Source organism: Carassius auratus, chromosome 41 (genome assembly GCF_003368295.1).
Source record: "Carassius auratus strain Wakin chromosome 41, ASM336829v1, whole genome shotgun sequence".
Lineage (NCBI taxonomy): Eukaryota > Metazoa > Chordata > Actinopteri > Cypriniformes > Cyprinidae > Carassius > Carassius auratus.
This window is the reverse complement of record NC_039283.1, coordinates 17,382,426-17,526,604: the sequence shown is the minus strand read 5'-3', so window position 1 is coordinate 17,526,604 and position 144,179 is coordinate 17,382,426. Positions and strand designations below refer to the sequence as shown.

At 37.0% G+C, this 144,179-nt stretch overlaps 4 protein-coding genes and 1 pseudogene across 8 annotated transcripts; all 5 read right to left on the bottom strand.

The window, feature by feature from the left end:
* Nucleotides 1-30,209: 30,209 nt before the first annotated feature.
* LOC113059110 (small conductance calcium-activated potassium channel protein 2) lies at nucleotides 30,210-76,055 on the bottom strand. 3 transcript variants are annotated; one of them, XM_026227378.1, is made up of 12 exons: nucleotides 75,551-76,055; nucleotides 75,361-75,440; nucleotides 75,158-75,277; nucleotides 73,877-74,917; nucleotides 60,584-60,679; nucleotides 49,433-49,729; nucleotides 45,532-45,653; nucleotides 43,786-43,927; nucleotides 39,964-40,074; nucleotides 36,031-36,158; nucleotides 33,502-33,571; nucleotides 30,210-31,563 (listed from the first exon to the last, which is right to left on the bottom strand). In XM_026227378.1, the coding sequence occupies exons 4-12, from the start codon at nucleotides 74,870-74,872 to the stop codon at nucleotides 31,246-31,248; spliced, it is 2,280 nt and encodes a 759-aa protein (XP_026083163.1). In that variant the 5' UTR covers nucleotides 74,873-74,917; nucleotides 75,158-75,277; nucleotides 75,361-75,440; nucleotides 75,551-76,055; the 3' UTR covers nucleotides 30,210-31,245. The 3 variants fall into 3 exon arrangements, with proteins under 3 accessions (XP_026083163.1, XP_026083164.1, XP_026083162.1); XM_026227379.1 differs by lacking the exon at nucleotides 75,361-75,440; XM_026227377.1 differs by lacking the exons at nucleotides 75,158-75,277; nucleotides 75,361-75,440 and having other exon boundaries at nucleotides 75,551-76,054.
* A 7,539-nt stretch (nucleotides 76,056-83,594) lies between these two features.
* LOC113059109 (double-stranded RNA-specific adenosine deaminase-like) lies at nucleotides 83,595-103,413 on the bottom strand. 2 transcript variants are annotated; one of them, XM_026227374.1, is made up of 15 exons: nucleotides 103,283-103,413; nucleotides 96,815-98,947; nucleotides 95,642-95,840; nucleotides 95,271-95,419; nucleotides 91,373-91,508; nucleotides 91,048-91,286; nucleotides 90,742-90,895; nucleotides 89,846-90,017; nucleotides 89,661-89,754; nucleotides 88,854-88,973; nucleotides 88,632-88,762; nucleotides 87,800-87,982; nucleotides 85,936-86,048; nucleotides 85,728-85,855; nucleotides 83,595-85,595 (listed from the first exon to the last, which is right to left on the bottom strand). In XM_026227374.1, exons 2-15 carry the CDS (start codon nucleotides 98,809-98,811, stop codon nucleotides 85,232-85,234), a joined length of 4,179 nt encoding a protein of 1,392 aa, XP_026083159.1. In that variant the 5' UTR covers nucleotides 98,812-98,947; nucleotides 103,283-103,413; the 3' UTR covers nucleotides 83,595-85,231. The 2 variants fall into 2 exon arrangements, with proteins under 2 accessions (XP_026083159.1, XP_026083161.1); XM_026227376.1 differs by lacking the exon at nucleotides 103,283-103,413 and adding an exon at nucleotides 101,503-102,279.
* A 1,511-nt stretch (nucleotides 103,414-104,924) lies between these two features.
* LOC113059108 (sorting nexin-27-like) lies at nucleotides 104,925-122,893 on the bottom strand. 2 transcript variants are annotated; one of them, XM_026227373.1, is made up of 13 exons: nucleotides 122,414-122,893; nucleotides 113,963-114,194; nucleotides 113,664-113,856; nucleotides 113,480-113,544; nucleotides 111,799-111,903; nucleotides 111,634-111,712; nucleotides 109,986-110,149; nucleotides 109,803-109,892; nucleotides 108,486-108,635; nucleotides 108,237-108,365; nucleotides 108,042-108,101; nucleotides 107,908-107,970; nucleotides 104,925-107,816 (listed from the first exon to the last, which is right to left on the bottom strand). In XM_026227373.1, the coding sequence occupies exons 1-13, from the start codon at nucleotides 122,737-122,739 to the stop codon at nucleotides 107,772-107,774; spliced, it is 1,701 nt and encodes a 566-aa protein (XP_026083158.1). In that variant the 5' UTR covers nucleotides 122,740-122,893; the 3' UTR covers nucleotides 104,925-107,771. The 2 variants fall into 2 exon arrangements, with proteins under 2 accessions (XP_026083158.1, XP_026083157.1); XM_026227372.1 differs by having other exon boundaries at nucleotides 107,922-107,970.
* Nucleotides 122,894-125,578: 2,685 nt separating this feature from the next.
* Nucleotides 125,579-127,554, bottom strand: LOC113059582 (ictacalcin-like; annotated as a pseudogene).
* Nucleotides 127,555-128,309: 755 nt separating this feature from the next.
* LOC113059649 (ictacalcin-like) lies at nucleotides 128,310-128,938 on the bottom strand. The gene is made up of 2 exons (XM_026228190.1): nucleotides 128,810-128,938; nucleotides 128,310-128,528 (listed from the first exon to the last, which is right to left on the bottom strand). The coding sequence occupies exons 1-2, from the start codon at nucleotides 128,924-128,926 to the stop codon at nucleotides 128,388-128,390; spliced, it is 258 nt and encodes an 85-aa protein (XP_026083975.1). The 5' UTR covers nucleotides 128,927-128,938; the 3' UTR covers nucleotides 128,310-128,387.
* Between the last annotated feature and the right edge of the window lie 15,241 nt (nucleotides 128,939-144,179).

Genomic DNA, 144,179 nt, shown 5'->3' with positions numbered 1-144,179 from the left:
AGATCATTTGTTAAAAAGACAAGGTGAAACTTCAATTAACTAACATAAAAAGTACTAAAAGAGCACGTTTAAGGTAAAGCAGTTGATTCAAATATAATTGGGTTTCACCTGCATTTGTAGAGGATGTGAGGACTGCATGGTTTTGTTCACTGTGGAAATCAAACATTTAAGAGAATAAAAAACTCTGCAGGGCCAAATCTTCAAATCCTGATTCTGAATCACATGATGACTTTGAAATGAATCACTGGGCATCACGCGTATTCAGTGTAGCACAGAATCTGAAGGTAAAACTCTTATTAAGTGTGACTCTACCAATGAAAAGAGCAGCAGCAGCAGCCAGTACAGCAAACAAAATACTGAAATGAACAAGTGTCCAGAATTTGTGAACATACAACCTGACCTGAACATATGACCTGAACATACAAATGAACATTTTCAGTTTCAGAAACAGATATGTTGCGCTACTGTTCAGAAGTTTGGGGTTAACACAATATTTTTTTTTTTCACACTATAGGTCTGTATTTATTTGATCAAATTATGAATTTGTCCCCCAAATTATCAATCCTTTCCCTTATTTTACTAAATTGTGGCCACGCTGTACTAATTTGTTGTAAATGTCCCCAATTTGTATTTTTTTCAGGCCTTCATTTTTTTATTAAATTCTCAATTTGCGGCCATGACTTAACAAGTGTATGAGTATAGATCATGGCCATGAGCTTAAACAAGGGAATAAATTCAAAATGAAAGAACGCATTTGTGCTCACAATAAATATATTTTTGTCTGCATGTTATGTGCAGGGATCTGAGAACAGTATTTATTTGAAATAGAATCGTTGTCATTTTTTTCACAATTTAATGCTGAAAAATACCAATTTCTTTACAAATATATCATACTGACCCCAAACTGTTGAACATTAGTGTGCATGTAGAACATTGTGAAAAGAGTGTCTCTTGCTCTCTAACCTGAATCCAGGCTGTCACCAACACAAAGTGCTTTAGTGGAGAGAGGTCTGTGGACAGAGTAATAATAGCTGTAGATGGTACGTGATCCAGGAAATGTGAGGCTGGATAGACTGAAATCAGGAGGAGGGTGGGGTCTTCATCTGACCGGACCGCATCAGATAACACAATGTCTGGGGTGTCTGACTGAACCTAAGATAAGAGTGAAGAAATAAATAAAGAAACTGAAATGTGGTTTCATTTCAAATGCATCTCTTTCATGATCTCTCTCATTCTCAAAAATGGCTACATTTATTTGATCAAAATGCATGAAATCTGTCATACTGATCACAATCTAAAATGTTTTCTACTTCCATATTTAAAAAAAAGTCATTTGTTTTCAGTAAACATTACTCCAGTCTTCAGTGTCAAATGATCATTCAATAGTCATTCTGATGTGCTGATCTTTTTCGTAAAAAGCATTTCTTATCAGTGTTAAAAACAGTTGTGGTACAATAAAATAATGTGTTATCAAGTTTAAAATTATGTTTATAATCAATTCTCCTAAGATTAGGTAAAAGCTGATACTTCAGTTATGTTTTTCAGTTATTAAAATACCCTTAGGCTCTCTCAGACTCCAAACTTAAGATATTTCAGTTATGTTGTTCAGTTATTAAAATACCCTTAGGCTCTCTCAGACTCCAAACTTAACATGGATCTCAATATTGAATCTTATTTAAAACTTGTTTTACCAGTGTGTAGAAGGGTGCTGCATTAAAGAGAGCCTGCAGTATTCTCATCTCTGGATAGGGGGCGCCAAAGTGTAGCGAGCGCAGAAGCTCTGCCTCAGGATGTATGGCCTCCCCACTGCTCTAGATTGCGTTGAGCTACCATGAGAAGGAGACAGAGAGAGAGTCACAGCACACGATATCGTCAACACTGAAAAACATTTAAGTAAAGTTTAAAGCAATCTGACGGTACACTGACTTCTAATAAGGCAAATGGCTTCTAGTTTTTTCCCACGTGTCCCCTAAACATCTGTTCTGGGAGGATGTAAGTTTGGTGAACAGGAATGAAATTCAGCTCCAAAGTTGTGAAAATACCAAAAACTACATACAGTTTCTTAAAATAACAAAACAGAATTTAAATAAAGCAAATCCTCTCATTTGTATTTTATCAAACTTGTGTGTGTGTGTGTGTGTGCACTTATTTAACATGATCAATGCTTTGGCAATATTTTTACCATGCAAGAAATGTTACTTGTATCCAAGTCAGTCAATCTCAACCTTAGATCTGTGCGGAAATGTATCCATGTCTCTGAAAGTGAAAATCCTGCCCAGATCTAAGATTTATGCAGGTCAAATATAGTTGAGATCATTTCTCTTCCCACCCACCACGTTTTAATTGCACATATTAAAGAGTTAGAGATAATCACCACTGAGAATTTTAGTCTAAGAGTCAAGTGATTAAATAGGGACATGTGGATCCTCCTGACAGAATTTAATAACTGGATTATAATCTCTTAAACCGTCCAAAGGGCTAATTATTTATCATTATTCTTAAATTCCCCTTATATAGTTGTACTAATGGCACATCAGGTGTTTGCCATGGTTGTGTAAAGTGGCCTCCCTGAATCTCATGGGGAGGTGTGAAAGGACTCACCTGTGTTCAGATCCGCTCTGGCTGTATAATATGAGACTTCAGACCAATTAGTGAGGAGCCTATCAGCGGGAGGAATGGACACATGCTCCACTCTTACCTGCAAGACACCAGAGAAGTCTTTTCATTTATAACATTGGTCTGTTACAAAACCTATTGAGCTGCCTCGCCACATCCTAACAGAGATGGAACTGATCTGAAATGCACTGTATCAGTGGTTTTCAAACTTTTTAAACTCGTTTAAAAAAAGAGTTAACCCCCCACAAGGTAAGGTACTATATATAAACAGAACCTGGGGAATTAACAGTTAATGAGGGGGAGAATATATTAAGAGTTTGGTTCCAAAATGCAAAAAAATCTATTTTGATTAATTTGAGTAGAAATGTGTTTTCTTTACCAAGAATGTGGCAAGATGAAAACCAGTATTTTCTGTTTCAAACTTTCACATAGCATCTTTAGGTTATAATAACATAATAACCCGTTTCACCAAGGCAAGAAGGATGTTGACTGAGGGTAACCTACAGTATTTCTCAAAATAAACACTCACCTCCACAATGATCAGCAGTGTTTGGTAGATACCACAAATGTCTATGGCATAAACCTCCAAAATAGCATGGCCTGTACCAGGTCCTGTCCTCAACATTCCTTGATCATCAACATTAACCAGTCCTGCCCCGAGACACAGTGGCTAAGGGTGTAATGGACCAGACAGTCTCTGAAACACACACATTTTTAAAACACTTCGATGTTTTCTAGTCACGCATTACCAGACCTTTGACTAAACAGCAAAAAGTCTGTGGATGTTCTGTCTAAGATTACTTGAAAACGACTTCATGCAATACTTCAGTAAAACTGAAAGGAAAAAAATATGTAAATGTAATTTTGATCAGGCACATTATTCGTCTAAACCACACTTAAAACTGCAGTGATGTGGAACAGACTTAATGGAATGGATACTGAAAAAAATGATAAGAAAAAAAATCTCTGACACAAAATACAGGTCCTTCTCAAAAAAATTGCATATTGTGATAAAAGTTCATTATTTTCCATAATGTAATGTTAAAAATTAAACTTTCATATATTTTAGATTCATTGCACACCAACTGAAATATTTCAGGTCTTTTATAGTTTTAATACTGATGATTTTGGCATACAGCTCATGAAAACCCAAAATTCCTATCTCAAAAATTTACATATTTCCTCCGAACAATAAACATAAAAGTGTTTTTAATACAAAAAAAAAAAGTCAACCTTCAAATAATTATGTTCAGTTATGCACTCAATACTTGGTCGGGAATCCTTTTGCAGAAATGACTGCTTCAATGTGGCGAGGCATGGAGGCAATCAGCCTGTGGCACTGCTGAGGTGTTATGGAGGCCCAGGATGCTTCGATAGCGGCCTTAAGCTCATCCAGAGTGTTGGGTCTTGTGTCTCTCAACTTTCTCTTCACAATATCCCACAGATTCTCTATGGAATTCAGGCCAGGAGAGTTGGCAGGCCAATTGAACACAGTAATACCATGGTCAGTAAACCATTTACCAGTGGTTTTGGCACTGTGAGCACTGTGAGCTTATCTCCATAAAGCTTTTCAGCAGATGGAAGCATGAAGTGCTCCAAAATCTCCTGGTAGCTAGCTGCATTGACCCTGCCCTTGATAAAACACAGTGGAACAACACCAGCAGCTGACATGGCACCCCAGACCATCACTGACTGTGGGTACTTGACACTGGACTTCAGGCACTGGGACACTGGGAACAGCCTATTCGTTCAGAAATTTCTTTCTGTGTCTTACCCTCTCACTTGAGTGTGTCAATGATGGCCCTTCTGGACAGCAGTCAGGTCGGCAGTCTTACCCATGATTGCGGTTTTGAGTAATGAACCAGGCTGGGAGTTTTTAAAAGCTTAATTAGTTGATTCAGATGATTAGGTTAATAGCTTGTTTAGAGAACCTTTTCATGATATGCTAATTTTTTGAGATAGGAATTTTGGGTTTTCATGAGCTGTATGCCAAAATCATCAGTATTAAAACAACAAAAGACCTGAAATATTTCAGTTGGTGTGCAATGAATCTAAAATATATGAAAGTTTAATTTTTATCATTACATTATGGAAAATAATGAACTTTTTTCACAATATGCTAATTTTTTGAGAAGGACCTGTAGGCATACTAACTCACTTATGGCTCGGCAGGGGGTACTGAGAGAGGGGAGACATCAGGATGGATCCTGGGCTTCCTGCTGTTAACTGCCTCTCTTCAAACACCTAAGAAATGTGGGATACAAGAGGAACAAGAGATAATTGATACATTTAGAGTGAACTCCATTTTCTAAAAATGCTTTAGTATATGTCAAACAATGTATTTCACATTTGTCAAAATGTTTTAGTATAATATCAAAGTAAATATTTTTATAAGTAGGTAGTATTCATTTGTAGACACTACTGTTCAGAAGCACTGGGTCAATAGGATTTATTTTTTAAACAAAATATATTTCTTTTATTTAGGCAAAAGCACATTAAATTGATTGAAAGTTGCAGTAAATAATAAAAAATATATATATATATAACAAAAACTCATATTTTGCTTCATTTCTGTTGTTTTGAACTTTCTATTCATCCATTTTTTTTATTAATCCCAGTTCACAAGCATTTTCAACAATGATAATAAGAAGAAATGTTAACTTTATTAATGGGATGTATTTACCAGTGTCTGTATCTCATCAGTGAGGTGATCAGAGAGTTATGTGCTGCAGACGTCTATCTGCTGGAGCAGACACACACACACTTTGAGGATGGTCCTCCATGGAGTTCTAGCCCTCAGCAGCGAAGAGAAACTGTGAGAGGGATACACACTAACGCTCATCTAAAACAGAGAGCATAACCCTTACGAAAGGAAAATATATTTACCAATATATTTCTTAAAATATATTGTGATATATTGTAATATATTATTTACCCTTTTTATTTTCTAATATTTTATATTTTTGAATACATTTAATAATATATTGATGATACATATATTATATAATATATTGCAAAATATACAAATGATTGCCGCTTTCAATATATTGCAATATATTGGAAAAAAATAAATATACATAAGTAAAATAATATATGCTAATATATTACATGGTATTTTCCAATATACTGCAATATATTTTTGTTTCATAAGGGAATGGACAAACAAGTGTTCAAACTTATTAATTCATGCTTTGTGTGTGCATCTCTCCTTTGCATGTCTTGGTTTGAACTCCAGCCCACCCACTTTGTGTAGACTCCAGTGGAAACTGAGGCAAGACTCGAAACTACCTAGAGATAAGGTTTCTGACCACTGTCACTCCCCATCATATGAACCGGCATCTAAAATGAAAGACTCAACAAAACCTTTCCTGACAGCAAAAACATGGATGCATACAACAAAAATGAGCATGAGAAGGACAAACTTCTGTTCATACGGATAGAGTCACTGAAAGAGTCCGTATCCTCAATGCTGTCAGGATGAACACCTTTATCATATCTTTTTAAAATAACAAATTGTTCCTCCTTATTTTTTGGGAAATCATTATTATAGTTTAAAATAAGAGGCATGTATGTAAGCATGTGATGTGTGTTTATGAGCACAGATATAGTGATGGTAATGGTGACAAGGGATGAATAAGAAATAAAGGAGTGAAAGGTTGGATTTGCTGCATTGGGTAAGTAGTCATTTATTATTCATGTTGGGTGTCACGGAAATGGAAAATCACATCAAGCATACATGTTTGTCAGTATCTAAGTAGGGGGTATTTTACACAATACGTAAACATTTGGTTAAGAAGAAGAAGAAGAAGACTGTGCTGCTTTTCCGTTGTTCTTCTATGTAAACATGAACCTTTTGACTGTTGTGTTTGCATCTTTTGCATGGAAAATTACTCTAAAAGCATAATCTGCTGGCCTAAACCTTGCTGATTTAAAGCAAAAGCATATTCTGCGTGAATGTGAATTAGAGACTTATCTTTTTAAAAGCTGAACTTAACCTTGAGCACTATGTTTTTAAAAGGCTGTGCCATGAGTGAGACTAAGCAAAATGCAAAAATGTGCAGTGTGAACAGTCCCTGTCTACTGCTATTAGATCGTCTGTAAATAACAATATTTTGAATGGGCTGTATGGCTCCACAAGGCAGGAGATTAATTACAAATGACTTAAAAAAAAAAAAAAAAAAAAAAATGGAAATCCATGTTTACCAAAGCTACACTATGTGGTCTACCTGTAAAAAGCTTATGCTTCTGTATCTTGTGTCTGAAGAGCTCCTCTGAGTTTGACCACACCCACTGCCACCCCTCCGACCAGTCCTGTATCAGTTACCATGGCGACAGAGCTGTCAATCACAGAGAACTTGCCAGGGATCTGAGGATGAGGCCCTCCCTCCCATTTCACCTGAACAACAAATATATGTTTATAGGAAAACATTTGTTTCTGTGGTAACTAACCAATGGCTTGGTGTGTCTTATCCTTTCAACCCGTCGCATGCTTCCAACTGCCAGAGTAAGTTTACAGGGCTGCATACTGAATGGAGGGTAAACTTGCATGTTTAATTATCATTCTACTATTTTTTAATCGAAAGACATAGGGCAGATTGTAGTCCTTGACCACAAAATGTGAAACAAGGAAAAACACATGGCATAGAGAGAAATGATAGATGAAGAGATAAGCATGAGGTTCATGAGCTACAGCTAATGCTGATGAAACGGTTGATTCTTTGAGTCCAGATCACACTAGCACTACAGCAGAATTTCTGACCTCAATCTAAACATAGGAGTATTTTTTTTATCTACAAGCTAGTTCTGTACTTTCACTTTGTGGTGAAATATTTGAAGACAATCTCTTACCTTATTATATTTCCGTTCTCCGTGTGACTGATGCTGGCTAACTGCTTGTCTTGTAGATGGACATGAACGTGAATCAATGTCATATTTTCCTACAGAGATGAACATATTGACTGACGAGTCATTAAAATATAACAACAACAACAACAAAACAGGCCAGATGAGAAATGGTAGAGAGGGATGAATTGCTCACTGAGATTTTTGGATGGTTTAATAAAATGACAGATTGTCTGGCCCACTACATCTACAAAACGCAGATTCACACACTGAGACAATGGAGCTGTCAACATCTTATAAAGGGCACGTAGTTCATAGGTTACTCCAGCCTACACACGTAAATGTTAGTTTCATATAGTTTTGAAAACTATTTTCATGAAAAGTTATATGGTGTATCCATCAAGTAAAAAGTGTGATATTTTTTTTCAATCATGCAAATATGTCAGGGTTGGTGTATCTTTCATTGTGGACTGGGGGCACATTCAGAGGAGGTCCTTTTTACTGAACAGGAAGTGAAATGATCAAACTGCACCCCCTTTTGGTCAAACCCAGACAACTACAACATAGCTTGTGCTAGACACAGATAACTGAGAGAGAGAAAGAGAGGGATGACATGAAAACATATGGTAATGTGATATTTAATTACATCAGAGTAATTTCTAGTAGAAGAAAGGAAGCCCAAACACTGAAAGAGATAAAGCGTGTCCTTGTTAAATACAGGTGCTTCTCAATAAATTAAAATGTCAAGGAAAAGTTAATTCACTTCAGTAATTCAATTCAAATTGTGAAACCCATGTGGTAAATAAATTCATTGCACACAGACTGAAGTAGTTTAAGTCTTTGGTTCTTTTAATTGTGATGATTTTGGCTCACATTTAAACATACTTCAGTCTGTGTGCATTGAATTTATTTAATACACAAGTTTCACAAATTTAGTTGAATTACTGAAATAAATTAACTTTAAACTAAATTTAAAAAAATGTGTTAGTGTGTTAAACTAACACCTGTATAATACCATTTTGGTGTCGGCGCACTTACACAAATCATGATTTGTAAAAATGTGTGTAAATAAATGAGCGCACAATCACTAGCATTCTCTCTGCATGTAATTTTTTTTCTCCTTTTTGCGTGTGTGTTGCTTTAACCAATGATTTGCTTCATTAAATTGGTAAATATAATTTCTGCCTCTCTCTTTGACCAAAATAAGAAACATTTATGACCAAAAATCTAAGTTTTCCTCATGACTAAACGGTGCTCATCATATTCAATTAGAGATATGATGTAATGTTTAATTCTCAGAGATGGTTTTAGTATATTACAGATGGAATTCAGATTGGGAGGGTTTGGCATTGATCAAAGACATGGTTTCTAGAGCATCTATGTCAGGAGAGGAAAAACCCTCACACAACCCTAACACACACACACACACACACACACACACTGAGGGCCCATGCATGCAGTTACTATGGAAACTGCCATAACACTTCCCCCTGCATATCACACATAATTGCATGGCAAATGAGAGCAGCAGAAAGAGATACAAAGATAGAAGAAGGTCTGGTGTAGGTGTAGGGGTGAAACAGATAGAAAGAGAAACACCTGGAGGTGAGAAAATGAAAAAAATAAATAAATAAAGAGATGTCTGGGCAGGTGAAGGGAAAAGAGGAAAATAAGTGAATCATAAAAGAGTTTATGAGAGGACGTAACAGCAGGAGGGGGACAAAAAGAGAAAGAGGGAGGACAGGGAGGGCATTACTCTCCAGTCCACAGGGTAGTGAGGATGAGTGCAGGAATAATGAAGGGATAAAGGTGGGGGAAGAGAAGAGAAGAGAAGAGAAGAGAAGAGAGGAGAGGAGAGGAGAGGAGAGGAGAGGAGAAGAGAAGAGAAGAGAAGAGAAGAGAAGAGAAGAGAAGAGAAGAGAAGAGAAGAGAAGAGAAGAGAAGAGAAGAGAAGAGAAGAGAAGAGAAGAGAAGAGAAGAGAAGAGAAGAGAAGAGAAGAGAAGAGAAGAGAAGAGAAGAGAAGAGAAGAGACGCCACACGCTACCTGAACTCTGCTCTCCTCGCCTGCAGGAGTCTCATTTAACAGACCTGGAGAATTACCACACCTGAAGACCAACCACAGCACACATAAACACATTCATGTGAAAAAAAAAAAACATTCATGACTGCAAGGCTTGCACTTTCCCCACACAACGCACGAAGAGCTTAAGCAGCAGAGAAATTTCAAATTCAGAATGAATTCTGTCTTCACAGTTTTTTGTTGTTGTTTTTTTTTTTTTTTTTTTTTATAAAATACATCTCAGCTAGTTGGTTTTAATTAAGCCACAAAATGTCCACCGCATTATGGAGGATAAAAAAAAAAGCTTGTTTTTAAAAATACATGCCTGTAACTTTTGTAAACTTTTCTTTCATGCATTAACGTCAATAAGATTTTCAATAAGAGTATAATATGCTCTCCTAGACTGCATTTATTTCATAAAAAATACATTAAAATTAATAATATTGTTAAATATATGATTACAATATAAAACAACTGTTTTCTATTTTAATATATTTGAAAATGTAATTTATTTCTGTGATGACAAAGCTGAATTTTAAGCAGCCATTGATCCGGTCTTCAGTGTCACAAGGTCCTTAATAAACCATGAATTGCAGGCAAAGAAACATTTCTTATTTTATTTAGAAACCGGCTGTGCTGTTTACATTTTATATATATATATATATATATATATATATATATATATATATATATATATATATATATATATATATTAAAAAAAAAAGATATTTGGCTTTTTAATGTTTTTATGGAAAGCATTAAAAAAAAAAAACTACTTATATATATATATATATATATATATATATATATATATATTTTTTTTTTTTTTTTTTTTTTTTTTTTTTTTTCTCCCATAAATGCATTCCACACAAAAATTAAACAGCAAAAATATCTTTATGACAAAAAATGCCAACCTGCAACTTATACAGTAAGGTACTTCACAGATTCTAAACTGTCTTAACTGTCACTTTTGATCAACTCGATGCATCCTTCATTTCTTTTAAAAAATATAAAAAATTTAAACATTATTTATTATTGATTATTTTTTATTAAATTATTTTTTATATATATTTTCTGGTTATCTTCTGGTTCAGTAAATACCCCATCTGTATGTGGGTAAATACAGAAAATAAAATCTATTATTATTAATAAGTGCACCTACATGAGTTTAGTGTAATAATTCAGTAAGTATGACTCTTGAGTCACATTGTAGCTGAGGATATTTCAATCCTGTTCTCCCACATGACCTGATAGTGATGTCGAGGGTGGCCTTGTTTCCGTCAGACTAAGTTCCTCCATGGTAAAACCCCTCTCTGGCTGCACCTCGACGTCACCAAAGAAACAGAAGGGAACCGGGGGCCCATCAAATATAACCATATGTGATGAGCCCAGAAGGAAAAAACAGTGTCACTGAGAGGCTAATGGAGTACAAAGCTCACGATAATGTCCTTGTTAAATTCATTGCTGTCTTTCATTAGTGCTGAATGACAAAAGCAAAGCACTGATCCATCACATTGTCCTGTTAAATTCAAGAGTATGAGCATCTGCCCTTTACCAGAGAGCTCCGCTGCTCTCTATGTCCCTGACATACAGAGTCATACATCAGTGATCAGGAGCACTCAGTTTCACATTAATCTTCTGCTACTCCAAAACAGTTCATTATCTTAATAAATAGCCACCATAGGGCTGATAAATCACCCTTTATAGAGATATGACACTTGCCACAAATCATATGCACACACATACCCAGTTTTGCGTGCACACACACACACACACACACACACACACACACAAAGAGAGAAATAGTGTACTCTGAGAGGGCTGTCGTCTGACTGATGTTGCATCCCTCTGTTTCCACTGTGATGGTAACAACAATGTGACCCCGTGAAAGAGCCTCCATATGGACCCCTCTACAGAATCCAGCACCTGGAGACAGAGATCCTGAGGGACAGGAGACAGAAAGGGAATATTCATGTGGTTCATATATGGTAAAGGAAAAGCATAATGATTTACGAAAAAAAAAAATAAACTCAAACTTAAAAGTAAGTTTAGATACTTTAGTGGCAAACAGCATCACAAATACTTCTCGTCTTTGATTGGTAGTGTATTTACATTGGTGTTTATATTATTAACTAAAACTATTTTTGCTAATTTAAGTAGAATACCTTTTTCTCTAACTTGAAAATAAAATTATAAACAAACATATAAATGTTGTTTTGGAAATTAACTAAAAAGTTAAAAGGTTTTTTCTAAAAAGTTAAAAGTTGAAGTAGCCTACTAAAACTAAAACGGAACGAAAAAAATAATAAATAAAATTAAACATAAAAAGAAACTAAGATGACAAAAACTACAAAATTACTACAATTGAAATGAAAAACTGAAACTAATTCAAAATATTGATAAATACGGCAGTAATGTATAAATCACAGTTTGAATTGGAAAATTATGTGACGTTACTGAATGTTCTAAATCCCACATGTGGGACCGAACCGCACTGGTGGAACATCCACAAACTCTCGTGTGAATTTAAGCTTAAGTTTTACTAGCATCATTTGCTAGGATTCACATTTCTGCAATCCAAGTGCTGGCTTCATGTGCCGGACAGCTGTGCAAGTTATCGCTACATAAATCTTCTGTCAAACACAAACATGCATACACTCCATCAACTTGATGTTTACTGGCTAATGTACCAAACGGATTACACACACAGAGAGAGTGAGTCTTGATTTTCTTAGTTCTTTAAATTAAAGCAGAAGAAATGAACAAATTTATCCTATTTTAATTTGTCAGTCCAGTGGAGAGGAAGCCCTAAGGGAGGCGGGGCAGAGAGATTAGGAGAGTTGGGAGGAGAGGTCTCCGTGTGTGACTAGGAGTAGATCACTTATTCCTCATGCTCAATATGCCCTGAAGTAAACAATTAGAGCAGGCAGATAAATGAAAGTGCTACCGGAGAAACTGAATATTGAAGAAATCAGTGGAGTGTAAATGAAGAATACAAATGCAGAGATGGAGAGGGTGAAAATGCTGCACCTGGCATGTGTGTGACGTGTAGAGAGAGCTGAGAGCAGTCTGTGACTAACACAAGATTTCTGTCCTCCAGCAGAGACTCGTCGCACTGAAGATGGTGTGATTCGGAGAACAAGTTTGCAGGAGAATTTGCAGTTATGCTCCTGCAAGTGTATAAATGTGTATCAAAGATATAATTTGTCTTAGCGCAAGTGTTTGGTGGGTCCTGCATGCCCAGAGAGCAAAGGGAAGGTCTATCTTGTCCCCCACACAACAATCGCCCTTCTGGGAAATCAGCTGCAATCTGGCAGGCCTCACGACCATCACCTGTACACAAACAGTGAAATAAATAAATGAGAATTTACAGCCTATATGTGTGTGTACAGGTTTTTCTACACTGGTGGGGACTTATACCTGAATACACACAAACTCATGGGGACTTTTGTCACCGTGGGGACCTAAATTGAGGTCCCCATGGGTACAGAAGCTTATAAATCATACAGAATGTGTTTTTTTTTTAGATTGAAAAATGCACAAAGTTTTCTGTTTGGGGTAGGTTTAGGTGTAGGGTTGGTGTAGGGCGATATAAAATTCAGTTTGTACAGTATGGAGAGTCCCTACAAGGATAGAACCAGACTGTGAGTGTGTGTGTGTGCGCGCGTGTGTGTGTGCAAATATTACCTTCCCGACTACTTTGTGCAGGATGTTTTTGGAGTCTGAAAGCTGGATTTCAGCCTGGCCCCTCCTCTTTCCTGCTATCTCCACCCCTTTTACTGTAACTGTGGCAATTTATTGTAATCAGACACTTCCCACATCAGAGAACCACTTCCTCCTTCCACCTGGCAACACGGATTCTGTTTGATCAAACGGTCATTATGCTTCAACATACACAGATAACGATATTGTTTTTAATGGTACCTGATAACTCCAATATAGCAGAACATGTTTTCAGACACAAACTCTAGGTAAATATCACTTTAAGAAGGCTGGGAAATCCCAAACTGATGTAGCTGATGCTAATCAGCTGAATAGCCAGCCAAACCACAAAGCAGCTCCTCAGCGTTCTGAAGGTCTGGCAGGAATATGTATGCCTGCCTGAAGGATGATTTCCCTTGGAGGCAGTTAGGCCTTTTTTGTCCCATTAATCTAATGGATGATCCTTATATGTGAGCACAGATCGACAGGAAGTTGCAGACCGAAACTAATGAGTAACGTTTCCCCTGTAGCTCATCTAACAGAATCATAAGACCTGCATGACGACCCGATAAAACTAAGACCAGTTTCCTCTTCTGCCACCACAGTGCCTCCTGCAGATGGAACATGCTGTCTTTTCCTTTTTTAAACAATGGGTTTCCCAACACACCCCATGCATCTCTTTACAGCATTTCCTGCTCGCTGTCTTATCATACCCCCTCAGGTGGGACTCCCCTCTAAATCTACAAGCAGCTTGTGCCATTTACTCCAATAAGCATGAACTTCACTTTTGTGAAATAACCTACTGAACCCCTCAAACTAAGCAATGAACTCAACAAAACGCCAGAGGTAAGACACTTGACATGTTACTGATGACACTAGTGTTGTGTAATTAAACCCATAAGGCCCACAGGGAACAAAGACCAGCACAAAAATAATTGTTTCAGTAAAACCATTTTATAGAGTTCTGGCAATACAGTAAGCATTGCTATTGAGGTCTACATGGAAGTATAACTATAGCTCACAGACAAAAATATAGACCATTTTCTAAGATTTATTCTCCATAATGACTGCTTGGTCAGACATGCGTCGCAGAACATCCCCTAGGAATGAACTGGAGATGCATGACAAAAATTTAAGGAATATTATTATTGTATGGACTGGAATGATGTGAGACAACATTAAACATTTTAATCTGCCTTCATTCTTTAATTTGTTAAACTACTCAGCAAATAGATGAAAAACTGATGTTAATCCACATGCGTGCACATTTCCAAATTTATTTAAATATAAAAAGGGGTAAGAAACTAACACAAATATTAAATTGAACAAAAGAATGTAAAAATACTTTTCAGATTTCAAATAAATGTTAATTTGAACTTTCTATTCATAAACCCCCCCCCCAAAAAAATAATAAAAATAAATAAATTTTAAAAAAAAAAATAATAATAATTCCACAAAAATATTAAGCAACACAACTTTTTTTTTTTACATCATTAATAATAAGAAATGTTTCTTGAATATATCAGAATGATCTGCAGAATGGCTTTTTAAATATTAAATTTTTTTAATACATTACATTTCAAAATATATTGAAGTAGAAAACAGTTATTTTAATTTGAAATAATATTTTACAATGCCCATATCAACTCAACTTTCAACTCAACTTTACTTTATTGTCATTCTTCCACATACACAGTATACAGAACGAAATATTGTTTCTGACAGACCAAAGTGCGAAGACACTGACAAAACAAGTATACAACAGGGATCAGACAAAAGAGCACAATAAATAGAAAGGGCAATAAACTTGACGAGCACAATAAACATAACAAAGCAGAAGTGTTAAATGAGATGGAATTGTGAAATTGTAGGAATGTAAGGAATGTTACAGTTTAATAATAGAGTGCTTGTGCACCGTTGAGGTGGCTCAGACCAGATATTATGTTACAATATGTGCTTTTGCACAGAGTGTCTTTAGTGCACATTGGGTGTGGATGTGTGTAAACTGACCATTGTGCAGCTATGCAAGAGTGTCTATAGTGCACAGCTTCTTTCCTGTAGACATGGGGTAGGAAGACGAGAGAAGGATGCTGGGTGTTATCAGCTCATTCAGGATTCTGACAGCCTGGGGGAAAAGCTGTTGCAGAACCTTGCCGTGTGGGTCCTGATGCTGCGTAGTCTTCTGCCTGATGGCAGAGGGTCAAACAGATGGTGGGAGAGGTCAGATGATGAGCATATTTGCCATTTGATTTTTTATTAACATTATCCATAAGTAACATCAACATCAAGTAACATAGAAAGTCATTTCAGAAGAAAAAGCGATTACATTCTAAGATTTAAAAAAAAATAATTATCCAATTTGTATGTACATATTTGTGAGTGTGTTATCTCAAGAGACCATGCTATAATTTGAGGCTTGTATTAAAGTCTTTCCTTTCATGATGGTCTGAAGGAGATAGCAGACAGGAGTGTCACTGACCCCTCAGTCTCCTCCACAACAATCACCACATTCTGCACAGGGTTAAAGTTCAGACTTTATGCTCCTGTCAAGAGATGCAGTGAAGCAAACAATGCATAAACCGAAGACTATGAAGTACAACCTGTGACAGGTGAACCAAATGGCCCTTGTTGCCGTGGATACGAACAGTCAAATAATACTGCCGCCCTTTCTCCAACACCCATCTTTCCTCTCCCTCCTCAATACTCAACGCTGAGACACAAACAAATTTAACTAAACCTTAATGCAGGTGTATGTCATTTTCTGTGTGTTTTGTGCATAACTCACTCATATAGCTGGGCTTCACCACATATACAGAAGTGCGAGAGAGTTGGGACGTTATTTCAGGGGGCAGATCTGAATCACAATTGAGCTTGCAATCATAACAATACACTCATATGCTCCACAACATAAAGTTTCAATGAAAAACACAGTAGTTTTGGATACTGTCGTGTTTAACTGTGGTCGCCGTGATTTTGCCAAGTAAGACATGTTCCTGAATCAACACCTTCTGATGATCCTGGATCAACATTATTGTCCAAAAAAACATAGACTTAACCCAATCCCTAGCCCTAAACCTAACCCTACTCATAATTTATTCCCAAAATCAGCAGGAAATGATAGCTTATTAACAAGAGTGCAGAAGCACCTGACTCTGGTTGTGAGTCTAAAACAGATATTTTCTGAAAAGTTATATCTCAATTCTGATTGGTTAATTTGGAATGTTGTTCCAGGTTCAACAAGGATGTTGATACAGGGACGTGTTGTACTTGGTGAAATCATACTCGCCGTATAACCGTTAGTGTCACATGACCCGGCTTGAGGGCAGTGACAGAAGCTGTTTCCCACTCAACAGAGATGATGCCTTTGTATCTGTCCACAACCAGGCCGTATCCCTCCCCAGACAGTGAACTCTACAAACAAAAAAGCGAGTGAGCAATTAGATGCGCACGTCCTGATTTTGCCAAGTCCGATGTGTTCCTAGGTCAACATATTTTGTTGACCCTGGAACAACATTTTACTCCAAAAATATATTCTTAACCATATCCCTACACCTAAACCTAACCTTAACCATGAGTAATCCCTAAAATCAGAGGAAATGATAGATGAATGACACTGATGTACAAGCACCAAACACTGATTTTAAGCATAAACTTCACAAAATCTATAAACTGGTTCTTCAAATCTGATTGGTTAATCACAATGTTGTTCCAGGGTCAACAACGATGTTGTCCCAGGAACATGTCTCACTTGGTAAAATCAGGTTAGCGATTAGATGCAGGTGTTAAAAGTGTAGTACATCTCTCCTAACATATGCCATGATGTGTTTATGAGATGGTATATAATCAGTCTAGAGGTGTGAAAGCATGCGGTTAGGGTGTTATAGTGATAACACCCAGTTTGAAGGCCATTACAGTAGCATACTGGTAATCTTGAGTGTGTGTTTATGTGAAGAACGTGTTGAAGTGACTTGTCAAATTAGATTCTTGCATTCAATTGGCTTGGAAAGCTCATAAAAGCCCAGAGCGTAACCTTTCCATGATCTTTCCAACGATCCCACAGCGTTTGAATAATAACAATAAAACACCATACATAGTTTTAATGTTTATTCTGTCAGTGACCGTGTTGAATCCTGAATTTTATTATCAAGTCTGACAAAGCATTATAAACAGAGGTGCTTAAGCATAACATTTTATCTAAATCAGAATGTTGTGATAAAAAGACCACCAATGCTGAACTGCTTTTATTCTATTTTAGAAGTGTGACAAGTGACAAGAGAAGTATGGTGTCCCATACTCGGAATTTGTGCTCTGCATTTATCCCATCGAAGTGCACACACACACAGCAGTGAGTAGTGAACACACACACACACACACACACACACACACACACTCGGTTGGGGACACCTCACTTGTGGTATTGAGGGTGGAAGAGAGCACTGTACATTAACTCTCTCCTCCTACAATCTCTGCCAGACTCAAACCCACAACCTCTGGGTTACAAGTCCAACTCTCTAACAATTAGGACTGACCCTGTACATTCACAATTATGTCTACTGACATTTTCTTTTTCTTTAGATTTTATTACTATATTGTTATTGATAATTTATTGTCTATTCTCTTTATTAGTAGTGTTTTTATTACCTTAAATTATATGTCTGCACTATGTTTCTACTTTCTGTACTGGAAGCTCCTGACAACCAAGACAAAATTCATTGTGTGTGCAAACACACTTGGTAATAAAGCTCTTTCTGATTTATTTATTTTTTTAAAGGGTGACTGCAATACTTTTGTATTTTAAGATGTCCAGATAATGAAGAACGATTTGTTGAATTGTTATTTGGTTGTTCTTTATGCTTTTTTAAAGTCTAGATGGCTGAAAGTTGATTTACTATTTGTATTGTTCGTTGAAACCACGCTCACCTAGCGCAACGGCGGTGACAGCATCTGCAATCCATCTGTCACTCTAGTGGCCACGCCCTTAATTATGCAGAACTTTAAGGCTTAATATAATTTAAATGGATGAGTTATAAAAAACAGTTGTCATGAAGGGTAAAATTAGCTATATAGACTGAAATCATTATTTGAACCAGGCTGTAAACAAGTTTTTTCCTGCTGTAAAGTTGGGCATTTTAACATGGGGTGTCTATGGGATTGAGTCCCCTTTGCAGCCAGCCTCAAGCGTCAAATCGATGAATTACAGTTGAAGTCACTTCCGTTAAGGATACACGAGAGAGAGAGAGAGAGAGAGAGAGAGAGAGAGAGAGAGAGAGAGAGAGAGAGAGAGAGAGGGAGGGAGATTGCCGCTTGGTGTAGAGTAGCACTTGTTTGTCATTTCTCGATCACAAATGCAGACATGGTTTTATGTTTACGTGGCACGATATGGAACACAACGTGTAAAAAGACCGTATAAGTCATTATAATCAGAAATTACGTCCCCACTGGATGCAACAAGTGCTTCGTTTGTAATGGGTTTTATTGCTTTTGTCCTGTCATGCCGGTGTTCTGACCGGGACATGCAATAACAGTATATGTTGAGGGGTGTTACATTTCCGTCAGAGGCTTGCAACATTTGGCCAATTACAACGCACTGGATAGCTGGCCAATCAGAGCACACCTCGCTTTTCAGAACCACAAGCCTTGTAAAAATTGACACGTTTCAGAAGGCGGGGCATTGAGGAGAAACAATAATGTACAGTATGTGGAAAATTATGTTTTTTAACCTTAAACTGCATAAACACATTTCATTACACCAAATACACCAAATAATTTTATTTTAAGCAACATCATATGACCCCTCTAAAAAATACAGTAAACAGTTCTATAATGAGAACTCTCTGAAGACTTCAGCATGGTAATGGATATAACAATGTTAACTGCAGAATAGCTGCTGCTGTTGGTTATTGCTTTTGTTGTAGATTATTGCTACTGCTGGTGCAAAGCAAGTACAGGGACTTGCTAATGCCAATACATATGCCAATACAGTGCTGTGTGAGCATTGAAGACATAGCTGCGCCACAAATATGACACATAAAATAACCCGTAGAAGATCTGTACAGATGGAGCTTGTGAAGGTGTAGGGTTTCAGAGGAATTCTGAAAGCACGCTCCAAAATGCTCAAGTAAATGTTAACCAGTCATTTAAATGTAAAGCAGCAAGCCAATTGACGGCATATGCAACATGAACCAATCCATTTGTGTCAAGTATTTTAACGCTATGAATATCATCAGTTTGCATTAAGGACCCATCAATCTGCGCCAGTTTCATTAAAGAACTTGGCATTAATACATGGAAATATTATTACAATTTATACAACTGTTTTCTATTTTAATTATTTTAGAAAATAATTAATTTCTGTAATAGCAAAGCTGAATTTTCAGCAGCCATTACCTTAGTCCCCTAGCCCACTAGGGGGCTTCAAAAAAGTTCCAAGGGGACCACATGATGACTTAAAATGAATATATTATTATTACTAAATTGTATATAAATATATTATAATTATTATTGTATAATATTCTAACATAATTGAAATGCCGAAAAAGACTCCTGACTTTTTTTTATATTTTCATTTTTAATTTTGCACACTCATTTTCACCAATTTTAACATTCAATTGAATGTGCAGCATCATTACCTAATATATATATATATATATATATATATATACAGTGTATATAAAATGTGATATCCAATTTCACTTTGCAGACATCACATTTAAAACTGTTATATCTGTACTTTTATTTCTAGTGTGTTCCTTTTTTTTTTTTAGACAATACAGTCTAGCTCATTAAATGGTTACCATTACCCTTACTTCTATATATTAAAAAATAATAATAATATTGGCATCTGCCAGAATTTTTTGATATAATAATTGTGCTTGGTGTTGTATATGTTTTCATACCTTGTGTTCAGGGTGAAGAAAAGACACATTTATAAGTGCTGAGCCACTCTCCCACCGCTGACTGGCATCCTCTAGAGAAAGGATATGAGATATGGGAGTGTACCCTGCATCATGGTGATACACGAACCTACGATAATCACAGAAAACAAGACATGCTGTACGTTGATGCCTTTTCCCTGTCTCTCTCCATCTCTCTTCACTTAAAGACCCTTGTTCATCTCACTGCCTGTATTGCATCAGACGCCTTCGCAGCCTCCAATTTAATTTCAAGCCAGCCAGAGACCGAAAGTATTTCCTGTGCATCAGGCCAAGAACAGAGCATAGTCATAACAATCTTATTCTCCAAAAAATCCATTTAGCAAAACAAACATACAGCGTCCCAGAGAAATTTGGGTAATGAAATGTACCTTCAGAGTCAAACGCCAAGACTGATAAGTGCATGGGTGGATCGTTAGTAAAACGCCGTAGAGGGGTTATAACAACCTAAATCCTTAAAATGCGATTAATGATGACATAGCTGTGCAGAATGTGACCTGACACTAAAATGGGAATAGGTGAAGTCAAAATTTTCTGTTTCGTAACAATGGTAATGTAATGTATCATTTGGACCAATCAGACACACAACTAAATATTATCTAACGCCCCCTTAAAAGGTCTATGGACCCTTCCACTGAAATGCAACTAACACCATAAAAAGGCAGAACAGGCCTCAGGTTCCATAGCAACCAAAGACAAACTATCTGATAACACTAGTTTTTGGGCTCAAAGGAATTGGGTCAAAACATCTCGAAAACAGACACATAATGCCCATAAAAAGGGACTCTTCTCTAATTAATTAATAGAAAAACATTTCTTTGAATGAACACACATATACCTCAGGGCATTGTGTATGTTGTTACTGTTCTTCTATATTGTCTTTTGTGTATGCTATATGTTTTATACATTGTAACAGTGGTGGCCACCCTAGCATAAATAAACTCTTTTAAAGTTGGGTTAAATAGACAAAGCTTTTATCGTTAGTTCCTTTTTGGGTACCAAGACCACTGGAGAGGCCCAACCAGATTAGCATGGCTCAACAATTCCTTGCATCAAAATTTCCTCAAGCCGTTCCTCCATGAAAAGTTGTTTAAGAGGGGACAAGTGATATGGTTTTTGCTAAATGGGTACCTGACAAGTAGTACATATGTGGTAATGCAGAACATCAGTTCATCCAGTCCAAAGAGTATACACCCAAGAGTTGCATTCCAGGAGCAACTGTTTTTTACTATTATGAGGTAAATGAGCTTCAACCACTGCATTTGTTTTTCATCCATACCGTCAGATTGTTGTATTGGCAGTTAAGGAGATGGAGATGAAACAGAATTCAACAAGGACAGATTCTATGTGGTTTTCCAGTCAATGCAGCAATACTAATGGGAATGACCAACTTCTGAGGTACTGCCATTGGTGCATTAGGGCTTGTGGAAATAGAGCGTTTCTTGTTGGTAGATGGAGGCTTCTGCATTCTTTAGGCAGGCACCAAGTTGTTAGAAAACTGACCCCTTGTCTGAGGAGATGAATAGAGATGTTTGCAGCTGGTAAATTGGTGTGCAGATGACTGAGGGGACTGTGGAAGGATATAGTGTGGACACTTGCCTGAAGGATGCTGTCCTCGGCATCTCCAGCACTGAAGTGGGATTTTCTCAGCAGGTTGGTTCGATGAGGTTCTTTGTGATTTGGGTGGATGCTTAGGGCCCATTCGACCTTCGAATCGAAGCTGTTGCTCAATCTTTATCCAGTTGGTGTCCTAACTTGACTAATTCCTCTACAGTAGTCACCCGACTATGCAACTGGCTGGCAATATAAGGCTTGATGTTCTTAAGTAATAATCTTAACAATTTCACCTTCAATTAGATATGCCTTCCATCTTTTACAAAGGGCTCTGTAGGAGAATGCAAAGTCTCTAATAGATTCTTTCTCACTTTAAATTTTTGTACGGACCCATTCTGCCAGTTCATCATCATGATCTTCAGACAAGAATGCAGAAAATAATGCAGACTTAAACTCACTCCACATGGATATGCTGGAACGTCTGACCTCCCACCAGTCATGAGCAGTTCCATGTAGGAGAGTGCGGAATCTTGGCAGGATATCTGCATCAGTATGGGGATGAAGGGCCAAGAAATGCTGACATTTGGTTGAGTACAGCAGGGGGTCTGCATTGTCTGAGAGTCTACCAAAAGGGGGAAGAGTTCATTTAATATGATCACTTTTTACTATAGTTGTGGGAAGAGGGGTTGAAGAAGTTGAAGGAATTGCTGGAGTAGATACAGATAGCACAGTGTAAGTAAGAGTGGTGTCGGGAATTTTTTGTGCTAATTTTTGTTGTTCGTCAATTAGAATTTTTAGATCTTGAAATCCTTTCTCAATCTAATTTCTCAACTCCTTTACACATATGGAGAATTGGGCGATTTGGGTGACACATTGCTGAAGTTCTATAGTAATGTGATCTTGGCTTGTTTAAAATGTGTTGAACAGCTTTGAAGTCCTGCTGAACTTCTGACTGGAGTTGATCCACCATGAAACACATTTCTGACACCAAGGTTTACTTTTAAGGTAAACAAAAAAAAAAAACTTTAACCCTAAACATTTTACCAGAAGGTTTCAATACCCTTATATATACAGTTTCAGTACATACCACATAGAGACGTTGTTGCTGATGCTGCTCTTGTTAAATTTCAGCCTCTGGATCTGATTCTGGATCATAAATAAACGGCTGAATCTGACTGTTAGCCATGTTTTGTTTTGGTTGGTTTTGTCCTCAGGATAATGTCACAGCTTCCAGCTCTCAACGCAAAAGCCTACTCGCGCTCGTGATTCTTTAGCTCCGCCCACACGTCATGCCTCCAGGCGGTCGTGTTTTTCCGGGAAAAATCGGTACAGACTATCTTTCTCTTATGAATATAATAAAACTAAAGACTTTTTGGAGTTATGAAGGATGCAGTACTACTCTATAGGTACTCAAGATTAACAGGATATTGAGTAAAAACCAGCATTTCACCCCCCCTTTAACCAAAGAAGGTTACATTTTTTATAAAAATGTTTAAGTATTACAATTGTTTTAAAGCTAAAAGGCTAAACTATTATATGTTTGAATCAAAAAAATAAAGAGTTTAATCTCTATAAAGGTTTTGGATGTAGCCTAATTAGCAATTTGAATAATTAAGTTACTTATTGAGTAACTAAGTTACTTGTCAAACAGAGTAATTAGTAAAGTAATTTAAATACAATATTGATAATGTAATTAGTAATAGTAATTACTTACTTTTTGAAAGTAACTTACCCAACACTGTGCCCATATTCTTCTCCTTCTTCTGCTAAGTCTTCTGTGTCGGTGTGGACAGCGTGAGCTGGTGCGGGTGTGCCCAGTGGACCCCAATAACTCAGGCAGGTCTGCAGTTCTATTAGATCCGGTGGAGAAGGATGGAGAGAAAATGAGGATGTGAGCTAGAAACTCTTCTGCAACCCTTAAATATTTGGCCTTGGCCTTCCATTAATCAAGATCCTCAGACTTAAAATGGTTCTTTATCATCACCTAACTTCAGCCAACCTACTGGAGCCCCAAAGTGCACCAGGACTCTCGTTCAAAAAGGCAAAACATGCAAGTATTAAACTTAGTCTTATTAATTGATGCATTAAGTATAAATTGCACCCTTCATAAAGGTGTGTTTGAACTAAGAAACTGATGTTTCCTCCAGGCTGTAGATCAAATGATACCATAGCTTCACATTTGAGGTTGTTCTATGTTTGTTCATAACTGGAGTCCCTAATCATGCAGATTTTTGCTACATGCTCTGAGTAGTAGGCTATTGTACAAAAAGAAAGAAATTAACATTCTTATAATTGACAGACATTCGACACTGAGATGTAAAGTAAGTTCTTTCAGGCGATTTTTTAAATATTTATAATTAATTATAACTAATTATGATGAATTATTCATATTCCCCATTTGAGCTGATTCGCTACAGGTAACACAATTTTCAACAGAACGTGTGGGTTAAAGGGTTAAGACCCGTTCACACCAAGCACGATAACTATAAAGATAACGATAAAGATATAGTTCTAAAAATCATTCTCAATATAAGAATAGCAGAGTCCACACTACAACTATAACGATACAGACACGGAGAAATGGTTTCGTTGGAATCATTTTCCATTTATATTTTTCCAGCTGATGAACGATACAAACATTGACATCCAATCAGAATCCATCCTGCTATAACGAGCTCGAGGATTTAAAGCAGCAGACGCACTTGCGCTCAGAACAAACAGACGATATTGTTCTCTGGTGTGGACGATAATATCGTTATCTTTATAGTTATCTTTATACTTATCGTTCTTGGTGTGAACGGGGCTTTAGTACACCCCAAAAGGAAATTTGCTCTTCCAAGCCTTTCAATGGGGGTAAGCAGGTCTTTATTCCATGTCTTCTGAACTGTTGACAACAAACACCCGCTTACCGCCATCGAAAGGCTTGGAAGAGCAAGGATAATTTTTAATGTAAGTCTGATTGGATTATTCTGAAAGAAGAAAGACAAATACACCTAGAAGATGGATGAATTTTCATTCTCGGTTGAACTAACACTTTAATGTTCCACAGAAGAAAAAAAAGAAGAACGTTGTACAGGTTTGGAATGACATAAGGGTGAGTAAATTATGACAGATTGGTCTTTTTCTTCTTTTTTTTTTTTTTTTTTTGGAGTGGACTGCCCCTTTAATAGATGAGATTAATGAATTAATGAACAAGATTTAAATGGTGTGCACTGCATTTTCATTTGAGCAGTCAGTGAGGCAAAGAGTGAGCTAGTTGAGTACATTTAGCATTTATTTGTTAATTAAAATGACGGTTAATTTCATATGGAAAATAGTATCATGTTTTATACATTTTCATTTGAATTGCCTGTGAAAAAATAACCTATACTGCTGCAACAGTGTCATACGTCCTTCAGTAGAAAGAAAAGGCATATCTATTTATGACTGTCCCATCCTCTTGCTCAGCAGGGTCTTGTGCCTGGACCACAGTATGGAGAGGGACAGCCTGGGGGAAGGACAGAGCTAACACCAAGCACTGCTGACTGCAGGAGGAGAGGGGCAGCAGAGCCGGAGGGCTGAGTGCGGAGAGCGTATACACCCTGACAGTCTCAGGCTGAGAGGACACCCTAAAGTCAGGCAGATAGCAACTGAGTCAGACACATTGCTTGGCAACACCGTATTGTCTGTATTATTCATTTTATACATACTTTTCTGCAAATAATTCAGGAATGTGTTTGTTTTTACAGACCTTTGAAATGTAGAATATTAATTCAAATAAGAACATCTGCCACTGGCTGATTCTTGACATAATGAGGCTACACAACTGAAAAAGTCTATGTATCACAGAATCACTTTGTATGAAGGACATTTAAGCACAGTTACTTCAAATTATGCAAAAAATATTGTAATACAGTAGTGTGTGGAAATAGGCATTCATGATGAAGAATTAATTTGATAATTACACTACCATTCAAGAGTTTGGGGGAAATAATAAAAAAATGTTTCTTGAAGCACCAAATCAGCATATTACAGTGATTTCTGAAGGATCATGAGACACTGAACACAGAAGGCAAGCATCATGATGGAAATGCAGCTTGGTCATCACAGGAATACATTATATTTTGCATCATATTCAACTTAGTGTATTTTTTTTTATCTGCTTTGGTGAACATTTGAGACTTCTAAAAACATGTAAATATCATCTGATTCATCCCACAGTGAAAATTGCCATTTTATTCAAATAGAGTTGTGGGATATTTTGATTAGTCTCATGAGTATTCAAAATCAAATGCAATTCAAGTTTTCTGATATACAGTACTGTAATATCTTTAAATAGTAAAATATTTTCTGAACAGCAGTGGCATGCACAGACCTCTGGAAGGGCAGGGGTGTTATGAGGGCAAAATAGGGCACTTTTTGCAGTGGTTGCACTGATGCGCCTACATTTATTTTCTAAGGTGCACTCAAATTTTTGATGACATCGCATTTAGCATCGCAGTTTTACAACTTCACTTTTTTTTTTTTTTTTTTTATCGCTGTCCATATAGGCAGTATTGACTTGCAGCCTAAATGATTAACTAACAATCTGGTCAACATAAAGTTCTTATTTGTAACACAATTCTACAAGAAAGTTAACTTACTGAAAAAGAGTTGGTGCTTAAAGGGATACTCCACCCTAAAATGAAACGCCACTGCGTTTAATTAGCAAATGCATTTGCACTCATTTGTGCGCCCATGGGCGTGCTGGTCTAAAAAAATAGGTGTGTTTAGGCACATTGCTGGCTCATCGCTATTTTAAATGAGCTGAAAATAGACTGCGCCATAGACCAGCTCAAACCTGGTCTAAAATCCAAAGTCAATGGCGCAATATCTTTTTGTTATTTAAAGCGCGTGTTGGTAGAACATGCGCCACTGGACGGGTCCACAGTGTGCATTGACTTTGCTTATTACACACAGGGATGCGCATCACACCAACATGCCAAATATGAAAAACAAAATGATTACAGTGTAAACTAATATTATTGTGTAGGTTACATAAATATAAAAATGTAATAATTGATAGTCATTGCGTGTGTTAGAATTAGGCTACCTATTTGCAATTCAGCCTATTACTACTTATAATGATGAATGAAATTGGCTAGTTAATTGAACAATCGTGCCAATACACACACATATATATTAACTGACTCATTGCGCAGAGCTATTTAAAAGCCTGCACTGCTACTACATCCCACGCATTCTTCCCCTCGGGAAGCTTTGGTGGATTCCTGCTTGTCCCGTAGACTTTAACTTCGCACACAAGCATATGGGTTTCTTTGAGAAGCATTCAGCTTTTCCATCATCAAATTCCACCATGTTAATAGCGATCCACCCTGTCGCGAGCAAATCTCGCTCTTAAAGGGAATGGGAGATGACACTTTTACGTCCAAAACGTCCAGCAACTGTTTGGTTATCCAGATTCTTCAAAATAGCTTCATTTTGTGTAAAGCACAAGAAATAAATTAATATACTGTAGGTTTGGGACTACATGTGAGTGAATAAACAATGACAGAAATTAAATTTTAGGGTGAACTAGCCCTGTAATTACAGTTGGCAACATGTTCAGTATGCAGAACCTGATTTTACCAAGTGAGACATGTTCCTTGGACAACATCGTTGTTGACCCTGGAACAACATTGTGATTAACCAATCAGATTTGAAGAACCAGTTTTTAGATTTTGTGAAGTTTACGCTTAAAATCAGTGTTTGGTGCTTGTACATCAGTGTCATTCATCTATCATTTCCTCTGATTTTAGGGATTACTCATGGTTAAGGTTAGGTTTAGGTGTAGGGATATGGTAAAGAAAATATTTTTGGAGTAAAATGTTGTTCCAGGGTCAACAAAATATGTTGACCTAGGAACACATCGAACTTGGCAAAATCAGGACGTGCTGTTCAGTATTGTCCCTTTAAGACATGCAAGCATCTAATATACAGACATGCATCTGTTTCTTTCAGTTGTGTACTTTCATTTTAGACATAACCAACTGAGGCTATACATAAACCTTGTGTTTTGACAGTATAAACACAAGACATAACTTAGTTCAGCAATCAGGAACAGTTTGTGAAGTTTTTTGTTGTTTTTTTCTTGCGCATGCTTTTAGACTCCTCAGAAAAACTGCACAGAACAGCACACACATGAAACAATTAAATAACCATTAAGGCTTTAAAGCAAAAAAAAAAAAAAAAACGAAAAACTTTTGTGAATAAGAGCAGGGTGCATGTTATGTCAGGTATCCCTAGGTATGTGGCAGTATATGAATTCCGCTGCGCCAGAACTGCAGCTGATATTATAGAATATTATGAAGAATATTTCTTCAAAAGCAGATCTTGGAGACATTTTCATCATCTATGATCAAAAATCTTCATATCGTACACCCCTACTCTTTGCAGAATCGCGGACCGAGATCGGACCGGACCGCAAGGGCACTTTAGCAAACAACCTCAAAGGGGCAGGGGCTCAAAGCAAGCTAAGGCAAGTTTATGTAGCACATTTCATACACAATGGAGATTCAAAGTGCTGAACATAAAAGAAAGTAAAATAATCATGAAGAAAAATAACAAAAATAAAACAAGCAATTATTAAACTTTTAAAATGATTTAAAAATGTACTTATTTAAGTACTATGGGCTCATGCCCATAAATCCCCCCCACACCATACACACACACCTTGTGTATGCCACTGCTGAACAGTATGCAGGGTATTGACTCTATTAATGCAAACCAAGCTGTATCCACCTTGGAGATGATGTCACTACAAGATTGTTTGAATTTAGTTGTTCGATACGAAGAAATTAACTGATTTAATTAATAACTTTTCAGACATGACAGCACGTAATGAGACAGAATGGCATGTTAAGTTGAGTACACGCCACAGCCCCATCACTCAACATTTGTAGCATCCTCTCTGTGCTGTCAGTGTGATGTTCACAGGCACATGAGTGCTGAGAGGTAACAGCAACTTGGGAACGTTCAGTTTAGTCAACTTACTGAGTGTAATCAATGAGATCATTAGCAAAATCCCCCAAACTGTCTCTCTGTCATAGGCTGAAGCTGAAACTGCTGCTCTAAACTCGACTACAATACACAACTGAATAGGCTACTGTTGGTGACTCAACAATGGCATTTTTGAAGCAGGAACACGAGCAGAAACCGAAAACTACAAACGCGATTCCAAAAATTAATTTACAAATCTCATAAACTTATATTTTATTCACAATAGAATATAGATTACATATCAAATGTTGAAAGTGAGACATTTTTAAATGTCATTTTAAATATTGGCTCATTTTGGGTTTCATGAGAACTAGACATTCCAAAAAAGTTGGGACAGGTAGTATTAAGAGGCCGGAAAAGTTAAATGTACATATAAGGAACAGCTGGAGGACCAATTTGCAACTGATTAGGCCAATTGGCAACAGGATTGGGTATAAAAAGAGCCTCTCAGAGTGGCCGTTCCTCTCAGAAGTCAAGATGGGCAGAGGATCACCAATCCCCCCAATGCTGCGGCGAAACATGGTGGAGCAATATCAGAAAGGATTTCTCTGATAAAAATTGCAAAGAGTTTGAAGTTATCATCTGCAGTGCATAATATCATCCAAAGATTTAGAGAATCTGGAACAATCCAGATCACATGCATCACATACAGTAATGCTACTGTAATGGAAATTACAGTACACAACATGGGCTCAGGAATACTTCCAGAAAACATTGTCGGTGAACACAATTCACCGTGCCATTCAGGACAGGTGAAAACGATGAAAGTGGGAACAGCTGAGTGCAATTAACAGGTGTGCAATTAACAGTGATAAATCGGACAAGGCTTGTGGGAAATGTAGTGCCTGCAGTGGGGTGACTATATGGGGAAGTGAGACCACTAGTGGACACCCAGGGATACACAGACCAGACACTGTGACACACTTTGACAGAACAAAACAAACCACACATACGTCAGCAAGATCTCTGTTAAAGATCTCTTGATCTGGAAAGCATCTGCTGTCTACAAACAGTGACAGACGTCTTTCAGATGTCAGTTTTGCATACATTCTAAATCATAAACATCTTAAAGACATCTAATAGACATCTATTCGACATCTACGTAAAAGGAAAACGTCCTATAGAGGTATTGCAGATGAGCAAACACTCTAAAAAATACGTCTTGCCGATGTAAATGCACACGTCAAATAGACGTCTCTGAGATGTACGTGTGCTGTCAGGGTAGGTTATTGAATGTAAATGAAAAAAAGTTCATACTACAACAAGCGTGTAAAAGGCTGTACTGCTCCCCCTGGCTCTGCCCTTGTCTGTTATTTGTTGTTTCTGTATTCATGTATCTATTTGTGTTTTGTTACTGTTTGTGTCTTAAAGATTTAATAAAGATAAAAAAAATAAAAAAGGCTGCACTGAAGTTGCACTATTTATACAGAAGCAAATCTTGTCAGTCACACAATGATACTCACACACAGACAGTCATGTATATATATATACTTTATTAATTCTCTCTGGTAAAATAAAATTACAAAATAATTTCAACCTCAAACGGCACCTCCCTTATCTATAATTAATATTAATAAAAATCGTTATTTATACAGCAATCATAATTTCCATGACGAATGAGAAGAAGGCTATCGTATAATTATAATAAATGTGAGCTATAACTGCATCAGTAATTATTAATGGTAAAAAACTGAGCGATACAAAGCTAAGTTTCAGTAGTAGCATACTGTACAATATTCCAAGCGGATGTAATTCAGTATTCCGGCCACAGGATGTCACTATTAGTCAGTTTTCAAATTGGTCTCTCCATTGAAACGGGGTCAGAAGTAAAATAGTCTATTATTCCAACACCATTATAATAGAAGCAATCCCACTAAGAAAATGACTATAATCACTCATTCTACAGTTATTTCCGTGTGAGCAGCTGTTCCACCTTGATGGGGTGGGTTTTATAACGTATTTACTGGCTTCAGCGTTGCTCTTCGAAATAATGCTTTGCTCAAATGGCTGTTAGTCTCTTGCAGACTGTAAAAAGTGCTGTCCAGATATCATAACATTCTCAGCTGTTGATTATTTATAATCTCTCTAATACCAAGCACCCTAGTTCCATGTTTTGCAAGTCACACCTCACTCAATTTTTAGTCAACTATAGACAGAGCACTTTGGTAGCAAAGACAGAATCAGAAAAAGTGTGTGTTTGTGTGTGAGTGAGTGAGTGAGTGAGTGAGTGTCCATGCATGTTAACATGTCTGAGTCAGTGTCTTCTAAAATGTATACATTCATGGTAACAGTAGAGTACGTCCGTCTTGTGGACTACATGAAATATGGCAGTTTTCTCATAGGGTTTTTGTGCAAATGTCAGCGCCTCCTTCATCATTACACTGTATATTCTGGCGTTAAGCTGTGTTATGCTCGTTGTTATAGTGCATCATATGTGAATGCGTATGTATGGTTATGTCATCTCTTCGTTTCGACTAATCCTCTATCTCTCTGCCTCGGAGGGAACTTCCCACACCGGGGTCTCAGCAGCTGGAGCTGCTGGTGTTAGGACTGTCCTCGGTGGGCTGAGTCGGGACGGAGCCAGAGCCGGAGAGGGGGTTGGCAGCGGTTGGTGAGAGGGCAGAGGGCACAGTGGGGCTCAGGACCTTGGCATCACGCTCACGCAATAGTTGAACGAGCGCGGCATGTTGGGAAGTGAGCGTGGCCGACAAATGAGCGGGCAGAGCATTAAAGCCGGCCGTCAGCTGCTCCACCCGCTGCTCCAGACCTAACATCTGCCTCTCCAGATCCTCACTGCGGTCGTTCAGCTCAGACATCAGCTCATACATGACGCTCTGCATCTATGTAGACAGAGAATGAGAGCGCAGTTAGACAGATATACAGTGATAAAGTAACGTGAAGGATTCAGAGCAGTCAAAGAGTTCAAATACTATCCCAGAACAGAAGAAAGATTAAATAGAAAGAGCAGAGATAATAAATGGAGCAATAAATACCCAGAGGAAATAAAAACCTCAAATGAGATCTCTTTAAAGTCAACATGGTGTTCACAATCCATTTGCTCTTAATGTGTTACGTTTCTGAGGAAACAGGATTTTCACTTATAAAAAGTATTGGATGGAACTTGATGGGCCTTATCCGTTGGGAAATGATTGGGTTGTGAACAGTAGGCGTTATGCACCAAAATGGAGTAAAAACAAGTAGATATTGCAAAAACAAGACGATATTTGTCTGTTGGTTAGCATTATTCAATAGTGACAAGAAAAGCAGAGGAAGAGTAAGTTATTACATATTAATGATTGATTATGATGACAATATTTTTTTACATACACTGATGCACTGCTCGTAATAGGTCCAGGAATGTGCATTAAGTAAACGGTCAATTTTGATCTCATCTTGACTTTAATATCTCCGTTGCTTTGGCTAGACAGCCAAATAAAATTAAACAGAGATTAAATGGAGATTTATGCTTGAGTTTTCAGCTTCTTCAATTTTTCTTATGAGGAAAAGATTCCGGACTAAATCTCCTTGCCTTTCCTTTCGAGGTTGTCAATGAGAAACTGGGCTCAAAGTGCAAAATCATCTAAACTATGGAATCCGTATTCATTTTATAGCACTACACCAGTGTTTGTCAGTAGTCTCTTTAAGTTTATTCTCAGGAAGTTTAAGAGAAACATCTGAGACAAAATTAAAACGAATTAAATGTAACTAACAGGTTTCCTAAGCACTGAAAGGGTATCATATGAGCAATCAAATGGTCCTCTGGGTAAGAAGAACAGGTTAAAGAACTTACAGTAGTCTAGTAGTCCTAGTCTTAATTACTATTTCTCTTTTTTTTTTTACAATAAAAATATATAAAAGTATGTTACATTTCAAGAAGCAACAATTTGAGACAACATTACTTTTTTTCAAAGAACATATCTTGAATGACGTTTATTTTTCTTTCCCGACTGGCGAACAGTTTGACTTTATGCACAAGTCTATTAAAATTTAGTGAGGTTTATATTCCAGAGAGAGAGAGAGAGAGAGAGAAATTAATTGCCAGTCGGGCAAGAAATGTGAGAAGCAACTCTGTATAAGATATTAAACACTAATAAAAAATAAATTTACCTTGCTTTATGTCAGAGAGAGCATGCAATAAAATTTACCTTGAGCAACCCAAATGAATTGATTTTCATACAAAGCACAAAATAAAAATCAAGTCCAGCTCACGACATGTACACTGTAATGAAAATGGTGCACAGTCTAAGAAAACTCAACAACTCCCTCTCACATAAAAGAAATAAAAACACTTTTAGAAAAAAAAAAAACGCCCAAACACACATAGCCATCAAGGAAAATATCTTGAATTGCACAAATTTTCTGTCATTCTTTAACTTCCTGTCTCTCTCCCCTCCCACCCTCTCCCTCTCCACGTCTCCTCGTTCCCACTGTCATCCCTTGCTTTAACACTTGTTCAGGTTGCTAGGAGACACAAAGTCACAGAAACAAACGGGTCAGCATGGAAACAGCTAAATGCTGAGATATATTTGGGAAAGGTATGTGTGTCACAGAGCATTTTGTGTTGCAGTCGATGTGCTTGCAGCCTTGGGTGTTATAAAGTGTGTGTGTGTGTGTGTGTGTGGGCATGGTAAAATTGCAGGAAAGGGAACACAATGTCATTGAAAGTGTGTGTGGGTGTCTACTGTTTCCTATCAGATGTAATGTGCATATGTGCAGGCTCTGATGTGCGACCATGTCTGTGATTTGTGTTGATGTGTGTGCATTTACAGTAGTCTTACCTTTGATAAGTCCACCAGAGTATTGGCTTGATCACTGAGTTTTCTCTGCTCCATTTTAACACTTCGCAATCTACAAAAACAGGGACACACACACACACACACACACACACAATCCATTAGATCTCCCTCTAATCTCTCTAGCACCAACGGCCCTCAATTGTGAACCTCAAATAGCTAATTAACTTAATCATCTTGTTTTCTTTTGTTTGTTGTTGAAGAGAATCCCCCAAGATGAATATGCAATTACGGCGTAAATCCTAAAAGCATTAGACTTAAAAGGATTGCATACGTGTAGGATTTCTTTAAAACACAGCCTTCGTTTCGAAAGGAGCCCTTAAAATTGGCGGACAGGGCCATGACAAAACATTGACAGGAGGATTAGAGTTTTTAAAATGATGAGTGGTGTGGTGGGCACCCACACAGAGGATAGTGTTCACATCAGAAGCTGATACAATAGTCACTGTTTGGCCAGACAATCACAAATAGGGAAACATGGTGACTTCAGTAGTGTAACGATGTTCAGAAAAGCCAGAGGGACATGTCATTACCAAATTGGATGGGCTTATGAATATTAATTAGGTGACATAACATTACTTTGCTCAGCAGTTGTGATTAGCTAAAAGGCAAGCTAACTCTAGCCATATAAACATTAGCGCTTGCTTATTTGTCCACACTCCAAAAAATGCAGGGTTCTTTCAACCCAACTTTGAGTGAAATATGGATGAACCGAGCTGTTGGGTTAAATCTTTTAATTAAATATTTGACCTAAAGTTGGTTTGAAACAACCCAGTATTTTTTAGAATGCACCCTCAAAGCAACCACTTGACAGAGGCATCTGTTTGGTCTTAAAGGGATAGTTCACCCCCCCCCCCCCCAAAAAAATACAAATAAACTCACCCTCATGCTATACAGTAGGTGTATATGACATTCTTCTTTCAGATGAATACAGTCGGAGTTATATTAAATAATGTCCGGAATAATCCATGTTTTATAATGGGACTGGATGGTAGCCCAAAATTCCAATAAATTGCACCCATCCATTATGAAAGAAGTCCACATGGGGGTTAAAAAGGCCTTCTTAAGCAAAGTGATGCATTTCATTTGTGTAAGAAAAATATTCATATTTACAACTTTATAAACCTTCATCTCTAGCTTCCACTAACTATTCTATTCAAGTTCACGAGAGAGTGGCGTCCAGCGGGTGACGTAGGATGTAAGCGTAGCATAAGCTCTGGTGAGAATATGCTAGTCTCGTGAGAAAAAAGTTGTTTATAGCAAAAAACAGTGTCCTCTTGGCTTATATCGACATTCTCCAACATTTTTCTTTACAAATCCTTTATTTGTACAACTAATTCCTGACCGTGTTCATCACTGCGTTTGCCTACGTCATACATCATCCACTGGACGCCACTTTCTCGTGAACTTGAATACAACAGTTGGCAGAAGCTAGAGATTAAGGTTTATAAAGTTGTAAATATGAATATTTTTCTTAAACAAACAAAACGCATCACTTTGTTTCTGAAAGCCCCCTGGAGCCATGTGGACTTCTTTCATAATGGATGGGTGACATTGTTTGGGCTTCAAATTTTGGGTTACCATCAACTCCCATTATAAAGCATGGATTAGCCTGGACATTTTTTAATATAACTCTGATCGTATTTGTCAGAAACAACAATGTAATATACAGTACACCTAGGATGGCTTGAGGGTGAGTAATCAGGGTCATTTTCATTTTTGGGTGAACTAAATGTACCAAAATAAAAAACAGTCATACAAGTTTTGGGCAACATGAGGATCAGTAAATAATGAATTAATTTTTGGGTGAACAATCCCTTTAAAGCTGATATTATAATAATCTAAAACAAAGGACAATAAAAACCTGTTTATTTTAAGTGTTCACTGCAGTCTGTCACTTTAAATGCTCTGACTGAATGTTTTTATTAATGATTATTACAACTTTTCATTATAGTTATCGTTGTTTGTGTGAATGGCTCTTTACAATGGGTGCTACATGCGTGATCTGTGGGATCAAATTATGCTGATAAGGCCTGAAAAAAAAATATATAAAGAATTTGGTATTTGGATTATACAAAAACCGAATTACATTTTAAATCTCAAGTTAAAGTTTCACAGTTTCAAGATGTAGTCCAAAAAAAAAAAAAAAAACAGGTCTGAAGTGATTAATGATACAGAAAACCATCATCACATATGAATGTTAGAGAAAAGAGCTTGATAAATTAGCACATACAGCTATTAGAAAAAAGCTGCCTCCTTCAGATTCCTTCAGTTTGTGAAGATTTTTGTCATTTTCTTTCTCAGATACTGTATCAGAGGACAGGTCAGACATCCCAACTACCACTCAGCCCAAATGCGAAGCACTTCAAATGCTTTTTGTGTGATTTTATCTTATATCGCTAAAGTTCACTTTGCATTATTGGTCCATGAGTGTGATCAATGTGAGAATATAAAGTGCCTAGATGAGAGTTTGAGTCAAGCTGTGTGTCTGTGATGGGAGGTTGTTTTTCTCACTGGTGAATGGCTTGGAGGAACTTCCTCTGATGCTTGCGTACGCGGGAGTGGTCAATTTTCTTCATCAGTTTGGTGTGCTTGTATATCAGCCAAGTCTCTCGTAGAACATTCGCCGCTGCGTTCTTTATCTGAGGGGACATGTCACCATAACAACAATATAAGCAACAGGAAAAACATCTCAGGAGAAAGTTATCACAGCTCTGCTTCGCCAATACACGCACACAACCCCAAACATCTGCCAAATTAAAGGTACTCTTGGGAGATATTCCAGAGCGACTTGATTTTGTAGGACATTATTCTGTCAATTCACTATCCTGGCCCCATACCAGCAATGTCCAATAAAAGAGGGTCAACTCTAAAGCTGTTACAATATACCTTTATATCTTTGTGGTAAAGTTTTGAAGGACAAAATTAAAGCCGCCTTTTCTGGTCTGCCAAACTACTGACTGAAAGACATTCATTTCCAATGGAGAGATGTACGGCAGCTGCATGGAGCTGAAATCATATGCACATGTGACATTTTTGGATCCAATTTGAGCCTTGAATCGATTAAAATAATTAAACCATATGTGAGCATCCGACCAGAAGTGAAGCTTTCTAATTAAGAAGACGACTGTGATATGAGAGTTTCCGATTTCCATTTGTTTTTTGAATAATCTACATTCTGAGCAGTTTTGATATATTGAGCTTAGTTGAGCTAGGTTTTTGCAATCCATATATTTATAGACAGAACCTGTTTTGTTTTCCATATAAAAAGTCTCAAAATGTATTCAACATGATGTAAATAAATTGTTATAGAGTAAGAATATGTGAATAACTCAATTTTGACAAAAAATGGCATATAAAACCCTTAAAAATATATGCATTTATTTATTTATTTTAATATAATTATTACTTAATTATTTACACTTATTAGCCCTAAAAATACATTTAAATACATTTATATATCACAATCAGTTTAAAAAAATTGAAGGGGCTGCCACTAGGGACAAAATTCAATAATTCTGCGCAGATTTCGAGATCGGGGCACAACAGAATGTTTTGAAGTTCAAATATTACAACATTTTTAACTCCTGCCCCCTGGCCTTGAAGACCTCCTCGTGCATCGCATGATTTGTTTGTGATCTCCCGAAGCCACAAAATCTCTCTAAATCTCACATATGGCACCAGAAAAGGGAGAGGAAGAGCAAATAAAACACAAAATTGAATAAGAAAATCTGCTAAAGAAAAATGAATGAGGAGACTTCAAAGGAGCACCTCTTCAGAGAAAAGAACAATTACATCCACGGTGGGCAACGGAGGGACGATAGAACCTAAGATAGAATAAGATCCTGATTTGACAGTATTTCTCCACCCATAGGGCAGCACCAGGCTTTTTTTAAGCACTGTGTCTGAATTTAGCACTGCACAGCTCTGATTAATTAACAGTGGTCAGTGTATTTAATAATACAACAGTAGGAGCTCTGGCCCAACCTCAACGCAGGTCTCAATTATGAGAAGAGCCAGAGACAGGGCAAGTTAGAGAGTGAGAGAGGGAGGAAGATGATACCGATGTAATTTAGGCAGGGATGCTCATAGCAGTCTACAAGTGGAGTTTACTTATATCTGAAATCCAAATGACATTGAAGCAGTATTATAGTGTTTAATAAATACTGCTACTACAATAAAAGTAAAGTTCAGAAAAGCTCCCTTATATCTCCTAGACTCACAAACTGGATTATACAATATTGCTGACCTATTTAGATACAAAGGGCCATTAGTAATCCATACTGTCCCTACAACGACTTTATATATTATACTATTATACTTTTATATATATATATATACACACAGTATGCGCTGATTTTTCCTGAAATGTGATTTTCATGTACAGGGTCATTTCAAGGCATAGGCGACTTAGACTTCTTTTTTTTTTCCATTTACATGACTTTTTAGGGTCCTGAAATCACCTATCCTACCTTATGCATCCAGGTTTCCCAAAACTGTGATGGAAAGAACAATATTTTAGGTTGCTATAGCCTATTTTAATGTTGGTTTTATCTTATTTTAAATCATTTTCATGCTGAGGCCCTCTTGGAAGTTTGCTGACGGCCCCTGGTTGAGAACCACTGATTTAATCAAAACTGTTCTAACCAGGTAATCAACAAACTATTTGCTCTACCTTCAGTTTCAACAAGTTGGCTTTAATTTGTAAGCGTGTTTGAGAATAAACATGTTAACCAACCATAATGACCTCTTAATACATTATTGCCGTTTATATATATATTTATATATTTTTTTGTTTTTTTTACATGGCAAATACTTCTAGGTACTGCACAATCAATCAAAGACAAGATTTGACAAGAGAGCAAGAGAGAGACTGTCAGAGAGGTCAAAGCAGTTGCAAGCAGACATTAGAGAGAAAAAGGATGAGGGCAAAACTGTAATGAAGTCTGGACCATCATTGTTGACTATGTGGAAAATTGAAGCCTTACCATTACAGCAGCTGCCAGACTCACCAAGTCAATCATAAAACATTTCTCCAAGAAAAAAAGTACGTTTGCAGGATATGCACTACACTTTTACAATAGAGTTAATGGAGTTGTTTCACTGTATTATTGATCATATACTCTGGGCTACTCTCAGAATTGGCACAAAACCTCATGATTGTATAATTTCTTCATTTATTACACCTTAGATTAAACACTGGATAGATATTCTGTCAGTTTGATTAGGTAATATAAGCATGTTGCATATGGATGATTTATAACTTGTATCTTGCATATTTTCTACACTTCTACCTTTTTCTTAGTGTGAAGAGCTTTTTAATAAACTGAGGAACCGGTTTTCATAAAGAATCTTTAGTGCAGTGGAAAGGTTCTATGGATAATATCTAATATCATTTGTTTTTAAAAGTGTACTGAAAAAAACTGGTAGTTAAAATGACTGACAATACATTACAACCTTTAAAAACAATAATTGCACGAAAGAAAATATTTACAACCCACATGAATGCATATTTATTCTTGAAGACTGGCTTTTACAAGTGTGGTTAGTGTATTTAATATATTTACCACTTTGAAAATGGTACCAACATGATCAGAAAACTGGAATACTGTATAACGAGCACATTAGCGTTTATATTTAAAGATAGTTTGCGGTAAACAATTCTAGCCTGAGAAGCTTGTCCATCTTTACCATACTTTATTCAATCCCAACCCAAATATGGACTAACCCAAGTGTTTTTGTAAAATTTTTAACCAAACAATTGGTATAGTCCATATCTGAACCAAAATTGGGTTGGAACAACCCAGCGTTTGGAACACAAGCGGTTTTCCTCCTAATGTGGAGACGGAGGAACACCATGCACCCTGTAATACAGTTAAAGGGAAAACTTTTGTTGCCGTGTCTCCACGGCAACAGGTCTGTGATGTCAAAGTTGCCAGTGCATTTTATCTCTTTTAGTAGAGGTTTGTAACCATAGTAGCAGCAAACTCAATGCACGAGGATGATTCTCACAGTTTCTATACAGCATTTATCAATGGGTCTCTTTCTCTCTCTTTCTCTTTCACCCCAAAGCCTGTTAAACTGAGGCAACTGAGTGCATGTGAGGTAACAAACGTAAAAAAAACAGCTCATTTTCCACCTTCTTTCTCACTTGAGGAAGACATTTACTACAGCTGCTCCTCTGCAGCAGCACTTCACTGCTAAAGTGATTTCTTTTTAATCTGCATTAAAATTATTGATCACCAGCCTTCTAGTCACTGATGCCGGCCGTGATGTTGCCTACATATTTGATACGAGGAGCTATTTCTGAGCTCTTCAAGTGCATCAAAATTTTAACAGGACCTACGGAGAAAGAAAACTGATACATGTATATGCTCTTCTGAAAACAAAGCTGTGTCTGTGTGTCCATTTAGTGAATTGTGAGTGTATGTGTGTCTGTGTGTTTACCCGTTTGGTGAGCTGTGTGTCCATCATAAAGTTATGCACATGCTTCTCCGCCTTTGTCAGTTCAAGCTTCCTGGCTACCACTGCAACAACCAAAGCAGTGCATCCTGCTCCCTGCGAGAAACAAGAGACGAGGTCAAGGTGAGAGGACACGCATGCATGAAAACCTTATATATTTGTATCATTAGCAGAAGTCACATGGAACAACATATTTGAAAATAAATAAGGAAGGTCCCATGGATGGGCCATGGAAACATTAACTCCCTTTCATTCCAGATGAGAGAGCACTAGAAAGAGAAAAAAATGGATATGAAACAAAAAAGTGTTTGTAAAGTGGTTTAAGTAAAAGGCGATAAATTACAAATAAGTCAGGCAAAATCCTAAGAAAAAAAATGTAATAATAACAAAAAATGAAGACAATTTTAGGACTGTTAGGATTGTTTGCAGTGTTACATTCTGTGGCGTCATGCACCTATTTCTTTTAACCAGGGCAACCAGTGGCAGTTCTGTACACTTGGATCCCTAGGGGAGATGAGGCATGACAAAAGAGGAAAAAAGTTTTTAAAGACTGACTCTAGTGGTACCAGTTTCGACCTAACAAATAGCAGCTCTGATGTTTAAATAATATCTCATTTTGCAATATTGTTTAAATGTTTGGGCTCAGTAAGATTTTAAATTATGAGGAGTCTATTATGCTCACCAGGCTGCATTTATTTGATCAAAAATACAGTAAAATAGTAATATTGTGAAATATATAACACCAACGTGTCAGAAAAGAATAAAAATGTAAAAATTAATAAAAACAGAATCACTGAGTTGAAAAAAAAAATCAGAATCACCTTTTCCTTTAATTATAGCCTTTAGTCTGTTAGGAAGTCTCTACTAACTTTACACATCCAGCAGAGTTTAATTTAAGCAGAGTAATTAAAATTACATAAAATTATAAAATATAATTTTATGTAATTAAAAATGGATGGATGGATGGATGGATGAAACATGACCCTGACATGAGATTCTTGAGATTTCCTGAGAATATTATAGGCATTACGGAGAAGAGACCAGGATGATACGAGAGAGAGACAGAGAGAGAGAGAGAGAGGTTTATTCCTGTAAACTGAAGAAATCACAGACCACTACACCAAAGTGATAGAGGCACGCAGACGAAAAGAGACTGAGACAGGTTGTGGGAAAATGAGGAAATAAACCCATTAAGCGGTGAAGAGCTGGAGTGATGCAGACAGGGAGAGAGGAATACAATTACAGTTCAAGAAGAGAGAAACAATAGTTTAGCAAAGAAAGAGGTCTGGGGAAAAAAGCGACAAAAAGGGTAGTGGTGGTGTTAACGAGGTCACAGAACTACTAATAAGAAATGAATTTGAATTAAAAAAGTGACTAATAAAAGTGTGTTTCCTAAGGCTTATACGTGTATAGTGTGTGTGTGATGTTAATGGAATGTTTTTTAACCCACTTGTAGGACATACAGAAGAGAAACGTTAATCCAAAAATACTCTCAGCCCATTTCACAAGACATAAAAATAAAGCAAAAAACCCCATTTTCAAGAAGCACTTTTGTTGCCCATATTCACCACTTAATAAAACATGAAGTCCATCCACGGAAAACCCCTCTACGACATCGACAAAGTGTGTATCTGCGTTTTCCACATGGCAACTTGTATAAAAACCATTCCCAAATAAAACACAAAACATTTATCTCTTAAAGTGACAAAAGAGTGCCAGAGAGATCCGTTTATCTGCAGACATCCTCCATTTCAGTTCATATTTCACATCTTTCCAGATCTGAAGGTTATTAATGTCATGCGGAGAAAAGAAAAAGCACCTGCCCTCAGACCAGAATACATTGTGTTAGAGCTGACAATGCTGAATCTTCACTGTTATGACGCCAGAGAAAGGAAAGTTGAGGAAGTAAGTTATTAAAGACACTATATTGATATATAACGTACTCCATTTCACATCTACATTTGCAGAGAGGATAGACAGGTGTTCCTTGCATCCCTAAATCCTCAAGCAGCACCAAGAGACTGGCAAACTAAAACCCTGCCCAAACACTCCCGTTCCCGCAGGGCAGTGGTACAGTCTAACAGAGTTGGCCTTCGGTGTTGTCATAGCAACAAGTCCCATAATTCTGCCTATAGAAGTTCATTACAATCACTCTTAACAGTAAAAGAAATCACATCCAACACTCTTTCTCTCTTCTCTCGCTCTCTTTCTCTTATACCTATTCTGTAGTGTTTCATCTCTTTAGCAGCTCATATTTAAAAATGGAAAGAACACAAGTGGTTTGAAATATTAGCTGCCCTTTCCAACAATTAAGACTGTGAGAATATGTCAGTGTTATCTGCATATATATACAGTATATATATATATATATATATATATATATATATATATATATATATATATATATATATATATATATATATATATATATATATATATATATATATCAGCTGAATGATAAGCATGAATGATAAGCATGTTTTTTAATTAAAATTCATTTTGGGGAGCATAAAGCCAAAATGTCAAGATGATACAATTGCCCTGCTATTATAACAAAAAAGAAAAGAAAATCCTCATTAAAATAATGACATTCATTAAAAGAAATCCTTATTATGCAGTTTGGCTTAATCTTTTTTAAAATACATATATTTATTAAATATATTAAAAATCATATATCAAAACTCAACTGTCATGTGATGTAATCAACATGCCAAGTGGGAAATTAAATCATAGAGAAATGATTCAAGGTGTCATATGACATGGTTAGTTCAGGTGGTAAAAATATCACCCCTAAAAAACTGATTTTTTTTTAGTATAATAATTAGGTTTAATAATATATTTGATAAAAAATTACATTTTATTTTATGAAAAATACATTTTTTTTTATTATGACTGTGAAAATATTTTGGTCCTATTTACTTGATTGCTACACCACATTACATTTTAGTGTCTTTATTTTTTTTATTCTTTAAAATTCAGAGAATACAAAAGATAGATACGAATAATACATTAATTCAGAGAATCCATATCTAATCATTTGTCACGTGTTTTAAACTAGAGTTTTCTTTATAACGGACATTCTTATTTGGCACAAACCCATCTGCTATGTGATTGTGTGTGTGTGTGTGTGTGTGTGTGTGTGTGTGTGTGTGTGTGTGGTGTGTGTGTGTGTGTGCGTGTGTGTGTGTGTGGAATTGAGAAGGAAAGATGAAAATCTAAAAAAAACTCCTAAAATGAAAATAAACAGAAAAAGAACCACCATGTCCCGTTAACCACCACTCTCTGTGAGGATATTTTCAGAGACACTGAAACTGACAGTATGTGAACAGAAAGAACAAATACTCCAAACACAACAACAGAGAGAGGAGAGAAACAAGAGGAAGGGACCTCTACTAACAGATATTTACCATCTGCAAACTCAACATCAAAACAAACACATCTAAACCGTTGCTATGCACCACCTGTCAGGCTTTCCTCAAGCACAGAGACACACAGTACAGGCTCAGCTCAGAGAGGCAGAACAATGGCAGCCCACAACAGCCTCAAAGATGGACAAATGTGCCATCCCAGAATACACAAAAAGGATTCATCCTAACCACACTCAATGTTTGCAAGCTGTGTCCTGGTGTTTGCTAACAGACATGGGTGGTGAGACTGTGGTTTGGGTTTCTAGAAATAAGATAACAAGTAGGAAAACATATGTTTAGACTGTCCCTTGCTGCCGTGGGCGTGAAACCGCTGTGCTCTCTCTCTCTCTCTCTCTCTCTCTCTCTCTCTCTGTGTGTGTGTGTGTGTGTGTGTTTATACCATAATCCCTGTGAGCAGACACACCCCCTTGCCACAGTAGGTGTGAGGCACCATGTCTCCATATCCAATGGAGAGGAAGGTGATGGAGATGAGCCACATTGCACCCAAAAAATTACTGGTCACATCCTGAGCATCATGATACCTGGAAGAGAGAGAGAGAAAGAAAGAAGCTGAGGCTCAGTTGGGAAAGATTTGATTATTGAAGGAAACTTTGAACAGGTTCTGCCTGTGGAAGGTATGGAGAAGCAATAACTGGATGTGAAATAGGCACAAATATCACATCAAAGTTTTCACATCAAATACTTTCATATGTTTCCATTCCTTAATTTGATCTGCAAAGCATTCTGAAGGAAACAGTTTGCCCACAGGCTTTTCGAGAAGCTTCTTAAATGTTTGTTACACATTTGATATAAAATAAAATAAAATATTATGGTTTCTCCCAGCCATCTCATAAATATAAACATTTATTTAAAAAATATTTAAATACTTAAATACTTAAATATTTAAATATATTTTGATACTTGAATAAAGAATCTTGCAAGTCAATCAATCTGAACAAGTGCTTCTATTTTATGTTATGGTCGAGATCGAGTTGGCCGTGACAATACACACACACACACACACACACACACACACACACATATATATATATATGAGCTGGATGGGTGAAAGAAATTGTCTAAAGCATTTTGAGAGAGCGATAGGATGCATACATTTAATTATGACTTTTTTATTATTATTAATATTTTTACTAAAATTACCAATTGAATTGTGTAGACAAAGAAGTAAATTTGCAAATTTCAAGTTAACATCAACAGCAGTTTTGAGGTAGAACAGCAGATTTCTCTTTTATTTGTACAATAGCATCAGTACACAGTTTCTTCGAAGTCCACTCAAAGCATCATAGCAGCCTCCCAAGAACGTAGTTAAAATAAGTTCATCCAGGTAGGGGGAGGTGTAAAGTCCACTGTGTGCAGTGTGTGCTGGACTGAGTAAGAGCAGCACACAGCCTGCAGGGAGACTCCTCCTCTGGAAAGGGCCTTTAACATGATGACTTTGAGTGCAGTGCACAAAAATAGAGCAGATCCCTGTAGGCTCATCTCACAACAGCGCTGCCCTGATCAGACGTGGCAATTCAAATGCACAAACCGTCACTCACATCACGCTGCTCAAGCCTGCTGCTATCAAAATAATCATTAAACCTCAGGTCCCCAATCCAGGGAACCCTCAATATTTTAAAGTGTCTACCCCAAGACTAACACACATCTAGAGTTTGTAACCATGACAACATCCCTGGTAGAGTCAGAAACACCCACTTACTGGCCTGAGGGCCTAGTTTATCCCGCAACCCTTTTAAGATGCAACATGGGAAATCTGTTGATGCACGTCGTGACTGGCTGCTGCCTGGAGTGCATGAGTGTCTGGAAAAGCAGGAACACTGCTTAGATAGACAGGTCGTCTGGAAACAAGGGTGTGAATGAAAGTGCTCCTGTTCTGTCTCTTTCTTTCCTTCTATCCCTCTTTCCCTCTGGTCTCTTTTCCTGCCCACAGAACAGTGGATGTGTATAGCGAGTGTTTGCACACCTCAGATGGTGAGTTATCATCCAGGCAGTGCCACTTATTGGTGAGGATTCAGGTGAGTCCTCATTAAGCATAAGAAACTTGACAGTGTCTAGACAGAAAGGTGCAATTGGAAACACAATGATTAATTTGTTCATTCTTGCTCACGCTCGTTCTCTCTCTCACCTCTCACACACTCGTACAGTCCAGGCAGCGATGATCCACAGGGAGATACTGAAGACCAGCAGCACAGTGCCCGGGCATATGGTCATCAGGGTCTTCATCACAAACCGTGTGTTAAAGTGCACCTGAAAAGAGATTCTTGTCAGTCTGGATGTCATTCATCACTGTCACAATAAATGAAGCTACACAACTTACAACATCTGCAAGAAGCTTTTACTGATGATAGAAGTGGCATAAAATTATCCTAAACTGGTAAACATTATATCGTTATAATATTATACCTATAGTTTTCTCTATAGGATTCTCAAATTTGATTTTTGCCCTTTGTCCAAATATATATATATATATATATATATATATATATATATATATATATATATATATATATATATATTTTTTTTTTTTTTTTTTTTTTTTTTTCAGTTAACTAATAAACCTTCAATAAACACATTGGTATGTTCACAGTTCTCTGATGCTGGTTGGTGGTCACATGACATGCAGGTAAACCAATAAAATAATGAATGTCTTAAGTAATTTATTTAGATTTATTTAGGTTTGTATTAATTATTCCTGCAACCATATAGGGCTCACACTTGCTCTCCCAGAGGTTTGTGAACACCAGTTTGGGAACACCTAGTTTCTAGTAAAGAAATGTATGCAGGTTCTTCTTTAACTTCCCAACAAAAATTCAATCTAATAATAAAGATTTACATATCTTATATGAATATGAATTTGTCAGACATGAAACAGGATGTTGAATGCACATCAAACACTTTAATATACTTATAGCACCGTTTCAAAGCCTAAAAGCTGTTTAATATGCAATTGAAGTAAAACAATATTCTCATGAGATAGTATTTATTGCAGAAATTCAAATAGCTCTAAATGATATCTGACTGGTTAATAGTTTTAAAGCCAATTTAGTTTCTACACGTTACTAAATAAATGCAAAATAAATAAGAAGATAATAAGGGCATATCATCTCCAAAAGGCAGCATATGCTGCTGTGGTGGTGAGACTGGGTCCAACTTGTTACTTATGGAGGTCTTATTAATATTAAGAACATCAAAAGCTCACATTTGGCCTTATATTTGTCACAGCAATTGCACTTGGAAATGAAAACTTGATCTAAGATCAAAAGTTGTGTAATGTCTTTGTGCAAAAATGAATGACTGTGACCTGAACTACTGTAATTAATGTGAAATACTGAGTGTGCCCTGAATGAAATCTACAGGAAGCCCAAATTTCAGCTCCACAATTGGTTTCTTTTTCTTTCTTTTTTTCTTTTTCAGCTCAGTTTGAATCTCTTTTCTGGGTCGTTTGAAGAACAAGAAGTGTTGCCATTGTATGTTTGAACACTATTTCATCTATACTTGACTGAAAACAATAATATTCATTATCATCATCATTATTATTGATTTGTGTTGCTTAAAAGTCACATAAAGGGCAGCTCTCCAGGGGGGAGGCGGAGATCTCGAGCTAAGATGGACCACATGATCATTAATGATAAAACAGCACATGAGAGGAAAGAGAATTTGCATTTACATCTCTTTGAAACAAGAGCTTTCCTCAAAGGACAAAGTGATTACCATCTCCAATCAGCCATTGAAATTAAACTACAGAAGGACTCTTTTCACCTGTTTGGGGTTATTTTAATGGCACCCAAGGACGAAACTCAAACTTTGAACTATCAAACACTTGACAGCCACAGCAGTCATTCTTCAGTCTCTCTTAAGCACAAAGCTGAATATTCAGTGACATCAATCAGCTCTCTAAAGGAGAGCCAAGATAAACCTGCTTGAAAAACGCTCAGCCATCCATCATAAAATCCATTAACAGAGATGATTCATCAGTCACATCAACTGACCCTAAGCTGTTGTGCTGCATCCTAACAATGCAAAAACAATTAGATGAAGCTTCTGTCCAAAGCTGACCTTCAACAGAAGCGACGTCTCAACACTAGTTCACTCTAACCCAGCAAATGCCAAGACACACCAAATAGCAAATGGGTTTTTTGTTGGATCAGCTAACTTAAGTTTAGTAGCATGACAATAGTTCATATAACTTGCCACTTTTTCCAATAAGTAGCAGCCTAGTGTGACAAAACAACATTTCATGTCACATTGAAATTGTACAGAAATCATTACAGCTGAGCCAAGTATATGGTAATCAAAAGCTCTCTCCTAAATGTCCTCAGCACTGGTCTGTTTAGTTTTAGTTGCTCATGTGAATGAAGCAGTTCCAAAAGAAACAAGAGTCAAGTTTCTCTTGTGCAGAAGGGCGTCTTTTTATAATTAAGTAGTTAAACGCTGCTGTTTGTCACGAATCTTGAATCAAGATTCATTTAGAACCACTCATTGCATTTGAGCACAAAAAAAGGTTTTTTTTTTTTTATTATTATAAATGATCAGATAGCAATATATTTTTGATGATTCTGCCACCTTAAGTAGCTTTAATATAGTCAGCTACTTCATATTACTAAATAATACCCATGGTTTATAGCAGGGAATTTCAAACTTTTTGTCAGTCAAATCCCTTAGACCAAAAATGTTTACTTGAAGTACTCCCTAAGACAATATGTTAAGATTAAAATATAATTTTACAAGTATCATAAGATAATAATACTATTATAGTGTTTTTTTAATATTTTGAATTATTGTCTGACAAAAATTTTTTTTCTCTGTTTTTGTTTGTTTGTTTATAGTGGCAGAATATAGTGTTTATATAGTGTTTATATAATGTTTTTAATATGCCTATCATTTTATTCATTTTATTTGAGGTTTAGTTAATTTAGTAAATTAAATTAAACTAAATGAAAAAAAATATATAAAATATGAAATTTTTGCCTTGGCAAGCAAAAAAAAAAGTGTATTTTACTTCAAGCAACATCTTTTTTTAATGGCTTTTGTTTTAGTTTAAGTTAACTAATAATTCATAATAATAGTTTAGTTCAGGGGTTTTGAAAAAAAATTGTAAAAAAAAAAAATTACAAAGTTTTTTTGTTTTTGTTTTATGTAAAGACTGCTCAGAAATCATAAGAATAATCCCAGTTAATTTAGTCTATAATTAGTTCCATGTTTTAACTCTTTACGGGTCCCTAGAAAAGGGATCCTCATATTTGGGGGTCCAAGGAATCAAAAAGTTTTGACTGTAGTTTTATTACTAGTTTTATTATTTAGAAACTCTTTTCTAGAAACTCAATTTTGGATCAGTGTGTGAACCCTGTTGCTGTTTGTTGGGTCAGTGTGAACCAGCTTATAAATGTACAACAATCTCCATCAGTAAAGCTGACAGGTTAATGTTCCTCAAGAGACTGAACAAACCACATAAGCACACAAAACATCTTCCTCCAGTGCTGAAAACCATAGGTCTCTGTGCTCATGATTGTCCTCATAAAATGAACTTTACTGCCCTCAGCCACACTATGTACAGCGTTTTTCTCAGCTGAACAGATTCTGCTCCTTCAGCACTGACATGCAGTCACATTCGGATGGGACAAAAGCATATTCCCCTGAGAGGATGTTTATTGGATCTAGGCGCAGACTGAAAGGGTAAAGCCGGCAAGCTAATGAGGTTTGGACTAGGTTGTCTATAATAACTGAAAGCTAGCTAGCTGCTAGCATTCCCCTTCATCTCAAAGGCAATGGCTTGGCTGGCACAGAACCCTCCAAATGTATATAATTTCACGCCTTTAAGAGATCTCCAAATGGGAATCAGATGATATGTTACTTGCAACAACAAGAAAATGTAGTCAGAATACATATTTTAACCAGAATATATCCACCAGCAGGGGCTAATGGGGCCATGGTAAATAAAAGAAAATGGGAAGAAATGAAAGCTATATTCACAATCAAATGCTACAAATAATAATTTTGAGTTTTGAGTGATTGGGTTGACCTCTGACCTTGTTGAGTGCCCCTATGCTGCGGGAGGAGGCGTCGGTGAAGAGCTTGCTATGTAGCAGCATGACTCGGGCGATGAGGTAGAGTCTAAGGAACATGGGTACAGATAGCACCATGTCTAGATCTGCCTCTGCCTGCGAGGGAGCGTAGGAGAAGGCCAGTCTCGCCCGCCACATGAACTTGAAGTCCCCCGGCACCGGGTGAACCGCCGAAACAATCAGCTCCAGAGCGATAAGCAGCACTCGCTCTATGGTCATGGCGATCCGCCAGTCGTCCGCACCATTGTCAATGACGAAGAGCTGGAGGGGAAAAGTCAGAATGGGAATGTTAAACATTGCAAATTAAGCGGAATTTCCCGGCAAAGCTTCAATTTACATAATGGATATCAAATTTGCATTCGGTCTTTTAAAAGTGCTCGAGGGAACACGGCAGTCACTAGCTGCAACAATGACATAACACAAAGAAATAAAACCCAGCCACCATAAAAGCTTTATTAACTGTTCTTTTAATCTAACACCATGCCCAAATTAAATGCAATTGTGTAAAGCAATAAAAAAGTACATTTGATTTTTGTTCTGTTTATTAATTTATTTTACACAAATATGAAAAACCTGCAGATAAAAATAAAATACAATGAAATGTATTGGATGAAATCCTGCTAAAAGTTTAAAACCTAGAGGTATGGCTGTGTGCAATATATGTCTAGCAAAATAGTAAAGTACACATAAATTGTAATTTTAAATCAAATTTATTCATAAACAAAAAATCACTACTCTAAAAAATCAACAGAAATTCTAGAAGGATCAAATGCACAAAAGCACAAATTTTCTTCTGTTTTTTGGGAAGGATGGATGGATAGATAGACAGAAAAATAAACAAATAAATACAAAAAAGATACTTAAATTATGATAAAATAAAATAATTTATTATACAGTTATTGATAATTAAACAAGCCACAATTTGGCTTAATATCTTAACATAATACATAGACAGAAGATTTTGTCAGTCCTTTGCTTTCTGTTTATGCCCTGGGTAGCCCCGGCTACATTAAAATCTCATTGGTCAAAAAAACCTGCTTCACATACTGTACATGTATATAGAGCTGATTATCTTATAAATACAAAAAAAAAAAATCCTAAAACCCAAAAGAGAATGTACATCGCCATTAATTCCCTCAGGAATTCATCATCATCAGGAATCATTTTTTCATTTGGGGCCTGTCTGTGTGTAATTTATACTAAATAAAACAGAAAGTACTTATAAACAATCATTTCCAATAATAAATGTATTCATAAATCAAAAAGTGCTATTTTAAAAACCCATTAGAGATTCCAAAGGGAACCCAAGGCCCAAAAAATGCTAATTCTCTTCCGGATTTTAGGACCAAACAGCTCTATGAAATATAAAGTACATTCTGATCTGCTAAAATTGTGTTGCGTCGCACTGACTTTTCACTTTCAGTGTGAACAGACAAATTGCTTGTCACGTTGCACCTCTTAGGATTCATCAATGCACATGAAAGAGAAAAAAACAGAAGTCCAGTTGCGTAACAACTCAAGACCAACCGTTCATCATCCATTTAATCAAAAACTTCAACTACACATTAATAATTCAGATTAGCTCATTAGAACAACTAATAAATAGAGCTGCTGTTCGACTAACTGAATGAGTAAAGTGTGTTTTCAGACCCAGAGCAGGACGCGAAATGAGAGGGAAACAGATTGATGAGCCCTACAACGAGAACACGCTCAGATAGTCATTTTATCCTGCCAGGAATGCCAAACAGATAAGCAATAAGCAAACAGAATTCCTCTGGCATAATGTGCACTGACAGTTATATGGCTCTCTCTCTCTTTCTCTCATTCGTTCTCCCAATGCAACTTCATGTCGGGCGGTATATCAACAGAGCCTAACGACAGAATGGGAAGCTAATTCTGCTGGCTGCTGGTGTTAGATGTGTTTAATGTTAATTGTAAGTGTTAGACTGGCGAGGTTTGTTTAACTGATAAGCAGAAGGCAAGCAGGGTTTTCCCCACTGAGACATACACACATTCACACACACTCGCACACCCAAAGGAGTGCTGCAAATGATTATACAGGAATCCTGAGAACACATGAATGAATTCGTATACCGCGTTCGTCTATTTGACACAAGGTTATATCTCAGTGCAACAGGTCTTTCTGGGATCTAGTGAAATTGCTTTGTTTGTCTAATTGTTAATGCATGTGTACTTCTGACACGGTGTGTGCGAAGGGCATGGTGCATGTCGTATAACTGTAAAATGCGCATGTTTGTTTGCTTGTTTTTTCTGGAAAAGCCAGTCTTGTCATGGTGACTGTTGCCTAGGCGACAACATCAAAGACCAGCCAAGCTTAATTAGGGTCCCCTGGTGAGAGAGGGAGAGAATGACTATGTGTTTGTGCATGTGTGTGTGTGTGTGTGTGTGCGTGTGCGTGTGTGAGCGAAAAAGAGAGAGAGCATGAGGAAAGCAAGAGGGAGCAAGATAGAAAGGAGGTGGAATGATGGGAAAGAAGCTGAGAAAGGGAATGAATGTGCGGGAAAAATACTCGTGTGTAGGTGGGTGGAAGGAGAATGAAAGAGAATGTGTGAGTGTGTGTATGAGAGCACATGTGAATCTGTGAGAGGCTTGTATGGATGGGTGTATGACTTATGAATGATGGTTGAACGATATGGGTTGTAATGACTGATACCATTGAAATACCAGTGGACTGTGGCTGATTCAGTGTTGACTGAATGAGATAATAATAATACTGATTAAATTAAACACCTGTTTTACACAATATTAACAAATATTTGAAGACAGATAAGATTGTTTATCGTTAGTTATCATTAAAGGTTAAATGTTTACATATTTCAATATTAAATGCACTGCAATTAGAAAAAACACCTACATATTAAGAAAACATCTTAGTCGATTTGACAACACACGCACTGAAAATTCTCACAACACAAACAAATACAGAAACGAGCTGCAAATACCCCAAACAAACAAATACAGAAACGAGCTGCAAATACCCCAAACAAACAAATACAGAAACGAGCTGCAAATACCCCAAACAAACAAGTACAGACACGTGCTGCAAATACCCAAAACAAACAAATATAGAAACGAGCTGCAAATACTCACAACCAAGAAATACAGAAATGAGCTGCAAGTACTCACAACAAACAAATACAGAAACAAGCTTCAAATACTCACAACACAAACAAATACAGAAACGAGCTTCAAATACTCACAACACAAACAAATACAGAAACGAGCTTCAAATACTCACAACAAACAAATACAGAAATGTGCTGGAAATACTCACAACAAACAAATACAGAAATGTGCTGAAAATACCCACAACACAAACAAATGAAGAAACGAGTTGCAAAAACTCACAACAAACAAATACAAAAACGAGCTTCAAATACTCAAAAACACCAGATTTTGTACAACATTTCTTTGTTGTGAGAATTTTAATTGTGTTGCTGTATTTGTTTGTGTGTGAGAATTTGCAGCGCATGTGTTGTCAAATTGATGAAGATGTTTTCTTAATTTGCTTGTTTTTTTTATTTGAATGTGTTTTTTCATTTGCAGCGTGTTGATCCCTCTCGGCCACCGTATTTTTCTGACATGTTGGTGTTATATCTTTCACTTGGATGTTATAAGTTGCACTGAGCAAATACAGCTGGATAAAACAAAAAAATATCTATCATTACTTATGACTGCTTCCATACTTTCAAATATTTCCTGAGAATAATCACAATCTTTATCTCCATAAAAAAAATATTTCTGTAAGCTGTGCATTTATGGGTATTCATGGGAATTTTACATATAACTTTGAGGACAATAAAAGACACTAAAAGCATTAAAATCTCACTTTGCTTTATTATCATCTCTTCCTTTCCTCCTCCACACATTACTCCTTATTCATCTCTCCGCTACCTACAACACCCCTACCCCTCCCACCCCTACTGTCGTACTTTTTGTAGCCAAATCGCCACCAGCATATGCTGAATAATTAAATTCCATTAGTGAAGGTAATCTGTCAACATGAGTGACTAAACCGAGCTTCCTCCCTAAACCTATCAGAGAGCGAGAGAGAGAGAGAGAGAGAGAGAGAGAGAGAGAGAGAGAGAGAAACCCAGAACCTCCCAACAAATGAGGACCAAAGCCAATTAGGAAAAATTTGGAAATTAAGGAAGGATGAATAGGAGAGCAGACAGCAAAATTAAGGACTACAGAAAGAGAATAATTTAGAGGTTGGGAAAAAGGGGACAGTCCAAAAGGGAGACAGAGGTTGAAAGAGGAGAGGGAAAGAGTGAAGCAGAGCGAGAATAATATTGTCTGTTTTGTTGTTTTAGCCTGTCAGAGATGAACACCTTTGTAATGATAATGTAATTATAAGTCACACACAGACACACTGAATAGAAACAAACACTTACATTCATACTAATTCAGATCACCTCACTTCCTCGTAATCACAAGACCAGGCAAACACGCTGGCATTTTCTTCTCTTTTATCATTGCTTGTCAGATTGTATGATATGACTCTAGTGAGATCTTAAATAAAAGTCAAAGCAAGCATCAACTGTCTTTATGTCAGAATATATGATGTAAAGTTCTGCAGACTTTTGTCAACTGACAGCTTTGTCTGGGCAGTTTGTCCATTCTGACATCCTCAGTTACAAACAAAAAAACTCAAATACCATACAAACCCTGGCAAACCCTTAAAGTTGGCTAGTTTTTACCTGGGAATGAGTGAACTCAATGAACTATCATAAGTGTATGATATCAGTATCATAATGTGAGGGGAATGTTAATTAACAACCAGTATTGTTGTTAACTTAAACTATCAAAAATGTAAAAAAAAAAAAAAAAAAAAAAAAAAATGAAATAAAGTAAAATATAAATAATAGATGAAAAGGTTAAACTTAAATAAAAAGTGCTGCCTTGACAGCAAACTGAAGTTCAAGTTGACCAAAAAAAAAAAAAAAAAACTAAACTAAAGGTAAATCAAAAAAGACAAAAAAAGGCAATGGCATTAAAATATCTATAGAAAATATAAAAATAAAGCTAATTCAAAATAATAATAAATACTATAAAATATAGAAATAAAATATAGAAACACTAAAACAACATTGTTAACAACTAAATTATGTTACTAACCTTAATAATTTCCATGATGACGCTAACACCTGTTTAATGTTTTCGTTGACCTATTTACCTCACACACACACACACACACACACACACAAACACACACACAAAGTTAGTGTGTCTTGAGCAGCAGTCACACTGCAGGGCTGTGATCCAAAATGTCTGACCATGTCAGACTCAAAACTTTATCAGAAGCTGAAATTCATTGTAAAGGCAATTAACCGGCCGTCGGTAAGCATGTCACGCAAAACAATCCAAGACTGTCGATTTTGCCCTATGGCGAATCTTTTATGGTCCCTGAAATATGTTGTAGAACAAAACCATGGCAAAAAAATCTTAAGACGACCGAGGAAAAATCAGGAGAACAGCAGGTAACTCCATTCAACTCAGATTACCCATGAGGCAGGCCCAAAATACCCCACACCGCAGGATACAGACACACACAGACTGAATAAGCGAGGAAATCTGCCTGCAATGATTTTAAAAGCAGCGGAATCTGCTTGGAATTCCCTCTTTTTAAAGTAAATACATTTATATGCACACTTTATCTCTCTCTGTCAAATACACACAATCTCCCATGTGTGTAGCCAGTAGCAAAAACAGCAGGAAAGCCCTGTAGTTTCCACCAAGCTACAACACAGTGAACCTGAGAGACGCGATGTGCTGTCACAGTGCTTTCGTAATGTTCTGGAAACATGTCTGTCATGCGTTCTCAGCACCACCCATAGTCTCATAGTGAAATCTGTACCTGTGCTGTACTGAATGGTTAATACATCAGTAACCTCTCAGCTCTAAGTACAGGACTGTCACTGCACCTCATTCCTTCTCCAGAACCCTGAAGGTGATCTCCTCTACATTTCCATTCTGCTTAGGCTTTGCTACCCTATGCTTTTACTTCAACATTCAGCACATTCTGCTGCTCCCTTTCAAAATGTTTGTATCTTAACTGACAGTTGACAAATTTATTGGATTCTTTTTTTGTTGTCAGTGTCAAGATTTTAGGTAATTATTTATAGAGTCCAGAGCTTCAGGTTCATTCAGGAGGTGCAACAGAATGAAACAATGCATGGAAAGTTTTACAAACTAGCTTTTAGGAAAAGGGTATTTTTCATAAATGTAATTTCAATATTATTTTAACATCATAAATGTTAAATTGGAACATTAATAAAAAATTGTCAATTTAATTGAATACGATGTTACTGTTTTATTTGTATTTTTAAATACAATTTAAAAATACATTACATTTTTACATTATGATTACAATACATTTACTTTTTAAATTATGTTTTACATTTACTGAATGTTTCTAATAAGCAGTTTAATGGCAAGTTCCCTTGTGACAATTTAACCCATATAGCATTATGACATTGGGGCATGTTGTCACATTATGAACTGTATCTTTTTTCCTGGTCAGCAACATTGAAATAGATTATTTATGTTCATAGTGATCCTGGCTTTAAAAAATAACCCAGTCATGAGAACTATTAACTGAAATAAATCATATGTAATACAGTAACTTGCTGTATTATACATTACATATGTATATTTCAGACATACAATAGGACTTGGTTTAACATTTCAACTATCACATTTTAGTTTCTTGTATATAATAAAAAAGTTAATGTAATTAATTTTACTTTCAAAAAATATATTATAATCTTTTATTATGCCAATTCTACCATTCTGCTGAATTTCTCCTTCGCCGTAATGATAGAGCAATGATAATGCAAAGTTACAACTTGATTGTGGCAACAAACAACTGTAAATAGTATTTTCTATTTAGGTTTAAACTATGTTTTCCATGGAAAATTTCAATGGCTGACCAATGTTTTATTATTTGTAGTTTTAAATGGTCTGCTACAGGGTCTCATGTTGTGTCGCCTACCTAGTACATGAACTCAAATGTTCTGCATGTTAAGTCTCCAAGGGCCATACAACTTTAAAAAGCTCATCATAAAAACCACTCAAGCAAACCTTTTCAAGAATCAGTCCAACCTTCAACTTAAGATAATTACAAAATTGGCTTCAAGTAATACTGGTGATTCACCAAATTCTTTAATGGGTCTTAGCTAAAGCTGTGCAGCCATGAATCATTTTAATGTGGCAGAGGAGCCAAGCAGTTCACAAACTTTAGCCAAGGATGAAGCTTGTTGGCTCTCAGGAAGAGATGCACTCACATTAACATGTACACTTGAGTTCAAATGCTAGCTTAGAGGCATTTTCAACTTAATGGGCAAAATGGATTTTGACTGAACTGAAAATAAAAATGGTACTCAGTGAAAAATTCACAGGATTTAAAAGATAGTTCACCAAAAAAAAAAAAAAAAAAAAAAAAAAAAAAATCTATACAATATCTTTATGTTCCACACAATAAATAAAGTCATTAGGTTTAGAACAACATGACAGAACATGACAGAATAAACTATTCCTTTAAAGGTGTAAGATAGTTAACCAATATACAGTCTTAAATTGCCTTTGTAAATTTGGGAAATTGGGAATGCAGAAGGAACAGTTATTCCAGTCTCATTCCTCTCTGTCTTTCTCCTCAAAAACATCCCTGATCAACACCTACTCACATCGTGTTTTATCTCCTTTAAACCATGTCGATACACAAAAACACATACACAAACACATACACACACACACACACACAGACAGACAATCTCTGTCCAGGAAAAAGCTTCCAAAGTCTGACTCACACACAGGAAGAGAGTCTCATCACCAAGGAAACACTTGCATAACGCAGAGCGTACATGAGAAAATTCTCAATCCAGCGAAATGAATGAAACACAGTCTGAACCTTTACAAAACCACACACATATTGGTCTGAAACAGAGAGCAGAATGAGTGCCGAGTCTTGTGTGTGTGTCTCCTAGAGCGGAAAAATAATTCACAGACAGAGGGGGCAAGGGAAGGTTGAATGAAGGTAAAAAATACAACCAGGGTAAGAGAACAAACAACTCACAGTAAAAATGTGTGCATGTGTGTTTATGCTAGTGTTGGAAATGTGGTGGATTATTCATGTATTCATCGATAGAAGGGCAGACAAGCTGCTTTCTCAAATAACTGTCAAACAATCACAAAATGACTCACTCTCAGAAACAAACAGAACCAAAAATAACTACTAAATGTCTCAAAGAAGTTTGTGTGTGTATGAAGGAAAGAGAGAGAGCTTAAAAGGAGCTGAAAGTATTGTTGTGTGTGTGTGTGTGTGTGTGTGTGTGTGTGTGTGTGTGTGTTTCTAATGCTGCTGTGAGCGACTTTCCTCTGCTATCCTTCCTATTAGCATAACGCTAACAAACAGTTGAGTTCAGCTCCCCTTGCTGAGGGCAACAGCCTAAAACAACATTCCTCATCTGTTCTTTATGCCACACAAAAGGGGGGATGAATATGATTCTTCTTCCTGTTTTTTTGCATTTTTTTTACGTTGACACCATCACTGTGTAACATAAGCAGACTGATATGATAGACAGAGTCGAGACATACTGACTACAAAAAAATATATATTTTTTTTGATTTGTTTCTTTTACACATGTGATGATGTGTAAGCAACTATTTACAGCAGTACTGAACTGGTTATTTCAATTGAATTATTGCTTACAAAAAAGCACTGTGGAATTACTATGGTATAGTGATGTATCAGATGATAATATTTTTATTTACTACTGTACTGAATTGTAACGGAAACAGGTCAATTTAGCGCAAAGGGAATCATTTAAGATTATAAAGGGGATTTGAACAGAATCACTGTTTCACGGCTGATCATTGAGACGCCCTGCGATTCACTGAACGAGCCGTTTAACATCAAATCTGCACTTGATACGAATATCCACACTATAGTGAAACACTATCAATTAGCACAGTAACAAGAACGGCAGTTTAAGACATTAACTTGTAAGCACAAAACACAAGATACTTCTCTTTTCAATATGAATAAGGCTTTATTAGATAAATCTAAGACATATAAGCTAATCTAACACATAAACGCATGCACACACACATTCACACAAGTTGCAGGAAGATCGAAAGTTAGGGAAAGATGAGTTTAAGAGAATGGAAATATGGAATCCCAAATTTACAGCAATACGTTAAATTGCATAGACATGAACAACCATCAATCACGTAATTAGCCCTCGCATTGAGTTCCTCAATGAGATTAAAATTATATTAGATACACCAGTAAAGAGCACAGGGTCTGGAGGTAAAGTTACTTGCATCTCCTGTGAAGAAGGAGCCTCGGTGAAAGGGCTATCCCGAGGTCATTGATTGGCTGGAAGTTCAGTCGCTGAAGTGACATCTTGGGAAGCCCGTGGTTGTTGGGCGTTGGCTGAAAGTGCAGAGTCGTGTGGGCTGGTTGAAGTTGAACGGACGTTACAAAACTTAACTCAGAACACGAAAATCTCAAACGGAAAAGAAAAGAAATAAAGTTTGACGAGACTAGGTTGTGTTCCTTCTCATCGTGGCTAAGTAGCAGCAGGCGTGCAGGCTGAAGCACGCAGAACCGCGCTCAAAGAACAATGATGACTACACAGCATGGCTAGAAACTAAAAGCTAAAGCTAGGTAGCAAAGCTAAAGCTAAAAGCTAAGAGCAGGCATGACTAATAGAAGACTAAAAAGCAGACTAAAAGCCGACTAAAAGCATGACTGATAGCACGAGCAAGGCTAGAACTAAAGGCAGACATGGCTAATAGCAGCAGCTAGGGACTAAAAGCAAGATTTCATGGTGTCCAAAGTATTTAAACTGGCCTGTTGGCCACACCTTAAATGTTGTCTTGACCAATCAGCTATTGTCTTGGCTCGGGGGTATCATAAATCATTTGTTTATCTTACCAAGCATGTGGTCCGAATTTTCCTGCCTTGCAGGGTCTAATTTTGGACATGATTCCTATTACCGGGTTATGATATATTTTACAAATAAATGATTGTCAGGACAATATCAAGAAAGAAAATTCAATCACACACATACCAGACATGACTATGTATCCTTCAGCTATCCCATAGTTATTAAAAAGAACATACACAATAAGTGATTATAACATGATAGTCAAATGTGTGGGTGACACATAAATGAATATGGAGTGAAGCGATGGACTGATTCATTTATAAGTCTTTTTGAGTTCATTCTGGTCCATATATCTGTACAAAAGAAGTTTCTTTGCCATTCTCTGACGAAGGGATATTCTGTGAAGACAGAGATTTAAAGCCCGTCCCCCCCTTAGGAATTTCAGTCTGGTTCTGCTGGGTGAGGGAAGTCAATGGAAGTATTTAACTTGATCTCCTGGGTTTACATGTGATGTCCAGCGTTGCATTTCCATTACGAACAACACATTTTTGACACCAAATTTCTCTTCTTCGAATTGAAATTGTAAATAATTGTTCTAGTGGTGTTAATGTTCAAAGCTGTTGTGTGAACAAGTTGGTTGGTCATCTTGCTTGGTTCTTGTGGCACTAGAACTGATTTATGACTTCCTGAGGAATTCAGCTCGTGTTTCAATGCACACAGCTTTGATAGACTCTTTAATTTGTCTGGTTCGACTCATTTCTGTTACAGAATGATTATTGTATTTATGTATTTTGCTGAATACTACAGTACTACTGTAGTACTGCGTGTTTCCATAAATTGTGGTAATAGCTAGTTTTTGTTACTTTTTGTTCAGTCTAATGTTACGGTCAAATAAGCTCAATTTCAGCAAAATTTGGAGGCTGAAAAGGTCAATAGTGTAGTTACATAGCTACAGCTCACGCATACAGTAAGTCATTTTCAAAACAAGCAGATTTCTACTGGTCAACAGCGAATTTGTGTGACCAACTTGAACCCGCTGTGAAAACTGCAAGGTCAAATTTTGCGCCCTTACATAACATTTCCATTCACTTGAATTACTATTGCAGCCATTGGATTTCGTCTGCGAAAATTTGCAGAACAATGATACATGTGTTCGCATCTTAACAGTAGACACTAATATGAGATGATTATTTGTGTTTACCTGCACCTCTCGAGCATGGTAAGCGATGATTAGTCCAAGAAGAATGACGGTGGAAAGGCTGATAAGACACTTCAGTGCCAGTGAATACATGGAGCTCTGTAAAACATATGCAAATAATGTTATTAGCACACTCACCATTATGATTTTACAGAGAAATATTTACTTACAGGTGCTAACCCTGTGCATTTAATTTTCAGAAAAGAAAACAAAGACGTAGTTCAGTCAAATATGAAATGTCTTGTCATTTCTAAACTCATGTGACTGACTTGAGCTACAGAATGAATGGGGACTGGAGTTTTCAAGCTTCAAAAGGATGCAAAGGCACTAGAAGCATCATAAAAATGGTCCATACGACTTCTGAAGCCATACAATAGATCTTTATAATCCTGTGATAAAAGGTCCTGAGATGAGTTCAGATCAGAATCCTTCAGCTGGAATTTCACACAAAACTATCATACAGCATCATAAGATCTGGAACATATACAACTGTTCATCGATGTCGGGTCAGTAAGATTGAATTATTTCTTGAGAAAGTCATGATATTAAAGTGATTTCTAAAGGATCTTAGATGCTGAACATTCACCTTTGCCATCACAGGAAAACATTACATTTGCATTAAACAATAAACAATAATAAACCTATCATAACAATAATAAAACTTAGAACATTTGTGCACCTCGTAGGATGAATTGACAATTTGTAAGACTCTTACATGGGCCTTTTTCTGACCTCTTTAAAGCTTGACAGCCCCAGTTGTCATTCACTAATGTTATAAAATGTGATACTGTTAAAAAAAATCACCTTTTATTAAAAAAAGTCACCTTTTGTGTTCCACAGAAGACAGATAATCCTATTTCTTTGGAACAAGATGAGGATGAGTAAATGATGACAGAATTTTCATTTTTAGGTCAACTATCTCTCTTTAAATAAGAAATGAACAGCACAATCACAGCGCGTGCATCTGTGCCATATAGTCTGCCAAGACATTTTTAGTGTGTTTTTATAATCTATGGATTACATGCACATCACTTCCAGTCACACCATACACACACAATGGCATGGTTACTGAAATGTGTGTCTGTCTGTGTGTGATTGCAGGGATCTCAACTTGACACTACTACCTGCTGCACACATCACAGTTTTCATTTAACACACACACACACACACACTTACACAGCTTGCTTAAACTCTCCCCTGAGAGTAAAAGCAAAAGTTTTAAATTGTTTCCAGCCTGAGCCTCGATTATGTCCAGCTGAACCACACACATTATTAGACTGGCCACCCATTGGTCTAATTTAAGGCACCATACTGGAAGCATTGTTCCACATGGACAGACAGACAGTGGTATCTCTCACTCATACTGACACACTCCTACACACACATACATAAATACATAGGGCTCCTAACTAAAGCACATACACAGAATACCCATCCAGGGGCTAACAGCTTATCAATAGAACAACTGCTGGGTTTCAGTCTCTGCCAGGCTTCCAGACAAGTCTCAGAGATGATTTTCTCTAATGGGTGGAAAGATTGATTGGCCCTATAAGCGCAACGTGATTTATCTGAATAGGACACGTTCCTTCATCAACATTGCTGTTTATGTCAGTATTTATGCCATTTTTCACATTTTGTATTTTTGTTACTAAAATGATATACCAATTCAATAAAATAGACTATGATCAAATCATTTATATAATTAATTATATATTACAGCATAATATAATGTAAAATATTATATACAAATAATATAATGCAAAATATTATATTATATTATATTATATTATATTATATTATATTATATTATATTATATTATATTATATTATATTATATTATATTATATTATATAAAAGTTTCACCTTTTACCTGTTACCATCTTACTAAGTGAGTCCTCAGTGTCTGTGACATGACTATCAGAGCTCATGTTATATATTAGTGTGTGAATGGAGAGTATGACGAACAGAATCACGGCTAGATTAGCAGTTATTGATCCAGCTAATGATGAACACCATGCAGAGCTAATAGGCTGTATGAGCTCCATTATCTCCATTCTCTTGCACGCTCAAAATCTTCCTTTCATTTCTCCTCCATCTATTCAGCATCCTCTCTTTACTTCTCCCTGGTCCTTTCATAAACACCAAACAAATCGGCTCTGACGTCTGAATACACAGTCATCTTTGAGCCTTCTGTCTGTCACGCAGTCGCACGAACACGCTCGCGCACAAATGCACACACACATTCGCAGTCGAATGTACCGCCACAAATGCACACAGTCATCTGCGATTCTAATGTAATTACTTCCTCTTGTTTCAGTTTCTTCATTTACCGCTGATGTTGGGTGAAGTGACTCACTTGAAAGATCTCAAATACAAGCCACACGCAACGAGCACACACACACAGAACGAGAGATTTTTTTCAGATTCTGACACACAAACAAGACTCGCAGCTGAACCACCAAAGGAAGGATGGTGTGTTCACACACACAAGCTCAAGGAGAAATTGAGCTAGACACAAAAATCTTTCATGAATATTCTGATATTCAAGACTGGAGAAAGTGTAAGGGGGAAGAGATGGACCACTCAAATAAAAATTAAATCAGAATACCTTATATGGCGCCTGTAGGAATTTAGGTCTCAATTGAAGAGCCGATTGCCTTTTTGATAGAGTTTGTTAATACCCATTAGCTGGACTAGCTAGCCTTAAGCATTTTTAACATGTTTTGCACTAAAGAAGCTCCATTTAGGATACCATCAGTGTCGCATGTCATTAGTGATTTGCAATGAGCTATTTAAATGTAATTCTGACAAACATCAGTTATGATGTTTTTAGTCTTTCCACAGTGTAGACAGGAAATGTTTTCCTATTATTACTGACAGCGAAAAAAGCTGCTGGGGCTGCTACCAAGATGGCCGCTGAGGGGGCCGACTCTTAAAGGGACTTTGTCCATGACAAAGACAGGTTTGCCAATGATTAATGTCACTGTATGTGTTGTGTTGTGTGTTTGCTCCTTTATTCTGAGCACTTACAGTCAAATAAATTGTTATTCATGTATTACAGAAAAGCAGCAAGAACAACAAAAATAAAAACGTTGTCATCATGTAGTGAAGCTAGAGATAGTAAGTAGCCTTTAGAAAACATTACATTTATGATTGGCAAAATTTCAGCAATAAATATGTACTCTCGTTTGGACGCCAAAGCTAAAAGAGTGTTAGATGAGGTGGATATTTAATTACAAACTATTGTAGAAAATGAGACTTGCAAATATATATTTGTCTACAATGAAGCAGCTATTGCCATCCAAACCAGTACTTTAAAAAAATATATAAAAATATGAGAACACTTTTTTTTCAGGAGTATTAAGCAAAATCTCTACCTTCAGTCTCATTGTTGTGTAGGAGAAACAATTGAGATATTTAACATATATCAGATTTTCTTTATTATATATATATATATATATATATATATATATATATATATATATATATATATATATATATATATATATATATATAAAGAGAGAGAGAGAGAGAGAGAGAGAGAGAGAGAGAGAGAGAGAGAGAGAGAGAGAGGTCAAGCCTATTTGACTCAATTCAATTTTCACTAGTTAAAATGCAAATTCTTGATATCAGGAAAGGATTTGTTTTTACTAATAGAAATTGATTTCAATAATTACATTTCCACTGGTATAAATGTGTATTAATAATTTTTAAATTAATCATTTGATTTCTGTGAGTGATGGTTCTTTTGTTTCAAAACGTCCTATTAGTGACTTTTAACTAGTGGAAACTGAACTGTAAATATCTATTATTTGAATCCTGCAACTGAATAAATGGTAAAACGGCTTGCCATATGTTCCCCACCAATGGGTTTTATGAAACCACAAAACAAAAAAGCTGCAAAAACACACCACCTCCACCAAAATGATTATGAAAACAGTAATGTATCGCACTTAATGAAAAGCACACACACACACACAGATAAGCCAAATTACACACCAACTGGCACACACACACACTTGATTACACACTGACATACACCATTACACCCCTGGAAACCCAATTACACACTCAGAGGCCAAGAAAGAGATGGAAACACACACAACCTCAGCTACATGTACACAGTTATACAGCACACACACATACATTAAGCTTAGCATTAATGGCCATTCGAGGGTCCTGTCCACTATTGCCCCTTCTCTCCTTCACTGACTCTTCCCTAGGCTGTCCATCTCTCCTCTCGTTTCATCTCCTTCTCCCCCTCGATCTTTCTTCTTCTCTATGTACTGATGATTATTGCTCCTGTGAGAGTGCTGTAAAAGTGTTAGTGTGGCAGGAGTGGGATTAGGGTCCCGCAGCCGAATGGATCACCCTTTATGTTTCTTAGAGATGGATTACACACAAACACAGGTTTGTTTTTTTCTCTCAAATGGTGGGGACTTTCCAATGACTCCTATTGTTTTAATAATGAGCAAAATACATTTTCTTTCACCGCTATACCTAAAGCTTACCCTCAAAGGAACCTTTATTTTAGTAAATTTTCTTGAAGAGTACAGTTCAATAAAACATTTATTGTAGGATGTGTTATATGAATAATTATGATTATTTATTGTAAATGTGTAAATTAAATATTTATATATATAATTATAATATTTATATTTATATTTTTCAATAATTGGCTATTTAAAATAACCATTTTTCAGCTTAATATATTTTAACATGTATCTTCTTCCTATTATGGCAAATGTGAATTTTCGGCAGCCATTACTCCAGTCTTCAGTGTCACATGATCCTTCAGAAATCATCATGCTGATTTGGTACCAAATAACATTTCTTATTATTATTTAGACACTTACACAATATCCCTTGTTAACAGGCAACAGGTTGATCATCTGAGGCATAGTCTAAGATAAGATGTTCCCCAGGGATGCGTGACAGAGCGAGGAGGGTGTGAAAATTAAGTATTGATTTGACAGCTGCTTTTTCCAGGTATTTAGGGCTGTTTAGGTTCGAGCAGACATGTGAGGATATGTAGGAGAATGGATTCAAGGCATGCTGCTTCGTGCAACCCTACAAGCCGTTTCATCCAGACCTAAACTGCCCTTTTTATGTAATACAATGGGACTCAAGTATTTTACCACATTGAAAATGTGATTTAAACCTGGAAATAAACAGAATAAAATGTATAATAATAATAATAATAAAAATGCTATTGAAAAAAAAAAAATATATATATATATATATATTTTTTTTTTTTTATTATATATATCTAATTAAAACAATTTGAGATTATTTTATTCCACTGAAGCTCAAGATGCCCTTTGCTTCATCTAAATTCATGCTGGAGAACATTATCATCAGGTTTTCATCTGGAGTTTATGCAGCTTGAGTGCTACTGTCAGAAAGCAAAAGAGGAAAACCAAATATATGACAATATTACACCCAATTGTATGCTAGTAATATAATTTCCAATGAAAAGGGCATGCAAAGAAAAGCTAAGCAAAAGCATTTTCATTAGTAGTATCAGATTTTGGACCCCACTGTACACTGCGTATAAGCAAAAATAGATTTATTTTGCAGTAGGTTCATGTAATGTAAGGATCTAGTTAATGTAGACGGCACATGAAAAGTTGATTTGAAAGAGCAAATATTTGATGAAAAACAAACAAAGCTAACAACACACAAAGGCTCCAATTACACATTGCACTCTCATTCTGTTCTTATTTAAGTCTCTCTCTCTCTCTCTCTCTCTCTCTCTCTCGCTCCTGTTCTTTTTACCTGTCTATTTAGGGAAGGAGAGCAAGTGTATGGAGTGTGAATGGACCAGACATCTCCATAGGATTCACAGCTGAGCATGTAATGCACACATCTTCAAACACACACACACACACACACGCACGCACACACGCACACACGCACACACACACTCACAAACACACACACACACATACTGTTGTGTGTAGGACTTCTTCAGATCTCATCCCAAGCCTCATTTCCCAATTCTAAAACGTCATTTTAGAGCTAGTAATGGAGGCTTGAGCCATTGATATGTATGCATATGCATCTTATGCAGTCATTAGAGAAAGAGAGAATGACTGGAATAATTTGGGGAAGTGATATGGAACAGTAATACAGTCAAGACCTATGTGGAATTAACTATGTTAGCTGTGTGTTTCCTGAAAAATAATCGCACATCATACATCCTGTCCCAATCAGACGCAATGCGACAAAATTTCAGCGACAAGCAATTTGTTTGTCTACACCAGACGCAACACATGATAAAAATCAATCATAAATCACAGCCAATCAGAAGAGCATATGGGCAGGCTCTTTCCCCAAATGTACTGCACTCACAATGAAACAGATAAGTATATAATCTAATTCATAAATATAAAAAACATTTTAAAATTATTAAAAATAGATACTGAGAGACAGACACAATCTTTGTCATGGAACACACTTGTTGGTTCACATATAAGATCTGAGGTTAATGATCCATTGTCGCTTTCAGTATGGCTATAAATGTCAAAATGATATTCAAACTCACAAAAGATCCTTAAACATTAAATAAAACATAATCGGTACCTTAGATTATTGTTGTAATTTGTATGCTGCCACAAAGTCATAGAAATCCACATAGAATCCACCATCGCAGCTGGTTAGGACAAAAACTGATTAACATGGCAAAGATACCTTTGCAATAGCTTATGACCTTCTGTGATGTCGCATCTGGTTTGGACACGTCTTAGAATGTTCATCAACCAATCAGAACCAAGCATTCTTTAGTAAAAGCCTACAGAAATTATATCTATATTAATTCATTAAAATAACTGCAGTTAATCACATAGAATAATAGTGGCAGATAGGAGCCTTGAATAAGCAAAAAGGGGCTTTAAGAAGTTAAACTGTATTTTATCTCATTTCGCTGATTATAAGGAATGTCCAATGGTAATTGAAACCCTACTTTAAGGACTGTTCAGGAGTTGCAATACATTTTTATTGTTTAATTTTTAAGACAATTAAAAGAAAACACTAAATCAATGCATCACATCGACAGTCATGTGGGCATATATTCCCATCCAGACCCGCATTCATACTTCACATACCAAACTACTGAAATCATCATTTTCATATGCTCAAATATGGACAGCATTCTCCAGCTTCTTTGCCTCAATGTGCACACAACTGCAATTCCAAACAAAAAAAGAAAGCTTTAAGAAGTTAGAAAAACATTTTGGACATGATGTCTTGTCAGGAATTTCCTGCTGATTCCATCCTTCAAAAGCAGCTGTCTCACACACACACACACACACACACACACACACACAGAGCTAAAGCAGCATAGTAAAGCCATCAATAGGTGCTTGAAGGTGTGCAAAGGTGATTATCAATAATCAATGTAGATGGTCACTCAGAGATGTGAATGTTCTCTAGCATCTAAGCAGCTACTTTTCTTACTCATTTCCTCCACAATCACTAGATGCTCCACCATCCATTCACATAAACTCATTGTTTTATATGGGAGTTACCATTCACTGTAAAGGGGGTTTGAGGAGAGGTAATTCCCCATTAGATGAGTCAAGTCAAATCGAAACAGTTTGGAGAATGTGGAAGAGCATCAGTATCTCATATGTCTGGACCTTCAGCAGTAATGCACTGAGAGAAAAGCCCTTTAATTGCTCTGAGGGGCGATGCAGCACTAACAGGCTTCTATTGTGTGGTTTTATAATGGCTATAATGGTATACAATCAGCATGGCCATTATTCATGTGCAAACTTGACTCACTCACCCGTTTTCCATCTCAAATAAAGAGATTTTATTACAGCCTTTCATTTCATCTCTCCTAACACTCACTCGCTTTTCTCTCCCTCTCCAATAACACTCCCCCGTTCACCTCCCACTACAATAACAGAGAGAAAGAGAGAGAGAGAAAGAGTGAGAGAGAGAGCACTAAGGATAGTGAGTACTAGAAAGAAAGAGAAAGATATCCAGACCAAGAATAATTATCAGAAGAGAAGAGGAAAGGAATCGTCAGAGAGAGGAAAAGGAAAAATAGTACAAGTACAAGAGAGAGTGAAGGAACGAGAAAGGAGGAGAAAAATAAGTGAGTGGGTGAGACAGAGAGAAAAAGAGAAATAAAGCATAAGTGGGAGAGAGGGAGAGACAGAAAAAGAAAGCCACAGGGAAGACGGGCAGCAAAAGAGAGATACTGAGACAGAACAAATTTCATATACGTCTGCCATATCAGAAGCACCTGCAGAACATGAGCACACGTAGAAGTGATTTCCAGACTACATGCTGAGACAGATCCATTCAGAACAGTGTCAGATGCGAGAGAACACCTCATAACGCTCGCACAAACCCACCCGCGCACAGACACACACTTCAGATGAATGCACTGTTCCAAAACCCACTGAGCATTTTAAGGAACACAAAGATTTTTTTATGAGAAATATGCAACATGTTTATTCTAGACTCATTTCAAAGCAGTATTTTATGTAGCCTTCAACGGAAATGAAATCCCAGAAAATCACACGCACATTTACCAAATATTTATGTGCACTATAGTGTTTTTTAAAGCATAAGGTTTTTAATATACACTATTTTAAATGTCATGTATTTGATTTCTGCATTGAGAAACATCCTATCTCTTAATCAATTAATTATTGCTTACTGTACTGTATGTCCCAAGTCCCAAATCAGTCTCTTATATGGTTCTATGATAGTTATATTAGCTTACATTAGTAAAGCTTCCTGTCACCAACAAAACTTAGGTAACTAAAGCTACATGTCCCTTTCTTACTCGCACACATACATTCAGCCTTCAGTCTGTGGCTGTGGCTATTACAGTGGAAAATATTTCACCTTGACATGATGTGTCAGTTACATTCAATCCTTTTAACGTAACTGCACAAGAATCAGTCACTTACCTAGCTTCAGCCTTACACTGATTTTGAGACTTTGGCTTTATATAAAATGTTACTAGTCTGTAATTCAGCTGAAGTAAAAGCCAGTTCTTGAAGGCTGTTCTTGAAGCCAGTTCTTGAAGGCTGTAATGATAGTTACATCTGCTTTGATCATCAATCAAGCAACAATTGGTTTTAACTCGAGAGCTGATGTGTTTGCTCTCCTCCCATGAGTTCAAAACTTATGCAGGGCAAAATGGAGCTTTGTCATGCATAAATGAAAAGTGTACTGTATATTCATCCAAAATTTATAAATCTGCATTAGTAAAACTAAACACAATTACACTGTATTTCTATCATAATCGCCAACATGCTTCTGATTTCCACACACAATTTTGACTCATCTCTCAGTTCCTTACAGTATTTGGAGTTAAACATTTACAATGGAGAGGACTTCAGCAGGAGTTGAAAGATTAGTGCACAGACATGGGTGTGAAGTGATTCTTTCACAATGGTCTCATGGTGACACACATAAATGTTTATACTTCTGGAACAGTGTATTTTTAAAGAGCAAAAGAGCAAAGAGTTAAAATCTCTTTTGGATCAGCTATCTCTTTCTCCTCAACCCGTGATCAGTCAAATCTGACTCCTGCAGTTCATGTTGAATGCAGGGTTGCCAAGTTCAAGTCTTTTTTTTTCTCTCTTATGGATACTTTTAAACTGTTAATGGGTTGATTTTCCGCTTGGGTTAAATGTTTGAAATGTTGCTTAATTATATTTGACTAAAAGGCTTTTATTGAAAAATTTTGCATTCTGCCTATGATAAAGCTGTGCTACATGTTAAGTTTTGTGAAGGAAGGCCACTAGTAGGAATCTTTTTAGCTGTGTTTATGATCATAATGCATAACATTGACTGTTTAGGTATGGAAATGACATTTTCAGTTTTGATATTTGGGATATGGTCATTGCACTACTTTGGGAACTACTTTACCCACCAACCAACCACACCCAAGGTATCAGATCTCTGTCATACGGCCAAATATTTATGCAAAAAGAAAAAAAAAGCTTTTTTGCATAGTTGTGTTTGACACATGAAAACTCAGTACCTCCAGAAAAACGCAGATTTTTTTTGTGATTGTTGCGGGCAAAAATCCTTGATCCTTGAAAAATCCAGAATATTTAAGTTTCAATCTCTTACTGCAACGTAAATTATTTTACATACTACTAATATAATTACAACTGTAAGTTTTTGGTACTGTTCTGTAACAAAAAAGTGCAATCTTACAACTGTAAAGTTGCATCAACTTCTGAATGAAACTACAACAGTGTTAGTAGCCTAGTGAGAAGGGGGTGTTGGGGGAATCACCTTTTTTTCTCTATTTCATCAAACCGCAGTTTTCGCTATATAATTTGGCTCCACTGTCATGTAACAAATCGGGAAACTGCTTCGCGCGTTCTTTTGCGCTTATTTTTGCTGGCAAATAAGAATGATTTGCGCACTTCAAGTTTCACCCTGGTTTCACCGCGGGGTTTGCAGATGATGTTCACGTCACGTAATTACGTCACTTCATAAGGTTCCCATGGCAATAGGGGGAAAATGGCGCTTTACTTGTGGGAAGTAAATGCAACATTTTTCAACTTTCTGCTAATATATATGTGAATTTGAATGAATGATTATGAAATCATGCTAGCCCCGCATATTTTGCTTTCTGAAATAGGCAATTTAAGCGGCAAAAGAGCGGCGTATTTGAAAAAATGCGCCCCCGCATAAATGTGCGGCCTTTGGCTGATTATGCATTAAATCAGGCGATCGCATAATCGCGTTTTTCTGGAGGGACTGAAAACTGTAACAATGTATCTTACAAGATAACACAATGTAACCTTGCTCTCACTTGAAATATATCCCCACATTAAGTCCTTGACTTTGAGGATATTGGACCTGGAAAGTCCTTGAAAGGTCCTTGAATTTGAAGTTAATCAAGGTCGTGGGAACCCCGTGTAAGACCTTCATTCATCTTTGGAACAAAAATGAAGATATTTTTGATGAAATCCGAGAGCTTCCTGACCCTGCATAGACAGCAGCGCAACTACCACTTTCATGGGCCAGAGAGGTATTAAAGACATCGATAAACTAGTCCATGTGACATCACTGATTCAACCTTAGTTTTATGAAGCTATGAGAATACTTTTTGTGAGGGTGAGAAATTAATGACAACATTTTCATTTTTGGGTGAACTATCCCTTTAACTTTTATTCTGGATGCATTAAATTACACTGTAAGAGCCACTCCATAAATAATGAGCCCTGCCTTCGATATTGTGGCAATAAATTAAGATTTTGTTCTGACAACTTAATTTGTTGCCTAATTTTGGTTACCATATAATAGTGGGCAACAGATTCACAGAATTAAAGGAACAAATAACAATAATGTGGCCACAACTGAACTAAAACGAGGAAACGAATTAGCAGAATGAGGCCAAGATTGAATTATGAATTAATGTTGCCAAAAATCAATAAGTCATGGTCACAATATATATTTTTTTCATCCACATGTTATGTGTAGGGCACTGTACATTTTTGCTTGTTTTTCAAAGTGATGGATGATTCAAAATGTTGTGCTGGGAGCTTGTTTTTCATCCAGAACATTCATTTAATAAAAGTTTCCAAACATTTCTTAAATCACACAAATATTACTGATCCCTTCCCCATTTAAGAAATCTCCCAGACAGCTGTCCAAAATTCTTTCTGAGCCTACTGACATCTGATCCTCTCAGTACTTCTCTGACAGCAGCAGCATTACTGACTTTGAATGTCTACTGTATGTTCATGTTCACTAAGATAGACGAGTATTTAAAACATTCATGTTCATGCCAGATACACAGGTGCATCGTTACTGACCTCTGTTCCACAAGGGTGACAAATGCCATACCAGTTCTCCACAGATCATTTTTTGACAGCTGATTTTCAGTTTAGAGCGTGTAACATGATAAAGCCTTACACCCTCTAAATAACAGAAGTTCCTGAGATCCTGAGATTCAAACTGAGACAGCTTATGAATGAAACTTCCGAAAAAAACATTTATTTATATCTCTAATGATTAACTTGCATGATAATTGTTGGTGTTTGTAGCAAAAATCATGCATTCTCATTGCACATCTAAATTTGGTCACTTCAAATGCCTCACACTTTTCACAGACCATTTGCTTTAAACTGAAAATTAAATCCACCCTCACCTCACTTAAAACCTATGAATGTTCCAGTAGAACACATAAGCAGTTACTATAATAAAGGTCAAATTTTTCATAAAATGAAAATGCAACTGATCATTGGCTGTGAAAGTTGCAAATGTGCTTGGTTTACAAAAAACAGAACAAAAACAAAAAACATTTGAAGCACCGTTCAATAATCAATGGAAAATAAAAGTTACTTTTACATGATACATACAAGTTTTGGTTGTTTGAACTTTCAATGGATGGACAAAAATGTAACAACATGAATGCGAGTAAATGATGAAAGAATTAAAATTTTGGGTGAACTGTCCTTTTAAGTTTTTTTTTTTGAGTCAAAAATGTCTCTTACATTACAGGCTGCATCAGTGTATGGCTGCATCCAAGTTTTACCACTGTTATTATAGGAACATAATATTGGAAACACAGACATACTCTCATTCTCATTCACACACAGAGAAGGACCTGCAGGATGTGTCCTCGTGCACAACAAGCCTTATACCTCGCTACAATCCATCACACTCCCTAAGGTCACAAAATGCTGGACTTTTTGTATAGCCTTCCTGATAAAGTCCGGGTTCAGACACACTCTCTCAGTTTAAATCTAGATTAAAAAAACATCTCTTTCACCAAAGATTCACATAATGCATCTCATAATTTGTAACGCATTTTGTATCTGATCAAATGCACATTATTGGGTTAAACTAATCAATTTTACTTGGTTGGAACAGCAGCTACGCTAATTATGTCTCTATTTGTTTCTTTGGTTTGCCACGGACTAGGATTTACACAAGCTCCAGTCTGGATCCAGAACTCCTGAGAAGAGATGACGCAGACCCCTCAGAAGACCCCAGATGATGCTAACCCTAAAACATACAGAACTACCAAATACTGCTACAAGTGTGACTGCATCATATAATAATTGCTGTTAATAGTGTTCATCATCTGGTTGACTACGTCTTGTATTAATTGTTCTGAAAATTCCTGTCATATGCACATAAACTGACAGTCACCACTGATAAGCTACTACTGAATATTGTAGAAACGTAATTTTCTGTAAAGCTGCTTTGCAAAAAAAAAAAAAAGAAAAAAAAAGCGCTATACAAATAAACTTGAACTGATTTGAACAATTCACCCCAGTTGCCAGTACACAAAGTCCTCACCTTAGTGTAGACACCCCAGGACAGCTCGGTCTCAATCACCATGACAACAATGCCAAACATGCCGAATATGAGCGCATAGTCGCTAAGTCTCTTCCTCTTTTCGAACAGTGCCCTCCTGTGGCCTAGTTTGTAGCCAATGTTCTGATTCTTACGTTTACTGGCTTTGGAAGCGGTCCTCCCCGGCCCTCCCACGACAGCACCGCCCCTCCTTCCATTAGTCCCGCCCCGTGCCACGCCTCCCAGCACACCCCTGCTCTCAGAGAGGGCGTGGTTCTGGTGGTAGATGGACATTTGATTGGCCGAGGCCTCGAGTTCGTAAGCGTGTCCGTAAGGAGGATCCTCTTTTGAGGAGATAACAATCTCTGGGGGGTTCTGGGTTTGGGGCTGACTGTGTTGAGAGGAGGCCGCGGTCACCTGGCTCCCACTCGCCCCGCCCTCTTTGGTGTCACTTCCGCTGTCGGACTCGATGAGGTTCCGGCGGGAGGCACTGAGGCGGCTGAGCGGCTTCATCACGCCGCCGCTGTACTTGCAAGAGCTCATGGCAATCTCGGTAAAGGGGTTACTGTCCCGCCTGTGCACCAGCGGACTGGCCTGCCTGTGCTTGCATCCCCTCTCCCGCTCTCGCTCAGTGGATGGCGAATGAGAGGAGTAGAACAGAGCGTTGTAGACAGGCGAGGTCTCCCCGCTCAGGCTATGTTGGCTGCCAAGGCAGGAGGAGAGTGGTGTGCTGGTGGGGTGGAGAGCGTTGGGGATTGGTGTCGTGGACAAGGGCAGCTTGGGCAGCGATGCCGGGGGAAGGTTCGGTGTGGTGGGCGACGGAGTGCCATTGAGACGCTCCAAGCTGCTGTTGCCTCCAGTGTGATTCGAGTGGTTGGTCCCAGGGTAGTTGCCAGAAAGGGAAGCATGGGAGAGACCACCGAGAGGAAGGGGCAGACGTTGCTCTTCGTCTTCGCTCGCACTGAGAAGGGCCAGACTCAGAGAGGGAGGGGGATCCATGGCAACCAGGCTCCAGCAGATATGTTTGTGCTCTGCTCCTCAACTCTGGAGTTTAGTTAAGGGGAGAGAAAGAAAGAGAGAGAGAAGAATGGATTATGTTATGTTATTTATAACCGTATAACCGTTAGCAGGTGAAAAGGAGGCTGGATTAAACGGGGGACTCCCTTGATATATAAAAAAACCAAGGAAGAATTGAAAGTGTTGGGTGACACCGAGTTGTTCCAATGTGCTTGAGGAGTTTAAGTGGAAGATGTATGTGAGTGGAAAAAGAGAAAATTGATGAACCTATGAACCCATCCACATCTAATCGCTCTGAGCGCTCTCTCTCTCTCTCTCTCTATCGCCTTCTCTCGTCCACCCTCTCTCTGACACCCCCTCCTCTCCTCTTGCTCCTTCCAGCAATATCTGTCACATAAATGCAAGCGAGAGTCTCAGTATTTTTTTTAAAGAAACTTATGCATTGGTCAAATCGTGGCCTCTGGACTGACCTGTGACAAATGCAAGACTCATCACATTACCATCAGTGCTCTGCATTATTTGGGCATATGTATTGCATCTAAAATACAGACTAAAAAACATAATTTTAAACATTAAGTACATTTATAATCATGCAAAAATAATGACATAAATGACAGTTTGATTTTGCTTCCATTAAACATCTTTCTCTGTGTCACTTACCTCTCTCCAATCAGTCTTTCTCCACCTTCATATGGTGATTTCAAGAGCAGTGCAATATTATTCCTCCGCACTTTTTCTTTTTCATGTTGTCAGAATAATGCCATCATTTCGTCCTCGTCCGTTGTCAAGCAGTGATTCCAGATTGAAGGTTTTTAATGACAGACGTATAAACCTCTATTTCTTAAAATGAGACTCCTACAGACGAAAGCTGTTGCGTTTAACACCTGCAACAATGATCGAAATAAAATCGAAAAAATAGATTTCGGGAAAAGGATTTAGTGCGCTCTTTAATATTTCAGGAAATACATCCACCCGTTGCGTTAATTAGCATTATTAGCCTCTTGTGAAGAAAAGCGCCTGGATATGAGTAAATGAAAGTAGCGACAGTCTGAAATTGTGTAGAAATGGATGCATGTCCTTCAGCTCTCACTCTGACAGCACGTCTCTCATTTTCTCTCTCTCTCCCTCTCAACTTCTCTTTTGGGCTCCGTCTCTCCGCCCAGGTCCCTCCTCTCTCTTCCTCTCATTGGACACACATCGCTGAACCAAACAAATAAGCGCTGAGAAAAAAAGAAAGACAGAAGGAAAAAAATAGAGAAGAATATTTACTTTAGAAAAAGCACCTGCCTCCCCCACTATTATTCCTGCTTTCATAGCACAAATAATTATAATTATAATAATGGTGATACTGATTATCATTAAAGTTGTTAATCATAACGATTATGATAATGTTAATTAAAAGTATTATTATTTTAGAAGTAAATGTTGATAAAGAATAGCCTAATGAATGATTAAATAAAAGGGGAAATTTGGAATGAATGAATGAATGAATGAATGAATGCACCTATGAAATAATGACACTTGTAGCGATATAATTCCAATTCCAGTTACAATAACTTGTCTAAGTTAATATGTCATTTCTACTATATTTTATTGAATTTAATAAATAAATTTATTTATTTATTTTGGAAAGAATTTCAGCTTGGCTTCTTCATCAGTCATTACAGTTAAATTTGTCATATTATTGTTATTTATTATAATAAAAAAATAACTTTTCACTGCAGGTTGTGACTTGGCATCCCTTTAATTTGACAAAAACTAGCAATAAAACTTAAGCTATACATTTTAGTGTGTTGTTAGCTTTATGGAGTGGTCTGCACAGTTGTTTCTGGTCAATAAATCATGATTTATATTGTCAATATCTCATCAGCATTGGTGTATAAACACACAGCTGCCCACCAACAGGTGGCCAAGAGGACAGCTGCTAACTGCCCCTTTGTCCGGAAAAATACCTGTCACCGGGAAATACACGGCTGCCATTGCCAGTCTAACAGACATCCCTTAAGCTGACACATTTGTGTGTGTTAAAGGGATGGGTTACCCAAAATTTTTATTCCAAACCTGTATGAATTTGATTTATATATATATATATATATATATATATATATATATATATATATATATATATATATATATCATATAATTTTTGACATTTTTAATATTGTAAGAACTATCCCTTTAACATATCCTTTCAGGCAAACCTTTATGTGACCACATTTCTAAAGCGGAGATCCACTTTTTACGATGTGCACGAACCACAGCCGCTTATTCAGCACATATGTTCACCGCCCAGGATGCTGACCCTCACTAATGCACGCTAAATCCTTAAGGGGGGTGGGGGGGTATGAAAAGATATAAAACTGTTTAAATGAGTTTCCAGGTGAAAGTGGCTCATCACTTTGCTGTCTCATGGCAACAGTGTTCTCTCCATCATGTCATTATGCTCTGGCTCCGGTAATTACCAAGTAAAATCCAACATTTCAGGCTCCCTAAAACGAATAGAACAGGATGTCGCTCCATCAGCATGGACGGAGATTATTTCACTTGACAGATATGAATAAATTAAATACACATGTCACCTGGAGAGAAGATTTCCCCGGATTTAGGGACTGTTACAGAACAAGCCATATGTTGCCCCGGTGACATCATGGCAACAAACACAGTCATCATCTCTCGCGGTAACCATGGTGATGATGCAGGGTCACACTATTCCTGTATCTGTCTCTAGTATCATATAATATAGGGGCATGACACATGCTTAAAATTCCCTAGTGTCCAAAACCATGCGCAAAATAAGAAAAATACTCAACATAAAGGAAAGTGAAAAGAACAAAGACTTGATACGAGGAATTCAAGGGAAAATAAAAACTAACAGGGCATGACAGTGAAAGGAGAGTTACAGCAGAAAGCTAGCAACCAACTGGAAAGGTCAAAGGTGAGCGTGCGAGGACAGTGACACGATGGGACACAGCTGTCCAGCTCGATCTGGGGAAGATGATGGACATGACAGCTAAGAGCACGGAAAAAGAACAAGAAAGGGAGAAATACGTCATGTCGCTTGAAGTCTGTCCGGCAGGGAAGATTATGGATACGCAGAGATGGGGAGAAACAAGTGCTTTTGTTCCATTTGTGAAGAGAAAAGGTCAACTCGTTTCTAAAGGACATCTATGAAGTGGTGTTTTACAGCGAGAAAGTTTGAGAGAGAATGATAAATGCTGGAAAAAAAAAACACTGATCTGATAAATATATGTATATATTTATGACCGAACAACAGAATGAGCACAGACAGAGTTGTTCCCATGCCAACCCCAGAGTACACAGAGTTGTCTTCTCCTTTTTCCCGTTGGATGAAACCATTCTGTCTAAATGCCAAACAATCCACATCGGCACAGGAGGAGGACCTTGTCTTCTTGCTGTGATCCCGTTTTGATTTTAAATTGCTCTTCTTGCTAACAGACATGTAGGCCCACTGCGTTTGATTCACAAGTTCACGGAGAGGATGACCGGATCTAAACAGGCCGTAAAATTTCCATCATCTCCCCCTGGACCGAAACACACTCACACACCCATGGATGCTATTCAATAGCAGAACAGCATCTCTCAGTGGGCAGCGGGGCAAAAACAAACCCACCTTATTTACTGCTAATGTGAACTCCGCAATACTACACTTGAGCTATGCATCATCCACCGGGCCGTTGAAAACACACCATGTTCTCGAAGTCAGTGGGTGGCGTTGGTGACCCCTATGATTCAGAGGACATGCTAAACTCATGAAATGATCCATCAAATTGAGTCATGGCCCACAATCTTTCCTCCTTCCAGCCATTCAACTCAATCCGTCCCTTATTCACATGCTTGCACACCGTTTGATGGTAATGAACAGAAGGGTTTGCAGAAGTGAGAAATTTGAGAGTGCAATGAAAGGCAGATAAAAGAGGGAGCAGGAGGTAGCAAGAAGAGAAACGAGGAATAATAAGAGACTGGAAGAAGATAAGTAGAAGAAATGACAGGCAGGGAGGGAGAGAGAGAAGCAGAGACAGATGGACAAACAGAGACAAGTAAACAGAAAGAGAGAGAGAGGTGCCACAGTAACAGTCTGGCGCGACGCTTTGCTATAGATCCCATTCAAGTATGAACACACAAAACACACCCACACCATATCCCCCACCTTTTTTTTTTTTTAAACGAATAACCATAACCTCGACCTTAAACACATGAAGAAAACACACACACAAACACACACACACACTTAGTCTACAAATATGAATGGCTTGCAAAAACAAATAACAGGCTCCAAAACGGCAGGCACAGATTCTAAATAATCCACACAGGCCAATGCAACACAATTACAGTGACGTTCTCCCTCTCAGAGAGAAGTATTCTTCATGTTCACTAATGGACTTCCTTACTGCCCACACAGTGCTACATCAGCACTCTACAGCATCCCGCCCGGCCCTAATGTTCTAGTGGGGTTCGGTCAATGTTCCCCTACCATTCCAATTTGGCCAGGTGAAACAATGAAACAAGTTTTGTAAGACAATTTTGAATGGACAGTGTAGAGTAAGTAGATTTTGGGGAATGTGGATCTGTGACGCTGGAGAATTCGATCGATATCTGGCATTATAAAAATGCTCTCAATTTGTGACAGAGATACTGAATGATTGATGATCATTGGCATCTTTTCCGACAATCGCTTTTGTCGTCCCTATACCAGCTCTGTTTATACTCTTCGGACTTGACTTTGACCATTTGTCCCACAAAAATAAATAAATAAATATAAAGAATAAAAATGTGTGTTCTTTTCCAATGGAGACGTGTATAATGCAGGTCTGTGAGGTGTTTCACAGAACTTAGTGGATCCTTTCCTTTATCTTACAAGAGTGAAGACACCATGTCTCTTTGACATATGTTTTGATGACTGTTGTCAATATTTAGTTTTGAATGTTTTTGTTGCAGTTTATTGATGAGGTTTGTTTTTTTCTGTTTTGTTGGCAAAAAATGATGTTAGATTCTTGCCTTTTAAGAGTGAAAATACAATTCCTCTTTGATGTATGGGTGCTGTAATATTTGTTTTGTTTTTTGTTTTTCCATTCTGTAGTTCAAGTTTTATTTATTTTATTTTATTTATTTATTTATTTTATTTTGCAAACTTTGTCTTTTATTTTGTTGCCAGTTTTGTTTAGAATGCTTGTGATGTAGCAATCTGCCTAATAACTGCGGCTGTTTAACATTACTCTGAATTCTGAATGAAATAATATAACTACTACTAAACAATATCTCTGAATATTCACATTCTCAAGTAAATCGAATTTAATTGATACTAATTCATATCTAATCCAGGATTATTATAATATATACATTATATCTACACGTGCGCCAAATATTTTAAATCAGAAGTATAACAAATCATTTTTGTAACTTAAACCGTGTTTGTCAAATGTGTTGACAGGGCAGAATGATTTAGAAAAGCAGATGTATGACAGCTGTATGAAAGCATTTTGGGTCTCAAATTAGCATATAGTGCAAATGTTGTGCTCGAGGCTCAGTGTTGAGCTTGACTTTTATTCTTCACTCTAATTAAATACAGACATTCTGAATGAATGCACATTAACGTTGGGTGTACTTCCACAGAAATAAATGTCTTAACATAACAAACTATGTTAGATGGAAAATATCTATCAGTAAGTTCACCCACTAACCAAAAGTAATAACCGCAAAGAAAATCAGGTCAGTTTTAAAACAACTGATTTCTGCCGATTACTGTAGCTTTTAGGCTAAACAACTTTACTCCATGGGTAGGTTTCAATGCAGTAAACACAGTCTTGATAAGAAATGTATCTTGGTTTCATTTACATTAGCAGAAAAAACATAGGTTAGTCAAAAAACGAAATAATTAGGCTCAACCCATTACATCTTCAAGGGTTAAAAGAAAAACCAGGGACTCCACCACAATTCTAATACTGCCAGCTGTTTGACATGTGAGGACATTTATTCAATTCTCTCTCTGCCTTATGTGAGAGCTGGAAACCTGAAATCTTTCTCATTTCACACATACCACCTGCAGCTCCTGGATAATTCCCTAAACTAAAAGCGATAGAGTATGGGTTAGCCTACTATAAACAGATTACCACCTAAAAACCAGTCCATCTTCCTACCCTCTACTCTCACCTTCCACTCACTTTTTCATTCCCCGCTCTCTCAATTTCAGCTCTCCTTTTTTTCCAGCACTGCTTTCAACCTCTATTAAATGTTGACTTCTTTCATTTGCTGCTGCATTAGGCCTACAGATCACATTTCTTCATTTACACACATTCTCTGTTCTAATTCTAGTGCTTTCATAGAGCCTCGGTTGCAAACTTAATCTCTTTTCGCGCCGTGCATCTTTCTTCTAGTTATGTCAAAGCATTACTGGCACTTCATTAAAAGATTTAAGTCATAAAATTCCATTATGCATTACATATCAACAATTAACAAGACGTTTACAGCATTTATTATTCTAGGTTCATGTTAAGAGGTTACAGCAGTTGATCCAAAAATTAAAATGGTAATTTACCCACCCACATGTTATTCCAAACCTGTATGATTTACTTTCGTTTAGATTTATTTTTCGTTGTTCAGGGGTCCTGAACAACATTGTTCATTATTAGTTTGGGATAACTAATGCATAATGTTATGTTGTGCAGTATTACGATAAAATCTTTCTATGTTTCTTTTGATAGAGCAATATAATGCCATTTAAAGTAAGGTTACAAGCGGTCCAATATAATATTAGTTAATTTATGAAAGAAACTCCATAGATTTGGCATGCACTGTGTAGCAGCACGTTATAGCCTCATCACGTAAGCCACAGATATGCACATAATTCTAAATCCAGTAATAACACTTGTGCTGTGACAGTTGGTGTGTAGGTGGAAGTTACAAGGGAAAGCCCTCAAAGCCTGATCTCTCTTTCTCTCTCACACACACACACTTCACATTATATTAGTGCATTTGTATTCTAGCCTGGGCAGGCCTGAAGAACAACTTTGATTCTACTGAGTCAGCTGGTGGAAGACTGTGGGGTTTTCATGAGGGCACAAAAGCTGTGTAAGGACCTTATAATATGTGAGCTGTCTTAAATGTTTCGTTTCAGGGCTCGAAACAGTGTCAGCTGTTGCGATGCATCACTATGATGCCACAAGCACTGCGAGCAATGGTCATGAACACACACTACTGGCGTTTAGTGACCTTTACGTTAATATTTCATTAACCAATAGCAGTTAGCTTCAGTTCCGTGCTCCCCAGTTTCTTTTATTTTCTTTTTTTTTTTTTCTCGAGGTCTTTCCTCACACTACTTCTTCACGTACTCTCTCATTCATTCTTCTCTGGGGCATCGATAACTCAATTTGCACGCTGTATACGCTTGTTTGACATATAGTCGTAACATTGGCTCTGACGCAGAGTTCCGAATCGGATAATGACGACTTCTTTTTTTTTTTGGAGTCTCACGGACAGATCATTCTTTACGCGTCGTAGATCCTTGATGTGGACGTGACAGCTGTCAATCTGCAATCCCAACACAGACTAATAACGAGACTCCACATGCTTTATTTAATAAAGTGTTAAATTACCAATAAATTTCACTAGCGCAGCTGGTCGTATTTTACGCATTACCCAGGCAATAAAAATACCCTCAGACCGAATCAGCAGACCTGCCAGTGAAATTAGTGCGGGAAATTGAATAATCTCACTAATGTTCTTTCTCTTGTGCAGCAATCTCGCCCAGGGTTTGATCATTCTCAAACCTGTCATCTGTGAACTACACGCGACGGGGAGAGGTCGCCATCCAGCGGTAATAAAGTTTAAAATAGCAATTTTTCGTGATTATCAGCCTCCAAACAACACTTTCAATGTCATATTTAGGCTATTGTTGTTTAAACAAATCAACACAGTAATAAAGTCACGGGTATACGTTCAAGCAAACTACTTTATAATGAAGATGAAACCGATGAGGTTTTCAATTTTGGTTATATAAAGACAGGCTGTCATCAAATGTTATTTTACAGCTTCAGTGCATCCATCACAAAATGTCCTAAAATGTTTAATTAACTAGCACACTTTTAAAATCATTTAGTTTCAATGCTGGTTAACCAATTTCGTGAAATATTGTAGAGTTGTAGGCGTCCAATCATATCCATTATAGAGGCCTATTATATAAAGAAAATAAACACATAATACTCATTAAGTATATATTTCAAATTGAATGTGTATTGGGGCCTATATATCAAAGGAGAAGATCGGAGGATGATCTGGCAAAGAGAAACCTACAATTCTACGAAAATTATCAAGGATATCTCCCACAAAGTTATGTACTCAGAAACTGCCAGAAGGGAACAATATTTCAACGCAACCTTAAGGGTTGAAATATGAAGTAATTTTCTTCATTTTCAGCCTAAGAGATTTTTCTTATTAGAATTTTTGCTTATAATGTTAAGGAATATTAGGAATAAATGTGCAGCACATTAAGTGCTTGTATGTATGTGTGTGTGTGTGTGTTTGTGTGTGTATATATATATATATATATATATATACATACATTACTATGAAGTAGTTATTTAAAAATGTGTTTTTTTTTTGTGTTTTTTCAGCAGATATCTGAATATAATTAGGCAGATTAATTTTATCTTTTATCTCCTTTGGAAAACAAACTAGAACAACTTTGCCCTAAATATTCGATTCCAACTTTAATGGAAAATACATTAGAGTTACACTGTAAACAGAGCAGGTTCAGAATTTGCTGTGAAAATAAGATATTCATCTGCAGCACATAGAAAGAAAATATTCTTTAGTTTTAAAAGAACAGAACTCATCTTAAAAGAACGGTTGAGCAGGCTTCAATGATTTGATGACAAATGTTCGAGGCATACAGAATCACATTTGCTGAAAGGAAAGAAAATGTAAATATTGCTTTAGCCTTGAAGCAGTGCATCAATTGACAGTGTTTGAACACATTAAACATAAGCAGTGCAAATAATATTCCAAGAAACGGTTCAAGATGTGTGCATGCACACACGCACACAAATATGCATATGATTGGTTTGTGCTGTTCTTCAGCGGCTATAGCTCTCACGAATCAGAATGAAGACTGTTTGGCTGCATGCAATATCTATCACGAGCCTCCTAAACACCACACATAAACAGCAGTCAAAACAAAACATACATATATAAAAAGGCATCCTAAAAATGTATAGGTAGAAAATAATATGATTTAAGAATTATTACAAAATATATACACACAATATATGCACATACATAAACACACACGCATATATATATAAACTCGTTCCATAGACTTTATATATACATCTGTGTGCATATGTATCTGTAGGTACATTATGTATACATTTCAAGCAGTCTAGTCCAAGTTTGGTATGTGGAACTTCATTTGATGAAGAACTGCAGAACTGAAGTGAACAGAGAATTTACAGGAATAAAAAATAAAACTGGATAAATTACAAATTAGTATATGATGATCGACTTGGTGACAGCTCACCCAAAAATTCAAACTCTATCATTATTTACTATCCCTCATGTCACTCTAAACCTTTATACGTTTGTTCATATCTGAAGAACACGCAAGATATTTTTAATAATGTAACCAAACCGTTTTGGTGACTGACTTCTACTCTACAGACAAAAAAACAGCACAGACATTTCTTAAAATATCTTCTTTTATGTTCCACAGAAGGGGGGAAAAATAATGCAGGTATTGAACAACGTGAGAGTGAATAAATTATGACAATTTTCCGTTTCTGAGTAAACTAACCCTTAAACCACTTTAAAAGTCACAAAGGATCCATTGCAGCCTAACTGAATGTCTCGTGAATGTTACGTGACCTGACTAGCATCAGCTGTCAGAAGTATTTTTAATTGAGTAAGAATTACCTAAATGTATCATATGAACCAACAAGACAATGGTAGAAAAAGTAAAAAAAAAAAAAAAACTGGATTACCCTACAGAAATGTGGCCACGCATTCACATAACACAGTATTGTGATGTGTGTAGCAAGTGGGAAAAATTAAAGCGGGACACCCACTACAACAAATGCAACCCTTTAGTTGTAGCTTTCTAAAATCTCTAAAATCTTTACTTCGTGTCTCATCAAGTCCAATTTGCCTTGGGTTTATAGCTCTGTTGCCATGGCAGCATCCGTTTCTGCTTTGTCATGATGGTTAAAGTTCAAATCCCAAAGCCACAGGACAAGAAACAGCTACAAGACAAACCTCCTCAATTCTTTCTCTCTTTGCCGCCGGCCACTCCTCCACTCCCTTCATTTCTTCTCTCATCATCTCTCTCTATCCCTAAAAGCCCTGTGCTGCAGAGGTAAAGTTGTCGTTATTTGAGCTCATGCAGCTATTGGGGTCAACAGCGCAACCTGGAGGGCCCGGCTCCTGTCCGTCCCCGCTTCCTCCCCTTAGATCAGCGCTTCTGGCTTCTCCCTCGAAACTCTTTTCTTCCAAGGGCTTCCCAATCCAGGCGCCGTATCCTTGTTGGCTCAGCGCCAGGAAGAACAGCCTCTTGGCATCCTGGAACGAAGTGGCGGCCTTCTTAGCGTAGGCGTAGGACGTTAATGCCAACAGATCGGCTCGGCCTGCACGCTGGCACAAAGTGCGGAAGAGACGGAACAGATTGGACTTGGAAACCCGCGATACCTCCATCTTGGGACTGGCATGAAAAGAGAAAAATAGATCATGAAGGAAAGCAGGTGTCTAGGTCGTTCGTTTCAGATAAATATTCAGTTCGTGAGATCATTCTTTGTAATGACTGTGATATATGGTGGATGGCTCTGTCTCTCACCTGTCCACTTTGCCCTTGGTGCCATTCAGCACCTCCACGGTCAACTGGTCCGGATGACTCCAGTTAACGCTGGACTCTTTGGTCTTATTTGTGTGGCGTGTTGAGTCATACACACTCACCCTGCCCACCTGCAGCAACAATAGAGAAATGAAAATGAAAACCAACTAAAAACTAGAGTTTCATAACGCAGTGTTTTGTGTGAGTGTACCTCAGGGTGGTTGAGAGTAAAGTTTGCTGGTAAACTCTTTTTGAACACATCCCCGTTTCTGGCCAAACGGCAGCAGACCGCTCGAGTCAGGTGACCATGACTGTAGAGGTACCCTGAACAAACACGCATCAAAAAAAAAAAAAAAAAAAAAAGTCTATGAATAAAGCTTGAACTTTAAGATGTTTAATAATTTCAAATATTAATACATGATCTTTTTAATAGAATTTCATAAAATATATCGTTTTAATATTATGGAAATAAATTATGATTTACATGTTATTTATATTTTGCTAATTTCATAATAATATTATTATTATTTTATAATGAACTGTAAAATATTATACTACATTTTATTTAACTTCATTATTACTACTAATATTATTATTGTTATAAGTATACATTTTAAAACAACAATTTTTGAAAAATTATTTATATAAATGTTATATTTTTTAAATAACTGTATTAATAATAAATACATTTCATATAGGGATGTTCATTTCAGTTATTTTTCCTAACCGACAACCGTCGCTTGTTAACTGATTATTAACCGTTAACTGACACAATTATTTTTTATTAGAATTGAATTAAATTAGAAAGAATACGTGTCTGTGACCTGTTAAAATTACTAACATTTGTTTCCCAGGGATTCATTTTAAACGCGCAACAGCAACAAACAACAGAACGAGGATTCACATGGTCTTCATATCACATCACGCACCTGCAGCGCTTCTGCAAGCGGAGAAAAACATAATAAAGCTAGGCTATGTATAGCAAATAAATAGGCCTATACGAGAAATATATTTTTACTTGAATAATAAATTAAGAAAATCAACGAAAAACACAGAATTTCGGTTCATTTTTGTGCCGCGTGAAAGGAAACAGACGGCAGAAGGAAGCGTCCCATTTTTCTTTAGGCTTACTTTACGCACAAAGATTTGTTTTTATTGTGAACGTACACAAATAAATGCAAACCATTTACAATTCCAATTATCTTCATGAGTAAAAGGAGAAGTTGCTTCCACTGTTAGAAGAAAAAAAAAAAAAAATCAAGTGATTGCGGTGGCGCTGCATGCGTGTACACAGTTAAATTTTTGCTGCTTTGACAATGCAGCCTATTCATTATCATAATAAAATACATTCAGTCAAACATATGGAGAAAAAAACAAACAAACTTACTGCTCAGTTTAAATATGTAATAAAATATGTGCTGTTAAGAGTAAAAGTTATTACCGTAGCACCATGATGTTGTGCTAAACATTTTGATTTACGTGGATATTGGAACGCAAATAAAGTAGGGTATAATAAATAATAATTTGGCATTCAAATACATCACGATTACGGAAACATTTGATTTTTTTATGTCGAATAAAAGAGCCAACATTGGTTTCAGTTTAGTTTTAGCCTAAATTAATTATTTTTTTCTTTTTTAAATAGGCTACAGTTAACTGAAAGGATCTTTTGTGGAGTTAGGGGAACTAAAATAGCATAGCTATTTTTACAGTGTGTTTGCAGTGTGTATCATGTTTGTAAACATTTCGCATCGGCATAGGCTTATTTTTTTTTTTCTTAAATTATATAAATATATAATATATATATAAATAAATGACTTTTTGAAGCGTTTAACTAATTGTATTAATTGGTCAAAATACTTAATGGTTAACCAGTTAATGGTTAACCAGTTAAAATGAACATCCCTAATTTCATAAAACAATTCATATTAGAATTAAAATGAATTAGAATTGTATAATTTAATGTTATTTTTACCTTATCTTTAGGATTTTCATGTAAAGCCTTTACTGTAAATGAAATTTCATTACTTCCAAAACTGCACATCATTACTCAAAGCATGGTAAAGAATGTTTACCCAGAGTGATGGAGCTCAAATAGACGGGGTGGATGAAGTGGCTCAGGAGCGCCCCCTGTAGACCGAGCACGTTCCAGCGCAGGATCTTGTCGCTGCAGCTCATGGTCCTCAGGCGCTCACCGTGCTGAATGCCATCCCAGGTGGGCACAATATCACTGGACTCCACTGGGATGGTACCTTCACCTGAGAAAAGGAAGGAAATTGGAATCTTAGACCATTCAATAATATGCAAGGATACATGAAGATTTTAACACCGTCTACAGTAGCTCCAGCAAACTAGGTACAAGTAGAGAGCAAGCATGACTTATCGCTGTCACAATATATCAAGAGGCTGTTTTTTTACTTCCTTGTCAACGGTGTTAGGGGTCAACACAACAGCTACCCTAGCACAACCGCCAACATCAAGTGCCGACATGTCAAGTTAAATCCACAGGAATATGTCAGCTTACCTGCCAACCATTTCTCTTTTTTGTTGCCATGTAATAGCTTCTCTCCTATCCCACTAAACAATGGGAGTTTAACATGGCAAAAGGCCACATTCACATGGCTACAGAGAAACTCTTTGGCGAGAACCATACCCAGATGGCACTGATGAACACTGCTGAGTGCATCTTACTCAGGGTTTGTGTACCTGAGGTCCTGGAATTATGCCACAGCATCTGGCCACTTATGATCAGGAATTTCAAAGATAAATATTATTGGATGGGTCTTTAAATTGAACATTTAAGAATAAATATGAAATCATTCAGAAGATTTTGATTAATCTGAGAAACTGTTTTTGTTTTTTACCCTACAGATGGCATTATTTACAGAGGTTTTTTTCGTCTCTTACCATTCTCCACCTTGGTTCTGAGCTTTCCTTGTTTTACGTTCTCGAAGAGAGGCATGTGCTGAGAGCCATTTAATTCAGCGATCTCGCTGGACGACTTATCGAACAGAGCACCATCGCCACATGGAGCAGTGCTGTAAAACAACAAAAAAAGCAGTGTTATCCATGTTTGCCCATGAATCTCTGTTCTGAACTAGCTCGGAGCAGAGGAAGTGCATGTGTCACCTAATATACAGATGAAAGGTGATGTCAGGTTTGATCTTCAGCTTCCCGTCGTCTGCCTCCTCAAAAACGCTCTCATCACCAGGGCTTTCCCAATGCTTCATCAGCTCACAGTACAAAAACCTAAGCCATACAGATTTGACAAACAAGACACGTTATTTAACACAGATTTATATTATTTTACTTTTAAAATCTATATCATATTTGTATTAGTTAATAGATGGTGCTTTTTACACCTTTCTCCCACAATTTTTTCCTATATTTAAATGGTTAATATAAGTTACTCCAATATTAATAATAATTAATTTTAATTAGAATCAATATATATAGAATGAATATGCAATATGTTAAAAATAAACTACATTATTATATTATAGATATAATTAATATTTTATAAATATACCATCTTTGTATATATTTAAATATAGAGATAATAATTAGTACTATATAAAAATATATATATTAATTAATATATAAAATTAATAATATATATGTAATGTATCATTTTATTAACAATTAATAATGTTTATATTACTGCCATATGAGCACAAATTTTCAAATGATTTCTAACTCAAATGTACCATTTTCACTGAGAAAGACAGATAAAGCAAGCAGGCATATGAGAAGACGTTCTGTCTGTCTCACAGTAACATCTGCAGAACACTAAAGACAAAGTCAATATATTTATGAGCTACTGAGAAATAAGACTCCATCTTGAAGAACGAGATGGAAAAAGCTGTAGAATGAGAGGAAAAATGAATTATGCAATTGCCAATGAGGGAGAGAGAAAGTTCTGCTGCAAGCTGATACCGGATAAAGCCCCTCCTGGAGATGATTTCTGCGTGGCAGTCATTAACAGTGTCCCCTCGAAGACTAAGCTCCTCTCCTTTCACACAGCGGTTTCCTACAGGCGGAAGGCCACAACAGTTACAGCCCATCTCGAAGTGTAGTGCACACATCATGTTGGCCGTGTGTGTTTGTGTGTGTGCTTGTACCGGTCCCAAGGCTGACAACTGTTCCAAGAGTATCTGATCCTTTCCTCATCACGATGGTAGCAAGAATCTTCCTACCCAGAAGGCTGTGCTGGATGCGTGCTGTGAGTGCATTAAAGCGCTGATGGCTTAGCATGGCGATCTGATCATGCATCGTACTGCCCGATATTGGCAGCTGAAACATATAAAATAAATTTGAATAATTATTATCTTGCACATATCTTGGGAAGACTTCTGAATGATCAAGAGCAGCATTCACCGGACAACTATTTCTGAATAACCACCACTGCACAGAGAAATCATATAAAACCTATGATTAATCTAGAAAATTTGTTTTGTATATAATAAATAAATATGTATGTTTATTTATTTATGTTTAAAAAAATATATACATTTATAAATATACATATATTTATATATATATATATATATTTTTTTTTTTATGGAATTCAATTTAAATTCACACCCAATACAATTTGGGATAGTACTACATATAAACTGATGTGTAAAAACCTTTCCAACAGGGCCCAAAATAAAGATAATTGAATTATACAAAATGTTTTTTAAAAAAAGTTTTTTCAAAGTTTCTTTACTCAGAAAACTTACTGTAAACTGCAACATAATAAAGTTAAATTGTAGGAATGGAAGCAACACTTGGTGATGTTGTGTGCAAAAAAAGTTGCATAACAAAAGTTCCAAACATAAATACATCAGAAGTTTATCTAAGCAAGTACAGCAACACATGTAGCAAAACCCACCAAAATGTAATTTGGTACTGCTTTTAAGTATTTTGACCACTCAATATTTAAAGACACTTTGTTCATAACAAGTTAATGGGTAGATAAAAGCTACTGCTAGATTTATAATTAACTTATCATTAAAGTTGCTGTATTAAATACCTCTGGCGTGAGCTCTCCAGTACGTGCTGCTTTCTCTGCTTCTCCAATAAGCACTCGAAGAGCAGCGTCCGCTGCCTCCTGTTTCCCCTGCTTTTTATTACTAGTACACACTGCAGGAAACCACCGCCCTCCCAGTTTAGCCTGGTATGTAAACCTTAAAGAGAGAGAAGTAAGATGATTTGATCTTTTTCATGTGTGGCTGTAGTGTGCAGGTGGAAGTCAGACACACTGAGATGAGAATCCTGTGCTTTTGTGACAAGGACATAAAGATCACAAAAACGTGAGCGAGTAAGAGTGCACATGTACTTGGGCTCGTGCGAGGGTCCGGACTGGCCCACCAGGCGGATCTCAGCAGCGAAGCCTCGAGCACGGGCGTACTCGAGCAGGCCAGACACTGCATTGTTGTTCAGGTGGTTAATAAGGTCACCCACACCTGCTTCGTGGGCTGCCCGGAGCTCAGCTGCCGTCAGAGGGGGTAGCGAGGGGCACGCGGGAATCGCTGGCTGAGACTCATTGTCTCCAAGAGGGCAGAAAGTACCTGGAGGCTAAAAGTGAAATACAAAATTCTCCTTTTCCTGTCTTTCAAATGGTCTTATTTTTCTTCTTATACAGTCTCCAAACTTCTCTTCACCTTGTTAAGATGTAGTAGTCCATCTCCCATCAGCTCTTTCACAGCTTCCTCTGCTGCCAGCTGCCTCGCTGCTTTCTTACTGGGTGCTGAAGCTTCTTGGAAGAGACGTTCCCCAATCTTTACACGGAAAATAAACCTGACACAGGAAGAGAAGAAAAAAGATCAAGAAGGATGGTGGGAGAAAGGAGTGGAAATGGCAAATCAGTCACATTGGACCATGTCTTTAAAATCGAATGAGGCAGTTGTTTTCCAGTGAACTTTGAATCTTTGAATCAGTTTGGACTAGTGGTCGACCGATATATCGGCCGATATTTGGAGTTTTTCCAAATATCGGCATCGGCCATTATATTTTTCTGTTGGCCGATGCGTTCGAGGCAGGACTTTTATTTTGACGGCCCTTAGAATAGTAACACCTTAGTGCAAAGTGCTCACATTTTCCCTCGTTTACTGTCGTCGTTAACAGTTTTGTCTAATACGGATAGAAGTCTGTCTTATACTCAGATAGAACGGTTAAACAAAGGAATTAATGTATACAGAAAGTATTATAACGATTGCTATATATTATTAGTAATAAAAAGGCGAACATTATAATACTTACTCATTTGCCATCAGCATTAAGCAAATATGAATTTATAGAATTTAAACAAATCTTTGAATGACTAATGAACATTTAATTTCACAAACCTAGCAAACTTATCTTGTGAAGTGTGTATTTTTATTAAATACAGAGTGCCCTGTTGGTTAAAGTGTTTACTTTTTTTATTTTATATTTGATTAAATATTTATTTATTTGTGAAAAATACTTTGTCATCTAAAGAATAAGTATGTTTATTTTACATATCTATTAATTAATACATTGTCAAATTATTTCAAATTACTATAAAATAATTATATCAGCTATCATCTCCCTGCTTTACAAGATATCGGCATCGGCTGTCAAAAAAAAACAAAAACAAAAAACAATATCGGTCGACCACTAGTTTGGACAGTTAGTTTCACACAGAACAGAATGAAACTGTTACAATGGAATAAATCAGCATATTAGAATGATTTCTGAAAGATCACGGTTGTCTTTTGTAACTATCAACTACCTCTAGCTACGGAAACATTATTTGTTGCAGCCATAAAGCACATTTAACATTGAGAATTACAGAGAGAAAAAAAAAGATATTATGCATACAAGCATGCTGTCAATTCATGATTTTGCCTACTAGAGCCAAAACATTTTTTTGCCTGGTAATGCTAATTTGGCAGGTAGTGCTGTATATGCATCAAGGCCAGTAATCAAAGCAACTCTTTTAACTAAAGGCCATGAATATCCACTGGCACATGAGAGAAATCCATATGAATGATTGTGGAGGCTTTCCTAAACTACATCCAATACTAAGACTTCTCATTTAATGTGATGTACAAGATATAAGGAGAAACTACATTCATCAATCAGTTATACAAATATGAACACGTCTGCAAATATCTGCAAAAATACAGCCGTAACTTACTGCTCAGTCCTAAAGTAAAATAAAAGTATTCTTTCTAATAAAAGATCAGGTTTCACTACTCTGTCCTCTGTGCAGCTGATAACACATAACACATATTTAAGATCTCATTTTGCTGCTGCTTAGATAAAGGATAAAAAAAAAAGCAAAAGGTTTAAAATCTTACTGAATTCCCCATTGGGAATACACTGCAAGAAAAACTTCAAATTTTCTATTCTCAGAAAGGCCATGCATCTGTATGGAATTACATTTGGTTCAATAAAAATGAGCGTAACTTTATAAAACTGAACATAACTTTTTCAGAAACTATCAAAAATATGCCATTACAAAAGACAAAAAACACAATGAAAATGAAAAAAAAAAAAAATTAACTCAGTCGCACAAATTTAACAGGCTTTTCAAATATGCTTCATTCTTTGTTAATGTTTTTCAAAAATTCATTTTCGCTAATCGTGGATTCTGAATGCATTGCCTGCGATTTCGCTTACGCTTCGCAGTTTTTAGTTTGGTGTTTTGACACAAACCTCTCATGAGGGCGGGCTTAACAGTGATCTACTCTGATTGGATAGTGAGCTTTTGATGGACAGTTGCTCTCTGACCGGGAAGTACAGACGTCACTCAGTGGCGCGCATATTGCAAAGCTCTCACGGTGATTTTGATTACTAAATATGTAAATAATATCTGACCTTCGATCGTCTCAGTCTGTAAAGATGAGATCTTGTCCTTCAAGGCAGCTTGAAGTAAGCTTGTGTTATTGAATGACAATAATAACCCACATCAAACTGTTGCACACTGTAACATGAATAAAACTTGTATCGATGTTATTGTTACTTGAGTAACACAAGCTTACTTCAAGCTGCCTTGAAGGACAAGTGGAGGAAGATGACACCGCTCCGTGTCTCTTCTGAGAGCTCATCTTTACAAACTGAGACGATCGAAGGACAAATATTATTTACATATTTAGTAATACAAGGCATGACATATTGAATTCAAATCATCGGGAGAGCTTTTTGTTCTTTTTGACATACATCAAATAATATCCACCAAAAAAAAAAAAAAGGAATTAAATGGAAATGCGTGCATTTAATTCATTCAGAATGATTGCCATTAGAATTATTACACAATAAATACTAAATGGCTAGTATAGCAAAACCATGTTAATGTGTGGTTCCTTTAGTTTAACTTGTTTATTTTATTAAATGTAATTAAAACATTATGTAACTGAGTACATAAATGAACGTGAGTAATCTTACCTAATGCAGATATTAAAATAGCCGGTATTAACAGTTTATGCGATCTTGCTCTTGATTTTATTATTTGTAGTATTTTTGTATTATTATTTATTTGCCGCTAAGCAAATATATCAAACTTCCGCGTGGTAAGAGCATCTACAGTAATTCACGTTGGCCAAAACACACAAGGAAACGCGTTGTGAAATAAAATATCACCGGCAATCACAGACATTCACATTCGGACGGGATTAGTTTTCTCAGAGGATCACTGAGTTTGAAAAACGGTAGGTAATTTGCTCTGGAATTATCACAGAGGTTGTGTGAGAAAAACACAGACGTGGCAGATTCGGACGGGATTAAAATCACCAAGTACGTCTGTGAAACGCAGATTTCTCTAACGACCCCTGTAAAACTAGTCCCGTCCGAATAGGGCTTATGATCAATGTCAGATTTCAATCTTTGTATAAACTTCTTTACAGGGTAGAACCTGTGTTTGAGGTAAAAAAAAATCAAAAAAAAATCACTTTGTCTGTGAAAAATAATTTTTGCGGTAGGAACCAGATTTAATCACCGCGAGAGCTTTCCAATATGGAGTATACGGAGTGACGTCTGTCGTCTGTACTTCCCAGTCACCATATTTGAAGAGCCTGTTAAATTTCTGCGACTGAGTTCATTTTTTTCTTCTTTTGTAATGGAATATTTTTGATAGTTTCTGAAAAAGTTCCGTTCATTTTTATGGAACCAAATGTAATTTCATGCATCTGAAGAAAGTTAATTTGCCAAATAAATAAAGGAATACCTTTTTGTGAGCGTCTGACAATATATTTTTAATAAGCACCTAATTTGAAAAATGTTAACTCAGACCAGTTCATGAGATTATGTACAGCTCCCAGGTTTGTGCAGATCACTGCAAATACGCATATAGACTATATATTAATTCCATTTAATATTCAGTTTAATATTTAGTAGGTTCAGTAACAAGGGGAAATGGAGAAAGAGTCAAGGACTTTAAGAGGGAGAGCAAGAGTGAGAGGAGATGTATGGAGAGTGTGGGGACAGCAAAGGGCACAGAAGAGTCTGAAAAACACATCAGGAAAAAAAGCATGTGACTTTCTGAAGCAGGTTTCAAGAGATAGAACCTAAAGCTCTTCACAGTGGGATGTGTTTTACCGTGGATCATGGGGTGGCCCTTCCTGTCCTATCTTGATAAACTGGATGGCATGCCCACTGCGCTGGCTGTGCTCCATCAGGACAGATACGGGATTCTTTCCTCCAGGTAGAGAGCGAGACAGAGCCTGGGGAGGAGTATCCGTACCACCCTTTAGAAATGAGACAAAGGGAAAATGAGCAATTCATATAACAAAAACAAATAAAACAATTTTTTTAATCTTTATTTAAATCAGCATTATACTTAAATATTTAAGACAAAATATTCTATACACAACATCTTGAAAACTTTCATATAAAAGTTCAGTTCAACTTCAAACTTCTATGAGGGATTAAATAATTAGGTTTCAACCAACTTTGACAAATAAACATACTATAGTATCATCTGCCAGGTCAGTGGTTGACTCGACTCCCTCAATGTTGGGTTCTTCTTCTTCGTCACCACCTGCTCTCTCCAACTCCTTCAAAAGAATCTTCAGGGTTGTGGCTGCAGCGTCTTTTTTGGCCACTTTTTTGTTTGGACCCTCAGCTGGTGGGAATCTACGCCCATCTAACATGACCTGCATCCGAAAGCTTGAGACAAAAAGAAAAACCTCAAACTATTAATTCATGAAAGCACAGTTGGGTGTGTTTCTACTAATTCTTAATCATGCAACCCTATTATTTAAATAACATTCGGAACGTGTTGAGAGGGATCTCTTTTCACAGGTGCACTGTGGCAAAGACACAGTGGTATGTGTTACTAGGCGTAGACACAATAGAACGTGATTACACAGAAGAACTTGTCCACAATATCCACTGACTGCCACACATATCCACTGCCTGCTGACATCAGCTATCGTGCCTCACAAAATCCAGCGCAACTTCAGCTCTAGATTTAGCAATGCTCAGATGCTTTTAGCGGCTTTTTTCCCATAGAATATATACACTGACAAACCTAGTGACTTTTTTGGATAAACCTTAGCTATAATTCAGTTGGAAGATGTCAACAGTGCTGGTCTGCAAGAGCATGGTCTGACTCTCCCGGTGCAGTTTCATCTCTCTATGCTCCTTTTTTGTGCAGTGAGCGGCAGAGAAGCATCGCTTTCAGCTGTCCGTACAGCAGCCGATTCATCAATAAATGAGTACGAACACTGACTGACATTTTGGACTTCTAAATATGAGCATAGTTAATATTATGCACTTTTTTTAGTTACTCAGACGCAGGCAGTGCATTGCATGAGACTACAAAGTAATATAGCCAAGACCACCGCATAGCCGCTCAACATGAATAAAGTAAATAAATTGCGTCATTTACCGTGAAACTGGTATAATTTTTTTAATTACCGTGGTATTAATTTTTGGTCATACCGCCCACCACTACAAGAACATAACTTATGTAACACCTCCAAAGAGCCTTGGCTGTTTCACCAATTCTTAAATTAATCACCACTGTGTAGCAGCTTTCCAAACATTCCAAAAACACTCTTTCAAATAAGCAAAGACCGTATTAACACAGACAAACAAATGCTCAGACGCACCCATACACAAGCTCGTCATCAACTAACCTGGGGTCATGTGAGGGTCCGGATTGGTTCAGAAGCAGGAATTCACAATTTTGTCCAAGATGCTGAGCAAACTCCATCAGTCCACTAACTGGGTTCTTACTGTGGGCCTCTTTCAGTTTCTCCAATCTGCTTGAATCCAGGCTTTGGGCTGGGGGAGGGGGAGCAGCCAATGAAACGGCAACCTCAGAGCGAATCATGTTTAGGAATTTTGGAATATCATCAGGTGCCAATTGTGAACGTTCTCCTCCATTACTGGTCTTCTCCTGATAGTTGGAGAACTGACGGGGAGGAGGTTGGAGGTAGTGGAAGGTGGAGGAGGATGGTTCACTGGGGTTGGGTGGCATTGGCTCAAGGCCAGGCATGTCAAGCTCGGTGTTATCAAATGTGGTGTTGTCTAAAATATTATCCAATGGATTTTCAGCCCCATCCATCGGCTCTGCTGCAGTACCACCGGAAAACTCAAATCCATAATCCACATTTTTAATCCCTTCAGATGCAAATTTCAACATCTCTGCACTGTTTACATCATGTTTTGCATTCGCAGCAACTTTTCTTTGGCGATCCATCTTCTCCTGCCGGTGTGCACTAAGTGACCAGGTAGGTGGTGTAACTTCAGTGTTGCGCCTTACTTCACCTTGTTTCTCCATGGCATAGAGTGTGGGATTAACCTGCTTGGCGCTTCGCAGGCCAAGGTTCTTGGCAATCACCAGCGCACTGCCTGTACCTGATCCATAGAGGTACTGTAGGATCCTCTCTTTGCAATCTTTAGAATCAGCCATTGTTGACAAGATTACTGACTGCACAGAAGGTAAAAGAGTCTTTTGATCCTGGTCAGGAAGTAATGTTTTACAGGTATCTTCAACTTCAGAGTCCTCCGACTGGTCAGTGGAATCGCTGTCAGCCTCAACGAGGGTCTGTGATGCAGAGGGAGCACTGGTGCTGGTGAGATCCCCTCTAACCTCTTGGTTTATGGATGACGTCTGACCTAGCCTTTTTGACTGCGTTTGGTCTCTCTCTTTGGTGGGCTCACCGTCCTCTTTCTTGCGGAGTCTCCACAGAGGAGGAATCTCACCTTGTTTCACTGCTTGGTTTGTCTTTAAGAGGGCATATAAAGCCTTATTAACAACTGTCTTGGGTAGGCCAAGCTTTTTACCCAATACCCTGGCCTGAACAGTCTCGTCTGGCCCGAGTGACGTCAAAAAAGTGAGGACCTGTTGCTGGATCCCAGGGGTCAAATACAGAGACTCTCTGACTGAGCCAGGAGAATTGGAAACCTTGTTGGCAAGGCTACTGCAGGATGAGGTGTCAGAGGTGCCCACCCTTGTTATCCGGTCACCCAAACTCAGACTATGAAAGCCCAAGGACAAATCATCTGCCTTTGTATTCCAGTAGTGCTTACTGTATTGATTAGGATAATATTGTCCCTTCTGGAGATGGTGATTCCAGTGTGACTTTCTCTTAAGTCCAGGTATATTTCCGAAGTTCTGCTCCCTTTGCCAATTTCCTCGGCCTCTGCCGTAGCTTTCTCTTCTTTCAAAACTGCTACCACTTGTTTTGAAGTCACGATAACCTGCCTGGTACTGGATAGGCCCAGTAAAGACCTCTTCCTCTCGGCCAGAGTTTTGGAACCCTCGTTGCTGGGGTGCTTTGAACTGTGGAGCCTGTACACTCTGTCCCTTGAGGAACTGTACCTGGCGTTGTCGGAAGCTTAAACCATTTAAGTCGGAGATCTGATCACTGCCATGCTGGGGGGATGACCACATGGGTGGATCATAGGGGCTAGGGGGAAAAGGACGACCACGTGAAGGCTCGCCAGGAGGACCCGGGTAATTGGAGTAAAGGGAAGGGTGCAGATAGCTTCCAGATATGGGGCTTGGGACACGAGGACCCCGTGGGTGACCGGTGGTTGTGTGGGAACAAAACTGAGGTTTTCCCTGTTGGGGAGGGAGGGAGAATCGCTGGCAATCTTTGTGAAACCCTCCTCTACCTCTGCTCATAGCGCAGGGGTGGGGGGCGAGAAGGGTGCAGCGTTGGGCTTGGTGGATGGGATATGTGCACGTGTTAGGATGGCTCTCAGGTATCTGGATGCAACGTCACAATGATACCAAAGGCTTAGTCTGTGCACTGCTTTTTCTGCAGAGAGACAGAGAAAAACAGAGAAATCCATGAAAGAATGCTTTCTAATGCTGCAGTGTCACTGTACAGACACACAAATTCTGTCGGCACATTTCTTGGCAGCCCAGTACACTGTAATTTGATGACTTGGTGAAAGGCTTACAGATTAATTATTCATGCTTATTGGTAACACAACCAATTTATTTCTGGCTTAGCGAGTAATTTGCAGATACTCATAGTGAGGTAAAGTGGTCATGGGTTTTAGGGGGAAACACTTTCAAGCTGATGATACACGGGCAACTTTTTTGAGCAATGTTGCTTGGTCACTCTCCCATTGAGAAAGGGCAACACATATCCATCTGGATACTTAAGATCGGTCGTAGGCCCTGTGTGTCATCTGGTTGCCCGTTGACGACAACATTTCTCAAAAAGTTGTTCTGTGTATCATCAGCCTCAAGGACATTCTCTCCCAATATGAGTAACTGTATTAGGTAAAGCACAACAATGAGTAAAGCTGTTTTTTAAGAGACTTGCAAAACATTGCGAGATGTCAGTGAACCAAACACTTTTGCAAAATGCAGAACTCAGCAGCCTGTAGGTCTGGTATGAATTGCTGTGAGTTTTAACGAAGTTGCTTATTAAGACTCCTCATAGACGGTCCTTATAACACAACAGGCCAATGGGTGGCAGTTATCCAGCTAATTCATTATTTCTAATGGATTCGGGCAAAAATAGTAAGGTTATGACATTACATAAGACACAATCAAAAAGCTGAATATAAGAGCTACATTTCTAACCACATACATTCTCCACTTAATCCTTTGTTAGACAACAGTAAACCAGGTGTCAGATTGTTTCATGGCTCAAGTGTATATTGCAGTTTTGAAGGAAAAAGCAGCAGGACAGTAGTTAAAAAAAGTATCTGATCATAATGTGGATATTGCAATTTGGCACTCCAGTCAAATCACGTCAGATAACATTTATTTATATAGTGCTTTATGCAATAGATTGTTTTAAAGTAAGCAGCTTTCCAGTAACCATTAAGAAAAAAGTGTCAGTGTCAGTTTCGCATCATGCATCAGTTAGTCTTTTACATTTCCATACAGTTAATTAAATGGTGAATGAGCCTGTAATGTCTCTTTGCCTGTAATCCCATTCTGTGTGCCTTATCTATATTTATTTGTATTGTACACAAATAACAGTATTAATAATACTTTAACATTTTCAAAAGCTGAAGTGATAGCGTTGTTTTATTCATTAGAATATATACAACTCAATATTTTTAACTAATTGCAAAAGCTGCATAATCATTCAAAGCCTAGTGATTAACTAATTAAATAATCAACAATTATTAATTATTACATTATTATTACATAAATATTACGGTTAGGTTTTTAACATGGAACCGTTAAATCCATACAGTGTACAATTAAATATTTGAATTGCTATAAAAAAATAATAATAAAAAAAAAAAAAATCACATACCTGATCTCACAGCCTTCCACTAAATATGAACACAGACAAGAGAGAATTCTGCACAGACTGTGGCTTACTGTGACCCTGACGCAGCTTCACACGTAACTTTAGATATAACAGCGCACTCTCTAAATAAACTGAAGCGAGAGGGAAAGTGATTCTGCTCACTCACATCCCACGTGCTCCATGTGCATTAAGAAATGATACTTGTGGATACTGGAGTTTCTGTGTCCTGTCATCTGTTCCCAAATTAATTCTGCCATTATAGAGGCCATCCCTTAATTAACACAGCATAAAAATTTAATCTGAAGGTGATTTTATTAAACCATTTCACCGCATGGTGCTTTAAAGAATGATCTTAACACTTGTTCACTCTGGCAATAAAAGTACATCAACAGACACAGCTATAAATGGTTTAGCTTGAAAGGACCTAGGAGGGTAAAAGGTCTAGTTAATTAGTATTTAAAAAACTGTTTTTAAAACTATGAGCTGAAGCAGAGGATTTAAAGAATTTTGTATGTAAACAATTATTTTATTTTAAAGGATTAAAAAAAATGAATATGGTTCACAAAATATGGGAATTGTTTAAATGTATAGAAAGGTTTCCCATACCTCTTAAACACAGTTTTCTTGATTTTACTTCATAAATGTAATAAGGATTTTTAAAAAATAAATAAATTAATGTGCAAAGAGATGGCATTTAAAAAAAACTCATTTTAAACCCACAACATGGCATATTCACGATACAGATGACTTCACCTCAACCTGTAAAGATTTTCAACATTTTATGACTTTGTTAAATTGGTCCAATCTCTCAACTTTAAAATTCCCTTTTCAATTTGAGAAGCCTGCACAGAACAGATGTGTTATACCACCCAAAGGCACAAGTGGGACATAAAAGGATGAAAATAGCAGGGTGCTTATTACAGAACTCTAGTATCTAGTGTCTTTAAATATTTACAATGAATAACGGATTCATTCTAGTTCAGATTCAGCAGCAGTCACTCTGACAACGTAGCACATTATATAACCTACATTTTTCAAATCCCATACAGATGAACCCAACCCAAGAGATCATATTAAAAAGTTATACCTACCTCTAAAACACTTTGAGGTAAAAGACAGATTAACCAGATGTGGCCCAGACTCGTGCACTGATTTAAGGCGGTTCCGCGTGAAAACTGATCTCCAGCAACTTGTTGTCTCAGTTTACCTTTTGCTAACGTTTTGGGTCCACAAACTCCACTATACGAGATGCTCTCGCGACTTGTCTTATTGCTTTTGAAAAGCCAGTTGGGAAAGTGATATCAGATATCAATGAAAGAAAACACGCGTAAATGCGGAGTGTTGCGAACTATCTATATCACATTAAGTTTCGCTTTTCTTTCTTCTCCAAGCTCTCAAACTGTTGCTAGCCGCTGAGGCGGAACACGCGTGTCTCTAAACTGACGGCAGGGGGCGCCATGCTTCATCAACATAATGCAGCTTCACAAACGCTAATTTGACTACACCATTTAATTCTAATACAATGACAGGTGGGTAAAATGTGTCAGAAATTGTATCTATAAATACCAAGCAATCATTCCTAGGTATATAAATACCGAAAGTAAGAACTCATGCGGGACGACTTTATTCATATTACAGCACGACATATTAAAACTGCATCGCACTACTCATTTTATCATAGCCGTTGAACTATTGGTTTCGTTTCAGATTTCACCAGCCAGCTGACTGAAAGCAAACCTCCACCTGCGACCCTTCCAGATGCATAATACATGTGGTTACAGTACCGTGACCGACATGAAACCGCACTGCAGTTTATAACCTCCTCCCGAAGACTGAAGTGCAAATTAAAACATCTTCAGCAGCGCGTGCCCCGACTTCACTACCCTAAAGAAAACAGTCCGAGAGAATAGAGGTCACGTGCGGACAAATGTTCCCCGGAGGCCCTTAATAACCCAGTTTATCTAATACGCAGTCACATGAAGTTGCATCAAAGCCAGAATAATAGCCACTGCTTTCATCACCTTATTCAGGAGACGATGTATAAAGGCATTCTTTATAATGTTAATTTAATTCTATGATTAATATTAAGGGCCATCTTATTTTATCCGTCACTGCATTTCTGTGTTTTGATGTTTGGCAAATTATGAGAAAATATCAATACCAATAACGTACTTCGAAATTAATATTGTAATGCTGTGGTGGTACCACGGTAAAGTGACTGTAACAGGTGCTAACATAGTACTATTTGTTATCGTCTATTATCTCTGTCAGAATTTTTATATTACAATACACAAATCAATAAGTGAAATGAATAAATAGATCGAGTCATTATATATTATAATGTTATAATATTTTATTATATCTATTTATATTATATATATTAGACTAACGTTGCATACATACATCGATAAAAGGAGAGACCCGACCGAAAAAGCACTGGGGTATTATGGTAATTTTTTTTTTTTTTTTTTTACTTGCTCAACGCAGAAATGTCTTTATAAACAAACTAGCACTGTGCGTAATCTTCTTTAGCAAGTTTCAAAAAGCCCTTTTAAGTTAAAAACTGAAAACGGACTTGCAAGGACATCGGAGGTTGATCCTCTTAAATGAATAGTATCGCTTCAAGTAAGCAAATAAGCATTTGTTACTCTTTAATTCAATTGCAAGCATGCAACAGCATAAAACCTAGAAGGACTTTAATGAGACGACTGGGTGCTAAGACCTGGTGTTTAATGCGACAAACAGCGATCGGAAAAGCTTTAAAGCATCTCTCTCACTCCACCAAAATCTAGCTCCCATTCCTTACCGTTAAAGCAATTAAATCTAACATAAAACACAGCTGTGTACGTTACATGGAGTAAATATACTTACATGGCTGAATGTCACGTCACTTTCACATGCGCAGACTACGTACACAGTCCCGCAATGTCCCCGCAAGAGGCCACATGCAAAATGAAAACAGCGCTGGTGAATGACAAGGAAATGTGGCGCGTAGATGACGCTGTATTTTTGACGCTCTTTGATGACGTCGAATTTTGTAGGAAACCGCAATGTGATCCTAAAAGGGATATATTAAATAGTACAAATATTTTAATAACAAACTTCGTACCTTATTCAACAATGTTTTGGTCTAGTAAATATGAAAATATTAAATTTGAAATAAGTATGGTCAATAACAAATACTTTTTAATTAATACAATTATAGATTTTATAAAATAGATTAAACAATATGGTACTACATTACACAAAATTAAGATCAAAAAAGCAAAAAAGACTTATGAAGTTTTTTATTAATTTAAATTGTTGTAATTTTACCCCTGGCATAAATTGTTTTACTTTGCATAATCTTATGTATGTTTATTTGTTTTTGTACTTGTGAGTTGAATCTTTGTATATTTTTGCAAAATAATAGCCTAATAAAAGTAATGATAATAATAATAAAAAAAAGATCCTAACAGCATGATTGGTTATTTATGAAATAAAGTAACTATTTGTGTAATGCATAGCTTAAAAACATCTTTTTTTATTTATTTGATTGTTTGTTTGTCTGTCTACAACCCTTGTTTTGATCCATACCAAGTGAAATATTTAGATGATTATGAATAATATAATATATCATCATGGTATTAATCTGTCTGGGATCCCTTAAATTTTCATTTAGATGTATGCATTTAGCAGACGCTTTTATCCAAAGTGACTTATTCAGGCTATATATATTTTTTTACTAGTATAAATAAATAACCACAGTATTAAAAAGATTGAATCAACTAACTAAATATTTCATTAATAATAAATGACGTTTTTTTATTATTTAAATAAACACTTTTTGGGATTTTGAATAAACAAAATATTTAACTAAAATACAAAAATTGAAATTATAAAAATAATATATATACATTTATAATTAGATTTTGAAATAAATGAATAAATGCATCTTGATTTAAATAAACAATACATCTATAAAGCTGCCTTTAAAAATTGTAAGATGGGGTACTGAGGGAATGAGCAGAAACCCCTGCATCCAGTTCTTTTGTCTGATTTGGTGAGAAAATCTAACCAGACATTTATAAAGGTGTACATGACAGACTCTGTTATTACTTAATAGACCCGTACAGCAGGTTTCGGTGGCGGGTTGAACTACCTGAGCTGGCAAAGGCAATACAACCCATGCAAGACCTGACACTCACACTGAACTGAAGTGACACAAGCCGTCTTGCATTTCAGGCCCCATTTGTTCTTTAATTGTTAAGTGCCTGATAAAATCATTAGGGTGAAGGTCAGTGACATGACCCACAGAGAGCAACACTAGTGTTACTAATCCCGTTCACAATTTATATGGCTGCTACATTATTTACATGGTGGCACCTCGTGCCCACATCTTTCTGATTTACAGTACGTGGACTATTCCCTTGCACCTCTGATATTGTCTGTCACCGGTTCAGAGAAGACGTATCTTACTGAGAGGTCATAAAAAGGTTAAATAATAATAATAATAAACTGTCAGACAGAACCGTTGAATCAATAAATCAATTTATTTAAAAGAATATGTTACATTTCATAATGCTATGACCAAACATTTTGCTTTTACATCAAGTCATATCAGCTTGAGATTTCGGTTTCAAAACCCCCTCCAGGTATCCGGCTCGTTTTGCTTTTTTTTTTCTTTTTTTTATTAGCAGTATGTGCCCCATTGCTTATTTCAGTTTACTGTCACTTTATAAATGCATTTGTGCCTTATTTTTGAAAAGGTTACTCAAAAACTCACACCGCTGAAAATACTGTACACAGAGATATTTGTAATTGAGTTTCATATTCAAATAAATTAAAGTATCAGTCAATAGAGAAAGACAACCAGATAGAGAGAATACATGAGAGAGGGGGAGAGATACGCACAGACACAGGTAAAAGTCTCATCTTGGAGTCTATGACAAACCATCTGTCAAGAAATAAGAGATATTTGAACCATATGCTTATGCAAAGGCTTTGCATGAATCTGTGAATATTTTTGATTTGCCCTTTTGGTTTTATTTCAAGGGGGGACAAAAAGAAACAAAAAAAGTTAACATGGAGCCAATTTTGAGAAGATTTAAAACCAGAAATATGAAACGTATTTTATTAAAAAACAAAACACAGCAGTATTTTGGTAAAACTTGCAGTATTTGAGCTTAAAAAAATTGTTTGTGTCAGTCATTTCAGGGTTTAGAAATGACCATAGCTTCAAAACAACAGAAAATTATGTGATTTCACAATAAAATATGTATTGTATAATACTTTTGGTGGTAATAGTCTTTGTGGCAAAAGTTTCATCAAATGGGCTCATCTTGTGTTTAAAACCCAAAATATCCCTTTAAAGTCAATGAATGCGATGATCGAGAAACATAATGGAACAGTGCAGGACAGAAATGGCAAGCTGTCAGTCTTTAACTCGCATCACACACATCACATGTCATTTAAAAAGTGCAAAACATGTCATGACTGCTCTGGAGTGACAGGTTTGTATGCGCCTGCGCTACAATAAGTAACACTGAAAAACAGTCAGTCAAAGGATTAACACTCACATCTGGTTTGATGCAGACCGCTTCCTGTGAGGTCAGAGCCACCTACTGCCGGATGAAGGCATTGCATCCTGAAACTCTCAAACTAAACAGCCCAATATGAACATATAACTAACACTGCTGGCTTTCCAAGTCAGTGCTTCACATTTTTAACACTTAATACAACTCAAGTCATATATAAGCAGTGTGAACACCCACACAGCACTGGTACAGATGATCAGTGGGCAGGTGTTCTACAGCCATGACCAGACCCACACAGAATCTCTGCAGTTTCATATTCACCAGCCCTTGAGCGTTCATTTTAAACATTATACAATAATGTCTTATTTGATCATGCATTCAGCTACTAATAAAGTTACCTTCAGCTGTGTTTGGGTCATTGACATGCCCATTAAAAAAAGTTGTAAAAAAAAAAAAAAAAAAAAGTATTTCAAATCACTTTTTATATTAAAGTTTGTTTCATATGGTATGGAAAAATATGTATATCAGTGATTCTAAAGCAGAGGTCTGGGGACACCTCTGCAAACTTCTCACACGGCCCCAGGATGATTAAAAACTATTTAATTTATAGTTCAATTAAAATAATCATAAAAATAAATGAAGAATCAAATGTTTGAGCTTTTTCCTGTAATTAAGTCTACACAGTTCTTGACATTTTTAGAACAGTTGTGACTAATGCACATAATATACCGACTCTTAATTAATAAAAGAGTTTGACAACAAGCAGCATTGTAATAATTAAAGCAAAGCATATCAAAAGCAATTTAATAATAATACTAGCTAGTAAAACTAATACTAGGAGCCTTCAAATACTGTGTCAGAAAGGACAAAAGCCTTTTACAAGACATTGAGACATAAATTTGAAAAAGAGCATCACGTCACTGACCAATTGTAGCACATTTAACCAGCAGAAATTTCCAATTAAATCAGCACCGAAATTCCATCTGGGCCTGACGATGGCTAATGCAATCAAATACTGCTTTGGAGAATAAAAGGCAGATGAGAGCACACACACACACACACACACACAAGAATTAAATTAAAGACCTCGGTTCAGCTAAAGGCTGAAAATCTGTACAAACCTACAACCAACACAGTGGTAATAGTGAGGTAAGAGACAAATTAGTGTGGAAAAGCATGGAAAGTATTGATCCGTCTCTCTTGCCCTTGTTTCTACTCACTTGAGAAGGCTTGTTTTCTCTTTCCCTCTCTCACTCTGATTGTCCAAGTGGAAAATGGAGTAATGGTTTTTGCTTGTTGAATTGATAGATTCTGGGAGAGCATCCCTGCCCCTCACAGATGCGCGTGTTACTGTCAGGATGACGCATTAGTCAGACCGCCGACCTTTACACGTCTTTATATTGACACACTCCACAGAAGCACAGTTCAGTCTCTCAGCTGTCTGCATCTGAAGACCGCGTCTTGTGAATTAGTCACAAATGCCGGTGCCATGTCAACGACCAGGGTGTGTTCATCAGACATCACTTCACCATGTCTGTCTACTGGAGCATCACAGTCTTTCAGTGTCATCTCTCCCTGGCAGTCACTACGTCCAACAGAATTCTGTCCAGTCCAGTGAAATGATGGCGTGAGTCTCTAAAAGTCTCCCGTAGTTCCATATTTTGATCGTTATACTGTGGTTGTATTATTTCCTGCTTCGTATCTTCCTATTTCAGTAAGTGTGTATCAGTAGTGGAGTACGTTTAAGAATATGGGACTGGTTCTAAATGTTTTCTGAGTCTCTGTATGCAGCTTTTAGTGTACGTGTGCGTGTATCAGAATTCAAGAGGAGATGATCTCTTCGTTCATGTGCCTCCATCCCTTCTGTGTCTCAACAGATGGAAGATATTCTGTCAAAGAGGGACGGGTTTCAGAGCACAGCACACATTATGGACAGACATTAATGTCCACAATTCAACCTGGAGGCAGGCAGAGCCTTACCTTACCACACATACCATCTTTACTGCAGTTCTTATTGTCCTTGTCTATGGCCTCCTCCTCAACCTGACAAAAATATATCAATCAATAAAAGCAAAAAGAGCAAGCAGACTCTCACTCAGACCTGAAGTACCCACCTCTTTTCTCCATTTGAGCTCACAGAAGACTCTCTCGAAGCACTCGTGCATGTAGTTGAACTAAGAAGAGAAAGACATTTTTAGCACCAGGACTCAATCTTTAAATATGTAAAAATGTTTCAAATGGAAAGATTTAAGACACAGTCCTAACTGTCGAGCCTTGTGAATCATGCAAGGAGCTCGCTTGGGACTCACATATGGAGTGAAGATTTTGACCCAGCGAGGTTTCTTCTCCCCTCGCGCGTACTCGAAACAGAAAGCCATTCCCTCTTCATCCGTGTCCCATCTCTGCATCTCCGACCATTCAAAAGCTATCACCTGATTCTGTTACGACAGAATAAGCAAATCATTTAGAAAAAGAAAATTACCATCTGAACTGTTTTTCTAATGTGTAAAAATGTGTATTCTAATGTGTTTTTACTCCAACAAAGTAAGCACATTCACCTCTAGAGTGCCATCCTCGGTGCACGCATGGAGTTTAAAGTGGCGGATGCTTATCGCTGTAACAACGTGACCTTTCCTACGTGAGTCACAGGAGCAGTGCGGGAAAGTGATCTCATTGTAGCCCTCACAAGTCCTCAGAATACTTAAATACTGCAGAGGGAGGGGGAACAGGAAAGACTTGCAATAAGATTCAATCACTTTTCAGTTTGAGATATATTGCACAATGTGTTATGATGATATCCGATACATTTTATTACTATTACGCTACTATTCACAATTATGGAGTTGGTAAGACATTTGAATGCTTTTGAAAATCATGCTCACAAAAGACTGCATAAAAAAAAACTTTTTAAAAATACTGTAAAATCAGTAATACTGCCAAAAAGATTACCATTTAAAATTACGGTTTTGTATATTAATACATCTAAACATTTATTTTATTTCTGTGATGCAAAACTGAATTTTAAGCATTACTCCAGTCTTCAGAAATCATTCCAACATGCTGATTTATCATTTGATATTATTAGGAAAGTAAGAAAAGTTGTAGCTCAATATTTTAGTGGAAACCATGTTCAAAAGATCAGTATTTATTTTAATTCGAAATATTTTCTAACAAATGGCTTTACGAGGTCATTTAATGCATTTTTGATTAATAACAATATGAATTTTTCAAGAAAAACCATACTTATCACACCTTTTAAATGGTAGTGTATATTTATATTACTTGTGGGCAGTATAAAAATTATAACTACATGTATAATTGTACACACTAAATTAAAACTTAATGTATAGAGAGCACTAGACGATGACAAAAGTATACAAAATGTAAAACATTAACAATTAAATATCCCAATTAAAATAATCTAATTGAACAATAATATAAGTTGATAAACTATATAATATGTATCCTTTTTTGCCTCAAGCCAAAATTGTAAATTCTGTCATTTACTCACTTTAATGTAATTCCAAATCATTACATTGTTATTTTTTTCAATGGAACCAAAAAAGCTGTCCACAGGATCTCTCATATTCTGTATTTGAAGTCTTCTGAATCCATAAGATAGATTTGTGGGATAAACAGACCATAATTTCAGTATTTATCATTCACTCTTAAATCAGATGTTCAAATCAAACTTCACGAGGTCAAACCTGCTATATTTGATATCTAACTTAAGATTAAAAACTGTCCTTTTGTTTTCCACTGAAAACAGGGACATGTTGGTAAGAGTTTTCATTTTTTTTTTATGACCTATGCCTTTAACCCCCAGACCTCCACCACTGCCTATAACTGCGAATCTGCATGGTTTGGAGACTGACCATGGTCATTTTCCTCTGTTCAGTGAGCTTTTGGAGCTGGTAGGATTTCTCTGCCACTTTGATGAATCCCTTTTTCACATCATCCAGAGCCTGAGAGAGGACACAAGTAAACATACAGCAGTACAGATTGAAAGCACACTGCCACAAACACACATTTGCTAGAAAACACACATGTATGCAGACCTGATGAAAGCAATAGTTGATGGCCAGCTCATTGTCGTTGAGCAGAATCTCTTCTTCTGTGGTGAAGAGCCACTTGCGAAGTGTGAGGCAGGTGCCTGGGATGGCAGATGTATAGTTCTGCACATACAGCTTATGTGGGAACTCATTAGGGGCCAGCTTGCGTGCTAAGAGATCGAGAGAGACAGAGATGGAGAGGAAGATAATCATTAAGAAACAGGGACAGAGAGAGGAAGTGTAAAAGATGAAGAGTCAGGGTATTTATAGGAAGACTTTATTATGTACTTCATTCATCATCATATTTCACTTTATATCATGAATATTATATATATATAGATTTAATAGATACTATATAGTTGTGAGGAAAATGTATACTTTTATTCAGCAAGGATTACATTAACCAAATAATCACAGTAAAGACATTTAAATGCTTTCGAAAGATTTTAAATTTAAATAAATGCAGTTTGTTGAACTTTTTATTTAAAAGAACCCTAAAAAAATACATCAAGTTATCCATAAAAAAATTTGACAGCAAATCAGTTTTCAACATATAAAATAATATGATAAAATAAGGGATAAAAATAATTAAATGATTCTGGAGCACCAAATTTCGAAAGGATCATGTGACACTGAAGACTGGAGTAATTGCTTCTGAAAATTCAGCTTAGCTATAAAAAAAAATTAAATAAATAATAATAAAAATAAAGAAATAAATGTAGCATTGGTGAGTATTAGAGACTTCTTTGAAATAAAATGCTAAAGACAGAGCACACACAAACTAACTGATGGGATAATTATGGGGGCAATTACAGATTCTACTACAGCAATATTGTGAGACACATCACATTTAATGTGGATGGGGCTTTAAAGATTTGTTAGCATGAATTACTGCCACACACACACACACACACCACATGCACATTTTGCCTTCATTAAGTGACTGGATAAGAAGATTAGTAAACAAAGAGGATTGTACAATTAAACAGCCCGTGAGCTCCCAAACCCCACTCATACAAAAGAAAGTAAGCTACTCATGTGTTGTGTTGACACGTGCTTTTGATTTAAATACATGTATGTTTTATTAAAATCTATAAAAACTTGTTTCTGCCTCCGAATAAAAAGGTAATTGTCAAATAGAGCTTAACAGAAGAACCATTTAAATTCTGAGAAATAAAAGGCAGCAATTGTGAGAACTGTTTCCATAAAAATCACAGCCATTATACAAACAAACAAACTATAAAACTTAAAATGCATACCCAATTAATTTCAGTTAGTGACAGAAGCAGTTCTACTAGAGGTCAAATTTCATAACATGTCTTAGGATGCATCTAAAAATATGAATATTAAATGGATTGTTCACCCCAAAAATGAAAATTCAGTCCTTATTTACTCACACTATAGTTGTTCCAAAAGCTCTATTAATTTTGTTCTTCTGCTGAACAAAAAAAGATAATATTTTGAAGAATCTGTGTAACCAAACAGTTCCTGGTCCCCACTGACTTCAACAGTTAAAAAAGGACTAGAAAATATTTGGTTGCGAACATACTTCAAAACATCTTCCTTTCTGTTCAGCACAATTTTATTTTAGTTCAGTTATTACTAAACACAGGCATACAAGACTGTCATTCTGGAAAAAGAGGCAAACTCTTACCAAAGGAGTGGTTAATGACTTCAAACAGAGCAAAATAACTTGCAGTAATGCTGTCCATCCCAATTTTTGTTACAACAGCCTGAAAAAGACAGGTGGAAGAATGCAATGTATGCATTTGGGAACTGTTGTGTTTGATATAAAATGTTGCATGAATAAACGTTGTACCTGGTAGACCTGGTCTGTTGTGCAATTCTTTCGCACCCGGATCGTAACTGTAGTTTTGTCTGGCATGGCTATCCTTAGCTCCACATCAGAAACACCATTATAATTCTAGGAGGAATGAGAGAGAGTCCTAAAAATACAGTCCAAATAGACAGAGCAGTGCTTCAGGCTGCTTGTCCACCGTGTACTAGAGAAACAGCTTGACAGGTACAGCCTCACACTCACAGCCCAGCAATGGAACATGCAAATGGGTATACAAACAACATCACAAGTGCCACATTTTCAAATGCTGCTTTTTCATAAATTTAAACAAACAGAAATAAAACCAGGCCCATCTGTTTTGGAAAGACATTCTGTATAGTTTTCTCAAAGTTTTCTCAAAGACACCAAACTGCCATCCTTCATACTACTTTTTTAAGATCAGATGACCCTAATGGCAATCGTTGGATAGATATGTAGATAAATATTAGTAGGAAACTCAACATATACAGTTTGAGTGTTTTGATATCACCAGTATTGATGATAACAGTGATGTTTTAAACATATTGATATTATGTTAAAAGTACACATTTGTTAACATTAGAGCTAGACTGATATGGGTTTTATATATATATATATATATATATATATATATATATATATATATATATATATATATAGAGAGAGAGAGAGAGAGAGAGAGAGAGAGAGAGAGAGAGAGAGAGAGAGAGAGAGAGAATATTCATTCATGTATTTGCACTACACCTTCACACACAGAGGAAACTTACTACAGAAGTGTGAAGTGTGACATAATATAGGGCACTTACGGTCGAATGAGACAATGCTTGAATACTGCTGCCTGAACAAGAGACCTCCTTACTGAAGTGAAAGTGTTGACTGGTGTCACTATCTCGCGAACGCGATGGTGGATCTACATCAAATTCGGGGGATCCTTTCAGCTCGAGGAACCCTCTCGAACACAACTCCCCACTTGCAGTAGCTCCCTGGGATCACTAGATCGGTCGGCGGTGGACCACGAATTTAACCACCCATAACTCCCGAACCCTAGGTGCTATCAACACGGGGGTGGTCTTATTCAAAGAGGGCCTCGAGACTTACAGTATACTCGATTCAGGTTCGAGAGGGTTCCTCGAGGTTATGGGATCCCCTGAATTTGGTGTGGATTTGCAGTGCCTTTACGGAGATAAGGCCATTCAAAGTTTCAATGGTTTACCATAGACTTAAGCTTTAAAGCATTACATCCAGATCGCCCGTGGCAAACAATGAAGCGCTCTGCTGGACAAACTAGGGTGTTGGTAATTATCTTGTTGACACTCCAACATAGTAGGTGGCAGTATTGCAGTTGAATGTCTGTTGTCACCCATTACAAAACAGAAAAAAGACAATGAAGTATGCATACTTCCATCACACAAAATCAAAGGCAATGACAGGTGAAAGCAAACGTTGAAGTTTCTTTGATTATGTAAAAAAAATAAAGAAATCAACATTGTTCTTTTTGTACATTTTATACGGTTTATGGTTACAAACTCTTTCTCAGCTTCACTACACTCAAATTTTAGGTGTGATTACTTTTTCCCCAAATTTTCTATAAATATTAAAATATAATTATTGCGAATAATTGGGCCTTTGATAATCGTTTAATGAATATAATATCTTGACAGCCCTATTATACACAAAACCTTACCTCATCAGACTCCGACAAAAACTCCTGCATGATGTCACTCTCTCCGATTACCCGAACAGAACACACTGGTAAGATCAAGAGGGAAAGGCCGAGAAACAGAAAGAGAGAAATGTTAGAAAGATCTGTAAACAGTTCTTTTCCAGATTTTCATCTCACAGCACCTTCCTTTGTTGTCTTCTCTTACCTTTCTCCAAGTATTCCTCCAGCCCTCGCCTGCGAGCGTCTAGCTGTTGCTCAGACAGGGAGAAAGGCCATTTCCCCGGCAGCTTGGGAAACACAAAGTTGCCAAATTCCCTCTTCAGATTCTGATGCAAGATGGCAAACTCCCGATAACGCTTTGAGCACAACTGCCTGCCTGCCATGTACACGTTGTAGACCTGACACAAAAACACAATGCTGTCAAAAAATAACCCTGAAATCATCTGGAGAAAAAGCATCAAACCAAACAGAGGCATAAGTGGCCAGAGCAGATTAAACACTCACTACAAACTTCTCTCCGTTCTGTTCCACATGTTTGTAGGTGGGCACGGAGATGGGCACGGCCTGCTTGTCGCTGTAGTCATAGCAGGACTGAGATGAGCCATCGTCCCCGGGATCAAGGCTGTCCATCTCTGGCTGAGGAACCGACAGGATGGCCAAGACTAACTCTTTCTCTCCTGCTCGGATGAGATCTACCACCTGCTTATGAGTGGCCCCTTCCACATTCACCCCATTTCTGTAGATGGAAGGAAAGAAGAAAAGATCTGGTTACAGAATTAAGCGTGTACTCACAGCCAATTACAGTGTGATGTAAACGGGTTAATATTATCAATCTTGTGTTTCCAGTCAATTTTAGAGGGTTATTGTCAGATCTGATATCATTTAATCCTGAACCACTACTTTGGTGGAGTGCCTGGAGCTCCTATTATCTGGCCTAATATTTTCAGGGCTCCACAAGAAGGATGGCCATGTGTGAGCATGATTTGGGCCAGTTGACAGAACAGATGCTTGCCCTTTCAAGCCAGTACTGTGATACCACTGAAAATGTAACATTTATTGATCCTGTACAAGCATTTTGCCTTGCAGACTGAAATGTTTGGTTTTCTTGCTGCAATTGTATTTATCTAGCTTGTTAACACAGATGTGCTTTTTTTTTTTTTTTTACTTGCAAAAATGACCAGTGATAATTTGGAAAGCATCAGTGAGAAAGTATTGAAAACGACAAACCCATACCTGCCAACCTTGAAGAAATTTTATGAGTACTACACCCGCCCCCCCCCCCCCCCACATACACACACCTTACAGCCCACTGCCAATGTATGCTCCACCGTTGCACACACATCTGTGAGAAACCTATGAGATACCTAACACTATAATACATATTATGCACATAATATCCTTTCACCAATTAAGATTTATTAGTTACTCCATAACATATACAAGTAGACCATAAATGTTATACAATTTCTACAATCACTCCGAACATTTTGTACTGGAGGCATAGCCCATGGAAACTTCTTCCACCTGAAAATCTTGTCAGAAATAAAAGTAAACTGAGGATATTCTTTCTAAATAAATAAATCAAAACATTAAATAAATGTGCAAAACCAGCAGTTATCAATATCAAAATCAGTTTGCTAAAAACAAACAACATTTTTTTAAATAATTTTCCATGCAAAGTGTTTAAACATTTGCATTGTTTAACTTGTTAAAGGTGTTTTGGGGGGAATTAACCTTTTAACTGTCACCCCCATTTTTTTACATACACGTGAAAGTACACTATTCACACTTAAATTGTTATAATTCATAAACGCTTTTGAATACAGACCAAAGGTTGGTCTCTTTTTAAAGAAGACAATCTGCAGATTATTGCAGAAGTGAAAAAAATGAAAGCATAAAAAAGTTATAGAAGTTTAAATTTACTGTAAATACATTTATTATTTTATTTTTATTATATTTTATATAAAATAAATATTTTATAAAATATGTTTTAATCCACAATTTCTATAAAATTAAAGCCATATGTCTAAATAAGTTGTGTTCCAAATTTGAAGTTGATAAAAAAAAAAATGTAGGTTCATATGCAATTCTGTTTAAGTGTTATACCACAAAAAGCCACCGGGGGCCATTGAAACTCCATTGAATTTTTTGGATGCATTTGTTTGTCACAAATGTATCAATTTCTCTCTCAATATTTTGTCTATGACAAAATAACCACCAAATATGGAATCTTGAGACTCAGACCTTTCCAACGATATGTATTTTGTCAAGATTATGAAAAGTTTTGATTCTAAAAGACCGTAATATATTTGGAATATGACCCCTCCCACTGAGGGGGAGGAGCACGCTAAAAGATTTTAAAGTATGATTTACATGGTAACGCAGTGTCCGATTTCAAAATGGTTTTCATAAAATGAATTTGGAGTATATAAGCTTTCAAATGATATATAATTTATGATGATTACTAAAACATGTGATAGGGAAAAAGGAAGCGGAGTAGATTTTTTGTGACAAAGGTCAGAACTTCTGTTATGATGTATATGGTTTGAGGTGCACTCTTTTTATAAATTAATCTTTTACTGTTCCTTCCTAATTTTTAACAACAAAACATGGTCAAATATCTATTTAGGAGTCTTAGACCTTTCCAACGATATATAGTTTGTCATGATTAGATTAGGATATAATTGTAATATATTGAAGTAAATTTAGGCGTCCCGTATACGGGACGGTGACATTTAACAGGTGAAAGAACAGCATTGTTTGTTACATTTGTTACAGTTACATTTATTTGTTACATTTATATTATTTACATCAAGCTTTTGAATGGTATAATATTGCATATTGTTATTGAAACTTCATAATGTTTCACTTGATTATACATTTAGTCAGGAATTATAGTTTGGAAAAAGTCTAACTAGTAAAATGTTTATACGTTATATAAAAACTAGGACAAGTATATAAATAAATAATAAGAGACTTACTCGTGTTTATTATCTCTGCTGAATAAAGTGCTTCATTCTTTTTTTCTGAGGAAATCCAAATCTCAAATACTCAACCACATCACATTTTGGGGTGACTTATATCTTATTCCTCTCATCGCGAAGCAAATAAAAACTTTATTTAAATTTAACATTAGAATCTGAACAGACCGTTCAGCGCGGGGGTGTGGTCGAATTAGAAGATAATGAAGGGAGATGTGAAAAACGGACAAGACATCTCGTTGTTTTCATATGGATTACTTTATCACAGAATATTTGTTTTCGGCATTTGTTTAGTTTAAAAGTAGACATGTCAATCTTTCTATAGATATATCTCTCATGTCTCTTCGTTGAGTATTCACTGAGTTACAGTTCATTTTAATGACGTGTTTGTAAATGAATATCACAGCAGACAAAGGCTGCAGACAGCACACCTTGTTTGTTATCTTTATTTTATGTGCACAAAGTTTTGTTGTTATTATGTCTGTATAAAAATAAAAGTAGACCCTTTACAGATTTGATTTTGCTCTTATCTGTACGATCAAAACTGAAAGCGTAATTTAAGTTCTTTTCGGGGTTATCAGGAGAAAATGACTCATAACGCGTAAAGGCGTTAACCGACTCAAGAGGGTTGAACAGAACACTTCAAAACGAAAGATAACAGACTGCTCTCTGCTTATGTAACGTTAATCCGTATGAAATGTGCATTTCTCTGGCGCGTTCACTACTGCGAAGATCGCGAGACAGCATCGTCAACTTTATCTTTGCAGTCGACACGACATTGATACAGAAAACACTTGTTTATTAATAATTATATTCATAAAATATAAAATATTCACAGCTTTTAGGTGCGTTATTGGCAGGGCCACCCTTACATGTTAGCCTACATGAACGCGTGAACTGAACTGAGCTCGTCACAGCTGGACTGCTTGTTATGATGTCATGTCAAGGTCATTTTTAATGTCCATAAATTCAATTAGGCTAAACATAGCCTAACTGTTACCTTTATCTTACGTTAATCAGCACCTGGCCCCTGTCTAAAACTTTTAGATTTCAAGCCATTCCACCACTTTTCTAACTGCCAACTAAGCTTGTGGATAGGAGGGGCAGGTGGGCGGTGGGTTAACATGCACCGCTCTGATTGGCCGAAAGCTTTTCACTCCACTTACATGCTGTGGATCAGCGGCAGAATCAGCGTCATAGATTGCATAGAAACTGAAATCGGCGAAATGCGAGACGCAACAAAATGCGTAACTAGAGAGCAGCGAATCGTACAAGCCTACTTATGGGTCAAAATGCGTGCAGAGTACGAAAAATGCGTACATGTTGGCAGGTCTGCAAACCAAATATGCATTTATCAAAGAATTCTTAAAAAAAAAAATTTACAATAAGAAATATTTTTAAACAACAAATCAGCATATTAGAATGATTTCTGAACGATCAAATGACACTGAGGATTAGAGTAATGATGCTGAAAATTCAGCTTTGCCATCACAGGAATAAATCACATTTTACACTAGAACAGTGTACTGTATTTGTGATCAAATCAATATAGCCTTATAGAGCATAACATACTTCTTTCAAAATCATTAACAAAAAAAGTAGGTGCCTTTGTACAATGCATGTACAGACCAATATCATGTTAATTCATACAATTTATAGAAATATAAATAAATATCAAACATAAAAATGCATAGGTAAAAAGAAAAAAATATTTTGTAAAAATCTGAGCTACTAGCCCAACTTATTAGAAAAATAATCCTTATTTTTGCGCTCTGCTAAAAGTCAGGTTTTATTACAAGAGAGAGTTCTCGGGAGATGACTGAACTGGTCTTACTCAAAGTACCGGTATTACATTTTCTGCCCTGAAAACCAGAGTGTGACCTCAAAATCTGTGATGTATGTGGTGTGTGTATGTGTTTGATACAGTTAATACGAAAAGACCCCTCATTCTGGCTGTCATGTAGGTTTCAGAGATTATTCAGGGCAGAAAACAAACCCTGTCTGAACATGATGTCCAGTGTGCTGAAGAGTTGGAACAAAGTACTTAAGAGTTACTCAACAGCTATCAGCAGTGTATTGACATACTCTCTATCTATCTTTCTCATAGACGCTCAAAGAAGCTCTCAGTCAGCCACCCAGAGAAAAGCTGAATCAACTTAACACTCACTCTTCCTCCTTACTTACATGCCACTGAATCATAGTTTTGCCCATGGAAGCATTTTGACCATGGCTCCAACCTACAATGTGTCCACACACACCATCTCCCTTTTTTTGACACTCCATTAAACACGAGACAGAGCAGGCTGACCTGCTTCCAGACAAGCTAAGCCTCCATCATATATTTGACATTACAATCTACAGTACATTCGCCTGTTTATAACACGTTTGCACGGGAGCACAGAGAACGGAGCGATTTAAAGTGATGGGTATCAACACAGGCTTCCAAATTAAATTCCAATTTAAAAACCATCAATTTGATTCTGATTCCATCGGGTATTTGTTTTTAAAGAAATTGTTTCTGCTCAGCAGATTTTAGCAGGCGAAATACAGTCAGTTCAACAGGAATCCAAACAACTGGGAATTCCGTTTGAAGGTTAAAGATTTCGCCGTTTAAATTTCACAACATGTTCAGGTTGGTCACACAGATTCGCCACATTTACCAAGAGAAAGCTGCTTGGTTTGGTTTCTCACAGCAGACAATAGGCCTTTTTTGCCCACTAAATATTACTACAAATTTCACTGATATGATTAAATGCTTTAAAGGGGGGGGTGAAATGCTATTTCATGCGAGTTTTTTACACTGTTAAAGAGAGTTGGATTCCCATGCTAAACATGGACAAAGTTTCAAAAATTAAGTTGTAAGTTTGAAGGAGTATTTCTGTTCCAAAAATACTCCTTCCGGTTTGTCACAAGTTTCGGAAAGTTTTTTTTTCGAGTATGGCTCTGTGTGACGTAAGATGGAGCGGAATTTCCTTATATGGGTCCTAAGGGCACGTCTGCCGGAAGAGCGTGCGATCCCGTATAGCAGAGCACAGCCGAGACATTCACTGATCAGAGCGAGAGCGTCGCGAAATGTCACAAAATGAGAGTGTTTTTGGTTGCCAGGGCAAGACAACCCTGCACAGATTACCAAAGAAAAAAAAAACAGCATTAAGGGACTAGTGGATGGATTTTTTTTTTTTTACAGAGCATCAACGGAGTTGTGCAAGCGTTTTTGTTTGTTCCCTGCATTTTGAAGATGCTTGTTTTACAAACAAGGCCCAGTTTGACGCCGGATTTGCACATTGTTTATTTCTTAAGGATAATGCAGTCCCAACGAAAAAGGGTCACGATCGTGTGTTGGAACCGCAGGCGGTGAGTAAATCTGCTTCAAATATCTCTGTGTTGTTAACTTAGCTATCAGCGCGTAAGCACATCAAGTAAACAACATGCGATGTTGTCATCAGACTGCACTTTCCACATGTGCAGCTTAAAAAAAAAAAAAAAAAAAAAAAAAAAGACGACATAAAGTGGAACTTAGTCATTTTCCAAAACCGCTAAGCAAATATATACAGTTTCAGTACATACCACACAGAGACACCTTTGCTGATGCTGCTCTTGTTAAATTTCAGCCTCTGGATCTGATTCTGGATCATAAATATACGCTGAATCTGACTGTTAGCCATGGTTTGTTTTGGACGCTCTCAACGCAAAAGCCTACTGGCACTCATGATTCTTTAGCTCCGCCCACACGTCACGCCTCCAGCCGGTCTTGTTTACCGGGAAAAATCGGTACAGACTATCTTTCTCTTATGAATATAATAAAACTAAAGACTTTTTGGAGTTATGAAGGATGCAGTACTACTCTATAGGTACTCAAGATTAACATGATATTGAGTGAAAAACGAGCATTTCATCCCCCCTTTAAATTAAACAGAATAGAGTTTGAACTGATTCAAAGGGGTAACTTGTCATTCTAATCTACTGAATAAAATAACTGGCTTATAAAAGTTATTCTTTGTGAGTCAGGCTCTATTGGTCATGACATGATGTATCTTTATTGATTCACTAAAAAGAGTAATTTGCTTGTGAACCAGCTGCGCTGGTCATGTTGTATGTTTGTTTATGTATATTAGTACACAAGGAAGACTCAATATAAATGTTGTTTGACAATATTTTGTAGTTCACAGTCATTTTGTTGCTAGCATTAAATGCAGATGGCAAACTATATACATTACAAAATGATTATTTCTAAAATGTAACAACAAGACCCAAACTGTGCAGGTGCATAAATCAGATCAGCAGAAGGCAGGGACTGCCTTTTCATGCAGCCACTGAAAATAAACAAAATGTAAAGGTTTGCTCTCTTAAAATCGATACCAGGATTGATCAATTGAAGACAAAATGCTTTTTACCAGCCCTTTTGGTTTAGGGGGCTTGTCTCTGAGGGTGCTTTGCAAAACATTGCATTTCATATGAACTGTGCACTGTGTGCAGATAGAATGTTTTTAGGGACGCCTGCAAAACAGAAAGAGTTGGTGGATTTAAGCCCCCCTCTCGGTCCTGAGTTTACACTGACTGATGCTGAGCTCTGTCGCCTTCAGCGCCACGGAAACCACTTGTCATCATGACAACCAACGCCAGCATCAGTGAGGTGCCCTGTGAATATCAACATGCAACCGGAACCACTCCAGTGAGATTCGAGACCCAATAACACCAACAAGTTATAAATCGGAACCCAAATATAACCCAGATGTTCCTCCTAAAAGATACCCCTAATGTATTCCACAGACAAGTCTGCGGTTACATAATCATGCTGCAAATGTTTGAGATCACCATGGTTATAAAAAGGATGTGCCGATCATTCAGAAAGTGTGTGCCATCATTAACACATTTGTCCAATGTGCTTTATTTTGAATCTGACCCAGTATTGCTCAGAACAGTGCACAGTCAGCTCCAGCAAGATGAGAGGGAATGAGAGAGCTTGTCTGTTCACGCTGCTGTATGTGACCTGAATCTGCAATGAAGACAAGCGCGTCCAAACACAAACCTCTTTATCTAGTGGAAATGAAGCAGCCATTCACACAGACATACACTGATGCTGCATATTGACAGGCAGAAACACTGTGTGGAAAGAGATGCTAAAGGGATAGTTCAGCCAGAAATAATAATTTTAATAAAGCGTGTCAACATTTATTCATACTCATGTTGTTCCAAACATAAATGACTCACTTCTAAAGTAACGTAACATAAGGTGTAAGACTAACTGTAACAGTCTCTATTCACTTTCAAGGCATCTTTTTGTTTTTCAATAAAATGAAAGCAAATGGACTGAGGATGCCATTCTGGCTGTGGGGGGGGGGGGGGGGGGGGGGGTTGGGTTTGGAACAACATGAGGGCTGGTAGATGATGACATAATTTTTATTTTTTGGTAACTATCTCTTTAAGATCAGGGAGGCTGAAACTGCAGGCTGAATTTATGAAAAAGTCAAATAAGATGTCCTTGAAATTCTGAAATAAGTTTCTAAAAAAGGAGATTATTCTTATATTCACAAAAAAACCTAAAGGACATGGGATAATTGTAATACTAGATGTCTGAATGACAAGCTGGGATGTGCTTAGAATATGAAATCCTGCTGTAAAGAAGTGCATTCTGCAGTCCAGGACAAATGTGTCTTCGGGAACATCTGTATGGCATTTAAATAGCGTGCATTTTTATAATATGTTGCATTTTTCGTGACTATTAAGAGGATATGCAGTGCTGGAGTGTCAAGGCTGGCCACCTTCAGCTTATTACTCCAATATACATCAACTCACTTATTAGCCACGTTAGCAGTCGCACTGGATTACAGCGTCTTTTCTCTCTTCAGACGCCTTCAAAGCACTATGGATTTTAATCTCTAGTGTTTAAAACCAAATCTGGCCGCTTTCTGTCGAACAAGGGGATGATGGTGGAGGCGGCCAGCGCTGTAAAGCGAGTCTTATATAAACTTACACTTCAAGAATACGGTCGCCCTTTGAGATTCCGGCTCGGTCTGCCGCGCCGCCCGGTAACACGGCGCTGACGTGCTGCAGCGGGGCGTAAAGTTCTCCGTTGATGCTCCTTAGTTGCCCTCCTTCGCTTACTTGCCCGCGGACGTTGAAGCCATAGCCCGAGTCCGACTTGACGATGCGGACCAGCCGAGGCCCGGAGGTGACCGTGGTCGCGACGATGCCGCCGGCGCAGGTCCCCGAGCTCATGCCGGAGCCGTTGAGAGCCGCCGAGTGAAGCGTGGAAGGACCAGCGGAGCAAGTGCCGTCTCCTTCGACAACATCTGCCATCTTTATTTGAAGAACTCCTGCCTAGTGCCTCCACAGCGGGCTCGGGCGCCGAAGTGCTACATGAGCTTATTGGCTGGCGGAGTGCGTCAGACTCCAGACGGGAAAGACTGACGCCAGCCCGCCCCCTGCACGAGACACCGGCTGTGTTCGCAATGCACATTAGCGTACTGCCCACTACACAGTGCATACTGCCTATTTTTATTTTTATTTTTAAGCGTAACTGAAAATTAATCCAATAATTCCACGAATGTGTCCTGCTGTATTCATTGATATGTAGATATATGTCATAGTTAATTAAATAATCTGAAAACATTGTAGCTATTGTTAAAAATAGACTTCATTCAAACTGTATATCAAGCATTTGCTGATGGATCTAAAGATCCTAAAACAGGGAGAGCAGGTTTGGCTTTCACTATTTCATCATTAAACACTTCTGTTAATGGGAGAACATCAGATCATTTATCGTGATGGCAACATCAACTGCACTACAAGTGACTCAAATTTAAAAAGGTTAGCCTTTGTACAGATTCATATTCGGCATTAAAGTCATTGCATTCATTCACTTTTCACAGTACACAGGGTATAGTAAATGAGATGAGATTTAAGAATATGAACATTATGATAATATTTAGGCCTATGTGGATACCAGCTCATAGGGGAATAAAGGGTATAAAGGTTGATGGATTAGGAAAACAGGCTTTGGAAAATGGGGAGATCATGAATAGCCCTATTTCACTTAGTAAATATGAAGCAAACGCAGTAATTGTGTGGCAACATAAATGGGATACAGGAAATACAGAACGTCAACTTTATGAAATACAATGATAGGGACTTAAAGAAGCACCAAAGAGGAAAATATTAAATATTAAATATTAAACAAGATTTAGGGTTGGACATACTATGCTGAATAAAACCTTAAAAATAATATAAAAAAAAAACATCCAACAAGTTTTATGTGAGCACTGTGGAATAGAGGAATCAGTGTGTTATTTGTGTTTGTCTAAATATTATTCAAAGAAACAATGAGGAATGAACCTAGAAAGGTGGAAGTGGTTGATATAAAGCTTACAAATATATTTACTTATGGATTAGAGAGTTTATTTCTTTATCTTAAGAGAACAGAGTTGATTGAGAGAATTTAGACGTGTCATTTTTTTTAACAGCGTTTTCACCATAACATTGGTGCTGCCCGATAAGAACGAGAAGAAGCACAGCTGGCGAGGCTGTTACCTTACAAATAAATGTGCTAAAACCATTCTTTTTAAAAAAATCTTGTTAATAAGGATTCATATGCTTTAATGCCGAATTGAACTCATCAATTAATTAATGAACTTTACATACTGAACATAACTGAATCAACACTGAGCTGTCTTTTACTGAACAATGATGCCATTTATTGTTGCCATTTACACAAAGTGGAAAAACCTATATATTCTAGTAGTCACATCAAGTTCAAATAATGATAAATTCAGTTTACACTAAAATAACAGTATTTTCTTTAGCAATAGTTAAGTGACAGCTCAATACTGCAGTAGCCTACATTAGAAAACAGTATGCAATAACATACTGAGTGTAAATGATCATATTTATTAAAAATTATTAAATGGTTGCAGCCTAACCATATCCAATAAGCACTATTTTATTAATGAGGCCTTTTATTAAAAAATGTAAAATATTTCATTTATTTTTATTGAAATTAAATACCTTTTCGATCTGATATGTGATGGGAAAAGGAGAAGAACGAGTTTGGCAAAAGGCTTATTCAATTTGAACTCGATCGATTGGGTCAAAATCATTGCTTTGGGTCTTTACAGCAGAATTGAATTATGTATAATATAAATATTTATTTGTATTTATAATATTATTGTGTTATTTATATATTATATTACTGCAATATTTTTGATATTTTTGAAACAATCTCTACACAAACACAGAGCAATAGTTTCTAGTTTACAGTAACATATACATATGTACATGAAAGTGTTACATTTATAATTAGGTTCCCCCCACTCCAGTTCACCCATGCATTTGAAGATGAAACGTCACACAACTCACCCTGCGTTGTGGGACACAGTATCCCATGCAGTGTCTTCAGATGCATATCAAATTTCAGCAAATGTAATCCAGGAATTCCATGCATGCAGAAAATGTACATACTAGCCTATTCACAGTATACACATTGCATTCTGCAATATACTAGGAGTTGTATGATAGCATGTCATTCCAAACACAGCTTCTGAAGCCTACTGATTTCAGTGTAGGCTAATAGAGTTATATTTAGCAGATTCTGGCAAATATAGTAGGTCCTCTAGGTATTCCATGCATTCAGAAATTTTGCATATGCTATGCACAGTATACATACTGAATACTGTCATAATAGTAAGAGTAGTATGCTATTATGGCATTTCGAACACAGCAATTGCTGCATTTCCATGCCTTGAAAGTGACTTCTTTCACATAACAACAAAGCAGTGCACCTTTGAAGACTGATTTAGCAACCAGCGTGGTTACTGAACATAAATGTTTTTGTCTTTGAAAGGAGATACACATTTTGAAAGGATACACATTTAAGTTATATTATATGCTTTAAGAGATTATAATAATTTTATTAAATTAGCCAAATTGTCAAACAGTCATTAAAAGTAATTTCTTCAGTGCTTATTTTTTAAAGAAATAATAAAAAGTGTTCCACACTAGACATGCCAACAGTTACGAATTTTCCTTATTTTGGTGAATTACAATTTTAATGTAATTCTGAACAATGTTGACGTTAATTCACAGACTCTGTAAATTTGCATGCATGCTTTGGAGCACAGACCTGAGAAGTCTGTCTTATCAGTGAAGTTAAGTGCTTAAATGAAATGAAGATGTAAAAACCCATATGAAGCCACTGGATGACACCCACACTCCATTATTTTTATTTGATGTATTTATTTATTTATTTATTTTGATGTGTTCTCTTGTTACAAATGTTACAAATGAATAAAGTCATCAGAATCAGTAACAGTTTAGAGTTTAGAACGATTCCAAGAACCTTGAGAGACAGCCCCAGCCCCCAAACCTCAACCTACAAAAATGATGATTAGCACATAATTGCATCAACATTATTACTAAAATTGAGTAATGTATAGTATTGCGGTGTTTGTAAGACATACAGTAGATATTTGTAAATGTTCTTAAAATATAAACCACAATCCCGCCATAAGAATCTGGAAAACAATTTATGCACTGTGCACTAATCTTTGTTCAAAAAGGCATTTTTATTTGGTTACCAAGTGAGTGAACTGAAATTAAAAATAAATGAAACTTGTGAATGTTATAAAACAAATCCATTCTGTGAGATTAAGTTTGAACTTGAACATTCTTTGAATTTGAGATAAAAGTTCATTTTTTTAGGCTCCGAGTGCCCAAGAAAGAGTTCTAAGTTCCACCACAAGATGGAGACACATAATGGAAATTTTTATATTTTATGAGATCCAAGAAAGATTAATGCAGTTTATATTAATGTAGTAATTTGCAACTTGTCTGATCACAAAAAAAATAAAAAATAAATTAAAAAAAAATTTACACCAAAATAAATCAAATGAAATGCCAGTGGGATAATAAAAATAAAAATACAATGTGTGTAAAAAAAAAAAAAACGTATCGAATAGAGAAATTGGAGAGATGTGTTGTTAACTTTAGTGTTAGCTTAATATTAGAATGGAGGGACAATAACAGTTGTTGTGATCTGAAGTGGCTTCTTATCACACACTAAGGCAGATTTCTTTTTTTTAATATAGTATTCTGTACTGTTATAAAAGCGAAGTAATTTATCATGGTATTATAAATATACTTTATATTTATTTATATTTTTGGAAGGTCTCCTCGCAAAGCATAATAATGCTGGTGACCATGATGATGTAGTCATTCAAGTCCACAGTGCCATTTTTATCTGCATCCAGAGCCATAAAAATCTTGTCCAGGTCGGCCGGGTTAGAGGCGTTCTTTAACAAACACAACATTTTAAGTTAAGCATTTTTAATTCAAATTTCATAATGAAATGAGAAATGAAATTTCAACTGGTCAGTTTATGAAAGTTCTGCAGTGCCTCTCACCTCAAAGATCGGTCCCATCTCGTTTATGAGAAGTTCCTTGAGCTCGTTTTTGCTCAGGGTCTTTTTTGTCTCCCTCCTTTTCTGAGTATTTGTGAAAGACTGTAATCACCGTAACTATTGATTCAAGGAGATCTGTGAAATTGGTGTGATACACAGCAGGTGTGTAATAAATAAAAATAATATTAATAACAATCAAACAAAATTTATTGTTTACAACATCCACAATCATTAGTAATGGAGATGTCAGCAGTACAATAATATGAAATGCCCAGCAAAAATATAAAACACACAACTGGTTACAGCCCTCTGGAGAAGGGCCGGACCATAATTGTCTGAAGAGTGGGAGTTTTCAGAAAAGGAGGGATAAAAAAAAAGCACAATCAGATTATGGCCAACACCCTACATGCCCTTTAATTAAAACAGAATAGAGAGACAGAAAGAAATATATCTTCTTGATCTTTTTCATTGGTCATCTGATCCACCATCAACTGCCTCCTTTTCCTCTGATTTCTTCTTAACACACAAACTCTTAAACTATTCTACTAATCAATTAATGGCCGAAAAACATATAACATATACGTATAAACTAAGCTACCCTTCAAAGAATGCAATTAATGTGCAGATGTTGAACCCATCAGACTTTTATAGTCCAGCAGTGGGATGCATTAGTTAATTTTAAGCAGTAAAACAATTCAGTTAAAAGTCTCTTACTTGACATGGTGTTTCTGGAGTTCACAGCGTGCAAGAAGTGAAAGAAAATGGGACAGTCTGAGTGAGGACTGAAGGGACAGACTGGGTGTTATAAAGAAATGTCACCCCCAAATTCATCCCCTCCCACAATCCCAACCCTTAACGCACAAACGTACCTAAATTTATGTCCCTCTCTCTACTCTTACTGTGCTCTCTCACTATTATTGTTCACTCCCTTAACCACAAAAAAAAAGGAGGTGGTAGAGGCATCTCTTGTCCTAGTTTAGTCCTTAACTCAGCTGGCTGAACCAACTTCTAATCGCACACCAACATCCAAAAAGTTTCCCGGTGATTATTTACTGTATCATCATGCCTAACAATGCCCCTTGGCTGCTCTAAAATCACTTTAAACCACAGCTCCTTGGGTTAGCTTCATTTGGTAGTTTGAGAGTGTATAGAACTGGGAATCTCAACCCTGCACCTCGAGGTCCACTTTTCGCTCTAAACCAAATTAAACGCCTAACTCTGGGTTTCGCTCCAACCTTGATCAAACTCCCCTGGCTGTATCTTTCTAGTGCAATTTGACAATTCATTATATGTACGTATTAGGTTAGGAATGTCGTGGTATACAGGTGAACATTTCCATCTGAAATTGAAGCATATAGTTCTAATATATCTATAGGAATAACCTTCATGTGCATGTAAGCTGAAGCCACAAACACCATAAACACACATTTACAAATAAGAACACTCACACTAACATATTGTAAGAATACAGATTTAATTCAAATCATTAAAAACCTTTATTGTTAGTTTCAGATGCAACACCACTTTACAGATAAACGTTCTGTAAGGACAAGATCATTGATTTTTGAAAAAGTCATTGCAAATCATAGTGAGGCAGGCGACCAATGTGACGTACTCCTGGAAGTCCACAGTGCCATCTGCATTTGCATCCAGATCCTTAAAAATCTTGTCCAGAGCTGTCTTGTCAGTGGATTTCTTTAACAAACACAACACACACAAAAGCATAATCAGAGACTTGGTCAGTATGGTGACATGAATTAAATGACACATTTACATCAGCAATAGCTCACAATATATATTTATTATGAGAATTTATACAAAATAATTAACTTTTTTTTTGTAAATAATGTTATTATTTAATTCAAATATATATAAAGGCATCAATTTTAATACCTGCTTTTTAAATGAAGCATAATGAAATGAGAAATTATATTTCAACTGGTCAGTTTATGAAACCGTTTTGCAGTGCCTCTCACCCTAAAGATGTCTCCCATCTCTGCTGTGAGCAGATCCTTGAGCTCGCCTTTGCTCAGGGTCTTTTTGTCTCCCTCCTTTTCTGAGTATTTGTTAAAGGCTGAAATCAGCAAAGCCATTCCTTTCTGGATGTCTGTAAAATTAGTGTGTAGAAAACAGGTGTATCATAAACAATAATATTGACAATACAACAAAGCCTATTGCTTACAACATTCAAAGTTATTACAAGTTATGTCAAAAGTACAAAATATGAAATGTCATGTCTAGCAATAATACAACCCACAGAACTGGTTACAGCCCTCTGGAGAAGGGACAGTTTTAAGAGCAAGAGGATTATATTCAACACCCTTAACATACCCTCAAGACAGAAGAGAGATCATTTCAACCACCACCAAATGCCTCTTCTTGTTGTCTTCCCACAGAAACCATAACCTTAAAATGAATAAAATAAATATCAACCAATCAATTAACAGCTGAAAAACATTTAACATTTATGCACCCTAAATGAAGGCTGCAATGCTTAAAATACAGCAGTAGAGCAGCAGTCAGAGACATTAGTTAATTTGAACCAGTAACACATCTCAGTAAAAAAATAAAAATTCTCTTACCAGACATGGTGTTTCTTCTGGAGTTCAAGGCAAACAAGAAGTGCAAAAATTGAGAGCCAATAACGAGAACTGAAGGAACAGATTGAGTATATGCAAATGTCAGACCCAAAAATACATTCCTTCCCATCATTCACACCTTTGACAGACACCTACGCACCTGCGTTAACTTTTCTTTGTCATGATTTGTTCATACCCATACCGTTTAAATTCTTGTTCTTACAGTTTTTTTCAACTGCTTACACACATTTTCCAAAGTTTTCCTATTTTTTTCAAAACTTAACACACAAATTCAAGAATTGCACACACAAGATGCAAAATGCCTCACATCTCTTTCAAAATGAAACACCACAGTCAAAATATCGCAAACATATTTCAAAAGCAAACATTTGTCTTACATTGTAAACACCTTTACCATAATGTTATATTTTTGATTATGTCACATACACACTGTTATTCAAAACCTAAAACATGTACATGATTGAATGTAATTGGGAGAGAGCTGTTGAATATATAAAGTAAAAACAAAAGCAAAATTGAAACCAAACTTTAACTTTTTTGCTCTTTGTGGTTGTAAATGTAGTATTAGTGTACACTGTTTGAAAAGAAAAAAAAATACATCAAAAATATGTAGTGTTGTAGCATGTAGTGTAAAACCAAACATAATGTGTGTGCGTGCATGTGGAGATGGTTGGGTGTAGGCTCCATCTCTCCTCCAGGCTGGGTCCGGCCAACATACGTCATCCACGTCACATGCTATATTCTCTCGATACCTTACCAAACTGGGACCAATGCAATGTTCTGTAGTAAATGAATGCAAGGGTACTACAATAAAATATATTTATTATAGTATAGGCCTATTGTTTGTTATTGTAAAAAAGCCATTGTGTACATTAGAACATGTGTACATTACATTAGATTGTTACATACCGGTTCTCATTTCTAATGGTTCGAATTATACCCACCCAAAGTAAATCTACTCAAATTAGGCTGGACTCTCAGTCCAGCCTCTCTCATTGTTAAACCATGGTTTATCACATGATCGACTACTGTAACCCTAATCTCATTCGAGACCACTCTTCTTGTTCCTTATCGTCCTCCATTTCTGACTCGTCCTCTTCCTCACCTTCCAACTCCTCTTAGTCGAACTCGTCCTCTGGCTCTCCCTCCAACTCCTCTTACTCCGTCTGCAGTGTTTGCATCCATTTTCCAAAACCTGTTACTTGACCTTTGGCCTATTTATAGGCCACTACTACAGTTATGATTGGTTGCTGTTAAGTAAAGCAACAAGTGTTTGCACATGTGAGGAGTTAGTGTGAGGCACTGATGAATTAGTGTGCCATTTTGATTGGTTGTGTTTATAAAAGGAAATCAAGAAACTTCCTGTCAGATTTTTGTGTGTTTCATAGAAAATTGTGTGTTGTGTTTTGCAAAAAGTGTTTAACGAAATTGAAAAGTGAGTAAAAGGCCAAAAATTTGTGTATGGTTTTGCAGATTTAGTGTGTGGTTCTGGTGTTTGAGTGTCAGGTTTTAGAAATTGTGTGACAAGTAATAATTTTGTGTGTAAGCAGTTGAAAAAAACTGTATTACAGCATAGCTATCTCATTTTATTTTCCTCATGACTTCATACATTTTTAAAGTTAGTTAAATAAAAACGTTTTATTTGAATCCAAAAAGTAAATCATTTCTAGACCAGTCTTAACATAATAGCTGTGTTTATGCAACTGACCTAGAGTAATTTTTGACATGTAGCTACAGGGTGTTAACATTATTAGATAATGAAATCTCACGCTGGATTTATGGCATTAATCAGAAAAAGATCGTGAATATACTGCCTTACATTGTGTTGAAATCATAATGGAGCCACTTCAGCAGTCATAACCAGTCCTGCATGGTTTAAGAGCAGGGTAATTGTCTAGTATTCTAAGAAACGCTAAAAGCCAATAATAGAGACTATAAGTTTTCTTATTGTTGTCATGCTTGGTTTTTAAACAAGCTAAATGTTTACTGCACTAAATGTTGTGGACCATCAAAAAAAAAAAAAAAAAAAAAAAAAAATAGAATTCTACAAAACATCTTCAAGAAAGGTGCACCATCCCTCAAGGTATTAAGATCCACACTTTAGTAGATAAAGTAAAAATGTGTTCCTTTGATGGTACTGTGCAAGTAACAAAATGTTTTACCCCTAAAGAGACTATTCTTTAGCTTGGGTAAATTTTAATTTGTTGGAACAGCACCTATGCTCATGATGTTTCTATTTGTTTCTCTGTTTTGCCAAGGGATTTACATCCCGTGGTAACTAGGATTTACACAAGCTCCAGTCTGGATCCAGAACACCTGAGAAGAGATGACGCAGACCCCTCAGAGGACCTAAGATGATGCTAACCCTGAATCAACAAACAGAACTAACAAATATTGCTACAAGTGTGATTGCATCATGTAAATTGCTGTTAATAACGTCATCGTCTGGCTGACTATATGTCTTGTATTCATTTTTCTGAAAAATCCTGTCAGATGCGCATAAACTGACAGTCACCACTTATAAGCTACTACTAAATAATATTGAAGAAACATAATTTTCTGTAAAGTTGCTTTGTAATGATTGTATCATAAAAAGCACTATACAAATAAACATGAATTTAATTTAATTTAATTGAATACTGTGTTGGCATAGCTAGAGGACAGAACACGAACATCAACATGAATTTCCCTCCCCTTCCCATGGCTCCGGACAGCTGCGTCACAAATGAGAACTTTAAGCTAAACTGAATCAGCTTAATAGAAGACACATTTTCTCTTTTCTTGTAATAATGAACATTGCATCCATTTGAGTCTTAGTGCTATATACATGTACGTGAATTTGTTAAAGCACCTGCTAATTTGCATAATATCTAAAACTGTCTGTAGTGATAAGGGAGACCAGGTTGTCAAACAAGGACATTGACAAAAGGCCTATTTTTATTTTTTAGAAATGTCCGATTAGGTTAGGTTAAGATTTTTTTAATGTGTTTTAATGTTATAAATGTATGCAGTTTATTCATTACTTTAGTTTTGTTAAAAAGAGAGAAGAAGATAATTTAGTATGCTTGTTATTTAGTATGTTCGTTTCATGTTTCTTAATTTTTTTAATATTGCTTACAAGCTTACATGTGTGTGTGTGTGTGTGTGTGTGTGTGTGTGTGTGTGTGTGTGTGTGTGTGTGTGTGTGTGTGTGTGTGTGTGTGTCAATGTTTGTAATGAGCATTGTGAATTTTAGGGCCATCAGCGAGACTTTACATCTCTGTGGTAAATTGTATATTCTTTTAAACAAAAAGAGTTGCACTAAACTTTCTGGCCTCTCCTGTATAATATTCATTGAATGAAGCAAGGATTGCGTTGTGTTTATTGTGTGCGTGTAATCATACATCCTACAGGATACGCTTTGTGTTTCGTTATAGCACTTTTATACTTCTGTTGCTTAAGTGGAAAATTCACATAGAGATCACTGGCCGTCACCACTCATATTTTTTACATTCTCTTTGTTTCGATATGTTTCTTTCTATCTCCACCCCCTTTCTCTCTCTCTCAGTGGGCTGATAAAAGATAATGTTTTCCGGATGCCAGCCTTATTTCCACTCTGGCATGGAAAACTTTAAAAAATAAATCTTTCAGTTTTCAGCTGCCTGTCCTTTGACTGTTTTCTATATGCTCTTGTGTGCTTCCAGAATGTTTTCTCTGCTCTTGAGTACAATAGAAATGAGGTTTATCTCTCAAATGAAGTGAAGCCAAATTAAGTTTTGTAACCAAAATTCTGCATTACAATCAGATTGAGGCGGACAGAACAGTGGATACATTGACACATAAGCTATATCTATCTAAATAAAAAAGTAATAATAGTATAGTATATATAGTTATAGTATAGTATATATTTAATAACAAGCTATTTACCTGGATTTTTATCCACTATCCCATTTGTCCCCAAACAAATGAAATTATCAGATTTCATCACTCTTATCTAAAATTCTACTTCTGACTCCAAACACACTATTAAGACAACAGCTAAACAATAATGTGAGTGATGTGTCTGTGAGCATGAATTGTCTGTCTGTTGTAAGGTTTATTCTGTACCACTTGTCATGCCACTTCACCTCCACAGTGGCTACTGGCTGCATTAACTAAGACCAGTCAATCATACAGACCTTTTGCTAAACCTACAACAATCCATTTAAAAATTTCAACATGATGTATCATTTTTTTCTTGTCTTGCTATAACATTTATTTTTTTATTTGTTATCTGGAGAAGAGGAAAAGCAGAGCAAAAGTGGTGAGTTGCAGAAAGACTGTGAATATCAGCCAGTTCCGTATCATCCCACTGCTCAGTGTTGAAGGGAAGATTTTCTTCAACATCGTAGCTAAGCGATTGACCGAGTTCTTCTTCAAGAATGGGTATGTAGACACTTCTGTCCAGAAAGGTGGCATCCCGGGCACACCAGGGTGTTTAGAGCACGTGGGCATGGTCACACAGCTCCTCAGAGATGCTAGGGAGACCTAGTGGTGAGGTGGCTAGATCTGACGCTCAATGCCCTACAAAAAGGTATTTGAAACCCTACACTGTTAAAAATCGCTGTAAAAAAACGGCCAAATTTCAACAGTAACATACTGTTTTTCACTAAAACAGTGCATTCTGGGTAATATTCATCGTTTTCGAGAAGTAGCCTGCTGCTATATATCGTAAATTAACAACGTTCAAAGTCGACACTCAGCGGCTGTGTTTCAAATCACACCCTACACCCTCATTCACTATTCCCTGCATGAGTTTACTAATATAGTCCACCTGACAGAGAGAATGAAAATTAATGAGTGAATTCAGACACTGATCAACAGCTGCTGTTAATGAGTAGAATCACTGAAGAAAAAAAAAACATAACAAGACAAACACATGAAATACAATGACTTCAGCCACAGCCTTAGATAAAATCAACTGAAGATTTAAACGATCAACAAACAGCTTCACCAACTTCACACATTACTAACCAGACTGACTTTATTTCTGTCAGATCAGAGAACAGAGATCAAAAGATCTTATTGAGAATTAAAGAGATTTAGATGATAATGTTACTGTTTCGTTTGACATCACCATTGTGGAGATCAGTGTTTGCTTTAGTTGGGCTCCTGACCATTGACTTTTGCACTTTACATTTTGTTTTATTGCTGTATTTGTATCTTTATGATGCATCTGTTACAGCAGTATTAATTTTGATAGTCAAGTGATTATGGTTGTTTCTAACAGGCATGATCTACTAGACTGACTTAAAGTGTTACTATAATAATCAAATATTAATTTGGTGTTGAAATATTTGAGTGAATGACACTTCAATTTGGTAAGATTGAAAAGTAGTGTGATAACCAGGATTTATAATTTTTAACGACTAGTTTTAGTTAAAAAGTATTTCGGGCAGCAGTCCCCACAACACTCAAAGAGAGAAATCAACAATCAGCATATGAATCTCAACAATGGTGACAATCAAAAGGTTCATGATGCAATGCATGCTGGGTACCAGCACAGGATAAAACTCATCCATGATTCCCAGCATGCATTGCGGCATGAATAAATTATGCCCCTGAATTGTTCACTTATTTTCTTGAATTCTTATGTGCTTATAATTTTGCATTTGTTTTAAGTTTTAGTAGCATGTGTTGTGATGTTCAGAACTGATCTGTTCATTTATTTTGTGGATTGTCACCATTGTTGTGATTCATACGCTGATTCTTGATGTTTCTGTCTAAATTTCAGCAAAGGTTTTTTTTTTTTATGAGTGACATTTTCTTAACAGTCTTTCATAACTTATGGCTCAGCAGTGTTCCTTCTCATGCTGTAGTATCGATATTCAATAAGAGAAGAGATACGGGATTAGATCAGAAATAATAGTATTTGTTCTTGTCAATCTATAAACAACAATATCAGATTTTTTTTCTCCTGTGTACTTTTGTTTTGCTATAACAGGTTCCAAAGGCGCATTGTTACAGCATAAAAAAAAAAAAAAAAAACCTTAGTTGTTGAAAAGTCACGTTCAAGAGCCCAACTAAAGTAAACACTGATCTCCATCATGGTAGTGAAAAAAACACCTAAACCTATTTAACTCTCCATAAGTTCTTCTGTAGACATCTGACAGAAATAAAGTCAGTCTGGTTAGTAATGTGAATCTGGTGAAGCTGTTTTAGTAGTTGTTTAATCAGATCTTGAGAGATTTGATGTATTCTTTTATTCAGTTGATTTCATCTAAGGCTGTGGCTGAAGTCATTTGTAGTTCTTGTGTTTCTCTTTCTTGTGGTTTTTCACTAATGCTCAATCATCAATTAATCACATAATTATCTTATTAACTTCACTGATTCAGTGTTACTCTAACACTCTGTAGTGTGCACACATTATAAGTGTTCATTTAAAACTGAGGATTTTCTTGTGGGGTTTAAAGGGTTAAAGATTTAAGATGAAGAAAAAACAGAATGAAACATAATTTAACAGTAATAAACTGTAATTAATTTACAGGAAACAAACTGTAGAAAAACAGTTATTTACTGGCACCCCTGCTGCCAGTAAATAACTGTTTTTCTACTGTTTCTTGCCGTAAATTAATGGTTGCCAGCAAAAAAAAGTGTTTTTCTACAGTGTTTTGCCGTCAAGTCAAGGAAAAACAGTAATATACTGTAAAATGTAAACGTCAGATTTACCAAATGAAAAAAAAGTTAATTTAACTAAAATATTTGTGAACATCCATAGAAAAAAAATTAGGCAAAGTCATACACTGATAATGAGAGTAAATACTGAACTTGACTGTATTAATGTGTGTTTGCACAAGAGAGATCGTTTAGTTTAATGTAGTTTTGTTGTTCACCATTGTGCTGTAGAGTAGAGCCGGTGCTTCAGTCAATGATGAGCCACAAATTCTGATTTTCTGCTGCTTTATATAAAGGCAGTAAATGTGGAGTCGCTGATACAGTGGTGATCTCTGTGTTAAGTACTTCAGCACATACATGTGTAATACAGCTGACAATGAGCTGCAGTGATTTGAGTAAAAGTCATGTATTTAGTTACTTTATTACTGCACATTAAGTGTAAGAAATATTCCTTCTCAGTGGACTCAAATGAAATAAGTTCATAGTACTAACATCGTAGGAATGCTAGTTTAAAAACTCGAACTGTTTGAAGCAGTGGGAGTGGAGTTAATTTCCATGGTAGAATTTACGGTAAAATACTGTTAAAAAATAAGAGTGGTAAATTAATGGTTAAGAGCTGTAAATTAACAGTACTTTACTGGCACCCCTGCTGCCAGAAAATTACTGTTATTTAACGGCAAATTTTTTTACAGTGTAGAGAGGCACCAGGTCCAATGGTAAGAGAACTCATCCTGGACTATTACAGCGATTTCAGCCTGAGAGCCTCCACAGGATCAAAAACATCAGACTGGCACATACTGGAGGTGGGAATGGTCACAGGGTGCACCTCCTCAGTGATCCTGTTTGCTCTGGCAATGAACATGTTGGTGAAATTATGTCATTTAAACCAGCAAATAAAAAGATCCTTGGTCTTGAAAAAGGGCAGAGTGGTGGACAAGTTTCGATTCTCCATTGCAGGAACACCAATTCCTACCATCTGTGAGAAGCCAATCAAGAGCTTGGGGAAGTTCTTTGACGGCAGCCTTGTGAGGAGCTGGAAGGATGGCTCAAGGACGTTGACAAGTCAGGCCTTCCAGGAAAATTCAAGAATTTTCAAAAATGGATCAACTGGGATTCTGCCAAGGATACTGTGGCCATTGTTCCTCTATGAGTTTCCAATCACTACAATCTCAGATCTGGAAAGAAGAGTTAGAGGCTACCTGAGGAGATGATTCGGACTGCCAAGTAGCGTGACAGCATCGCCCTACGGTATATGGGAACCCCGGCAAGCTTACACTCCCCTTAAAATCCATTCGGGAGGAGTTCAAAGTCTCACGTGCAAGAAAGGTGCTGCAACTCTGTGAGTCATCAGACCCCAAGGTCTCCGGAGCATGGGTAGCAGTCAGGACCGGCAGGAAGTGGAGAGCAGAGGCTGCTATGGATCAAGCAGAATCATGGCTACATCGTGGAGTCCTAGTGGGAACAGTGGCCAGAGGAAGGGCTGGACTGGGAACCACCCCCCTGTTTTGACAAGGCTTGAGGGAAGGAGAGGAGGTAACTGATCTAGCACGAGGTGAGAGCAGCTGTGGAGGAGGAGAGGACCAGCAGAGCAGTGGGAATGAGACAGCAAGGCACCTGGATGAGATGGGAGGAAGTTGTGGAGAGGAAGATCTCATGGAATGACCTCTGGTAGGCAGAGCCTCACCGTATTAAGTTCCTAGTCCAGGCAGTCTACAACGTCCTTCCCAGTCCATCCAATCTGCACTGCTGGAGCTTGGCCGATACACCGGCATGCCCACTCTGCCAGAGGAAGGGGACCCAGTTGCTGCCCAAAAGATCTGGGGGAAGGCTGATACCGATGGTGTCACGACCAGGTGCTCAAGACCATCGCAGAGAGCATATGCAGTGCCATCATGAGCTGTCGAAGGTCCAAACCTTGGAAGCAAACCACCTATTTCATCATAGCTGGGGAAAAACCGAAACCAACATCTAGAGCAACATCAGGGTTTCTAAACAGTGCAGAGGACTGGCAGCTGTCAGCAGATGTGGGCAGTCAATTCAAGTTCCTGCAGCATGTCGCCAAAACCACTCTTAGGCCTGACATTGTCCTGGTGTCAGTCTCGTCATGCTGGAGCTTACAGTGCCGTGAGAAGAGCGCATGGAGGAGGCCTTTAAGCAGAAGAAGGAGAACTACAACAGTTTAGTCAGCGACTGCCACAGGAAAGGCTGGAAGGCTAGGTGTGCTTGCCAGTGGAAGTGGGATGCAGAGGCTTTGCAGGACAGTCTCTCTGCAGAGCTTATACTGCACTTGGCATTACTGGAGAGAGGACAATCTTTAATAGCACAGAGGAGGCAGAAAAAGCCTCTTGGTGGCTCTGGTTAAAGAGAGCAGATCCGTGGTCGAGCACTGCTAGAGCACAAGCTGATGCCAGATCAACCTCACCTGGGTCACCTGTGCGAGGGTGTCTGATGTTCGAAAGACCCAAAACACCTGATGACCACTGGTAATATCATTGATGATGTGCCCTAGCTTTGCATCAGAAGATGTATCGCTACAATTGTTTAGTGTGAAAGTTAGTACAGGGCACAATTCAAATGGATCTCTATGAAACATTTATGCAGATATTTATTTAAGTTTAGAATATTCTCAACTTCAAAGTTTACTGCATCAGTTCAGGTAGTAATATCTGTGCATATTTTACTGTTGTAGGACATACGTTCGGAAGTTGCTGTCTATTGTATTTGTTCCTGAATCAACAGACATACAGATTCCTTGTGCAAAATGATCATGTAATCAGTAGGCCATTGCATTGTCTGCAAAATGAAGATGTGTCAGGCTCCTCTGAGATTAAAGCCCTGGGTTCTCTGTTAGTGTTAATGTGGCCCTGCTTGAACTGTCACTGGATGTGCATCATTTACCTCCACTCAAATCCATGTTCATGTGAGAAGCCTGCAGTCAGTGTTTGACCGATATTACCTCATACTTTTTCAATGCATCTCTGAAGCCATATATTACAACAATCCTCATATTACAGTCTTTTTAGGGTAAATCGCTGTTGTTGCAGCAGTTGTTTGTCGCTTTGCTAAACAAAAGTAAATGTGTATTGCAATTTGCAAACTATATTTATTGCCTCTGAAAGTACATTATTTTATGCGTCTATTTGTCTGTCTTTTTCTGCTTTCATTCTTGAAGTTGAACAGTTGAACAGTTGAAGCTGTCACCACATCACCACACCAAATCATGCCACATAGCAATAAACAAGAGAATAACTACAGGGTGGGACAGAAGCATGTCGATCAGGAATTCAGTAACTGCATTTGAACCCTGAATGTTGTGCACTTCCTGATTTAAATGACTGATTTATGGAAATGCACCAAGAAAATAATTCAATGCAAGATATTATGTATCTGATAACAAATGAGTCACTCACAACTAGCCCATATTTGAAAGCAGTTTCAAGTCATGCATGCACAGCTTATGCAATCGTCTATTTGTCATTTGAAACTTTCAGACAGTCTCTTGCAGACATGGTGTGTCTTGCAGAAATGGCTGATCTACAATATATAATGTGCTTGAGACTGCAAGTCAAAATTTAAGACACACCTACACATTCTAGTCACATGCAACACTGTAAATGCACTCATGCTATGAATATACTTTTAAATCTTTAAGTGTTAAACAATTGCTCTGTTATGGCGCTAATTATGTACAGTTTTCCTCACATTATGACTTTTTTTCCAGGTTACATCATGTTGGGTGCAAGTACCAGAGGATTTCTTCCAAGCAAATGCCATCAGTTCCGTGTAAACAGGCCTGATCAAGTTGCTGTTTGTGTGTGTTTAGGAACATGTGGGTGTGTTCACTCTTACATTAGACAGGTGCGGAGGACAGGGACTACACTCTGAGAAAAACAATATATACCCTTATGAAAGGAAAATATATTACCAATATATTTCTTAAAATATATTGTGATATATTGTAATATATTATTTTCCCTTTTTATTTTCTAATATATTATATATTTGAATACATTTGATAATATATTGATGATACATATATTATATGATATATTGCAAAATATACAAATGATTGCCGCTTTCAATATATTGCAATATATTGGAAAAAATAAATATATATATAAGAATATATGCTTAATATATTACATGTTATTTTCCAATATACTGCAATATATTTTTGTTTCATAAGGGTACAGCAGAGAAACAGGTGTCCCTACAATGAAGACCAAATCTGGGATTCAAACATTTTATATAAAACTGGAAGTTATAAGAAATGAAACAGAAATGTGCTGCAGTATTTCTATGTCACTAATAATAAAAATGAAAAAAAGAGTGGCATTGATCATGTGAATTTGTTTTTCTACAGACGGTCACATGTTTTTCATGTGTAAATAAAAACCTCTCCAACTAAAAAAATTCTATTGACTGTTTACATCTAAATGTTTCTGTTGGGATGATTGAATTTATCAAATAAAATTCACACTCATTCAATTTGGCCAATTGAAAAGTTTAGATGTGACCAGTCAATAGAAAAATTTGAGCTGGAGAGGTCTGAATTTATTTATTTATGTATTACTTTTATTTACAGTGTATTCATATTTCATTTAATTATTCACTCAAATGATTATGTTCATTAAATAGTATGTTGTTCTTTTTGATCAGTAAACAAGCATTTGCATGGCATGTTGCTTCGTGTCTTGGCATGTTCATGTCCTGTTTATACAGTAACATGAGAAAAGGATTAGGAATGTGTGGGTGAAACAGGTTCAGACCTGCTTCTTACTTAACATAAAACTGCTGTTATCCAAATTTGAATTCTGATGTTTGTTATTATTATTTTTTTAATCTTGAGTCTATAAATGTGACATAAAACTGACTGATTATTGACATCTATCTTTGCTAGCAAATAAGCTTGAGTTATTTGGCTTTGCATTGCAGCAGAAATTTCAAATTGAATCAGTCAATATAAAATGAGATATTTCAAAAAGAACTGCCTGCACTCCTATCAGCACACTTCTGTTCGATCTAGGCCTTGCATGTCTGTATGCTTACATTTGGATACTAATGCCAGTCAGCACCTCTCCAAACATTTATCATCCAGAAAAATGAAAAACAACACAATTGTATCTGTTGCAAAAATACCCATAAAATTATGAACTGCATTTCTATCAACTTATTTTTTGAAGCTCTAAATTTCCTACTGTTTGCACTTTCATTTCTCTCTCTCTCTGGCACACACACAATGGCAGGAATGATTCATTCATGTGCTATGAAGGATCTGTAGCATGCCAAATTCAGTTTGACAAGACTCCCGTGCCATAAAAAAGCGTTAAACTTTTTAACTTTAAAGACCATATTCTGCTTTGTTTGACTGAGCTAGTTTATAGTAAATAAATAAACAAAACATAGAGGATTTTCACAGTCAGACTGCATGAATCTGAGTCATATTTCAGTGACTCTTTTGGGTGTTGTCTGCCCAAAAGGCCATGTTATTTTTTCTTTCTCTCTGATGTGAATGGCCAATCTTTAAACATTCTTTTTAAAATGTTTCAGATTAGTCATTTAGGATAAATATAAAAGACTCATTGTGTAGCTATGACGTTGTAGCTGATGTTTTCGTGGAGGTTTGAATCGCAAGCTCCAAGCGAAGCTTCATATTTGGAATAAGCAGAGACATGCTTATCCTCTCTAAATCTGGTCTTCAGACATCAAATAATGTCATCATCATCCATGAGTGTCATAATATATTGATTTCAGTCTAGTTTTGGATCCTGAATAAGTAAACACCTGGATAAACAGATCACACCCCATTTGAATTCACACAACCTAACATATATATCATGGATCTTCCCTTTATGATTATAATGGAATATATATATATATATATATATATATATCTTCAGAAGACAATCAAGCTGATAACAAAAAGGGTGTGTACTATTAAGTGTTATTTAACGCTCTTTTGTTCGGGGCCACTTGTACGGTAAATATATGTGCACCTCCAGCATTTTTACTGAAGTGCACATATAAACACACACCTATACAAAAACACACACACCCACACAAAGAAAGTGCACAAAATAAAATGACTGGTGTCACTTTAAATTACATTATGACAATTTAACATCTTAGGTGATAAGGGGAAACAAGTATTGTATGTGTATGCTAGCATGTCAGTTTTAAAAATAATACATTAAGGCAGATGTGAACAGTAGCTGTGCTCTAAATAAGCATTTAGCAAAACACCCACAGACATGTTTGACAATTACTGTAGAGGACAAATAAATGTAGTGTTTGTCTATGAGACCAGAAATAGAAAAGGAGGAGTTGAGAAAAGGGAGAGTGAGTTGATATGTTCATGCCATGTGGTTTACTGCTGACATCTAGTGATCACCTTCCTCCATACTTAAATGGTGGTATGGCAGACATTAAAGGGTTAGTTCACCCAAATAGCAAAATTATGTCATTAATAACTCACCCTCATGTTGTTCCAAACCCGTGAGACCTCCATTTAAGATATTTTAGATTTAGTCCAAGAGCTCTCAGTCCCTCCATTGAAACTGTGTGTACGGTCTACTGTCCATGTCCAGAAAGGTAAGAAAAACATCATCAAAGTAGTCAATGTGACATCAGAGGGTCAGTTAGAATTTTTTGAAACATCAAAAAGACATTTTTGGTCCAAAAATATCAAAAATAATGACTTTACTCAGCATTGTGTTCTCTTCCGGGTCTGTTGTGAGCGTGTTCAATGCAGTGTATGATATCCGGTTCGCGAACAAATCATTCGATGTAACCAGATCTTCTTGAACCAGAAAACGGTTCACCGGTTCTTTTGTGATCGACGTAATGACGTCATTGTCAATGATTGCCCTTGATTCACCCTTCGGTTTACCCGCGCTCATAACATTACATTTACATTTACACTTATTCATTTAGCAGATGCTTTTATCCAAAGCAACTTAGAAATGAGGACACTGGAAGCAATCAAAAACAACAAAAAGAGCAATGATATATAAGTGCTATAATAAGTTCAAGTCAACTTTATTGTCAATCAACCATGCAACAGTACATTACGCAGCAGACTGAAATTACTACTAAGCATAAACTAAACATATACGACTAAACATATAGGACACCACTAAACAAGTACAACTAGATATTCAGCAAATAGACAAATCAACATAGCATATGGCCTACAGTGAGCTTACAGTTTCCAGACTATCACAGAGTTTCAGAATATAGTCAGGTTAAGGTATTTTACTATAGTGCAATATAAAGTACAATATAGCAAAGTGCAAGTAGCAGCATGAAGACAAATACGTTTTGTAAACTTGTTACATTCTTGTGCAAGGGGATGCATTTCTGTGCAATGGGATATTGACATATGTGTATATATGAGTATTTTGCAAACATTGAGTATGCCTTTTCCACAGTCTCACAGGTCTTTGTGTGTGGGGGGGTTGTTTGTTTGTGTGTGTGTGGGGGGGGGGTGTTATAATCCAGATTTCATGAATGAGTTGAGCAGTCTGATGGCTTGTGGGAAAAAGCTATTACTGAATCTGGTAGTCCTGCAACGCATACTGCTGTAGCGTTTGCTAGATGGTAGGAGGGTGAACAGTTTGTGTGTGGGGTGGGGGAAGTCTTTGATGATATTGGTAGCTCTTTTGTGGCAGCGGGATGAGTATATGTCCTGGATGGATGGTTGAGCTGATTCGATGATCTTCTCAGCTGACCTCACCACCCTCTGTAGAGCTTTACAGTCAGCAACAGAGTTAGTCTCAGTTAGGTTAACACAGTACACGTAGCATGGGATTTTAAATAATAATAAATAAAAACAGATAGAATAAAAAAAGAATAGAGCAAGCTAGTGTTAGAGGTCTTTACACACACATAATTGCATAATAAATGAAAAGAAAATAGAATACAAAAAGATTAGAAAGATTATTCTTTTTTTAAAGAATAGAATTAGAATATTGAGTGTTAAAGTTAGAGGGTCAAATAAAGACGGAAGAGATGGGTTTTAAGCCGATTCTTGAAGATGGCTAAGGACTCAGCTGCTCTGATTGAGTTGGGGAGGTCATTCCACCAGGAGGGAACATTTAATTTAAAAGTCAGT

Coding starts and splice junctions, on each gene's coding strand:
- LOC113059110 (XM_026227378.1), bottom strand. CDS start 74,872: ATGGATCCCCCTCCCTCTCTGAGTCTGGCCCTTCTCAGTGCGAGCGAA. Junction 49,730..60,583: donor ACCATGCTCGAGAGGTGCAG/GTAAACACAAAT, acceptor TTTCCCCTCCAG/CTCTTCGTCATTGACAATGG. Junction 36,159..39,963: donor ACACACAGCTCACCAAACGG/GTAAACACACAG, acceptor ATGTCCCCTCAG/ATAAAGAACGCAGCGGCGAA.
- LOC113059109 (XM_026227374.1), bottom strand. CDS start 98,811: ATGAGCAGAGGTAGAGGAGGGTTTCACAAAGATTGCCAGCGATTCTCC. Junction 91,287..91,372: donor GACTACTACATCTTAACAAG/GTGAAGAGAAGT, acceptor TTTCACTTTTAG/CCTCCAGGTACTTTCTGCCC. Junction 85,596..85,727: donor ACCAAGGGCAAAGTGGACAG/GTGAGAGACAGA, acceptor TTTTCATGCCAG/TCCCAAGATGGAGGTATCGC.
- LOC113059108 (XM_026227372.1), bottom strand. CDS start 122,739: ATGGCAGATGTTGTCGAAGGAGACGGCACTTGCTCCGCTGGTCCTTCC. Junction 111,904..113,479: donor TTTTGTCGGAGTCTGATGAG/GTAAGGTTTTGT, acceptor CATTCCTCCTAG/AATTATAATGGTGTTTCTGA. Junction 109,893..109,985: donor TCAACTATTGCTTTCATCAG/GTCTGCATACAT, acceptor GTCCTCTCTCAG/GCTCTGGATGATGTGAAAAA.
- LOC113059649 (XM_026228190.1), bottom strand. CDS start 128,926: ATGGCTTTGCTGATTTCAGCCTTTAACAAATACTCAGAAAAGGAGGGA. Junction 128,529..128,809: donor AGATGGGAGACATCTTTAGG/GTGAGAGGCACT, acceptor TGTTTGTTAAAG/AAATCCACTGACAAGACAGC.